The 144,179-nt window shown below is 39.9% G+C and overlaps 1 protein-coding gene across 3 annotated transcripts; it reads left to right on the top strand.

Moving 5' to 3' along the window:
• Positions 1 to 57,327: 57,327 nt before the first annotated feature.
• On the top strand, positions 57,328 to 138,982 carry A1CF (APOBEC1 complementation factor). 3 transcript variants are annotated; one of them, XM_062214077.1, is made up of 12 exons: positions 57,328 to 57,418; positions 84,713 to 84,857; positions 105,183 to 105,317; positions 108,076 to 108,206; positions 113,476 to 113,714; positions 121,519 to 121,683; positions 125,424 to 125,521; positions 129,668 to 129,941; positions 131,874 to 132,055; positions 134,746 to 134,882; positions 135,556 to 135,710; positions 138,761 to 138,982. In XM_062214077.1, the coding sequence occupies exons 2-12, from the start codon at positions 84,759 to 84,761 to the stop codon at positions 138,910 to 138,912; spliced, it is 1,767 nt and encodes a 588-aa protein (XP_062070061.1). In that variant the 5' UTR covers positions 57,328 to 57,418; positions 84,713 to 84,758; the 3' UTR covers positions 138,913 to 138,982. The 3 variants fall into 3 exon arrangements, with proteins under 3 accessions (XP_062070061.1, XP_062070060.1, XP_062070063.1); XM_062214076.1 differs by having other exon boundaries at positions 131,850 to 132,055; XM_062214079.1 differs by lacking the exon at positions 84,713 to 84,857 and having other exon boundaries at positions 57,341 to 57,418; positions 131,850 to 132,055.
• Positions 138,983 to 144,179: the final 5,197 nt, after the last annotated feature.

Genomic DNA, 144,179 nt, shown 5'->3' with positions numbered 1-144,179 from the left:
ATCCGTCTTCTCCTTCACTTCACAACAAACATATTGTTTTAGTAGCTACAGTCCTAATTATCTTTTTCTCCTTTGTAAAATGAAAAGATAATTAAACAAGCATACTTGGATTTAATCCAGCCATGAATGTATACATTTTACACACTCTGCAATTACCTATGTGTAAGTCACTCTAATATAATGAAGATTTCCCAAAGACCTGTTTTGATCATGAAACCATTCACTCCCATGGAAACTTTCTATGGAGGAACTTGAACATAAAATAGGTTCTTCATCAGCAATTTGAAGTGCAAAGTAGTCAGGAGCATCTTACAAAGCAAACTGATTAAGAATAATGTATATCAATATTTCAGTTATTATTGTTTGTTTCCTTTGTAGTCAAGAGAAGTTTCATCCACACAGCCAATAAACTCTAATACTTCATACACTAAAGCAGATTTGGAGTGATGCTAACACTATTGAAGTATTTTCTGTTCCTTTTTTCTGGTCACAGCATTCTTCCTTAGCAAAATAGGCTCTAACAAAGAACACTTTTTTTTATTTGACGGGTAGAGTTATAGACAGTGAGAGAGACAGAGAGCAAGGTCTTCCTTCCGTTGGTTCACCCCCCAAATGGCCGACAGCCGGCGCGCTGCCAGGTGCTTCCTCCCAGTCTCCCATGCAGGTGCAGGGGCCCAAGCACTTGGGTCATCCTCCACTGCCTTCCTGGGCCACAGCAGAGAGCTGGACTGGAAGAGGAGCAGCCAGGACTAGAACCTGGTGCCCATATGGGATGCTGACGCCACAGGCGGGGGATTAACCAAGTGAGCCATGGCGCCGGTCCCACAGAGAACATTCTTGAGAGTCCTATGTTACTCAGTTATGTATCTTGAAACAGAAATGGTTAAACTTGTTTCAATTCTAACTTCAGTCTAACATAGTCTTTTTGTATAGTTTTGAGAGGGATTCTGTTTTCCTTCCCTCTCAAGGTATATTTTTAAATTCACTGTCTGATGTTTTATTGTGGATTTAAATATCAAGAGTAAGATAGCCTGAGTATTAAATGACTTCCAAGTAGAAAGTAATTAAATATTGTTATAAAAGTCAATTGGATATGAATAAAAATAATTATCACCTGCCTAGTCTGAAGATGTTATTGCTTCCAAAACCACTGAATCTTTTTGGAATTTTGTAAGCAATGGAAATGTATTATATGTGGTTAAAGGAGTGAGTTTGCTAAAATAACATTAAATGCTTTTCTTCCTGCACAGAGAGCTTATTACATTCCAAACAAGAAGCTATGATTTAAGACTTGAATCTGAGGCAAAACAATTTTCTTAGACTTTTCAAGGGCTTCTAAGTGGTGGTTTCAACTCCTACTGCTTTGGTGGGACAGAAAGTCTGCTTTCTTTGGGTAAAGAATCTGGAATTGTAAGTTCAGAAAGTGGTGACTTTCCAAATGCCATGAAAGGTAGATATATAACTGTATAAAAACGAAGATGTCACTTTTCAAGAAGCCTGAATTATATTGCGAATATGCAGGAGAGGCTTTCAACATGAAGAGCAGATGATGAGGCATTTTGACTGCTAGATTCCAAATATTTTTAGAGTTCTTTGTCTCTGATGAGTTAGGTTTACATTGTTTGGTCGTGTGTGTGTGTGTATGTGTGTGTGTCTGTGTTCTGTTTATTTCCCTAAAGAAACCTTTTATTTAATGAGGACAAATTTAAGAAGCACAACTTTAGGAATATATTGATTCTTCCCACCATAGCCACCCTCCTCCCTCTCCCATTCCCAGTCCAATTCTCCATTAAGGAAAAAAAAAACAAAAAACCAACAAACTTCCTCTACAGTCAAGACAAGGGCTATTCAAGTCATTACTTCTCAAAGTGTCAATTTCACTTCTACAGATTTCCTTATAGGTGCTCTATTAGTTATCACAGATCAGGGAGAACATATGGTATTTGTCCCTTTGTGACGGGATTATTTTACTGAGTTTGGTGCTTTCCAGACTCATCCATTTTGTTGAAATGACCAGATATCATTTTTTTGTACTGCTTGTAATATTCCATAGAGTATATATCCATAATTTCTTTATCCAGTCTTCAGCTGATGGGCATTTGGGTTGATTCCATGTCTAAGCTATTGTGAATTAAGCTGCAATAAACATGGGGGTGCACATAATGCTTTCATATGCTGATTTCATTTCCCTAAGGTTAATTTCCAGCAATAGGATGGCTGGGTCATATGGTAGGTCTATATTCAGATTTATGAGGTATCTCCAAACTGACTTCCATAGTGGTTTTACCAGTTTACATTCCCACCATTAATGGATTAATGTACCATTTTCCCAACATCCTTGACAAGATTTGTTGTTTGTTGATTTCTGTATGAAAGCCAGTCTAACTGGGGTGAGAGGGAACCTCATTATGGTTTTGATTTGCATATTCCTTTTTAAAAAAGATTTATTTATTTATTTGAAAGTCAGAGTTACACAGAGAAAGGAGAGGCAGAGAGTGAGAGGTCTTCCATCCAATGGTTCACTCCCAGTTGGCATCAAAGGCCAGAGCTGTGCCAATCTGAAACCAGGAGCCAGGAGCTTCTTTCGGGACTCCCACACAGGTGCAGGGGCCTAAGGACTTGGGTCATCCTTTACCACTTTCCCAGGCCATGGCAGAGAGCTGGATCGGAAGTGGAGCGGCCAGGTCTTGAACCAGCGCCCATATGGGATGCCAGCGCTTCAGGACAGGGCATTAACCCACTGCACCACAGCCAGCCCCTGATTTGCACAATCCTGATGGCTAGCGATCCTGAACATTTTTCATGTGTGTGGTGGCCAATTGGATTTCTTTATTTGAAAAGAGTCTGTTTATGTCCTTTACCCATTTTTTCATTGGGTTGTTTATTTTGTTGTTGTGGAGTTTCTTGGTTTCTTTATATGTTCTGGTTATTAATCCTATATCAGCTGCATTGTTTGCAAATAATTTTTCCCTTTCTGTCAGTTGCCTCTTTTCTTTCCTGAGTATTTCTTTTGCAGTACAGAAGTTTCCACATGTAATATAATCCCAATTGTTAATTTTGGCTTTGATTGCCTCTGCCTCTGGGGTCTTTTCCAAGAACTCTTTGCCTGTGCCAATGTCTTGCAGGGTTTCCCCAATGTTATCAAATAATTTGATGGTATTGGGTCATAGATTTAGGTCTTTAATCCATTTTGAATGGATTTTTGTGTAAGGTGTAAGGTAGGGGTTCTGCTTCAAACTTCTGCATGTGGAAATCCAGTTTTCCCAGCATCATTTGTTGGAGAGACTGTCCTTCCTCGAGGGATTAGTTTTCAGCTCCTTGGTCAAATATAAGTTGGCTGTAGATCTTGGATTTATTTCTGGCATTTCTATTCTGTTCCATCTATTTTTGTACAGTACCAGGCTGTTTTGATTATAATTGTCTTGTAGTATGTCTTGAAATCTGGTATAGCAATGCCTCCAGCTTCATTTTTGTTGTATGAGATTTCTTTAGCTATTTGAGGTCTCCTGTGTCTCCATATGAATTTCAGCATCATTTTTTCTAGATCTAAGAAGAATGTCTGGTATTTTGATTGGTATTGCATGAAATCTGTAAATTGCTTTTGCAAGAATGGACATTTTGATGATATTGATTCTTCCAATCCATGAACATGGAAGATTTTTCCATTTTTTATATCTCTTTTATTTCTTTCTTTAGTGTTTTTTTATTTCTCATTGTAGAGATCTTTAACATGCTTGGTTAAATTTATTCCAAGGTATTTGATTGTAGCTATTGTGAATGAGATTGATCTTAGAAGTTCTTTCTCAGCCATAGCATTGTCTGTGTATACAAGGGCTGTGGATTTTGTGTATTGATTTAATATCCTGCTACTTTTCCAAATTCTTCCATGAGTTCCAATAGTCTCTTGGTGGAGTCTTTTGGACCTTCTATATATAGAATCATGTCATCTGCAACTAGGGATATTTTGGCTTCCTTGTTCCCAGTTTGAATCCCTCTGATTTCTTTTTCTTGCCTAATGGCTCTGGCTAAAACTTCCAGGACTATATTGAATAGCAATGGCAAGAATGGACCTCCTTGTCTGGTTCAGATTTCAGTGGGAATGCTTCCAATGTTTCCACATTCAATAGGATGCTAGCCATGGGTTTGTCATAATTTTCCTTGCTTGTGTTGAGGAATGCTCCTTTGATACCCGGTTTGCTTAGAGTTTTCATCAAGAAAAGGTGTTGTATTTTATAAAATGCTTTCTCTGAATCTACTGAAGTAATTATATGGTTTTCGTTCTTCAGTTTGTTATTGTGATGTATCACACTGATTGATTTGCAAATGTTGAACCATCCTTGCATACCAGGGATAAATCCCACTTGGTTTGGGTTAATGATCTTTCTGATGTGTTGTTGGATTCAACTGGCTAGAATTTTTTTGAGTACTTTTGCATTTATGTTCATCAGTGAAATTGGTCTGTAGTTCTGTTTCTCTGTGTCTTTTCCAAGTTTAGGAATTCAGGTGATGCTTGCTTCATAGAAAGAATTTGGGAGGATTAGCTTCCTTTCAATTGTTTTGAATTACTTGAGAATAAGTAGAGTTAGTTCTTTAAATGTCTATTAGAATTCAGCATTAAAGCCATCTGGTCCTGGGCTTTTCTTTGTTGGGAGGGTCTTTATTACTGATTTAATTTCTGTCTTGGTTATGGTTCTGTTTAGGTTTTCTATGTCTTCATGGCTCAATTTAGGTAGATTGTACGTGTCCAGGTGTCTATTTCTTCTATGTTTCCTAGTTTATTGGCATACAGCTCTTTGTACCAATTTCTGATGATTCTTTTTATTTCTGTAGTGTCTGTTATTAATTTCCTTTTTCATCTCTAATTTTATTGATTTCAGTCTTCTCTCTCCCTTTTTTTTTTTTTGGCTAGTTAGGTCAATGGTGTGTCAATTTTGTTTATGTTTTTTCAAAAAACCAGCTCTTCATTTTACTGACCTTTTGTATTATTGATTTTGGTTTCAATTTTGTTGATTTTTTCTTTAATTTAAATTATTTCTTTTCTCCTGCCACTTTTGGGTTTGGTTTGCTGTTGTTTTTCTAGATCCTTGAGCTGCATTGATAGCTCATTTATTTGGTGCCTTTCCAATTTCTTGATGTAGGCACCAATTGCTATAAACTTTCCTCTTAAGACTGCTTTTGCTGTATCCCATAAGTTTTGATATGTTGTGTTGTCATCTTCATTTGTTTCCAGAAATTTTTTGATTTTTCCTTTGATTTCTTCTATGACACACTATTCAATCAGGAGCTTGTTATTCAGTCTCCATGTGTTTGCTTATGTTTTAGAGATACCTGAGTTGCTGATTTCCACCTTCATTGCTTTGTGGTCCAAGAAGATGCATGGTATGATTTCTATTTTTTTGAACTTGCTGAGACTTGTTTTATGACCTAGCATGTGGTTGATCCTTGAGAAGGTTCCATTCACAGGTGAAAATAATGTGTATTCTGCAACTGTAGGATGAAAAGTTCTACAGATAACTGTTAGGTCCATTTGGTCTATACTATTGATTAACTCTGCTGTTTCCTTGCCTATTTTGTGTTTGGTGGGTCTGTCCATTGCTGAAAGTGGGGTATTGAAATCCCCCATTACTATTGTATTTGATTCTATATCTCCCTTTAGGTTTTTTAACATTTATTTTAAATAGCCAGGTGCCCTGTAATTAGGTGCATATCAGTTACTTCTTCCTGTTGAATTGATCCCTGAATCATTACATAGTGACCTTCTTTGTCTTTGTTAACAGTTTTTGTGTTAAAATCTATTTTGTCTGATATTAGGATGGTCACACCAGCTCTTTTTTTTTTTTTTTTTTTGACAGGCAGAGTTAGACAGTGAGAGAGAGAGAAAGGTCTTCCTTCCGTTGGTTCACTCCCCAAAAGGTCACTACAGCTGGCCCGCTGCGCTGATCCAAAGCCAGGAACCAGGTGCTTCCTCCTGGTCTCCCGTGCGGGTGCAGGGCGCAAGGACCTAGGCCATCCTTCACTGCCTTTCCAGGCCACAGCAGAGAGCTGGACTGGAAAGAGGAGCAACCAGGACAGAATCCAGCACCCCAACTGGGACTAGAACCTGGGATGCCGCTGCTGCAGGCGGAGGATTAGCCAAGTGAGCCGTGGCGCCAGCCCAACACCAGCTCTTTTTAGGTTTCTGTAAGCATGGGATGTCTTTTTCCATTCTTTCACTTTCAGTGTGCAAGCATCTTTGTTGGTGAGTTGTGTTTCTTGTAGGCAGCAAATGATGGGTTTTGTTTTTTAATCCAGTCAGCCAGTCTGTGCCTTCTAACTGGAGAGTTAAGGCCATTTGCATTCAAGGTGACTATTGATAAGTAACAACTTTGCCTTGCCATTTTTCCATAAATATTCCTATTTTTTACTTTGTATTTCCTTTGTACTTTTACTGGGATATTTCCTTTCTTTGCCTTCTTCCATTGTAATGAGCATGTTTCTCTGTTTCTGTGTGCAGCACATCCTTAAGCATCTTCTGCAGGGCTAGTTTATGTTTGTCATGGAAGGTCTTTATTTCACTTTCATTCATCAATGAGAGCTTTGCAGCATATTGTATTCTGCACTGACATTTTTTCTCATAAAACTTGGATTATATCTTGCCATTCTCTCCTAGCCTGGAAGGTTTCTGATGAGAAATCTGCTGTGAGTCTAATTAGAGATCCTCTGAAATTATTCTGGCATTTCTTTCCTGCACATTTTAGAATCTTCTGTTTTACTGTGGTGAGTTTGATTACAATGTGTCATGGTGAAGACCTTTTCTGGTTATGTCTGTTAGGAGTTCTGTATGCTTCCTGTACTTGGCTATCTCTTTCTTTCTCCAACTGGGGAAATTTTCTGTTATTATCTTACTAAAAAGCCCTTCTAATCCTTTCTCTGTTTCCATGCCTTCAGGAACTGCTAGAACCCGTATGTTGGGTCATTTGATAATATCCTATAGATTCCCAACAGTGTTTTTGATTTTCTAATTTGTTCTTCTTGTGTTTGGTCTGACTATATAATTTCCTATGCTTTGTCTACTAAGTCAGATATTCTTTCTTTTGCTTTACCAATTCTGTTGTTAAGGCTTTCCACTGTGTTTTTTAATTTATTCTATTGAATTGTTCATTTCAAAGATTTCATTTTTATTTCCCTTTAAGATCTTAATTTCATGGGAGAAATTTTCTTTCATGTCATGAATGGATTTCATTAGTTCATGCATTTGCTTCTGATTACTTCTAAGCAATCATAAGATCAATGTTTTGAATTCCTTTTCTGCCATCTCTTCAGTCTCATCATCTTCACAATCCAGTGTTGAAGTGTTGTGTTTTTTTTTTGGGGGGGGGGCATCACGTTGTCTTCCTTATTGTTTCTTGAATTAGTACATTTGTTATTCAGCATTTGTGGAGATACTCCTTGGTTTCTTCTTTGTTTTTTCACTGTGGCAGTTGGGGCTATGACGGAGTGGATTAGTAGAGTGTCTGCTTTCAGGGAATAACTAGAGGCATGTGGTGGTGGCCAGGGAGCTCTGTTCAGCGCTCCAGGATGAAAGGCATGTATGAGGTGACACACGCAGGTTTGTCATGATAAATTGCCTTTTCTTTTTTTTTTTTAATCAGAAGAGAGGTTTCTTTCTGTTGGCATATACTCAGCTGAGTTCCTCTCTTTGAAGGAGACCAATGCCCGAGTGCTAGTCCCAGTGAGTATATTATTTGTTTGCTGTGCCACAAGGACCACATAATGGTTCTGTGCAGTCCTTATTGTAAGCTCAGATTCCCTAGTGTTGTCCCTCGCCAGGTAACCAGGAAGCTCTGATTGTGTGGAGCCTCCCACAGTGACTTCCCAGTGTCCTAGCCACACCTGAGTCCTCCCACGAAGCCTCAGTGTTTTCACAGTCCCAGTACACAAGACTCGCACAATCCCGAGCACCCAGCCCCCGTCCATTCTCTCTGCCAGACTCATTGCTTGGCTCATTGATGGGCATGGACACAAGCTGGCACAACTATTACGTATGTCCAAAATGGCACCTGCTCTCTGTCAGCTTGTTATAGTATGCCTTTGCAGAATGATGAGGGAGTGAGAAAACGTGCCCTCTAGTTTGGCGGGTACACTATCCCTCATGGGGCTCCAAGCCAGATTCCCTCTAGGCTCTTTCTGCAGCTTTTTTTGCCAGTGGCTTGGGCTGCTACAGTCTGGTCTCACCTCACCCTCCAATGCTGCTGGGGAGGCTACTGGCTGCTGGGGTCCTAAGTTGTCTGTGTCCTTGCCCTCCACATAGGTCCACTGTGTTCCTCCAATTTGTGTAGAATCTCCTCTGCTGTTTTCTCCCCATCTCTTCCCTGAGACTGCACTCTTTCCACTTTTTAAAAACTATCTTCTCCTAGACTCAAGCAGCAACCTCCCTCCCTACTCTGCCATCTTAATCAGACTGTGCAGTTTACTTTAAAAAGGTAAGCATTTGTAGCCTTCCAGCAGAGAAAACACAGCAAATGGTATGGGGTAGACCATTGTCAGTGAAAATCAGTAGGCTGCCTATCGTGATGTTCCTTAAAGAAAGGAACATCCATGCAGTGTGATTAAGAGTGAGCCAGCACCATGGCTCACTTGGCTAGTCCTCCGCCTGCAGCGCCAGTACCCTGGGTTTTAGTCCAATCAAGGCACCGGATTCTGTCCTGGTTGCTCCTCTTCCAATCCAGCTATTTCTGTTGTGGCCCAGGAAGGCAGTGGAGGATGGCCCAAGTTCTTGGGCCCTACACCCACGTGGGAGACCAGGAGGAAGCACCTGGCTCCTGGCTTTGGATCAGCGCAGCGGGCCAGCTGTAGTGGCCATTTGGGGAGTGAACCAATGGAAGGAAGACCTTTCTCTCTCTCTCTTTCTCTCACTCTCTCACTGTCTAACTCTGCCTGTCAAAAAAAAAAAAAAAAAAAAGGATGTGCATTCTTGAGTCAGCCATCAGCTCTACCATACAATCAACTGAGTCACTTCGGCTATGGTGGATTAAGATGAATCTCTGTGCACTGGATGCCTTGCCCAGGAAATGGGCCTAACAGAATCTACCTTCTAGAGCTGTCATGAGGGTTAAAATAAATTGACACATATAGATTGCTAGAGGAGCTGCACATGATTTAACTAACACTGTAGCAATGTCACATATGACCCGAGCCATTGACTACCATGAATGGTAAATTTTAATGGTAACCACATTATCTGAGAGATTAAATCATACTGTTCATCCCAAAGTTTATCAATACATAAATAATATAAGTAGTATCAAATGGAATGCACAAATCAAGAGGTAACTCTCTGGGTAATGCTAATGCTTACAGGAAGATAAAACTTTACATTTTAATATAGAATATTGACTGTGCAGTCAACATTTCAATATTTCAGGGCCAAGGACCTCAATAGATATTTTTCCAAAGAGGAAATCCAAATGGCCAACAGACACATGAAAAAATGTTCAAGATCACTAGCAATCAGGGAAATGCAAATCAAAACTACAATGAGGTTTCACCTCACCCCGGTTAGAATGGCTCACATTCAGAAATCTACCAACAATAGATGCTGGAGAGGATGTGGGGAGAAAGTGACACTAACCCACTGTTGGTGGGAATGTAAACTGGTTAAGCCACTATAAAAGAAGTCAGTCTGGAGATTCCTCAGAAACCTGAATATAACCCTACCATACAACCCAGCCATTCCACTCCTTGGAATTTACCTAAAGGAAATTAAATTGGCAAACAAAAAAGCTGTCTGCACATTAATGTTTATTGCAGCTCAATTCACTATAGCTAAGACGTGGAACCAACCCAAATGCCCATCAACAGTAGACTGGATAAAGAAATTATGGGACATGTACTCTATAGAATACTATACAGCAGTCAAAAACAATGAAACCTGGTCATTTGCAACAAGATGGAGGAATCTGGAAAACATCATGCTGAGTGAATTAAGCCAGTCCCAAAGAGAGAAATATCATATGTTCTCCCTGATCGGCGACAACTAACTGAGCACCAAAGGGGAAACCTGTTGATGTGAAATGGACACTATGAGAAACAGTGATTTGATCAGCTCTTGTCCTGACTGTTGATGTACAATGTAATACTTTATCCATTTTAGTATTTTTTTTTGTTCTAGTACTAGTGGTTGAACTCTGTAATTAACACACAATTATTCTTAGGTGTTTAAATTTTAACTGAAAAATGATCCCTGTTAGGAATTTGGAAAACATTATGCTGAGTGAAATAAGCCAGTCCCAAAGGGACAAATATCATATGTTCTCCCTGATCAGTGACAACTAACCGAGCACCAAAAAGGAAACCTGTTAAAGTGAAATGAACACTATGAGAAATGGTGACTTGATCAGCCCTTGCCTTGACTGTTGATGAACAACTTAATACATTATCCCTCTTAGTATTTTTTTGTTTGTTCTACTTAATACTTTTGGTTGAATACTGTAATCAATACACAGTTATTATTAAGTGTTGAAACTTAACTGAAAAGTGATCGCTGTTAAATATAAGAGTGGGAATAAGAGAGGGAGGAGATGTGCAATTTGGGACATGCTCAAACTGACTTGCCCCAAACAGTAGAGTTAGGAACATACCAGGAGATTCCAATTCAATCCCATCAAGGTGGCATGTACCAATGCCATCTCACTAGTCCAAGTGATCAATTTCTGTTCACAATTGATCATAATGATAGGACTAAGAGCCAAAGGGATCACATAAACAAGACTAGTGGCTGCAAATACTAACGGATAGAATAAAAAAGGGAGAGAACGATCCAACATGGGAAGCGAGATACACAGCAGACTCATAGAATGGCAGATGTCCTAAACAGCACTCTGGCCTCAGAATCAGCCCTTAAGGCATGCGGATCCAGCTGAAAAGCCCATGAGAGTATTTCAGGCATGGAAAGCCAAGACACACTGGGGAAAAAAAAAAAAAAACTAAATGAAAGATCTCTGCGAGTGAGATCCCAGTGGAAAGAACAGGTCATCAAAGAAGGAGGTACCTTTCTCTGAAGGGAGAACTTCCACTTTGACAATGACCTTGTCTAAATATGATCAGAGTTGGTGAACTCAAAATGCTTCCATAGCCTTGGCAACTTGTGATAAGAGCATAGGGGGATTACTGATGCCATAAACAAGAGTGTCAATTTGTTAAGTCAACAACAGGAGTCACTGTGCACTTACTCCTCATGTAGGATCTCTGTCCTTAATGTGCTGTACATTGTGATTTAATGCTATAACTAGTACTCAAACAGTATTTTTCACTTTGTGTTTCTATGTGGGTGCAAACTGTTGGAATCTTTACTTAATATATGCTAAACTGATCTTCTGTATATAAAGAGAATTGAAAATGAATCTTGATGTGAATGGAACGGGAGAGGGAGTGGGAAAGGGGAGGGTTGCGGGTGGGAGAGAAGTTATGGGGGGGGGGGGAGGAAGCCATTGTAGTCCATAAGCTGTACTTTGGAAATTTATATTAATTAAATAAAAGTTGAAAAAAAATGTTGCTCTTTATATACTAAGATAGCATAATTGGAAATTGGCTTTATGAAAATGTTAACTTTCATCAAATACATATATTGTGAGTTTGACCCAATCCTGTAAAGCCAGCTTCTTTTATGTAACACAGGTGTTACATAAAAGAAATTACTTTAGGTAATTAGCAACCACATTAAGAGGCTATAATAAATAAGAAAACGTTTCAACAATATTGACACTTATTTAAGAGAAGTGTCACATATACAGTATTACTTCAAATGATTTCTTAACTATGCCAGAAGGAAAACAAACTCTTTATTTTAGAATTGACTGATTAATTTGAATAGTCCATAAAATGTAATTTATTGACCTGCTACACAGACCTAGGGATAGTAACAACAACCTGACCTAGAAAGTTGTTTCCAAATTACTTCTGGTGCTGTAGCACACTGGGGATAGATTTGCTCTTTAAAATCCATGGATTTCCTTGGGCATTTAATACCAGGGTGAAAAAATAATCTAAGTTGAAATATGGTACAGAGACATGACTGCTACTTTAAAAAAAGTTCTATAGCCTAAAATGAGATTACAGATTAAATGAAAATGATTTTTAAAATTTTGTGACAAAAATTGTTTTAGTTCTTTTAAATATTAATTGTATACCCTCAGTAATATGAGACTGAGGATTAAATATTGCTAAATTTTCTTCAATTTCTCTGAGAGAGTCATTTTGAAATCATGTTTATCATTAAAATGTATATCCCTAATTAGTACATAATCTTGAACAAAATTCAAAACATTTTAAAAATATGTAGTTATTTATTTAAAAGGCAGAGTTACAGTGAGGTAGAGGTGGGGGGGGGAGGGAGAGAGAGAGAGGGAGAGAGAGATTTTCTGCTCGTTCACTCCCCAGTTGTCCCCAACAGCAGGAATGGGCTGATCCAAAACCAGGAGCCAGGAACTTCTTGGTCTCCCATGTGGGTGCAGGGGCCCAAGGACTTGGGCCATCTTCTACTGCTTTCCCAGTCACAGCAAAGAGCTGGATCAGAAGAGGAGCAGCTGGGACTGCAACCAGTGCCCATATGAGATGCCGGCACTGCAGGTGGTGGCTTTATCCACTGTACTACAGCACTGGCCCCAATTCAAAACATTTTAAAAGTTTCACTGTAAGTCATATTTCAATACAAAAAATTTCCAAATGTCACCAGTGATCTGTTGTGAAAGAGTTGGAGCCATTCACAAGATAATTCAAGTTGCTGACTACAGTCTCCAAAAAATATCCAAAGTAGTTAACACATTAAACATGGGTAAGATGGCTTTGCTATCCAGTGTAATGATAATGATGATGTTTTATACTTTGAAACATCACTTTATAATTGGGAAAGTACAGAGAATACTGTGAAAGAACCTCATCAACTAATAATGGTTTTGTCAAAACACTAAAGGATGTTAGGAGAAACTGCTGGTACAATGTTACATATACCATATTGTTTCCTAATATCAATGTGAACCAAACGTTTACCTAAGTTTATGATGCTACCCATCAAGATATCTTTTGATTTTGAACTTAAAAATAAAATCCCTATCAGTAGACTGAAAAACAGAATAGACTTTTCCAAAAAGGAAAGAGGTCTCTGCTGCCATTCAGGTTGCAACTATTTCAGAATAAAGTTTTTTAGGAAAAGTACTCACTTCCTTGTGTTTTTTTCTGGAGGGAGTAATAAAATAAAAATTAGCAATTACATCCATCTAAAAGAAAACAGTTAAATAGGAGAATAGAAGCTAAAATGCATGAACAAATCACTGAAAATGAAATACAATCAACGTAGGAATCAATCTTAACCTCATTCACAGCTGGAGATTCATAATTTTAAACAGCTGTTTGAACACAGACAGGAAAATATTTGAGTTGTATTATGTCCCTGATATGGGGAAGCAGGTACTCTTATACACTGCTGTTAAAACATAAAATTCGTAGCACCATCTGAGAGACGAACTCTAAGATCTGGTAATTCTATTGTTAGGAATTTCGTTTGAAAGATATCCACAAAATTATGCCAAGGTACACATACACAAGGAAGTGGGGCAGAGTCCTGCAGGCTTGGAGACAACCTCCCACGCATGTCCTTAGCTGCCTGAGCCTCCTTGTCACGCAGTGAGGAAGTGTTGAGCCATTATCAAACAGACGTGTTCTCAGAGGGGCCCCAAAGAGACTGAGCGTCTGGTGCCAGCAGCAGTGATGCAGTAATTAACGAGCCTTTTGCTTGACTCACTTCTTCACTTGTGTTTTCTTGCATCAACTCTCAAATTGTCTGTCCCCAGTCTTTTTCTCATCATCTGGTCTGGGAGACTCCAGAAAGATAAGGCCACATTACAGTGTCTGCTGAAGAACAGACGCTCCATAAATTTGATTGATTTTTCCATGCCCTGTTGTGTGCCCCACCAGAAGCAAAGAGGGAAGCCTAGCAGACAAACTCATAACTCTGATTACCGATGCTCTCAGGGTATAGTATGTTCTTAGAAGCCAACATGAGGAGATGATGTTACTTTTGAGAGTTAAGGGCAACTACTCAGAAAATCACTTCTGCGATGTATATTGAAAAATTAGGCGTTTCCCTAACCACTCCCCTTTGGAAGTGAATTAAAAGTGTGGGACACGGTGGGTCACTCTCCTGGCTCTTTGGATTCTTGCCAGCGTGGGCCCCTGTGGCCCTGTGCCTCCAGGGCACATTGCCTTTGGGCCACCTGCCCCATGCTTCCTGGCCTAGATGCTCTTCCATGTGGTTGGCTCTTGGTACTTGGTTTAATCCAGATTTATCTCTCTCTTTTAGATAGGGCCTTCACTCCCCTATGCATCTTTCTTACTGAATAAAAGCTTACAATGTAAAAAAAAAAATAAAAAAAGAAAAATTAGGAATCTCTCAAGGAAATTGAAGTAAAAATCATTCACGGAAGTGAGAATAATATATGCAAGAGCAAGGAATTAGGGAAAGTGCCTGATGTTGTTCTGGAATAACAATGAGTTGTCCAATAAAGGTCAGACCCATGATTTTAAAGCTAAATGAGAGGTCAGCATTGTGGCATAGCAGGTGCCAGTTGGTGTCCTGGCTGTTCTACTTCTGATCCAGCTTCCTGCTTGTGGCCTGGGAAAAGCAGTGGCCCAAGCATTTGTACCCCTGCCACCCACATGCGAGGCCGGATAGAGCTCTTGGCTTTGGCCTGGCTCAGTCCTGGCCATTGCAGCCATCTGGGGAGCGAACCAGCAGATGGAAGATCTCTCTCTCCCCCACCGACACACATACTTCTGTAGCTCCTTCAAATATATAATTTAAAAAAAAAAAACTATAAATATATAGTTATAAATATATAAATGCAGTGTGATTAATAGATATGAAATTGCTTAATATTGTGACATAAAGTAGGTCCTCAACAAATGCTGGTTTCTTTTGCTTTATCCCAAGTGTAGATCAAGAATGAGAAAATTTTACCAGTGCAGGACCAGATAAAAATTTCAAGTTTTTCAGGCCATAAGGGTTCAGGGCCACTACTCAATAATGAAATTGTAGCAGGAAAGCAGTAATGGACAGTATCTAAATGATTGACTGTGACTATGTTTTAATAATGTTTTATCTACAAAAACAGTAAAGGGGCTGTGTACCCCTATCAACTAATGGTTCCCAATCTTTCCATTATAAAAAAAGCTTATTTCACAATATCACTATGGTGCTCAGAAAGGGATAAAGAGTAATAATTACTATTTCTTAAGACAGCAAATACACAACGCACAAAAAGTGCATATTTTCTCACCGCTGAAAACCGTTTGGAAAAAATAGTACTGTATACATATATATTAGACATATCATTAATTAAAAATGAATCTTAATGAAGAATGGAATGGGAAAGGGAGTAGGAGGTAGGACGGTTTGGGGGTGGGAGGGCGGGTATGTGGGGAAGAACCACTATATTTAAAAGCTGTACCTATGAAATTTATATTTATTAGATAAGAGCCTCCCAAAAATATTAGACATAGCATTTAGCATGGAGATAAAGGTGAGAGTTTAAGTTAAAGGGCTCTTGCAAAGATGTGCAGCTTGCCATGGTTGTGATCAAAGCAAAAGTGGTGTCACACGCTCCATCTGTGCCCTTTAGAGGGTGGGGTCAGACCAAAGGAAGGTCACAATCAATATTAGGTTTTGCCTTTCAGGGTATTTTCTGATATTGTACAAGCAAATGAAGAAAATGAAAGAGAAAACTAATTTTCTAGCTTTCTTTATATTTATGGGGTCACACAAAATAAATTCTGCATCTATGAGTTAGGAAAACTCACAGGATTATGTTGACAACACTAAGAGTAAAAAAGAAGGCAAGCCTTATAATACAGCCAGTATAGGAAAATATTCCCTCGCTGCAGGAAATCATAAATCCAGGGAGTCAGGGACCAAGAGCTATCCAGTCCTATGTTCTGCTATCAGAGAGTAGCAATTAACTTTCCCCATGTGACAATAGTGAAGTGAAATCTGAGGCTGAAAATAGTTAGGTTCATTGTTCTAAGTAGGTAAAGGATAAAGAATTGCTAATCACCATTCAGGGCTTTTTGTTTCATCTGACTAGAGAGAAACTGAGATAAAACTTAAATATATTTGAGGTAGATTCACTATTGTAAAATTAAAAAAAAAGTAATCGCTTAGTTTCTTGGTATAACATGAACTCCTCTTGTTTGGTGGGATATAATACCTGTTGCAGTGGGATTGACATGATAATGATAAAAATATGGCCAAAGTAGCTACCTCCTAGAAGGTGTGGGGTACATGTTGCTAAAAACCTGGCTAAGTTATTTTTAATTCAAACTAGACAAGGTTGAGCGAAAAACTGTGAAGTGCACTTAAGCTCAATTTGGATCTTTCCTGGTTCCAATTCTTTTCAATTCAAAACTGCATATGGAACACTAACATCCATCCTCATTCCACATGCAGAGCTGTGGCATGCAAGGTGGCCAATCTTACCAGTTGCCATGGGCCTGAGATTTCAATAAACACACAAATGAAACAGGTGCCCACACTAACTGCTATTGCTCACTGAAGGACAGGCTGGTAATACTCAAGAAGTGACCACAAAGGTCCACTTCCCTGGAAGCCTGAGCCACTTAGTTCTCAAGGTTGAGAACTTGGCAAACACAATGAAAACATGAGATTTTTTTTTTTAAATGATAGAAAGGGCTAGCATCATGGTGCAGTGGGTTAAGCCACTGCCTATGACACTGGCATCCCATATGAGTTCTAGTTTGAGTCACAGCTGCTCCACTTATGATCCAGCTCCCTGCTAACATACCTGGAAAGACATCAGATGGCCCAAGAACTTGGGCCCTGCCACCCTTGTAGGAGGCCTGGATGGAGTCCAGGCTCCTGGCTTCTACCTTGCCCAGCCCCAGCCATTGCATTCACTGGGGAAGTGAACTAGCTGATGGGAGATCTCTCTCCCTCTTTTTCTCTCTCCCCAACTCCCTCCCTTTCTCTTTCACTCTATCAAATAAATAAAATAAAAAAGGAGAAAAAAAATTGCCCGAGTTTCTGATGATTTCCTAATTTCTGATTGCAGTGGAACCCAAGGACCAGCTGCAATTCTATCATTTTAGTTTTAGTTGCACAAAACATATTTGTATAACCAATTGACTTGGTAGTTTTCTTGTTGTTAATTTAGTACAGGCTGGTTTCTTTCACTTGGAACTAACACAACTTTGATTAATAAAATATCTACCATCTGCATGTTCAAATAATTGGGTTTTTTTAATTGTATGCCCCACTGATGGTGGGTCAGTAGTATCATATTTAGGAACCAAGAGAGAAATTATTAATAGTTTCTAGAGCAGTAGCAAAGTCCATTAATACTTCTGAAAGCAAGCACTAATGGAAAAGTGCCACCCAGTTTCCAATTTTCTTTGTTAATGAGCACATTTCATTCTCAGGCCAACAATTACTAGTTCAGATTCCCTGGTGTCTGGAAAGTTCTAAGCTAAGTGCTATCTTGGTCAGCTCTGAAATCACAATGCAGATAAAGGCTTCTGTCCAGACCTTAAAACAGATTTGGAAACTAAAATTCAACAAAAAACAACTATTTTTCTAGTAGTTGTTCCTTTACAGCTCAAGTCAAGTGTATAGCAACTAACGTCTGATGCAAGGACAACAAAAAGACATTCTCTAAAAATCTCAGGGTCTGCCCGAGTCTTGAATTACCTCATCCTGGTCTCTGTTCTCTACCTAGAACTGCTTGGTCTCTTCCATTCAGTCTGAGGGTAGAGGAGTGCGAGCCCCAGAAAGACAAAGAGAAGGCCCCAAGAGGTCGAGAGAGCTCTCCCGTGCCTGGAAAAATAAAGCAATGAAAGCTGTTGAAGGAGCCGTCCACCCTGAATCTCACCACGTCTTACCACTCCCAAGGGCCGACCTTCTGAACTAGGCCACCAATCTTGTCACTTCCCCTTGAAGCAGCCACAGTGTGATCTTTTGAAACTAGAAATCAATTTGTGTCACCCTGGGCTTAAAACACTCTTATTTTCCATCATGTTCAGAACAAAATCCCAACTTCTTACTGTAGCACAGAAGGGCCTACCTAATCTGGTTGCTATTGATGACCTAATCTGTCCCCTTCACTAGAATATAAAGCTCATCTCGTCTTATACACTGCTGTAACCCCAGTTCTTGCACATACTAAACCATTGAGGGAATGAGAAAATAAATGAATGGAGGAATGAACAAAGATGAAAAAAAAATACCTAAGTTCAAGTCCCAGCTCTTCTACTTCCAGGCTATGTTACCTTCAGCTGATTACTTAACTCCCTCACACCCAAATTTTCTTCATCAACAAATTTTCCTTCCCCTCAGTCATTCCTCCATTTTTTCAGGGAAACCAAAAGCAACCTAAAGTGAGTCCACCAAATCTTCAGATAAATTATTGTACTACAAGCTATGAATTCATTAACTCACCTGAATTTTGAAATTCTATCATTTATTCACTTATATGTTTCTGCTTCTGTCCATTTTTCAGAAATACAAGTACTCCCAAAGAAAAGATTCACAAAGTCATACCTATCTTAATGAAATTCATGTTTCAAATTATTTTTTCTGTGACAAAAAGTTGTATGGACTGAAAACAGAAAAAAAATAAACACAGGATGCCCAAGAGAGGCTTCATAGACATCTAAAGGGTTTGTTTAATTTAAAATCACAGTCATGGATAATCCATCAGAAATGAAACAACTGGTTCCCAACTGGGGATGACTCAATGTCTCTGCCCATCATTCAGGCGGGCAGGTCTGTTGCTACCTGATCAATGGGTAGTCATGCTGGGGAATTCTCAAATGATGGAGACAGAAACAAAGAAATGACTGTATTAAAATGAACACTGTGAAATGATCATTCTAAAAGACGTTAAGATGTCTTTATAGTTTAGCTACCAGGACAAGATGATTTAGGCTAATATCTATGCCTTCTATTTTTCATTGATTACTAGAGGTAGAGGGGCAGGAACTTGCCACAGTCAACATCCTCTAAATTATTTCCCTCATTGTCCCACTGAAGGAAGAGAAAAACAAGCTCATTTAAGTTGCTCACACTTTAAAGTTGTCTGAGCTTCTGACATTAGTATGCTCTCCTCTCACATCTCTTTAATAATCCTGAAATATTTCACCAACCCTGACTCCAGTCTTCAGCCTAAAAATGCCTGAGCACCCTGGATCACAAAGAATTTGGGATCAGGAAAAAGTCCCTGGAAGTCTTATAGTTTGTGGGTCTGCCCTGTTGGAGGATTTCAAAGACAACCCCTTTATTCATTCACTCTTCTTCAGTGGCAAGTCTTCCTTGTCCCCACCTCCACCTGCCACCTCCAACCCAGATAAGCTTTTGGATTGAAAGTCCTTTTGAAAAATAAATAATGCTCTGTTATTTCATAAAATATCTTCTTTTCTCGTTGTCAAGACAATTTTTTATAGTATACCATATTCAAGTATGTGCAATTGTAGGGTAGATTATTAATAATTAATTGGTTGGGATACAGGATTATAGCTTTCTTTTATTTCCTTCCACATTCCCTCATGTGATTTTGAGTGCACAATCCTAAAATGAATGGCTCCATTCCATAAACAGACAATAAATAAGACTGATCTTTGGACAGACATAAATTTTATTTTTATAGAAAATGAAGCTTATTTTTTACACACCAATATCCAAAGTCTGGCCAAAGCTGTCCTCTCTCTTACAGAAATCTAGGCTGCTAATATTTCTTAGAGAAAGAGTTCTAAAACAGAGAGGCAAGAATGACCTGGAATTTCATCAGTGTCCTAAATTTTGTACTAGTAATTTTAGAACCATAATTTTAGAACATGAGATTGCTCTGAGGAGCTAATAATACTACTAAAATATGTAGCTATCTTTTCTCAGCCTAGATTAAAGGTTTCATAAGCAAAGAACACTAAATCTCTACAAAAATTAATCATTACTATGTCATTTGCAGAACAACCGAGATTAATCTTTTTGTTGTGAGGGGTCACTTGTTTTCTCTTTGTACTAAAGCTATAAGAAAGAATGAAAAGCAGAATCTCATTTACTAGAAACTTAATTTAATGGTTAAAAACCAGGATTTTTAGGTAGAAGGTTCTTGACCTTTGTTTTAATATTATATAAAGTTCTCCCTTGCTGGTCAAACTTCGCTGCTTATGAAGAGGAGGACAAGATATGAGTCTTTGAGGTAGTCATTTACTTAAAGGACTTCCAGGGATCTCCTGTCTTGTATCAATGACAATGATGCCCCATTCATTGTTTAATCTATTTTTAATTAATTTCTAAAAATTAATGACTGTTCACTGGAGGTCTGGCATGACCAATGTTTATTGGATCCAAGGTTGACTCAATTCCTGCTTTCAGAACAATAGCTCAACCTTCAAGCTCACTTGTCAGGACCAGTAGCTCCAATCAGAATGACAATGGCTTCTAAGCCATCAACTTTCTTTCTTCCTTTCAATGCTTTACTCTCTCCAAAAGCTCTGCTCTAAAAAGCAACTTGAAAAATAATTCACATTTTCATAAGAAATCCCTGATTCCTCTTTTCCCTCTCTATCTTCTCCTACAATTTATCTTCCTCAATAGATCAAGAATCTATGTAACAAAAGATATGCAATGATGGAAGAGTATTGCCTTTCAAGGAATTGTTTTTCAAAAAGGACCCTGGGAGAATATAAAATTTAGCTCAGGATATGAAGCTTCAGTAATGAACTTTCATGCTAATGGGGTATGTGGTTGCATAGTGTCTTATGTCTCTTATGAGTATAACAAGCAATACACTAACATAAATACAAAATAGGATGAATGACAAGAATACAGATATTTCATGGACCAAAACAAGCATTTTTACTGGAAACTAGAATGGACAACGTTATTATTCTCTATTACTCCCTCTCTCTCTTAAGGTTTCTCACTTCTGCTTTTGTCTCACTCTGGTCCACCTTCCTTTCTCCATCAGCTGCATCTTATAATGGTACTTAGCTCAGTGTGGCAGGCAGAAGCAACTTTATATCATGGTTTTAGCCCTTCTCCCTGTCACCAACTAAAATCAGTCTTGATTCTTGGAGGTAGAGAAATGGGGAGAATACACAAGTCTGGTTTGGCTCAAGTGATTTCTTCAGGCAAATATGTAAAACTTGCTCACCAGCCAATGTACAGGCAGAGTCACCCTACTGAGCAATAAACTACAAGAATCTATTCTTCCAATTGAACTGTAATTTGGAAGCCACTGACCAATCTCTCCACCCACCCCCACTTATCCTGCCCAGCCTCAAGTAACCATTCTTCTACTCTCTAGTTTTATGAGAATAGCTTCTTTAGGTTCTACATATGAATGAAACATCTTTAGGGAAACCAGCTTATGGATTCCTACCACAAAATCTCTGTGAGTCTTTATAGAGTATCATCAGCCCTTCCTCTCCCCCTCCTTTTCCATTATTACAGAATTTCTGGGTTCAAATCCATTTTACATTTGTTTGCTCACTTCCCACATCTCTTTTATTCTCTTCCATTGGTTGGGTCATCAACCTTTAGAAATGAGTTAGTACTGAAACAAAACAAAGCTCACATAGATCCTCTAGTGACCACAATTGCCCACTTCTGTAGCAATCCTCATAAGAGGCTGTTCTCCCAGTCTCCATCCACGTGGCACACTGAGGCTGGAACAATGAGTATCAAAGAAACGAGAGGGAAAAGAGGACAGGATGTTCATAAATGCCCTTCACAGTGCACCCAGAGAGGAGCCCAGCGTGTCTAGATTATCTCTCTGCAACTGACAAGATGGAACTGACCCTGCCACATAATTGTTTTAATTAAGCTTTAATTTATATAAAGAAACAGATTTCATATATGCAGTTTTAAGAACATAACAAAGGCCGGCGCCGTGGCTTAACAGGCTAATCCTCCGCCTTGCAGTGCCGGCACACCGGGTTCTAGTCCCGGTCGGGGCACTGATCCTGTCCCGGTTGCCCCTCTTCCAGGCCAGCTCTCTGCTGTGGCCAGGGAGTGCAGTGGAGGATGGCCCAGGTTCTTGGGCCCTGCACCCCATGGGAGACCAGGATAAGCACCTTGCTCCTGCCATTGGAACGGCGCAGTGCGCCGGCCGCAGCGTGCCTACCGCGGCGGCCATTGGAGGGTGAACCAATGGCAAAAGGAAGACCTTTCTCTCTGTCTCCCTCTGCTGTCCACTCTGCCTGTCAAAAAAAAAAAAAAACATAACAAAACTTCCCACCCTACCCTCCCTCTCTCACTCCCACCTCCTTCCTTTCTTATTTTTCTTTTAATTTTTGCAATGACATACTTTCAATTTACTTTATAATCACAAGCTTAACCCTTCACTAAATAAAGAATTCAACAAGTCATTAGTAGAAAAGCCTCTGTTCTTCAGGAGTATGGATGAGGGCTATAAACAATAATTATTAATATAAAAATATCAATTTCACTCATATATATATTTTGTACTCTATATAGTAGTTACCACAAATCAAGGGAAAACATTTGTCTTTAGGTGACTGTCTCATTTCACTAAGCATAATAGTTTCCAATTGTACCCATTTTGTTGCAAAAGACAGGATTTCATTCTTTCTTAGGGCTTAGTATTTCAGTCATCAGTTGATGGACATCAGGGTTGATGCCATACCTTAGTTATTGTGTATTGAGTCACAATGAGGGGTAGGGGGTCTGGCGCTGTGGCGCAGCAGGTTAATGCCCTGGCCTGAAGTGCTGGCATCCTATGTGGGTGCCAGTTCTAGTCCCAGCTTTTCTCCTCTTCTGATCCAGCTCTCTGATATGGCCTGGGAAAGCAGAGGAAGATGGCCCAAGTCCTTGGGCCTCTGCACCCACGTGGAAGACCTGGAAGAAGCTCTTGGCTCCTGACTTTGGATCGGCACAGCTCTGGTTGTTGTGGCCATCTGGGGAGTGAACCAGAGGGTGAAAGACCTCTCTCTCTGTCTCTACCTCTCTCTGTAATTCAGGCTTTAAAATAAATTTTAAAAATCTTTTTTTTTTTTTTTAAAAAAAAGAACAAGGAAACAAGGGGGTAGGGATAACTCTTTCTTATGCTAAAAGATTGGGAATGGCTGGGTCATATCATAGATCTATTTTCAGGTTTCTGAGGAATCTCCATATTGTCTTTTATAATGGTTGTATTAGTTTGCATTTTGTTTCTTTTCTTTACTTACCTAGTCAGTCTCTTTTTTTAACCTTTATTTGTTTTCATCTTATTTGAAAGGGAGAAAAACAGAGATCTTCCATCCACTGGTTCTCTTCCCAAATGCCCAAACAGCCAAGACTGTACCAGACTGAAGTCCGGAGCCTGAAACTCAGTCCAGGTCTTGCACATGGGTGACAGGGACTCACCATCCCTGCCTTCCCAGAGTGCATATTATCAGGAAGCTGGAGTGGAACTAGAGCTGGGACTAGAATCAGGCACTGTGATATGAGACATAGGCATCTCAAGTAGTTTCTTAACCACTATCCAAAGTCTGCTCTACCCATCTCTTTAAGTATATAGATCCCTTTGTCCTTGTCTTTCTTTCCTTCTTCCTCTTCCTAGTATGTTAGTCTTAATGTTAGCTACTGAGGGAATACAATGTTTTCCTACAGATGGAAGAAAAACAACACACATTACACAGTGGTCCAAAAAACTGTGTCATTATTAATGTAAAAATTAAGTATGTGCTGATATAAAGCTCCACTATGAAATTTTCCACTATTGCCCAAATTCAACTAGCCTATGGGTTTATGTCACAAACTTCATTAAACAGCGATGTATTTGGTAACATGGGAATCATAAAAGAAAATACTTTTTAATTTTTTTTTTATTTAGTACATATAAATTTCCAAAGTACAGTTTATGGATTACAATGGCTTCCCCCCCCCCCCCCGGATAATTTCCCTCCCACTCGCACCCCTCCCATCTCCCACTCCCTCTCCCATTCCATTCACATCAAGATTCATTTTCAATTATCTTTATATACAGAAGATTGATTTAGTATATATTAAGTAAAGATTTCATCAGTTTGCACCCACACGGAAACACAAAGTGTAAAATACTGTTTCAGTACTAGTTATAGCATTACTTCACATTGGACAACACATTAAGGACAGATCCCACATGAGAAGTAAGTACACAGTGACTCCTGTTGTTGACTTAACAATTTGATACTCTTGTTTATGGTGTTAGTAATCTCCCTAGGCTCTAGTCATGAGTTGCCAAGGCTGTGGAAGCCTTTTGAGTTTTCCGACTTTGATCTTTTACATTTTTTATTTACTTTATTTACTTTTATTCTTCAGAAACAATTTTTTGCTGAATGGGAATGAAGTGGACAGTAGAGGAATGGTAAGCAGAGTAGAAGGAGTTCTTCACTAAGTTCCTCACACCCATTACTGAATCTAGCCTTGACTCACTCTGTGACTAGTCCAATTACCTAACTTCTTAAGGGTGTAGTTTTCTCAATAGTTAAGCACTGAATTAGATACAAAAGTAATCACTGTTGGTTGCCAGCCGTCATTCTCTCCCTTTGTCTTTGCTGGTTTAGCTCTCCTCACACAAAAAGAAAATAAAATGATAATTCTCACTTTTCCAACATCCTGCACAGCTAGAACACGGGCACCTATCAAATTCTGGCCAATGGAAATTGGTCACTCTGGTTGGGGCTTCCTGGAGAAAATTTTCTTCCCTCTGGAAAACAAATTTCACTGACACATGTCTGGTGAAAGCTATAATGCAACTGTAACATGGAAGCTAAGAGGATTACATAGAATCTGAGCCAGAGCCATGTCATTTTGATCTGCGAAATTACCATTCTCAAAGCTGTTAAACAAGTTCTCATTAGGTACACTACTTCAATTCAGATATTCCATTGCATGTAGCTAAAAGCAACTTTATTGAGTAGATGTCATTATTTCTAAGTCCCCCTTAGAGTTTTAAGAATATATAATCTTGCAACCTAAAAAACAAAACAAAACAAAAAAAGAAATGAAAGCTGCCTTCTTGATAAATTCATCATTTTAAGGATAAATAGAAAAGAGATTTCAAAAAGGCATACTCCAAGAAGCCATAGTTGAGTAGAGAGCTGCTGATATGGTGGGGATAAGCCTATCCCAAACATCTCCAACTTTTATGCCTTGATTGGCAGAGGGATCACCCATCACACACATTCTGTGACATTCTGACCACCCATCATTTTAGCAATCTTCTTATTTTAGGACTCTGCCTCTCACTATGGAAGTCAAAGGGTTTTATCCTCTACCTAATCCTGGAAGCCTGATAAAACAAGATGATTGAGAACTGGCTGTTTGGGGCCAGTTTTGTGGTGTAGTGGGTTAAGCTACCACCTGCAACACTCACATACCACATGGGCACCCGGTTGATGTCCTGGCTACTTCACTTCTGATCCAGCTCCCAGCTAATGGCTTGGGAAAAGCAGAAGATGGCCCAAGTGTTTGTGCCCCTGCCACCTATGTGGGAGCCTGGGATGAAGCCACTGGCTCCTGGCTTCAACCTGGCCCAGTCCTGGCTTCTGCGGCCATCTTGGGAGTGAACCATTAGATGGAAGATGTCTCTCTCTCTTCCTGTCTCTCCCTCTCTGTAACTCTTATAAATAAATAAACAAATACATCATTTAAAAAATGAACTGACAGATTGAATGATGCTACACAGGAGTTTGAATCTTAGCAGTTGGACAAGAGGTATGCTAAGGCAGTTCTAAAGTTATCAGTGGCAGAGTCCCTGCCCTTGATGGGGAAGTAAAAGTACCACTAATCTTGTCTTCCTCCCCACATTGCTTCTATGGTGGGAAGCTGGACAGGAATTCATGATGCCCAATCTCCCTTGGTCTTGCTTGTGTTTTAAGACTAACTCTCCAACTCGTCAAGAACTTTTAGGAGCTAAGCCTGATGTATTTTAAATAAGTTTTTTTTTTTTTTTCTGGTTTTAGCTAGCCAGAGCCTGTTTTGATTATCCATAACCAAGCAAATTAATAAATATTCAAAAGCTTGAGTACAAAGAAACATGTTAAGAGTTTACATTTCGGCCGGCGCCGCGGCTCACTAGGCTAATCCTCCGCCTTGCAGCGCCGGCACACCGGGTTCTAGTCCCGGTCGGGGCACCGATCCTGTCCTGGTTGCCCCTCTTCCAGGCCAGCTCTCTGCTGTGGCCAGGGAGTGCAGTGGAGGATGGCCCAAGTGCTTGGGCCCTGCACCCCATGGGAGACCAGGAGAAGCACCTGGCTCCTGCCATCAGATCAGCGCGGTGCGCCGGCCGCAGTGTGCCTGCCGCAGCGGCCATTGGAGGGTGAACCAACAGAAAAAGGAAGACCTTTCTCTCTGTCTCTCTCTCATTGTCCACTCTGCCTGTCAAAAATAAAAAAATAAAAAAAAAAAGAGTTTAGATTTCGTACAGACTTGTGAAAATAAAACTCAGGAAAGGGACTGGCATGGTGATACAGCAAGTTAAGCCACGACATGTGACACCAGCATCCCATATGGGCACCAGTTTGAGTCCTGGCTGCTCCGCTTCGGATTCAGCTCCCTGCTGATGTGCCTGTGAAAGCAGTGGAAAATGGCCCAACTGCTTGGGCCTCTGCACACATGTGGGAGACCTACATGAAGCTCCTAACTCCTGGCTTCCATCTGGCCCAGCCCCTGCTGTTGCAGTCATTTGGGGATGGTTCACTGCTTTTTCAAATAAATAATGTTTTTTAAGTTCAGAAATGGTGCTTTTGAAAGATGCTTGGAATTTTCGACTTTCTTCTGGTGCTATCCAAGAGAGAAATATGAAAGTTGGGAAGCACAGCTGGAACTGAGTCCATGCTCCAATACGAAGCTTTGGAGATCTTGGTTGCGGAGTTTGTGCAGAACTTCTGCAGACTTTAAAACAGGTGGTCATCCGTGAGATCAAAACCCACTCATTTCTCACTGCCATTTCCAGGGAAAGCCCTCCAAAAGCATTTCTGACCTGTACTTATTGAGGTGTGTGTCTGTTTGAGAAACACCACTGAGTACAATACGACCTTTATTGAAAGTGACACCTGCAAAGCTGGCTGGAGAGATAGACGCCTACAAACTTTCCACTTACACTGGAATTGCTTTCCTATCCTCTAAAGACCAGACTTCCTGCCACAATTATAAAAACAAGTTTTAAAACGAAACAAAATCAAAGGAAAACATAGATGAGAGCTATATCAAAATAAAGATAATAAATTTATTATAGGCTAAAGTGGTTTGCAGAAAAATACAATGAACAAAATATGAGCAAGAAAGATAATCAGGTAAAGGAAAACAACAATCATTATACTGTTACCATATAACAGATAAAAGATTTAATAGACTCAAGAAATTTAAAGATCAAAATAAAATAGAGAGTGAAAAAAATAAAGCCATAAATGGAGAAGAAAAACATGAATCCAGGAGGAAATACTAGTTTAAAAACCCAATTCAAAATAGAAAGTATACCAAACTGATGCAAAGCTCTAAATGGTGTGTGTGTTTGTGTTTTTAAATAAAGGTAACTCCTGCCCCACCCTGCCTCTGCCTCGCTGTAACTGCATTTCAAATAAATAAATAAAGCTTTTTTTAAAAAAAAATGAAAAAAAGAGGGGCCGGTGCTGTGGCATAGCAGGTAAAGCCACCGCCTGCAGTGCTGGCATCCCATATGGACTCCGGTGAGAGTCCTGGCTGTTCCACTTCCAGTCCAGCTCTCTGCTATGGCCTGGGAAAGCAGTGGAAGTTGGCCCAAGTCCTTGGGCCCCTGCACCCACGTGGGAGACCCGGAAGAAGCTCCTGGATCCTGGCTTTGGTCTGGCCCAGCTCTGATCATGTGGCCATCTTGGGAGTGAACCAGCAGATGGAAGACCTCTCTCTCTCTGCCTCTACCTCTCTGTGACTTTGTCTTCAAAATAAATAAATAAATTTAAAAAAATAAATACATAAAGGTAATTTCATCCTCACTAAAGATAAGGAAAGCATGGACAATTGAAGGAAGTAGCTATAAGGCCTAAAAAATAACCAAGCCACTTCCTTCACAGGAAGCTACAGCATCTCCACTGGTCTTCATGAATATAGGCCAAGGGGACAGAGAGTAAAAAAGGACTACACAGTCTCCTGGGATAATCATCTGTTTCAATCTCATCCAGTTAAGATGACATAAACATGATCCATATACTGAGTATTAACTTCCTATGGGTGCTGCAGCAAAATTCCACAGAATCAGTGGCTTCAAGAAATACAAATTTGTTCTGTTATGGTTCAGGAGGTCAGAAACCCATGGTGAGTTTTGTGATGTGATGATGGAAGCCAATATCGAGGTGTAGAGGATGACCTCTCCCCTGCAGACGTCCCAGAGGAGACTCCATTGCTTGCCTCTTCCAGCGTTGAAGGTGCCCTCGTTTCTTGATTCACTGCCTGGTATCACAACGCCCTTTCTCCCTCAGCTTCCATCACATGTCTTCTCCAATTCCAACCCTTCCTTTGTCCCTCCTAAGGACCCTGGAGAGTATATTGCCAGGGCCATCCAGGATAACATCTCTACCTTAACAACCCCTAACTCAGTTATTCTTGAAAGTCCATTTTGCCCCATGAGCTGACAATCATAGGGGCTGGGAATTTGGATGTGGACATCTTCAGGGACCACGATTCAGCTTCCAACAGACAGGTCTTGTCAGAGCTTCCTGAGGAGGTAGTGTAGTTAGTACTGTTGTAGCTATTTACTTATTTATTTATTTATTTATTTTGACAGGCAGAGTGGACAGTGAGAGAGAGAGAGACAGAGAGAAAGGTCTTCCTTTTTCCGTTGGTTCACCCTCCAATGGCTGCTGCAGCCAGCACACCGCGCTTATCCGAAGCCATGAGCCAAGTGCTTCCTCCTGGTCTCCCCTGTGGGTGCAGGGCCCAAGGACTTGGGCCACAGCAGAGAGCTGGACTGGAAGAGGAGCAACCGGGACAGAATCTGGTGCCCCGATGGGGACTAGAACCCGGGATGCCAGCGCCGCAGGTGGAGGATTAGCCTATTGAGCCATGGTGCTGGCCACTATTGTATCAATTTAACTTCCCAGTTTTAATAATTGTGCTAAGATTATACACACTGACAGCATCAGGAAAATATGGATGAGGTATATATGTAGTCTCTGAAGTATTTGGTAACATGTTTGGAAGTCTAAAATAATAAAAGAATACAACAATGTAATTAAGGGTATGAACAACAGAGAACTCCTTGAGGATTTAAAAGATTCCTAGGACCCTCCCAGGATTACAGAATTACGTTCCGCAGAGACAGATCCTACAAGCACATAAGCCTGTTTCCAAGCCAGACTGGAGAACTGCCAACCCCAATATTGGGTCAGTACTATTCAAATGTGGACCACTATCAGCTAGTCACCTGATGTATTATGAGACATGCATTCTCAGGCCCTACCCCAACCTACTAATCAAGACTTGTCCTGATCATGGGACTCAGGAGAACACAAGTTCTCTAGATCAGTCTTATGTATACCAAGATTGATAAGCACTGGACCTCACATTTTATAATCATGGTATGTGGCTACTAGTATCTCCAGTGTCCGCAACTTCAAGAAACTAAAGCTCTGTTAAATGACATCCTCAGGTAACACAGCTAGCATGTGCCAAACCCGAAAGAAAATTCCAAGCTTGATGGAAGTCTTCATCAAATTGTCATTAAATTCTGGCTTTTAAAATTTTTTTTATTTTTGACAGGCAGAGTGGACAGTGAGAGAGACAGACAGAGAGAAAGGTCTTCCTTTTGCCGTTGGTTCACCCTCCAATGGCCGCCGCGGTAGGTGCGCTGCGGCCGGCGCACCGCGCTGATCCGATGGCAGGAGCCAGGTGCTTCTCCTGGTCTCCCATGGGGTGCAGGGCCCAAGGACTTGAGCCATCCTCCACTGCACTCCCCGGGCCATAGCAGAGAGCTGGCCTGGAAGAGAGGCAACCGGGACAGGATCAGTGCCCCGACCGGGACTAGAACCCGGTGTGCCGGCACTGCAACGCAGCGGATTAGCCTAGTGAGCGGCGGCGCCGGCTTTTTTTTTTTTTTTTTTTTTAACCTTTATCCTTTACGGTAAAGCATTAAAGTCTTTCTCAAAATAAAAAAATATATATTATCATGCTTGGAAAAATCATGTAGAGTGAAGTGACATTCAGTCACTAACCATGAATGAGGAGCAGGTACTGTGGCACAGCATGTCGCGGTGAGCAGAGGAAGCTGCTGCTTGTGTGGCTGGGATCCTATAACACAGAGCTGATTCAGCTCCTAGCTGCCACTTCACTTCCAATCCAGCATCATGCTAACGCAGCTGGAAAGGCAGTAGATGAAGGTCCAAGTACTTGGGCCCCTACCATCAATATGGGAGACCAGGATGGAGTTCTGGGCTCCTGGTTTTGGCCCGCCAAGACCTGGCTATAGTAACCATTTGAGGAGTGAACCAGCAGATGGATGATCTCTCTCTCTCTCTCTCTCTCTCTCTGTGTGTGTGTGTATGTGTGTGTGTGTCTCCCTGTTTCTCCCTTTCTCGCTGTCACTCTGTCTTTCAAGTAAATCTTTTCAAAGAAAACGTGAATGAGGTAGCCCATTACCAGCAGGGACTTCAGAGAATGAGACCCAGCACAGCCAGTCTGATAGCAAAAGCCAGCTCTGGTGTAATAGTTAAAGGACATATGGACTACGCATACCATATATTTCAAAATGTCAGTGCAAGTAGTCCTTCTTTCAATTATTTTATCTCATTGTCACAAAAATTATATTCATAGTACTCAAATATCACTTCCAAAGGATGAGACTTGGAAAATATGATTATCTTAGGTATGGAGGAACAGAAAAGGAGACAGGCTCCGATATGTGCTGGGAGGAAGAGTCTGTGCCCACTCAAAAACATGGCCTCCTTTTGGTGACTCAGTACATCAAAAGACCTAGAGAGCTAAAGGGACAGCTGGTAATGCAACTCAAAGCAGACAAAGAAAAACTCATAGAGCTGCCCTCGAGAAGGGCAGCCATCATAGCAGAGCACGGGCGTGACTGTTATACTGATATTGCACCTGGAGTGGGAGCATCTTCCTCTGTACCACCCTCCATCATGGTCCATCCTGGAAGAGATGGAACTGAATGGTTGATGATTGACACCAGAGAAGAGACAGGGCCCCAAGGAAGAGAGAAAAGGAGGTAGAAATTTGAAAGCATCAATAGGAAGACATATTTCCTCTAATGACATGGAGAAGAGTGACTGCCTGGGAGGGCCCTGTGGAGTGAGAGTTGTGAGTGGCCCCCACAAACAGAGTTGGAAAAACAAGTGAATAACAGCTATGTGTAGATTCTAACCCACTTGTAGATTCCATGTGAGTCATCAGACACAAATAGAACCTGAAGGACTTTTCAGTTCAGTTTTCTGGACTTTGATATGCTTATCCAGTTTATTGAAAGGGCATTTAATAATGAGGCAAACTCTCATCCTAATTAGAAGCAATGAGGAACCATGAGTGAACAGCAGGGCAGGCACAGGGTGAGAGGGGTGATGCTTCAGCCCAGAGGAGGTTTGGTGAGAGCAGAAGTTCAACTTCATCTAAACCAAGTGGGCTCAGTGGGTGAGTCACCACCATATGGCCTCAGTACCGGGCTCTCCTCTTTATCCAACGCCTGGACTTAGCTGTGTGCTCTGTGTGGAAGATGGCCTACCTCTTGCTAAGAGCACTTCTGATGCAAAGGGTGCTTCAAAAGTGTGCTTATTTCAGACCCTCATTTTTTTTCAGCCCATAAAACATCTAGCTTGGAGAAATGCAGTTCATTTTTGAAACAACAAAGGGAAAAATACATCCTAAAGATGATCCTGGGCTCCGACACTGGTTCTACAGCTTTCATCATAACCTCCTGCAGCCAGACTAGAATGACTTTTAAAGTACTTTGTAAACCACTCAAGTACTTAGCAGCTCTGGCTTGGGAATGGAAGTTAAAAGCTTACCAGCTGATTGGGAAGTAGGGAGAAACTGCTCTACCCTCTGTCAAAGCTGTCCTGACACGCTGGCTGCCTTCCAGAATACCTGATTTAATCAGGATCTAAATTTGTCATGGATCCCGTTTTCTTATCTCTGGGATAGGCAGTTAATGTAAGCCCAGTGCTCTGTGAGTTATTTTTGTGTGAAGCTTGGCTTTAGTCTGTTTTGATTTTCATACTGGAATTTTGCAAACAGTGGCCTGTGCTTCTAATTATTGTCAGAAATGAGTAATGATCTAACAGTGCGGGGGCAAAAGAAGATTGGGAGAGTGCCAAGCATAGGAAACAAGCACCTCCTGCAGGAATGACATCATAAACAAGCTACAACAAGATGTCTACTGAGGACACACGAGGCCATCATGTAACCACTGAACTGACCTGATTCCACTCAACACCTTCAAATGTCCCAGCTCTGCACTGATACTGAGATCAATTCTCACCCCAGCATCATCCTCTGAGAAGCACTTTGCTGAGATTCTCAATGTCTAGATTTCTACAACAGCGTATTCAAAAATAAAATATCTGAGCTCTTGGTCTCAAAGAATGTACAGCTTAGCAGAGGAATGACAGGAAAACATACTTACAAGGCAATGGGATGAGTGCCAGGATGGAAGTGAGACCCTGTGTTGTGTGTGGGGTAGCAGGGCTCCAATTCTGAGCGGAGCAAAGGAGGGGAGGGGAAGAGTAGAAGCAATAGCAAAGCTTCTTTTCTGCTTTCCAAAAAGGTTCCTGCTTAGCTCCATTTCCAAGGATAATATCTGATGATAACTTCTGCTAAACCTGTGTCCCTGAGAAGCACAGTCCTTTGGCCCAGGAAGAGAGGAGCTTACAAGGCTATTGGCCACAAGCACCTTCTAGGTGAGTAGGAGTTTGTAACTGACACAACCACCAACCACCAGAGTAGAAACAACTTGAAAGAGTTAGAGGGAGAGTTGGGAGAGGGAGAGTTGGGAGAGGGAGAGTTAGAGAAAGAGGGAGAGAAAGAGGGAGAGGGAGAGGGAGAGGGAGAGGGAGAGGGAGAGGGAGAGGGAGAGGAAGAGAGAGGAAGAGAGAGGAAGAGAGAGAGAGAGAGAGAGAGAGAGAGAGAGAGAGGAAAAGAGAGATTCTTCTATCTGCTGGTTCACTCCCCAAATGGCTGCAATGGCCAGAACTGAAGCTAGGAGTCAGGAGCTTCTTCTGGGTCTCCCACGCAGATGCCAGGGCCCAAGGACTTGGTCCATCTTCCACTGCTTTCCCAGGCCATAGCAGAGAGCTGGATAGGAATTGGAGTATCTGGGACTTGAACTGGCACCCATATGGGACGCTGGCACTGCAGGTGGCAGCTTTACTGGCTATGCCACAGTGCTGGCTCCTGGAGTTTCTATTCTGTTCCACTGGTCTACCCATCCATTTTTTTTTTTTTTTGCCAGTACCAGACTGTTTTGATTATAACTGCCCTGTAGTATATCTTGAAATCTGGTATTGTGATGCCTTCAAGTTTGTTTTTGTTGTATAAGACTTCTTTAGCTATTTGGCATCTCTTGTGCTTCCATATGAATTTTATTATTATTTTTCCTAGATCTGAGGAGGATGCAATGAAATTTTACCTCACCCTAGTTAGAGTGCCTCTCACACAGAAATCAAGAAACAATAAATGCTGGTGAGGATGTGGGGGAGCGGAATTCTTAGTTGGTGAAAATGTAAACCTGTGCAGCCACTGTGGAAGACAATATGGAGATACTTCAGAAATCTGAATATAGACCTACTATATGACACAGCCATCTCACTCCTGGAAATTTACTTAAAGGAAATGAAATCAGTATATGAAAAAATGGTCTGTACCCCCATGTTCATTGCAACTCAATTCACAATAGCTAAGATTATGAAATAGCTAAGATTATGAAAGCGGCACCGGACCGGACCGGTTCGACAAACCCTTGTGTCGAGGGCTGACTTTCAATAGATCGCAGCGAGGGAGCTGCTCTGCTACGTACGAAACCCCGACCCAGAAGCAGGTCGTCTACGAATGGTTTAGCGCCAGGTTCCCCACGAACGTGCGGTGCGTGACGGGCGAGAGGGCGGCCCCCTTTCCGGCCGCGCCCCATTTCCCGGGACGAAGGGCTCTCCGCACCGGACCCCGGTCCCGACGCGCGGCGGGGGGCGCGCCGCACGCCGCCGAGGCGGACGCACGGCGCGGGCCGCCGGCGGGGACGGCGGGGGACCGGCTATCCGAGGCCAACCGAGGCTCCTTCGGCGCTGCCGTATCGTTCCGCCTGGGCGGGATTCTGACTTAGAGGCGTTCAGTCATAATCCCACAGATGGTAGCTTCGCCCCATTGGCTCCTCAGCCAAGCACATACACCAAATGTCTGAACCTGCGGTTCCTCTCGTACTGAGCAGGATTACCATGGCAATAACAGGAGCCACTGTGCAGTTGCTCCTCATGTGGGATCTCTGTCCTTAATGTGCTGTACATTGTGATTTAATGCTATAACTAGTACTCAAACAGTATGTTTCACTTTGTGTTTCTATGTGGGTGCAAACTGTTGAAATCTTTATACTAAATTGATCTTCTGTATATAAAGAGAATTGAAAATGAATCTTGATGCAAATGGAAGGAGAGAGGGAGCGGGAGAGGGGAGGGTTGCGGGTGGGAGGGAAGTTATGGGGGGGGGGAAGCCATTGTAATCCATAAGCTGTACACTGGAAATTTATATTCATTAAATAAAAGTTAAAAAAAAAAAGATTATGAAATCAACCCAAATGTCTATCAGCTGAAGACTGGATAAAGAAATTATGGTACAGATACACTATGGAATACTACACAGTGGTAAAAAAAAATGAAATCCTATCTTTTGCAACAAAATGGATGCAATTGGAAACCATTATACTTAGTGAAATAAGCCAGTCCCCAAAAGACAAATACCATATATTTTCCCTGATCAGTGGTAAATAATAGAATACCTAAAAGTAATCTACAGGGATGAAATTGACTTTTTAAGATTCAATAATTTTTTTAAAGATTTATTTTTATTTTTTACTTGAGAGTCAGAGTTACACAGAGAGAGGAGAGGCAGAGAGAGAGAGAGAGAGAGAGAGAGAGAGAGAGAGAGGTCTTCCATCCACTGGTTCACTCTCCAATTGGCTGCAATGGCCAGAACTGCGCCAATCCAAAGCCAGGAGCCGGGAGCTTCTTCCAGGTCTCCCATGTGGGTGCAGGGGCCCAAGGGCTTGGGCCATCCTCTACTGCTTTCCCAGGCCATAGCAGAGAGTTGCATAAGAAGTAGAACAGCCAGGACTAGAACCAGTGCCCATATGGGATTCTGGCACCTCGGGCCAGGGCGTTAACCCCCTGTGCCACAGCGTCAGCCCTAGATTCAATAATTTTTAACAAGCTTGTCGCAACTGTTGAGGAATAGTGTTTTTTTTCCTTCATACTATTTTTTGAACTCTTTACTTAGTGCAGGGTTAATATTATGAATATAAAGTTAACTGAAAATAGATCTTTGTAAAAATAATAATGGGAATAGGAGAGGGAGGAGGAAGAAGGGTGCGAGCCTGGGCAGAAGGGAGGGTAGTGTGGGAAGTATCACCATGTTCCTGAATCTCTATATAGTAAATATATGAAATTTGTATACTTTCAATAATTTTTTAAAAATTTACTTTATGTATTTGAAAGGTAGAATGACAGAGAGAGGGAGAGATCTTCCAACCACTGCTTCATTACCCAAATGGCCGCTATAGCAAGGGCTGGGCCAGGCAGAATCCAGGAGCTAGGAACTCCGTCTGGGTCTCTCACGTGAAAGGCAGGGGCTCAAATACTTGAGCCATCTCCTGCTGCCTCTCCAGGTACATGAGCAAGGAGCTGGATCAGAAGCAGAGCAGCCAGGCCTGGAACCAATGTTCCAATATGGGATGCCAACATTGCGAGCAGTAGCTTAACCTGCTCCAGTGCCTAGCAAGGGGTCTTTCACAAAACACATACACAAACACACACACACATCTGTTGAATAGGCTTGCAGATGTGATGGATATATACTCGATCCATTACCAAAATATTTACTGAGTGAATAAACAAACATTCTACATCGCCTTAAGAAAAATTTACATTTGGATTATTTCCATGAAATACCAGCTGTGCAGTTGGAAGGTATAATGAATGTTCATTCCATCACTAAAGTCATGTAAAAGGAATATAGAGCAGTAGTGAAACACCAAAGACCTAGAAAATATTACCTGAGTCTCATGTTTGCCAGTTAATATCAGGATGCTTATATTACAGCCTAAACATATTCTTGCAAAATATCTGAATTCACAAACACGAAAAAGGACCAAAATCTTATTGAAAGCTAAATATATGCTGGCTTCTGCTTTCTCAGGATCTTTTATAAGGGGTCTATTACTTTGCCATAGAGGCACATTTCACTTGTCATATAGTCAGTTTTCTACAAAAGTAACACAAGGTGCTAGAAAAATTTTCAATTTGTGTGCAGTGTTGGGCAATCATTTTGGAGAAATTCAACTTAAGGTGACTTGAATATGTAGTTATCAAACTGAATGGGACCTGCACTTTTTCACTGTAAACAAGACGAGGTCCAGGGGTGCTGGAATCAGTGTTAGCGGCATCATTTTCCCTGATCGACAGAGAGGTCCCAGAACACCAGTCTTAGCTTCTTTGAGTGTCAACTAATATTCACCTGATGTCAACTCCTTGACTCTTTCCATGCCTCCTAAAAATTCTATTTTTTTTCTCAATCATTATTCCCAGCAATTCTCAGACAGTGACAGGCATCATAATCATGTGGGAAATTTAAAAACAACACAGTTCCCTAGCCCCATCCCTACATTTTCTAATTTGGTAACTTCTCTAGACTAAGTTATTCACAGTGTGGTTCCTGCAATGTAGCTCTGACATCACCTGGTGGTTATTAGAAATTCACTATCTCAGCCTTGCCAAATTATAATTTGTACTTTTAGCAACAACCCCAGGAGATTCACAAGAACATTAAAGCTGAAGAAGCATCAGGCTATAACTATCTCCTTTGTAAAAGATTTTTGTGAACAATAATTGTGCTTGCTTATGAGACTTGCTGCAGCATTTCTCTTATACTCCTTTACAGTCTCTTTTCAGTTTATCTCTTGGACTCCATCCCCTCTTATCTACTCAACAACATTATTCCTCAGATAATATCCATATTTTCTTAGATCTTCATTGTGCACGTGCTTAATATAAAAATATCCCAGTGAATGAATCTGCTATGCTGACGATTTGACTCTGAATCTGGTGCAGATGTTTAAACTCCAAAGTCATAAATTAATGGTACTAAGAGGATGGAAACTTAATCCAACTATGGTGTTTAGGATGTAGGCTTAGTAGGATATCCTTGGTCACAGGGGTCATGCTCTTGGAAGGTAATCCTCACAAGAAGGTATGTTAAGAAGCCTGAGTGGAGCCCAGCCACACCTTCTGATTCCTGGCTTGTATTACCCTTCCTCCATACTTGCACCACCACTACCATCTGTCACCACAATTAGGCCTCCCCAGTATTAGAATTGACCCTCCAAAAGTGTCAGCTAAATAAATCTTTTCTCCATTTAAAGCTGGTTGCATCAGGCATTTTGTTGTAGAATGAATAGCTGATTAATACAGACTTCCTACCACCATGGAGTCTATGTGGTATTTGGGAAGACAGACTATAAATAAAATCAACATAGGAAGTAAAATAGGCAATGATTAGGGTAGGTAGAGAACGAAATAAACAGTAGAATGAGAATAGTCTAGGTTCTATTATTACCCATATTTTATAGATGAGGAAGATGCGATTGGAGCTTATACAGTTAGGTGAAGGCAACACAGCTAGTAAGTAGAAGAGCTGGAATTTCAACTTAAGTCTCTGCAGCATCCAACCCTATGCTCTGATTCACTCTGCTAATGCGCCCTCAGTCAAAGCCCAGGTGAGTTACATCCACACCCCTGTCGAGTCAGCCGTGAGATCGTTGTGCTTGCAGACCCCTGTGCTCCCAGTTCCAGAATTTCTTGTTCTAACAAATTTGGGCTTACTTCTCTAGCCCTGAGCCTGTCACCATCAACACATTTGCCCAGTCTCTGTCCTCTCACAGTGATGGACAGAAAAGCAAACCAATCTCATCTCAGTCCAAGAAGGTCCAACCACCCTTCTTCTAGATAAAGAAACTGGACACTGATGGCCATTTTGTCCATAATCTTAGAATTCCCTCCTCTTGTGTCTCTTAAAAAAAAAAAGAGAGAGAGAGAGAGAGAGAAAGCTACATTTATAGATTACCAGCAGCTCGTGTGTTATTAAATTTTTTTTCTTGAAAGTAAAACATAATAAAATACAAACAGATGGTATTGAAAACATCCCACCTTTCCATTGAAATCCAGAAAATGACAACTGTACTCTCTCCCAAGTCCCAGGCTCCAAAGATATTCAGATGACACACTTGACTTTAGGCAAGCACTTTTCCAGAGTGTACTGTTCAATTTTCCTATGTACTATGTACAAATATCCTCACCCACTTTTGATTCCCTGAAATATTGATACAGTTTATAAGTATCCAAGTACTAGAGTATCTAATAAATAAATTTGAAATGCTTTGTAAATTCTTGCTCCAAGAAAGACTTTTACAACTTTTACATATTAAATATGGCAAATTAAATATATTTTAACAGATTTACTAAGATATTATATTTAAAAGTGCATATGTGTAGTATATATAACTTGATGAGTTTGCACACACACATACCTGTGACTCTATGACCACAATCAAGGTAACAAACTTACTTATCACTTTGAAGAGTTTTGTTGTTTGCTCATGGTTTCTGTTTCTTGTTTTGATTTTCATTTTTTGTGGAAAGAACACTTAACATGATATCTACTTTCTTAAATATTTAGTTATATACAATACTATATTGTTAATTACAAACAATACTATATTGTTAACAAACAACCCAGTGAAGAAATAGGCAAAGGACTTCAATAGGCATTTTTCAAAGAAGAAATCCAAATGGCCAACAGACATACGAAAAAATGCTCAGGATCACTTACCATCAAAAAAATGCAAATCAAAACCAATATGAGGTATCACCTCACTCTAGTTAGAATGGTTCTCATACAGAAATCAACAAACAATAAATGCTGGCGGGGATTGGGGAAAAAGGTACACTAATCCTAGTCCACTGCTGATAGGATTGTGAACTGGTGCAGCCACTGTGGAAGACAGAATGGAGATATCTCAGAAATCTGAATATAGACCTACCATGTGATCTAGCCATGCCACTCCTGGGAATTTACCCAAACCAAAGAAATCAACATATGATAGAGTTATCTGTATCCCCATGTTCATTGCAGCTCGATTCCCAATAGCTAAGATACAGAATCATCCCAGATGTCCATCAACTGATGACTGGATAAAAAAAAAATCATGGCATATACACACTATGGAATACTATTCAGTGGAAAAAAATGAAATCCTGTCTTTTACAATAAAATGGATGCAGGGGCTGGTGCTGTGGTGCAGTGGGTTAAAGCCCTGGCCCGAAGCACCGGCATCCCATATAGGTACCAGTTTTAGTCCCGGCTGCTCCTCTTCTGATCCAGCTCTCTGCTACGGCCTGGGAAAGCAGTAGAGGATGGCCCAAGTCCTTGGGTCCCTGCACCCACGTGGGAGGCCTGGAAGAAGCTCCCAGCTCCTGGCTTCAGATTGGCGCAGCTCCAGCCATTGTGGCCATCTAGGGAGTGAACCAGCAGATGGAAGACCTCTCTCTCTGTCTCTACCTCTCTCTGTAACTCTGTATTTCAAATAAATAAATCTTTTTTAAAAAACGGATGAAACTAGAAACCATTATACTTAGTGAAATAAGAAGTCCCGAAAAGACAAATACCATATGTTTTCCCCAATCTGTGGTAACTAATAGAGTGTCTAAAATGTAATGTATAGGAGTGAAATTGACATTTTGAGATTCAATGAATGTTTGTAGCTCTTGTCTCTACTATTGAGGAACAGTGATTTTTTTCCTCATATTATTTTTAACGATTTATTTATTTATTTGAAAGTCAGAGTTACACAGAGAGAGGAGAGGCAGAGAGAGAGAGAGAGACAGAGAGAGAGAGAGACAGAGAGAGAGAGAGAGAGAGAGGTCTTCCATCCGATGGTTTACTCCCCAATTGGTTGCAGTGGCCTGAGCTCTCCGATCTGAAGCCAGGAGCTGGGAGCTTCTTCTGGGTCTCCCACGTGGATGCAGGGGCCCAAGGACTTGGGACATCTTCTACTGCTATGCCAGGCCACAGCAGAGAGCTGGATTGGAAGAGGAGCAGCCGGAACTAGAAACGGCGCCCATATGCGATGCTGGCATTTCAGGCCAGGGTGTTAACCCACTGAGCCAAGGCGCCAGGCCCTCCTCATACTATTTTGTTTTACCCTTTACTCACTGAAGGGTTAATCTGATGAATATAAAGTAAACTGAAAATACATCTTTATAAAAATTAAGATTGGGAATAGAAGAGAGAGGAGGAAGAAGGGTAGGAGCACAGGTGGGAGGGAGGGTATGGTAGGAAGGATCACTATGCTCCTAAATCTACATATATGAAATGCATGAAATTTATATGTCTTAAATAAAAAAAATTTTTTAAAAAGGTGGAGTTACAGAGATAGAAGGGGAGAGGAGTTTTCTTTCATCTGAAAAAGAAAGTTCTGTTTAAATCTATACCACCCATTTGTAACTAGATTATTTGCTTTTTGCTACTGAGTTATTTGAGTTCCTTATATATGCTGATTATTAAGCCTTTGTCCAATGTGGTACATCGCAGATATTTCCTCCCATTCTGTATGTTGTCTCTTCACTGTGTTGTCTCCTTTGCTGTGCTTAAGCTCTTTAGTTGGATGAGTTCCCATTTGTCTCTCTTTGCTTTTGATTCCTGTGTTTGGTGGTTCAGTTTAAAAAAAAAAAAAAAAAAAAAACCCTGCCAATTCCAAAGCCTTTAAGTATTCCCCCTATGTTATCTTCTAATTTCAAATTAGAAATTCTTCTAAATTCTTCTAATTCTTCTAATTTCTGATTTCAAAGTTTTAGGTCTTACATGTAGGTCTTTAATCTATTTTGTGTTGAATTTTGCACATGAGGAGAGACAGGAGTCTAGTTTCATTCTTTGCATGTGGATATTCAGTTTTCCTAGTACCATTTATTGGAAAGACTACACATTTTCCAATATATGTTCTTTGGGTTTTCGTCAAAGATCAGATGGCTGTAGATGTATGAGTTTACTTCTAGGATCTCTATTCTATTCCATTCATCTGTGAATCTGTTTTTATGCCAATATCATGCTGTTTAAATTACCATATATTTTAAAGTCAGGTGTTGACATACCTCCTTCTTTGGTTTGTTCAACTGCTTTGGATATCTACTGTGATTCCACACAAATTTTAGTATTATCTATTTGTATGAAAAATGTCACAGGAATTTTGATAGGGAATTCATTGAATCTGTAAATAATTTTAGACAGTTTGGACATATAAGGGCATTTTATTGACATCAATTCTTCCAATCCATGAATATAGAATGTCTTTCCACTTTGCATGCTTTGCTTTGTGGTTACCACGAGGCGTATCAAAAAGCATATTTTGGTTATAACAAGCTATTTTTAAATGATAGAAACTTAACTTTGAATGCAAAGGTAGGAAAATAAAGAACTAAAGAATAGTAATAAAGAACTCTGCACTTGCACTCCTTTCTCCACACATTTTGAGTTTTTGATTTCCCATTTCACCTTTGTATATTCCCTGTTTCTTATCATTTTCATGTGATTATTTAAAAAAGTTAGTCATCATATTATCAATACGAATGGTTTATGCACCATGTTTTCAACAGTAGAGCATTCTGAATGTGTATTGTTATCTATGCTAGTGAGTTTTCTTTTCTTCTGGTATTTTCTTCTTATTCATTACCATATCGCTCTTTCAACTTGAAGAATCCCCTTCAGCATTTCTTCTAAGACAGGTTTGGTGGTGTGAACTACTCTCAAGTTTTGTTTATCTGGGAATGTCTATCTCTCCCTCAAATCTGAAGAAGAGCTTTGCCAAGTTCAGTATTTTTGACTGGCATTCTTTTTCCTTCTGTGCTATAAGAGCTTCATTCTTCTCCCTCCTGGCCGGAAAGATTTCTGCTGAGAAGTCTGTGGTCAAGTGAATTGGGACCCCTGTATGTATTATTTTCTCTGGCAGCTTTGAGAACCATCTCTTTATTTTTAACCCTTGAGAGCTTGATTATAATATAAATTGGGATATACTTGGCTGGGTTTAATCTGACCTCTAGCCTTTCTATACCCTGCCAGTTGTATCTTTCTCTTGGTCTGGCAAGGTTTCTGTCATCTCTACGGATATGCTTTCTCGTGCTTGGCATTCTCAAGTGCCTTTTGAACTCCCAAAACTCAGTTTCGCTTTTAGTACTATCCCAACATTCCTGAAAGCCTTCATTCCTCTTGATTCTTGCTTCTCTTTTCCACATCAACTGTTTTCAAATAGCCTGTATTTGAGCTCACCAGTTCTTTTATCTCTTTCATCTATTCTGCTGTCTATCATGTTTTCAATTTTGCTTACTGCAGTTTTCAGTCAAAGGATCTCTGCTTGACTTTTTAAAAACTGATTTCATCTCTGTCAGGTCTCTCTGTAGAATATCATACCATTTTTTTTTGTGTTTTCTTGAAGTTTGTTGAGTTTCACTAAAATAGTTCATTTGAAATCTTCATGCAAGCGTTTGAAAATTTCAATTTCTCCATGGTTGGTCTCTCAGTACCTTATTTTGTTTGCTGGGTGAAATCATGGTTCCCTGGAAGTTCTTGATGTTGGTTGATATGTAACACTGTCCTCACATTAAAGGGCATTTACAGAACCTGGCTTCATTTTGTGGCTTTCCTTCCAGAAATTCTAAGCGGTCTGTTTTTCTCTGAGCCTGTAGACACCTCTGCTATTTCAGCACTAGAGGGCTCCCTGTGTTGAGGTTTGCCGCAGGTCTTATGTGGATGTTTTCATTGTTTCAGTCCTAAAATACACCTCAAGCTCAAATCCGTCCCCAGTCTACAATTGGTGTGTTGTCCACAACACGCAGGGGGAAGTGTCTAAAAAGGTATAGTCTGTTCCTAAAAGCCTCCTCCTGGGATTGCAGTAGACCCAGAAGTGCACAGTCCTGTGGCCACCAACAACATCATTCTATACTACACCTATGGCTCACAGCCCAGTGAGACCAGTGCATCCTGGTGATGGGACCAAAGCCCACCCTGCTATGATCCATCTGCTGCCAGACAAATCTGAGCTAGTTCTAACAGATTAACAGATTTTTTTTGGTGGATTCTTTTAGGGTTTTCTACCCATACAATCATGTCATCAAGGGCCAGCATTGTGGTACAATGGGAAAGGGCATTGTCTATGATACTGCAATCTTTTATGAGCACTGGTTCAAGTCCCAGCTGTTCTACTTTTGATTCAGCTCCCTGCTAATGTGCCTGGGAGGCAACAGATGATGGCCCATGCCACCCATGTGACAGACCCAGATGGAATTCCAGGTTCCTGGCTTCAGCCTGGCCCAGCCCTGGCCATTGTGGCTATTTGGGGAGTGAACTAAGAAACGGAAGATCTCTCTCTCTCTCTCTCTCCCTCTCTCTCTCCCTCTCTCTCTCTCTCTCTCTCTGTCTCTATATCTGTTTCTCCCCTTCTCTAAGTCTTCTTTCGTAGTAAATTAAAAAAATCATGTAATGCACAAAAAAAACACAAAATACAATGCATTTTGTGCAAATAATTACCACTTCAAAATTTGGTGCTTATTGCATCAGGGAATGGGAAGAGATTTTGGCTTCAACAAAGGTATTAAAATATAAAAATGTGCCTTGACATTATTAAAACAAAGAGAAAAACATTGTAGTGGATATCATGTGGTTGCCTTTCAACATTCTTTCCATCCTTCCCATATGGTTTTCAAATTTATTCCTGATTAATCCTGATCATGCCAAGCAGAAATCCTCAACAAATAAAAGTATATAGGTAGAAATTTAGCCTAGCAGTTTAGATGCCTGTTCCTACTGCAAAGTGCCTCGGTTAAGTTTTCAGGTCTGGCTCCTGACTCCTGTTTCCTGCTAATACGGACAGACCCTGGGAGGCGGTGATGATGGCTTAAGTAATTGGGTTCCTGCCACTCATGTGGAAAACCTAGACTGAGTTCCCAACTTTGGTCTCAGCTGGGGCCCTTGTAAGAGTCTGGAACATAACCAGTAGATGGCAGCTTGTGCTCTGTCTCTGTCTCTCTCATTAAATAAACGAATATGTGAATAAATAAAACTTTGACGGAGCAGTTAATGTTTATATTATAATAAGCTTTACCAGCTGAAGAGAAGCAGGGGAGAATGGATCCCTGCCTCCTTATCCAAAAATCAATATTACTAGAGTCACTCAACTAGTTAGGCTCAGCCCAGGTCTATTGCCTGGGAGAGACCCAAACATTCAGTTTCCTACAAGACTCAGCCATTAACCCTTCAACCTCTGAGGGAAAGTGACACATGTGCATATTAACACTTGCGCGTTCAGCTTGGCATCAAGACCTTGCAGGGACTATCCATCTCTCAGTCTTCACAGCACTCCCGAAGTTACGTATGGAAACTTCCACTTTATAGATGAAGAAACGGATGTTCAGAAATAATACAGACTTAAATGGGAATCTGTCCAACTCCATTTGTTTCTATATGACTTAAAATAATTGTTGAATTTCTGTGACACATGAAACAAAGCCCTAAGGGGATAAAAACCATTTTTAGAGATCTGCTGCTGGCCAGTTCTGTAAGAATGTGTAAAGTACACATAAAGGTGAAAATGTCAGTCTACTTCCATGCTAAATTTAAAAAAATAAAATAAAAAAAGAACTCTGGCATAATGTCAGCAGTCAGATGTTTGAACTCAGAAGAACTCAGCGAAGTAGGTCTTGCTGAATTAAGTGTGCCTTTAATTGGTATTTTGGTTGAATGTCCCTTTTGTAGAAAATGAATCCACAATAACTACATTAACATGGAGCTCATTTTCCAACTGAGTGAACAGAATTGGGTGAGGTCGTACAGTGTGGTTGTTCCATTTTCAGTGGTGCCCCATTGTGTGAAGTTAATGGGTCAGAAGTAATCTGTGTGGACAGAAAAAAATATTTCCAGCAACAAACTCCAGAAATATTTTGGTTGGCCAAAGTAAACACAACCTGGGATGCATTTTAAATCATGAGCTGCTTTCTTCTCCAACTCTCTCACCCCAGTATTCAAGCACAATAGCTCTACCCTGAGCACCAAGAACACACATTTTGATCCAAACAATGTCCTGTGAGCCTTTGCATGCTCTCTTTTATATTACTATCGAATAACAGCATAAGGGATTCTTCCCTTCCCACCTTATTAAATTTTTCTGGATACTGCACTAATCATCTCATTGGAGACAATGATTTATTTCAATAACAGATAGCTCACACTCATTGAATATTGACTCTATGCCAGACAATACACTAAGACCTTTATATCAATATACTAATTAACTCTCACAATATTACAATTTACAGAGAAGGACATTAAGCAACAGGAACTGAAATAATTTTACCCAGATTTCACAGCTAGTGAGAGGAGGAGAGAACATTTAAGTAAGCAGAAAACCTTTGAGGAACTTCAAAAGGTTCATGGAAAATGTGTATTATGGAAAAATTGTGCATGAATTTCAAGATATGTTCGCTCCAAAATAAGCTTAACTTTTAGATTTTTATTTATTCATTTAGTTTTATTTGAAAGGCAGACACACACATATGCAGAATTAGAAACAAGAGTGAGGGGGCCGGCGCTGTGGCGCAGTGTGTTAACGCTCTGGCCTGAAGCGCCAGCATCCCATATAGGTGCCGGTTCCAGACCTGGCTGCTCCACTTCTGATGCAACTCTCTGCTATGGCCTGGGAAAGCAGTAGAGGATGGCCCAAGCCTTTGGGCCCCTGCACCCATGTGGGAGACCCGGAAGAAGCTCCTGGCTCCTGGCTTTGGATCGGCGCAGTTCTGGCTGTTGCAGCCATCTGGAGAATGAACCAGCGGATGGAAGACCTCTCTCTCTCTCTCTCTGCCTCTCCTTGTATCTCTGTGTAACTCCGACTTTAAAATAATAAATAACTCTTAAAAAAAAAGAGTGAGAGATCATCCATCTGCGGGTTCACTCTCCAAAATGCCACAAGAGCCAGCTGCATGGGTGACAAGGACACAAGCACTTGAGACATCAACCACTGCCTCCCAGGGTGCGCATTTGCAGGAAGATGGTACTGGAAGGGGAGCCAGAACTCAAATCCTGGCCTTCTGATATGGGATGGTGTCCCAAGCAGCTTCTTAATCACTACACCAAACATGCACTCCCTAAACAGAAACTTTATTTCTATTTTCCACGAACTTTTTGAAGGACCTGGGTGGCAGTACAAAACAAGAACCCACACTAAGTTCTAAGGTTGGAATCTACGTTTTCAGTTTGTTTATCCTCATTGCTCTTATTATCCAGACTGAATCTTTCACCAGATCTCAAAGGTCACTTCTCTCTGGGGCTCGAATTCTTCAATTATAAAAGGGAAGGGTCAGACTAAAGACTTCCCCATATTTCATTCAATATTCTTGTCTTCCTATGGATGGGAGGTTCTGACGTGGTGGCTGACAACAAGGGCCACCATGGGCTTCCTGTTTGCACAGAACTTTAACCTTAGTAACTGCGCCCGCCCTCTACGGGATCATATTACAGAGCTGGCAGAGTCAGGGACATGGAATAAAACAATCACAGAGTTTTGCTACCGGAAGAGAAATTAATAGTTAAAAACTGGCTATGATCACCTAGGCAGTGAGGGACAACCAGCAAGCAAAAGCCAACAGTCCCTGACTTCATTTCTTCCTACTGCCAGACTGAATTCAGCTGCATGTCAAAGTATTTATCCAAATTTTATTTCTTTCTCTGATTATTTTATTCAAACAAAATATAAGGTGGAGATCAACAAACACAGAATAAGTGCTGGAAAAAAATTTAAAAAGAGGAAAGGAGATAAGCACCACCATTTTACCAGTAAATTGGAGAAGGAAAAAACCTGGTTGTCTGCTCCTCAAAATGCTCTCATCCGGCCCAGCTCTCCACATCCTAAAGAACATTTTACAGGCCGGTGCCGCGGTTCAATAGGCTAATCCTCCGCCTGTGGCGCCGGCACCCCAGGATCTAGTCCCAGTCGGGGCGCCGGATTCTGTCCTGGTTGCTCCTCTTCCAGGCCAGCTCTCTGCTGTGGCCTGGGAGTGCAGTGGAGGATGGCCCAAGTGCTTGGGCCCTGCACCCCATGGGAGACCAGGAGAAGCACCTGGCTCCTGCCTTCGGATCAGCGCGATGCGCCGACCACAGCGGCCATTGGAGGGTGAACCAACGGCAAAAGGAAGACCTTTCTCTCTGTCTCTCTCTCTCTCACTGTCCACTCTGCCTGTCAAAAAAAAAAAAAAAAAAAAAAAAAGAACATTTTACTTTGAGAATGATATTCTAAATACCAACATACATTCTTATCGCCAAAAGGCAAATAATACTGATGTAATTATTTTTAGTTTCCCAAGGTTTGTCTTTTTATAAAAACCTGTGGGGTTTTCAAATGAAAGATAACTTCTATCAAATATCTCTCTGTGAAATAATTCTTAGGCATTCTACCTTGTGAATCTGTTGCTTCCGTTTTATAGTTGCCTTTCCTCAACTGCTTACTGACCCTGATTGTCTGTCCATAGCGTAACTCATCACCCATGGGTGACTATGGTCAAGTGTGTAATGTAAGTTTTATAGAAGTCTGTCTCTGCCAAGAATGAGCATGGGGCACAGTGTGTGTGTGTGTGTGTGTATGTGTGTGGGGTGTGTTTGTGTGGGTGTGTGTGTGTCTGCAGTTTCTGAATCTCCAGTCATAACCTCCCTGAGCCAAGTCTCCCTTTTTCTAGCTCCAGTTCCTTCTTGCTAGGGCTTCAGAGAGCAGTGTGCACAGCTCTGTCGCTTTCACCTCTATACAAGGTTTTCCACATCTGTAAAACAGGAGGCGAATAGAAGCTTCCTTGACCTGCTTTCAAGTTGAATATTCTAGGATCTACAAGCTGTATTTGGGTGCTCCAGAGAAATATAACCAACAGGGTGTGTGTGTTTATTCATTTGTATACACACACACACCTTACTTTTGATACACACAGCTTACTATATCCTAAACAAAATAGATTACCAGTCTCACTTTACACATGAGAAAACTGATTTTCAAAGCCATTAAAAAACCATTCAAGACCTCTCAGTGAGAAAATGGCAAAAGCCTCTGTTCTTTACCTCAGCCCTTGCTGCTTTCTAATGTAAGACCACTTTGCACAAAGCATTTAACCTCATTATCTCATCTTTCCCTTCTTCAAAACAGAGGAAATTGCCCCTCCTACCCTAATCACTTCTCAGAATTTCTGTAAGGATAAAACATAAATACATGTAACAGCGTCTTAATTCCCACAGTGACCTATGACCCTCAGAGCGTGTTCACATGGTTTATCCCACAACGCAACAGCATGGTGCTGGTAAGCAAACTGTGCAGCTGAGTGTGGCTCTGACACACTCTCTTTTTTTTTTTTTTGACAGGCAGAGTGGACAGTGAGAGAGAGACAGAGAGAAAGGTCTTCCTTTTGCCATTGGTTCACCCTCCAATGGCCGCCGCGGTAGTGCGCTGCGGCCGGCGCACCACGCTGATCCAATGGCAGGAGCCAGGTGCTTCTCCTGGTCTCCCATGGGGTGCAGGGCCCAAGCACTTGGGCCATCTTCCACTGCACTCCCTGGCCACAGCAGAGAGCTGGCCTGGAAGAGGGGCAACCGGGACAGGATCGGTACCCCGACCGGGACTAGAACCCGGTGTGCCGGCGCCGCAAGGCAGAGGATTAGCCTAGTGAGCTGCGGTGCCGGCCACACTCTCATTTTCAGAGCTGAGTATTTTGAGACCACTTATGATTGCAGTTTTCATTTCTGTTTGCTGTGACAAGAGAAGAAGTATGAGTTTAGATAACATTCCAGACTCCTTGTAAAATTGATTAATATAAAGCCAACACAAGTCAGTATTCACCATGAACCTGACAATGTGTTAAGCATTTTCCAGACCTTCTCTCCCTGGAGTATTACGGGAACATCATAAGGTGGATATCACCATTATTCTCATTTCAGGTGTGAAAAAGAGGTGCTTAGACAATGGTATGACTTTACTTAAAGTTAGGAAACTAGGAAGTGGTTGAGATTTTAATCCAAGGAACTGGACTGCAAACCCATGTTTGTCCATGTTATACCGTATCAACTCCTTATACTGACATGGCTGTTGTAAAATTCACTGTGAGTGGGGCCAGTACTGTGGTGCAGTGGGTTAAAGTCTCTGCTTGCGACACTGGAGTCTCAGAGTGCCCGTGCCAGTCCCAGCTGTTCCACTTTTGATCTAACTCCCTGCTAATGTATCTGGGAAAGCAGCAGGAGCCAGCCCAAGTACTAAAGCCCCTGCCACTGACATGGGAGATCCAATGGAGTTCCAGGCTCTTAGCTTCAGCTTGGTTCAGCCATTTGGGGGGAATAAAATAGGAAATGGAAGATCTCTTTGTCTCTCTAACTCTGATCTCTCCCTCTATCTCTGCCACTCTTTCAAATAAACAAAACAACTACTTTTAAAAAGATAGATTTGCTAAAAGTATTACGGAACTGAAAGGCACATTCGAAAGATAAATTTCTATTTTTACAAGCTACTATTAATACTATTAAGAATTAGAAACATCAAATAGCAGATTCAGTTTTGTAGGAAAGGTTAATCTTTACCTAATATATACTAAACTGATCTTCTGTATACAAAGAGAATTGAAAATGAATCTTTACATGAATGGAAGGGGAAAGGGAGCGGGAAAGGGGAGGGTTGCGGGCGGGAGGGAAGTTATGGGAGGGGGGAAGCCATTGTAACCCATAAGCTGTACTTTGGAAATTTATATTCATTAAATAAAAGTTTAATATAAAAAAATATTCTCTTCACAAGTCTTGACACTAATTTCAACATTCTTTTTTTAATTTGAAAATGCATAAATGTATACAATTAACATTTTATTCTACTTTTTAGTATTCTTAATCTTCAATTTGTTATAGTATTTATTAAGGAATTCAGAAAAATTATACTCTTTATTTCATTGATAAAAGTTTTCTTACTTGGATTAGCAAATCTGGATTTGATAAATTAGTCCTGATTTGAATTCAGACAACTGTAGTGGGCATATCTAGTTTCTATTAGAAAAAAATTAAAGATGTTGTCTAGGGGCCATTGCTGTGGCACAGCAGGTAAGGCCACTGTCTACAGTGCCAGCATCCATATGGGCACTGACTCATGTCCTGGCTACTCCATTTCCAATCCAGCTCCCTGTTAATGTGCAGATGGCTCAAATCCTTGGGCCCCTGCATCCACATGGTAGACCTAGATGAAGCTCCTGGCTCCTGGTTTCAGACTAGCCGAGCTCTGGCATTTGCAGCCATATGGGAAGTGAACCAGTAGAGGGAAGATCTCTTTCTCTGTGTTTCTCTCTCTCTGTAACTCTACCTTTTAAATTAGTAAATCAAATAAATCTTGAAAAAATTGCTATTTCTGCTTTAATTCTCTTATTTCGTTTCTTAAATATTTTGTTAATCTAAAGAATTCAAAGCATCTATCTGTCATGAAGAGTGGTACATTAGTGTGAAATGGAAAAAATAAGATTATAATCTTGTCATAATTTTTGTTTTATGTGCATGATGTACGCACTAACACACATGCACACAGTCATGTTACTCAAGGATGGGGATCCTGTCTGAGAAATATGAACTGTGCTGCTGGGTGATTTCATTATTATGTTACTATTGTTCTAGGCTACCATCTTGTAAGGCATGTTACCGTATTGACTGCTGTAGGCAATTCAAACACAATGGTATTTGTCAATCTAAGCATTTAAATGCAGAAAATATGTTATAAAAGACAAAAATGGAGCTTTCAGGGCTGGAAGTTACTGTAGATGTTAAATACTTTTATATGGCTGGCTGTGCAGTAGGTTTGTTTACACCAGCATCACCATAAGCAATTATAACACATTACAATGGCTATGACATCACTAAGTGATAGATATTTTTCAGCTCCATTGTAATTTTATGGGACTACCACCTGCTATGTGATTGACCAAGACATCACTATGTGGTGCATGGCTCTATATGTTTTAATTTTGCCTCTCCAGAGTGGCTCATGCCTTTTGAAAAGAGTATTCCTTTGTTTTCTTAAAACTTGAAGTTAAGGTGATAAAATTACCATTAAAAGAGATACTAAGTGATAATTCCTGAAGAAGTTATCTAAAAGCTGGTGGGGATTTTTCTGTGGGAATAAACAACATAAAGCCCAGCACAGATAAAAGGAGCAATGATCTATATTTTCTAATGTTAATAAAGGAAAATACCAGATTCAGTAACTCTTTTTCTAAAATTCCTATTCTAAAAAAAAAATCAGTATTTACTTTGGAACTGGTAGAGTGAAATAATATTTTTTACAAACAAGACAAACATTACAAACTCTAATTTCAAATGCATTCAGTAAATGGCGATGAAATGTAGTGAGACAGAGGTAAAGGCATCATTCAGGCTTAAAGGACAGGGCCAGTGTAGCATTCCACTTGCTAGATGTATTCTAGACTTTATCGAAATTCTCAAGTTCTCATTTAATCCTACAATTATGTGATATTTAAACTCCATTCCGGGGCCAGCATAGGTGCGCCGGTTCTAGTCCCGGCTGCTTATCTTTGTATCCAGCTCTTTGCTATGGCCTAGGAAAGCAGTAGAAGATGGCCCAAGTCCTTGGGCCTCTGCACCCATGTGGGAGACCCGGAAGCTCCTGGTTCCTGGCTTTAGATGGGCGCAACTCCGGCCACTGTGGCCATCTGGGGACTGAACCAGTGGATGGAAGACCCCTCTCTCTGTCTTTACCTCTCTCTGTAACTCTTTCAAATAAATAAAATAAATCTTAAAAAAAAAAAAAAACAACTCCATTCCAATGTGCCAGAGGAACTAAATGCAATCTCTCTCTCTCTCTCTCTCTCTCTATTTCTCTCTCTCTCTCTCTCTCTCTCTTTCTGTGTGTGTGTGTGTGTGTATCAACTCAACACTAGATGGCTCCAGTTACAAAACTGATACACTTAAAAGTCAAACCATGGGATTTGATGTTAGGATAACAGATGGATTCTAACCCACTGATTCCCATTTTACTACCTTCCAAAAGCTTTGCAGGCATGAAGAGTTTAGGCTTGAAATGCTACGAATCTCCAAAAGAGCAGGAAAAAACCTTAGAGCACTTATTTCACAACCAAAACCGAAGATTGCACTGACATAGCTTCAAAGAATGTACATTTAATATTCTTTGTAATTATCCCTTCTATGCTTACATAGTACTCCTATTTTTTAAGCTCATTGTCACACTTTTATATGACTGGCTGTGCAGCAGGCTTGTTCACACCAGAATCATAAAAGATTACAATATATTACAATGGCTGTGACATCTCTAGGTGACAGAAATTTCTTTGACCTTCTCAATACTCAGTGAGGTAGCAAGCATTTAGCCTACCAGCTAAGACACCTGTATCCCATATCGGAGTCCCTATGTTCAGTTCCCAGCTCTAGCTCCTGACTCTGGCTTCTCACCAATACAAACCCAGGCACCTGTCACCCAGGTGGGGACCTGGATTGTGTTTCCAGCTTCTAGCTCCAGTCCCGGCTGTTGCGGACATCTGGGGAGTGAGCCAGTGGATGGAAGCACTCACCTCTCCTTTCTCTCCCTTTTTAAATAGGGATTTTTAAACCAGTAGGGTAAATAATAAATGTTGCTATTTTCCTCATTAAAAGTAAGGGCACTGAAAATCAGACAAGGGGTAAGAACTTGCCCAGGTTACATAATTCTTAAGTGATAGTGTTGCGACTGGAATCCCGAGGTCCTGACTCCTAGATCAAAGTTCTTTCTATACAAGAGGCAAACAAAGACAATTTGGCTTTTGCCCTATGTAGTGTCCAACGTGGCCCTACCACTCTTTACAATGTTCTCTTCCAGTTCAGTGAATACTCCCACCTACCAAACAGTTAAAAGCCAGATGTTGTATTCCTAGAACTAAAACCAGTGATAAAATATTTTATTGAGGGAAGACAAGGAGATTTGTGGCAGGGAAGGAAGCTTCTTACACTTGGTAATCTTTGACTTTGAACTACATTGTTGATTTTTTTAAGCTTTGTAAAAATTAATATAGACGCATAGTAAAAGCAGGATTAGTTAGAATACACAGGTAATTCACATGGGAATGATTGGTAACTGCTACCACTTAATGATCATTTACACACTGGTATACCCCACCTTGAAACTCTTCCTTTTTGAGTATTCTCACATCTGCAAATTATACTCCTGTCAGCCATAGGAAGGCATCCCTCAGATGTCACTCTCCCTCAGCTCCCACACCCTCTTGGTTATTTACCCACCCCTGCCACGTGTTTCACCAAGCGCAGTCTACAAGCCAAATCTCACCCATCATTGCCTGCCTCCTCCTGGGTCTAGCTGGTCTCTTAATGATTTGCTTCTCTGAAATCCAAATCACAAACTATAATTTGAATACCTACACAAATGAAGTCATTCTAAGGTTAGAAAATGGAGCAGAGCAGGCAGTGTTTTTCATTGCAATTTATTCTCTATTTGATACCCAGAATATACCTGGATGTGGTTCCCCTTCTTTAAATCCTTCAGTGACATCCCAGTGCCCAGAAATAACACTGGAAATCTATAGAACCCTGTGCATGGTCATTTATGAGATGACTTTGACTTTGTTGCCTACTCCAGTCACTTTCCCCCTGTTTTCCCTCTTGCCCCTCATAACTGCTTTCTATCAATTATTTGCATGTGTCAAACTCATTAGAACTCAGGGCATTTACGTGCATTATTTCCATTAATAGTAATGCCCACCCCTCTATCTGCACATTCTCCTGGTCTCAGGTTAAATATAATATGTTCTAGAAGGCTTTCCTCAACTAACTCCTGGTTCCATCTGGCCCTACACTAGGTTAGGTCCTTTATGTTTTATTCTCTGTTTAGCATCCTGTACTTCTTCCTAATAGATATTATAAGCATGTGCCACATCAGACACTTAGTTCAATGACAGACCCCCATATATGTTGTCCTAAAAGATTACTTTGCCTAGTGATGCATAACCACGTTAGCTTATAGAAGTACTTTCCATGACGTGTGCCCAATGATAAAATCCCCTAACAATGCATTCCTAGGGCTGTATCCCATCATTAAGCAATCCATGCTGTACAGTTATAACTAGTTGATCACTAGGGAATTTGCTTAGTGTCTGCACTCTCTGGTCTGTTAACCACTGAATCCCTAAGGACTAGTGCAGTATTTTGGAAACTTTAAAATTATGGTCCATACCAGAAGTAAATTTAACCTCATAACCAGTATACATAGATATATGTAACTGAAAAAAAAAGTTTTATGAACATTACTTATCCTAAGTGAAATTCACTTGATATTTTCAATTATGTTTTTAATATTTTGGATATATCCACTTTATTGATTTTACAGCCTACTAACAGATGCAATTTTCATTTTAAATTATCACCACATTTAATACAAGTTAGCAGAGAGTAGATCCTCATTTGTTTGTGAAATAAATCAACGGAAAATTAATGCTTTCTAGCTACTGTTCAGACTGGATTTATGTTTACAAAGGAAAGTAAGCTTTGTCATTCTGGGTACAGTGTGATTAGACTAATGAGATCAAGGTCAGGAATTTGATCTCATTCTGATCAGTTGCTTTCTCTCTTCCAGGACAAAGGATGGTCACACAAGAACATAACCAGAAGAGGACCCTCTTGACAACACGATTTGGGACATGTAGTCTCCAGAGCTGTGAAAAATAAATATTTGTTGTTGAAGTTACCCAGTGAGTGCTATTCTTTGAAAGCAACCAGAACTGAGACACTAGTTAATAGAGACAGTTGCTAATTTATGATGGTTCTACTTAAGACTTTTTGGCTTTATCAGAGTGTGAAAGTGATATGCATTCAGTAAAAACTACACTTACATTTAGAATTTTGATCTTTTCCTTGGGTAGTAGGCAACAGACGCGAGGCATTGCTCCCAGCCAGCCCCACAATTACAACACAGGGAACAATCACTATTCTAAAGTGTACTGTGTCACTTGGTTACAATACTGGATGGGTTAGATGTTGTCTTAGTCAGCTTTTCACTGCTTTAACTAAAATACCGAGAACAACTTCCCTTACAAAGGAAGAAGATTTATTTTGGTTCACACTTTTGGAGACTGACAGTCCAAGGTCAGGTGGCCCCACCGGATCAGGCATTTGGTGAAAGCAGAGGATGATGGAAGGATATCATATGGCAAGGCAGGAAGTAGAGAAGCTAGGCCAAACTTGGCTTAAATAGCCAGCCCTCTTGAGAGCATTGCCTTCCAAGGGCAAGTCCCCAGTGACCTAAAGACCTCGTACTGGGCCTGCCTCCTAGATATCATAATTAGATCAAGTATTCATCTTTAATCTATTACCCATTAACATAAGATTTTGACGTTTAATCTGTTTGAATCTGGGAGGAAAAAAAAAAACCCTTACAGTCCGTATCAAGTATAGTACATGGATCTTTGACTTACAGTCTCAATTTGATGGGTTTACTGGGAGGCAATATGATTATAAGCTAAGGATATCAATATAATACATTGTTTTACATGTTACATTTTTCTGTTTCTACCAGATATCTCAAAAACCTATCTTTCCATTCTTCATCTTCATTTATCACCATTTAGGCACCTACCACAGAAAACAATAAAAGAAACCCTTTCTAGGACTGTCAGTCCTACAAAGTGAACAATTCTGTGTTGGCCCAGGCAAATCACAAGTATTCCCCACCCACTGGGGATCCAAACACACACAGATTGAGTTTTCACCAAGAAACCCAACAAGAGTGCTTAGTAAGAGGGCCCACTCCCACAGGAGAAATAAAGGAATATACCACTACCCTAGATGGGCATTAAGTTTCTTCTAAGTCTCGCTGCAGGGGCACAATTCCAGGACAAAACAACTGTTCCTGAGTGTTTTTAAAAATCCTGTCATACATTACTTTAGGTAGACTGTGGGTAAACTGGAAATGTGTGGCATCTGAGGACTGGAAATTGTAGGCAGGACCAGCATTTCAATAGTATCTTTCATCTTCTCTGTATTCATAGATATGCTTACCCGATGTATCCTCCTTTGTAGTTCATATTATAGAAGGATTGCTTGTTCTGTATTTTTTATAAATCAAAACGCTCTCATAATAGTTGGTTCTTCAAAAATTAGACTTGTCTCACTAGAACTGAAGCCAAGGGACAGTATCCACTAATTCCAGGTCTGGAGACTATGGCTCACAAGCCCACAAGCCAAAACTTACTGCCAATCAGAAGGGTATGTTTTTTCTTCATTTTTAAAATGGCATTTATCATCCTTAGAGGCTTACTCTATAGATGGCAGCTTTTTACAGAGAATTTAGAAAGTAGAGTTTGTATTTTTGAAAATGCAGTTTCTCTTTTCTGTAGGCAACACAGTCATCCCTGAGGTTTCAGGTACTAAACAATAGCAACAGCTCTCATACAGCATGTGTGTAGCTGAGTGTTAGGCTGTCACAGCCCTGGCTCTCTTAAAATCGGAATGAGCAGCTTGCATGAGAAGTATGTTCTCCCCTCACTTGATCTGGCCTATATCTACCTACTTGTTATATAATTACTCTGTATTTTCTGTTCACAAGTCAGTACTTATCTAAACACTTGACCTCAAACTCCATGTAACACAGTGATATAAAAAAAGTGTAAAACAAAGAAAATGTTCTCCTAAATTACCTTAGACTTGCTATCACTTTGGCATAGCAAAAAACAAGGGAGCTAACACACACACAAAAATCTTCGTGGCCCAAATTGTAGTGAGTTCTACTTTTTAGATAGATGATTATATGTAAATAACACAGCTTCAAAATAACATTTATGCCAATTTTAATTTTGTAAACACAAAACAAGGGTAGTTTTGTGTGCTGTTTGGACTGTAGTGACCCAATTATCTGGTCAAAGGGCTGCATGGATGCAAGAGACAGGGTGAGTTAAAGTTTAACTCCAGGGAATTGTAAACCAAACCTAAAGCCACTGAACCTTTGGAGTTTGGTATGATGATTAGAACATAACCAGAGGGACACGCTGAATTCGCCACAATCAAGGAAACCTTTTCCGGGTGGGGATCTCTGAAATTACTCAGGTATGGTCCATGTATTTTGCTTTTTCTGTTTCAAGTTTGTGAAACTGGGCATTGTACTATCGGTGGGAATGCAGCAAAAACATCTTTTGCACTCTTCTATTACTGAGCCTGACCCAGGGAGTGGAATAGTTTGCTTTTATATGAATTAAACAAACTGAAACAAAAAAAAAAAAAATACTTAAGAATGACCATATAAGCTCAAAATGACATGGCCGCCATGTTTTGTTTCTGGACTTCATTAATTTCTGAGGATAAAAAGCAACAGATTTACCTTTGGTTCAAGAGTAGCTGATATTCTGAGAAGTCTATGCTGTAGCCACATAGCAGCGAGACTTGTAGCTAACTGCCTACTCTGCTCTTAGGACCCTGGCAAATAAAATGTCATTAACAAGAGAAAGATACTTAACATCATCAATAGGTTTTTGAGTTTTCTGTGTGGGTCTAATTCCTATCGTACTTTAGACTTCATATAGTGAGATACCTCCTACAGTATCATTACCCCCATAAAAAAAAATGTTGGTCAATTCCTGCTATTTCCTCCTATTAACCAAAAGAATACCTAAGATACTAGCCTCTGATTTTAGCAAAAAAAAGAAAAAAAAAAAAAAGCAGTTCTGGAAAATGACTGGTTTTCAGTGTGTTAAAGCTCAGCCACGGGACAGCTAATTACTAGATCGTTTCCACAGTTTGGGCACTGTGCTACAGTGGATGTATTTCACATTATCATTGTATTCATTCCATAAATATGATTCACAACCTAAATATGAGGATATCTTATCTAATGAAAGAAATCAAACAGGGTATTTAATAAGAATATTACATTCCTATTAGAAAACTTCTAAATTCTGATTGAAAGACTTACCAATGTAGGTTCCAAGGAAAATGAATTCCAGCTTAAACAAATTTCTTTATGTATGATTTGGATGTGTATTGTGCATCTCAAAGATTAGCAGCACAGCCGTATCTGGGTGTTGTACGGGACTATTATCTCCTAAAGCATATACTCGTCAACTCTACTCTAAATATAATTTAGGAACATCAAAAATGCTTTGGTCTTGGCTGAACCATTCTTTATAATACACACTGGGAAGCATGTGATGGGAGGATAGGTCTTGAAATAAAAGTGAAATCACCTACTTGTCAAAGCAAAAGCACTTATCTGTCAAAACAGTGAGGCTTTTTCCTAAAGACAGAAATCGATAAATGACTTGGGGTTCATTCTTTTTTTTTTTTTTTTTTTTTTTTTGACAGGCAGAGTGGACAGTGAGAGAGAGAGAGAGACAGAGAGAAAGGTCTTCCTTTTGCCGTTGGTTCACCCTCCAATGGCTGCCGCGGTAGGCGCGTTGGGGCCGGCGTACCGCGCTGATCCGATGGCAGGAGTCAGGTGCTTATCCTGGTCTCCCATGGGGTGCAGGGCCCAAGGACTTGGGCCATCCTCACTGCACTCCCAGGCCACAACAGAGAGCTGGCCTGGAAGAGGGGCAACCGGGACAGGATCGGTGCCCCGACCGGGACTAGAACCCGGTGTGCCGGCGCCGCAAGGCAGAGGATTAGCCTAGTGAGCCGCGGCGCCGGCCTTGGGGTTCATTCTTAAAGGTCCCACTTGCTGAGGTAACATCAACACTGCCCATTTTAGACAATTTGTACATTTTGCTGTTCCAATTCACTGTGTATCAGGTATAAGGGAAGAGAGAATAGAGTCAGCAAGGAAAGTCACTTTGCTGTGGAAAACATTATTAAATGACAGATAGATATAAAAATCATTAAATCTTTAGTGATTACTTCCAACTGAGCTTATACCAAATTAGTTTCATGTCATTCCACATATAATTTCTTATATAGTGTTCAGTGGTTGTTAACAAATATAGGGCAAAAGAAAAATGCCATGTTTTGTCTCTACATTTAATTTACAATGAACATATTATTTCAGGAATATCTTATTAATATTTCTCAGAAGTGGACTCTTCAGAAGACAGATTAAGAAAGAACAATTTTTATAGCCTATGTCCAGACTTCATGATAACCCAAATTGAATGAAAGAATGGAAATCATTACTATCTAACACATCTAAGGGATCTTACAGCCCAGTCAGATGGCACCAAACAAATTATGCCTAAGAGACTTTGAAAATTAATCATAGAAAGGCCACTGGACATTTCTGCAGATAGAGGAAGTTTGGAATGCATTTTCCAAAACCCACTAGGTCTGTGGCCTTCTGTATACTATTTGATTTCCCTGATCTCAGACTCCTGAAATATGAAATGGGGCAAAATCTAAGGGCAGAATTGTGTTAGAATGAAATGAGATGACAAAGCAGTCAGGCAGGGTGCCTGGTGCTTAGGAATGCAGCCTAACTCTCTTTGTCATGACTCTCTTTGTAACAATCTCCAGAAGATTTCCTACAACTGTCCAAATTTACACATGAGAGCTCCTTTCAGTCAAAACAATGCTAATATAGTTCAAATCAGAAAGTGTATACAAGCAATGCCATTTTGATTATTCAGATAGTAACACCTCCTCTATGAAGAAAGTGCTCATCTACAATACTGTTTTTAATATTACTACACATCCACGAATATACTTTTTTCAGAGAATATGGCTCAAAAAAACTCATAGCTAAAAGCTCAACATGCACTTCACTCAAACCCATGGAACACTGACATAGTGTACGTTCATTTCTTTACACTGTCAGTTAATGCTAAAAATCTGTCTCAATAATTGGCTATTAAAATATTGTCATCCCTTGGAAAGCTAGATAGTACTTTGGGTACTATTGCACAATAGCGTTCATTACCTTACGTGTCTCTAAATGACTCAATAAGTTTAAACAAGACAGTATTGATCGACAGAGGATAAACACCATTTTACCTTATTCATGGAAACTGTAACCAGGCTCCTCTAAAGTGCAGTCCTAACAATCCACACTCACCCAGGAAAAGCAGCTGGAAAAGGAGCAGTGTTTCTCCGTGACACGCGATACAAGAAACCCAAGTCCCGTCTGTCCCTTGGCCTGATACTGAAAACCCAGGTGGTTGTTATTGATAAGGATTTATTGCTGATCAGCTCAAGAGAGACAATTTTTCATTTTATGCCATAAAACCTATTCTAACTAGGTTATTAGCTTTACAAATTTAGAATTCTTAATTTAATGAACTAAAATTTATACTATTTTAGTAAGGCAAAACAAAAATTTAAATAGTTTCATTTGTAAAAATTATTGTTCTGACTAATTTATGCTGTTATTTGAACTTTCTAATTTTTTTCTCTTAAAGATAGACAAGTGGAGTTTTTTTTCTTATGTGGATATAGAGTGGAATATTATTAACAATTACATAAAAACATCCTCCAAGTTTGTTTACTCTAGCAGGGATCAGTCTCTGGTAATATTAAGGGAGAAGTAGTAATAAGGATGGAAGATAACTCTCTCTGGCTTGCACAGCTACATACAGGGTTCTGCTCCAGTCAGTAATATGACTAAAGAGAATAAGCATATGACAATTTGGCTAGACAGAATGTCTAAGAGAGCAAATGATTTATAATTCCATAAAACCCATTTTCAATAGGGTTCTAATGCCTTTCCTTCCTCCATCAGTTAAAAAAATCATCATTGTTTTGGGATGCTCAATCAATTTAAAAAACTAGATTTTAGTCACGGAATTAACTACCATAGTCTGTTATTTCCATTGCATAGTCTAGTTTATAAAAGTACTTTTTACAGAAGAATTTGTGTGGGAAGTTTAAAAATGCCAAGCTTCTTCGCAGTTAACTTGGTACGCCTGGTTTCTTCCAGGAAATTGAGTCAACATTCATCATTCTGATTGTTAAGGTGAGTTTAACCGAGAGAGGCTCTCACCTCTGTGCTGATGCTGATTATATAGTCAGCCTTCAGCTACCTTACCGGACGTTAACAGAATCTTCAATCAATTAGAGGCTAGATAGGACAAGGAAGGGATGCCATATAGGAGCCACAGAAGGTAACAGGAAAGCCAGTCCTAGGCTGTTTCCAGAACAAAATACCCCTCGAAGATTTAAACAAGTCCAGATGCTGTAACTAGGATGAAATGAAGGAGAGGATGATTATAAAAGACCTAATAGGCTGGTAAAGGACAATTACATTAGGTGCAATTGTTACTGTTTTTCATTGCCAGTAATTTTAGCATTTTTCTATCCAGCTCTTTTATTGGGTTTCTGTTTAGTGCTTATCTTTTCAGCTGTATCCTTTAGCATGAAATAAACTGGCTTAATAGATGTACTTAAAACTTAATGCCTCTTATTATATGCAACAGAAGTCAGAAATCAGAATCCTAGATGTCATGGCCTTGGGACAGGGTGGTGGATGGGGTGGTGGAATGGTCTTGGCACATGGAAATGCCTATCTCAGGAGTTTTCTGCCTGATCCTCTTTCTTGAAGATCCCTGACACTGCTCCATGGTACAGGCATTCACTGCCAACTGATTGGAATTGGCACCTTATAATTATGATGATAGTCATAATAACTCAACTGTGACATCTTTATATAGCTCCTGCTACATGCCAGCCCATTGGTTCATTCATTTAATTCTCCCTCTGGAATAGATACTATGCTATACCATTTTTCCAATGAAGCAGTTAAGGCAAGAGGACATGAAGAAACTTGCCCAAGGTTCCAAGCTAGTTAGCAGTATTCGGGAGTGAATTCTATCATCCTGGCATAAACTACCCTGCAAACACAGGATAAACAGAACAATTAGAATTAAGACTTGGAACTAGAAGCAAACTAAAAGACCCTTTGATTGACAGAGCATTTCCCATGGATAGAAAACACTTAGGGTGAGAACCCAAGTGTAGAACCCCAATTCTCCAGTGTGCCAACGCTCATGGCACACATTGTTAGTTCAGCCCAATTCTCGTCCTAGTTCTAGGAGACGGGCTATCTGGGCCTCCATGGTTAAGAGAAATGTTTCCTTCCCTAAAGTCACATCCTCCTTGCCTTGCCCAGACTCACAGTCTGACACAGCAGAGGCTCAGTTAAAGGGGACCCATTGTTGGGGAGATTGTGATGTTCAGAGGACAGAAGAAACATAGAAAGAGGAAGTAAGAGTTTACATCGAAGGCGACAGGAACACCAGGCACAGCCACCATGAACACAGGGGCAAGATTAGTTATGGAGGCATTGATAAAAATACCCATTGTCTTGAATGTCTTGGCTACCTTACATGCAAACCCTGTTAGTGTTGGAAGAGGATACAGCACCTACCACCTGGAAGTGTCTCGTCTGGAGGACAAATCCTTCTCCCCATGGAAAAAATAATTGGGCTGCGAGGTCTGTATCTGTTAAGGGAGTCCCATATTTAAACTGACCTAATTTGGAACTTTAAATTGAGCCTGATGCTCCCAGATAGCAGCTTCAGCAGCCTGAATAGCTATTCACTTAGGATAATAATAGTTTCCTGAAGTTCCTTATTAAAATACACTTTAATTGGGATGTGGGGTGTGGGTGATAGGGACATTTCAGCCTGTAACCACATGGCAGAGTAACAAGCCTGGCAAAGACTTTGGGCAGGATACTCAGGAGTAGTTAACTTTTGATGAGGAGGGGAAGCGACGACATGGGGGTCAGGTGGCCAACAGTGCACTTTCATGAGCAATCAGAAGATGATGTGAGAGATGTGAAAAGCAGGGGTTTGATCTTTGAGAAAGAATTTCCTCACTTGTTAAATAATTTTGATTTGGAATTAAAGTCATCCAGACATCACACTTACTGGATATCAGCATCAATCCCTTCATGTTTCTCCCATACTGTCTAACAGGTACTCAATATAGGTGCACTTGAACTAGAATCATCCAGGGAGTGCCAGTATGTGGACACTGAATATAATTCTAGGAGTAGAAACTCTTTTCATTTCCCTTTCAGAAACAAGCAATAAAGTTTAATTTTTCCTATAATAATGCAATAACTCAAAATTGCAAGATTCTCTGTAGTTCAATGACCTAAACCTCTGATTCACAGCACTGACACAGCAGAAAGCAAAAACACTGTATGTTAGAAGGCTCTGAACCCAGAATGCCTAGGCTCAGCTCCTGACTACTTCACTGTCTACTACATGATCTTGACCAAATTCTTTGTGCTTGTTTCTTCTATAAAATTCGAGTTAAGAATTAGATCAGAAAATACACATGAATTGTTTGGAACAATACCAACAAAGAATGCATAAACTTAGCTATCATGGCTATAATTCTCATAATATTTCTGTGCCTACTACCCAGTGCTACATAGGAGATCATTGGTTACAAGGAGAGAAGCTATGAAGGGGAAAAGAGAGTGGTTTCCTATCCTGCAATGAGGTGGTTGAGAAATTGACCCTATACTTAGCACTGGCTCGTGGCACAAATCTGTAACAGCCTCTCCCTGACACTGTTCCAAGTTTTCCAAGGCAAGAGATGTTCTCTGTGCCAGGCAGGGCCTCCTAATTAAGTCAGTATAGAATGATTTGAAGACACCTGGGTCATTATCAAGAGAAGCAGAATAGAATTACAGATCCTCCTGCCAGAGTACAAATCTCTTGGGCTTTGTTATTTTCATAGTTACAACAAAAAAAGGTCTGTACTCAAAGTCACTTATGAAATGCAGGTGATACTGAAATACAGGATGGCTGTTAGCAAAACAAAAATGCAAGCACAGAATAAATTAGCCCCTCCACAGGCACAGGGACTTTCTGAAGAGCAGGACCTGAAGAGAAAATGGAGTGGTGAGAGGGAGTAAGGTGGGTGCGGGGGAAGCCAAATGGGCCTCAAGACTGCTGTGAAAGGAGTTAGGAGTTTTTAGGCTTCTCCTAAGCTCCCACTGCGATTGCAGGATAATCTATCACACTCATCTTTAAGGTTTCTCTTTTTCTGAAAAGTTCACATATTTATCATACTAAATTAGGAGTTCATTAAAGAAAGAGAAGGAATTCTGCTGGTTTTTCAATTTTCAAACCTAACAGTGTTTGGCACATAATAAATGTACAACACTTATGCTGATTTATTTTTCTCCTATCTCCCCAATCTTATCTGTTATTATTATCATGCTCTTCCCTTCCCCTCCTCCCCAACAACTTGCATTCAGCATTCTAACCATAGTCAAGTTTTTTTCATTCATCTTTGTTGTTTTCACTACCATTTCTGATCCTCTCCTAACTGCTGACCATCCATCAAATGGGTCTGAGTAGAGAAAAGAGTATGTGCTAGAAATGAGTAGAATATACAGTTGGGTAAATATGATCAGTTATAAAGCAAAAATGTTGACATTAACTGACAGAGTGAGGAAATGTGGGACCGCATAAAGTGTTTTAATAGGAGAGCAATAAATAAATAAGTAAATAAATCTTTTTTTAAAAAGGGATATTTAAGAAAACTAACCAGCTTTATGCAGATATTAGAATTAGAAAATATCACAGCCAAATTCAGGAAATAATCCAGGTATGAAGTTATGGTAGCACTGATGATATTTAATAGCAGTAGGAATTCAAAAGAAGAGTAGCACATCATGACCTGGCTGGCTGGAAATAAGGAGTCACAAAGGTAATAAGGACAGTCATGTTGATGCATTTAAATTAGCATAGAATTGTAACATATATAGCCTGGCTTGCTTAAGGGAAACATAGGCTGGTTTTCATTACAAGGGTCAAATTGCCTCAATGCCACTGAAACAGAGTTTTACTTAGATTTTGTAAGCTTTACTCTAAGGAACAAGCATATTCCATTTGTCAATGATTATCAGTCTCACTGAGAATTTTCAACTTTAGTTTTCCAAATTGGTCTAAGGATACAACGTGCAGCTATGAAGCTCAAAGGGACAATTTTGATAAAGAAAGAGATAGCAACAAGAGGCTAAGAATGAATAAATACAAACTCACACTCATCAGATATCAGTAAAATGCCTCACACATAATTGGTCCTAACAATACTGAATGAACAATGCTTTTAAGCAGAAAGATATCTACCTTGTGTGTCATGATTACTGCTTTATAAATTTATGAACCATTTAAAAATTATACATGCAAAAAATCTATCCTTCTCATTAATCTATGCCATTCTAGAATTTCTAAATTCTGCCACTCTTTTCTCAAGGGATCTTTAAGCATGATAGGAAGAGTTGGGTATTATTGCCTAATGGAGATAAAACAACAGCCATCAGTAACCTGATCTTATGGGAACTAGAACAATGATATGGACATCAGAACTATCTATATACATATAGTTAGGGTTCTCCAGAGAAACATCATTGATAGACGGATGGATAGATGCATATACAGATAATGACACATAAAGAGATCTATTATGAGGAATTGGCTCATGTGATTATGGAAGCAGAGGTTCCGAGATTTACAATTTGTAACAAGGGGATCCAATGTGTTGTTTCAGTCCAAGTCCAAAGGTTTGAAAACCAGAAGAGACAAAGGAGTTCTAGCTGGAAGCAGCCAGGCACAAGGCATAGAACAGCCAATATTTCATTTTGAGGCAAAAGGAAAAAAAAAAAAAAAAAAAGCAATGTCCCAGATCAAAGAAATCGGGCCAGCAGAGTTTTCTCTCGGCCTTTTTGTTCTACTCTGGTCTTCAACGACTGAATGAAGCTAGCTCACATTAAGGAAGGCAAACTGCTTTACTTAGTCTACCCATTCAAATATTAAGTTCATCCACAAACATCCTCACAGCAATACCCAGAAAAGAATAATATTTGACCAAATGGGCACCCAGTGGCCTAGTTACAATGACACATCAGATTAAACAACCACAGATTGGAAGGAGAGGATGGGGTCTGATTGTAAGTGTCTGTTCTTCCATACCACTACCCACTTCTCCCAACATATGCACAATTTCTATCTGCTGTTAATATTTTCCAGTGTTGATTAGGAGGATCCCTATTTCAGAGCTTCTGATACTCTGTTCAGCTTGAGCACAGCATGGAGGATCAATCATTAAGAAAGAGACTTGATGTCAGAGCTAGTTATGAAGGAAAGGGGTCAAGAGAAAGGACTCTCATTTGGTGGTGGTGCCGACACCAGTCCCAAGAGTTTAATCACCCTTATGTAGATGTACACATTCATGTCTACACATGATGGCCAACACATTCATATACCCACAAGTACTTCAAAAGTTCATGGAAAAGTTGAAATAAAAAATGTTTCTTTTAGTGCCAGAAAATGTTGAAATCTATTGCTTTTTTAAAATGTGCATTTTTTAAAATATTCAAACTTTCTTTATTGTACTCTCCAACATATAACTGCTTTTTCAGTATTAGTCTAGTATACTATTTTTAAAAAGATTTATTTATTTGAAAGTGAGAGTTACACAGAGAGAGGAGAAGCAGAGAGAGAGAGAGAGAGAGAGAGAGAGAAGTTTTCCATCCACTGGTTCACTCCCCAATTGGCCACAGTGACTGGAGCTGTGCTGATCAAAGCCAGGAGCCAGGTCTCCCACGCAGGTGCAGGGGCCTAAGGACTTGGGCTATCTTCTGTTTTCCCAAAGCAGAGAGCTGGATCAGAAGTGGAGCAGCTGGGACTCGAACTGGTGCCCATATGGGATGCTGTCAATGCAGGCAGCGGCTTTATCCACTATGTCACGGGGTCGGCCCCCTATAATGTGCATTTTAACTAGTTTTTTGAAGACCCACATACACACATGACTTATGGAGCAGGCATAAGGCTCTCTCAGCTAAGGAGATTGTAGAAAGGAGGAGCACCAGATAAGGATGTGTAAGGAGAGAAAACAGGGAAAAGTGAAGATCCGGGCTTCAGGAGCTACCTACATGGGAGACTGCTCTAGGTAAGCAGACTGGAAGGATGTCAAAGGTAGGAATTCCCAGAACTGCTCCAGTGCTTCATTATCAACCTGCGTCAGATCCTCCCTGATCAGCTCCTCTCCCTTCTAGAGGCCTTCCTTACTCCCTATCCTTTCTCTACCTCCCAGCTTTTGCTTTGTCTTCACCCATGGGGCTACAACAAATAATGGTTTTTAATGTGGATAATGATTCTATAACCATATTTGTGGTTGGTCCTCATCGAGACTGAGTTGAAAATAAATCAGTTGAGGCAGAACCTAGTAAGAATGAGTTGGTGGCTGGCGCCGCAGCTCACTAGGCTAATTCTCCGCCTGCGGCGCCAGCACCCCAGGTTCTAATCCCAGCTGGGGCTCTGGATTCTGTCCCGGTTGCTCCTCTTCCAGGCCAGCTCTCTGCTGTGGCCCGGGAGGGCAGTGGAGGATGGCCCAAGAGCTTGGGCCCTGTACCCCATGGGAGACCAGGAGAAGCACCTGGCTCCTGGCTTCAGATCAGCGCAACGTGCCGGCTGTACCGGCCATTTGTGGGGGTGAACCAAAGGAAGGATGGCCTTTCTCTCTGTCTCTCTGTCTCTCTCTCTCTTTCACTGTCTAACTCTGCCTGTCAAAAAAAAAAAAAAAAAGTTGGTTTTGGTTTTTGGGATTTTTTTTTTTGGAGGGGGGGAATCATTCCTCCTTTTCTCCTGTAATTTAATTTCCAGGCTTTTTATTAGTCTTTTTCATTTTAATTTTTTTTTATCTGAGTATCCATCTGGTCTATTTGGCAGGTGGAATGCATTAATGACTGAATTGTTTTGACATTTAAGATGTACAAATTACAACTTAAGTCAGCTGTTCTAAACTCTGTTGCACGTTATTATCACCTGGGGGGCTTTGTGCTACATCATTTCCTGGGCCCTTTTCCAGACAAGAATCCCTTCAGAGCTGGACAGGATGATGCCCAAGGGCCGGTTGGTGATTACAATGTGAGGCCGGGCAGGGAGTCCGTTCTTTCTGCACAGCTCCCGCATTTCAGCTGGAACTGTCGCAGCTATTCCCCAGCTAACCTTGGATGCTGGTTTGGAGTATGTGTATTAATAGTGGTACAGCATTTTAAGGATAAGGCCATCAAGCATGTGACTGCAAGTCACACTTGATGGAATTCACTCCAACTGGATGCAACCTCTGAGCAGAACATTACGTCAGAAGTTGCTTTTGCAAGCATAAAAATAGGAGATAAAAAAAGATAAAAATAGGAGATGCTGCTAACCCAGGCTCTTTTTGCTTTTTGTAGAAGGAAAGAGAATTTTATCTATGAATTATATTGAATCTGTTAAAAACTAAAGATAGGCCGGCGCCGTGGCTCAACAGGCTAATCCTCCGCCTTGCGGCGCCGGCACACCGGGTTCTAGTCCCGGTCGGGGCACCGATCCTGTCCTGGTTGCCCCTCTTCCAGGCCAGCTCTCTGCTGTGGCCAGGGAGTGCAGTGGAGGATGGCCCAAGTGTTTGGGCTCTGCACCCCATGGGAGACCAGGAGAAGCACCTGGCTCCTGCCATCGGAACAGCGCGGTGCGCCGGCCGCAGCACGCTACCGCGGCGGCCATTAGAGGGTGAACCAACGGCAAAGGAAGACCTTTCTCTCTGTCTCTCTCTCTCTCACTGTCCACTCTGCCTGTCAAAAAAAAAAAAAAAAAAAAAAAAAAAAAAAAAAAAAACTAAAGATAAATCAAAAACAGGAGAGGGTTGATAGAATAAATTTCAAAATTCCATTTTTGACAAGAAGTGCCTAAGTTAATATTTTCTCTTCTTGTCTTGTGAAATCTACAGTTCTAAGTTAAATCCCAGGGATTTAAAGGGCTTCTTTTTGATATTTAAAGGGCATGTTAAGCAAATCAATAGTGATTTTTTTAAACAGATAAAATGTACTTCTATAATATTCACTTAATGAGAATGCTAAAAAGTAGGTGGTATTTCTACTGTATGATTTATGAATCATACCAACTTTACAAAGAAGTTGTTCTTTTAAAAATTACTTTTTACTCAAACAAAACACAAAGAATTCCTGGATGCTTGGATTGTTTTGCAAGAATGATTGTGGGCTAAATGAGCATGTTTAACTCTCCAAAGAGTTTGGGTAACTTTTAAAAAAATAAGATTATGTCTGATTCCTGATTTTCATGGAGTAAAACAGTAAGATAGTGGAGGGAAGGACATGCTTCCTCCCCTCCATCCTGCATGTTTTAAGTATATATGCTATGCAGTAAAACACATATACAAAATTATAAAACAGTAATCACTTGCCTATTATACATATGTATGTTTTTTCTCTAATAAGTTCTCAGTAGCTCCAACTGCATTCTTCTCCAACACAGTTTTGTTTTTCTCTATATTTATTTTTATTGCAGTGCAACTTCCCTCAATATCTTGGGTTTGCCTTTTTAAGTCACGGCAGGACTAAGAACGATTCCAAATAAGATAGAATATCAATTTTAAATCTCAACAAATGGCAATCAAAGTATCCCCTGGCGCTATACAATGTCTTTACAAAAAATAACCATTTCTTTAGAAAGTTGTGTCTATCAGTCTTATCTCTCTGGAATAGTTAACATCTTGTCCTAAAAGTGCAATATACACTTCAGAGGCAATCAGCAACTTCTTCAACCAGGACTGTCACCAAAGGAGCAGGAGAGAGTATAAAGAATTAAAGAATGGAAGAGAGTAAGAGTCAGGAGAAGGGAAAAGGAACTGTGTGAGCCGTTAGGTGGGGACAGTGAGAAGCCCCTACGGCCAATGCTGCGTTGGGCCCGGGAGAAGCACTTTGGCTCTGGCTCCCAACAACTGTTCTGCCCCATCTGGTACTTAGTTTTCAGTCAATGTCTTCCTTTTCTGGCTACCTACTATCCAGAAGAACTAAAGACTGATAGAATCAAGGAACCAATACTTTCCTTTAAATAGAAAAATAAACCAGCCCCAAAATGACTGAGATCCGGCCAAGTGAAACATCGCTTGGTAAACCACGAAGGCGCCAGAACACAAGGCACACTTCAGTGACCTGTGACTCAGCACCTTAGAGAGCATGCTGTGACCATAGGCCCATTTTGGACCACATCCAGAGGAGACCAGATCCTGGATTTGTCCAAGTGAACAGTCAGAGAGTCCACCGTACAGCACTACTCATTTTCATTCCAGCAAAGTGCTCAAAGTACCCTAGAGCTTTAGATGACCGAGGGCACATTTCCCCATGAAAGAGAAGGAAGACTAACAGTCCCTCCATTATTGGGCAAGACGGGTGTCCTGTGTTCTTCACAACAATCCCTTAAGGGAAGCAGGGCACATACTATAATCATCCCACCCCCTATTTTTGCTTAACATGAGGGAACCAGAAAGAAGTAAAATGTAGTAATTAAAGGCACAAACTCTGTCCCCAGCTGACCTAGATTCAAATTATCTGTCTGCCACTTATTTCCTGTGTGACCTTGGGCACTCAACTATCTCTCTGTACCTTGGTTTATTACTTGCATCATAGGAATAATATTATACATTCCCATTTTTAATCAGGATTAAATGACTTGTGCTTTAATTTTTTTTTCAATTATCACATTAAATGTATTCAGTAAATAACTGTTTCTGATTCTTTAGAATTTTGCCACATAATGGGCAAAAAATGGTATCTTATTTTTAATTAGTCTGCATGATCACTGAGGCTAGCCATTTTAAATCACACATTTGTAAATTATTTTTATTTTTTCCCCTGTCCACTGGTTTTTAAATCTTAAAAGTACTGCTTGCATGTTGCAGATACTATGCTCTGTTACATAAATAATAATCACTTTATTTCAGTCCGTGGCCTCCTCCTAAGGTCACCATTACAGAGTTTTGTAATTTTTATGGAGTCAAATCTGTTCGTTTTTCAGGTATGGCTCTGATATGCTTGGTTTCAAAGAACTTCTAGACCACAAGAAAAAAAAAAAAAAAAACACTCTCCTATGCTTCCTTCTAGTAGTTGTACAATGTTTTTAAAGGTTACTTCTTTAATCCACTTAGCATTTTGATGTAAGATGATACACGAACTTTGTTTTTTTTTCTCAAATGACCTACGATCTCCTTATGATTTGAAATGGCTTATATTTGAGATTTTCAACATGAACTATGAGACTTTTGTTCAATTCCACTTATCCATTTGTCTATTCCTGTGCTTACTTTCATCTAAATGTTGATTAAGATGATTCCAAATCTACATGTTGTGGCATTTATTGCACATTTTATCTGACCAAGTGACCTGTAGAATCAATCTGTCAAATTTCAAAATAATTTTTTGGGGTTTAAATGGAATTTCGTTAAATTAATAATTTGGGAAGAACTGATACTTGACAATAGTAAGACTTTCATTTAGCCAGTCTTTGAAGCCCTCAGTAGAATCGTTCCCTTCATATAGATTTTAGACATTTCTCATTGTTTACTCTATTTTTTCTATTTCTTATATAGACTCACGATTTCTTATATTGTAAGAAGTATATATTTTAATTACATTTCATTTGTTGTTTCTCTTAGACATTCACCTTATAACTGTTCCTATAGTATTTTATGACTTCTAAAGTTTCATATAGTTGATTTGTTTTTAGTGATCATGAGTGATTGCAATGTTTCATTAACTAAGACATTTAACAAATGGTTTTTTGTTTTTTTAACCCAAAGCAACATTTTTATATTTAACAAATGGTTTTTTTTGTTTTTTTTAAAAGTATGACATTTAATGCATGTTTATTCTAGATATTCTTTACTGATTTTAGAATATTATATTTTATTGCTAATTTAGGATGAGTTCATTTTTTAGCCAGTATTGGGCATTACATTTTATTAAGTGCCACTTTCACAGTTACTGTGATGATCATGTGCTTGATCCTTATCAGTGAAGTGAATTAAATAGAATCCCTAATGTTAAATATTTGTATACTCTTGGAACAATCCCATGTTGTTTATTGTATACTGTTATTGCAGTTTTTTGTCGAATGCAGTTCATATACATATTCATATGTGTTGTTTTCTAGTTTGTTGTTTTGTGACATATATGCCTGGCTATATCAGAGAGGATAATTTTATTGACAATGACATAATTTTTCCATTCTTTTCTATTCTCCAAAAGGTTTTATATAATGAAGAAATTGTTTAAATTAGTTATAAAACTTATCTAATAAAACTATCTGGACCTGGTTCTATTTGGGAGGAAAGCACTGAATGCTTTTCAATAAATTTTATGGTTATTAGCTTGTTCAGATTTGTAACTTATCCTTAAGGCAATTTCTAAAATTTATATTTTTAAGTAATTGTCCACTAAATCTCTACTTTCTAAATTTTTGGTAAAAATATTTTTTTTTAAAAAAGCCTCAATCTGTGGTTGTATCCACTTTTTCCTTTTGTTTTTGAAATATATTTTCTCCCTTTTATCTTGTCATGATTGCTAGCAATATGCTAATATATTTTTTACATTTTTTAAATTTTTTAAAAAAATTAAGAAAACTTATTTAATAAATATAAATTTTGAAAGTAAAACTTTTGTATTATAGTGGTTCTTCCCCCCATAACCACCTTCCCACCTGCAAACCATCCCATCTCCTACTCCCTCTCCCATTCTTCATTAAGATTCATTTTTAATTATCTGTATATACAGAAGATCAACTCTACTAAGTAAAGATTTCAACAGTTTGCACTCACATAGATACACAAAATATAAAGTGCTGTTTGAGTACTACTTTTATCGTTAATTCACATAGTAGAACACATTAAGGACAGAGGTCCTACATGGAGAGCAAGTGCACAATGACTCCTGTTGTTCATTTAACAATTGACACTTATTTATGACATTAGTGATCACCTGAGGCTCTTGTCATGAGCTGCCAAGGCCATGGAAGCCTCTTGAGTTTACATACTCTGACATTATTTAGATGGCCATAATCAAAATAGAAGTTATCTCCTCCCTTCAGAGAAAGGTACCTCCTTCTTTAATGGCCCCTTCTTTCTACCGGGACCTCACTCACAGAGTTCTTTAATTTAGGTAACTTTTTGCCACAGTGTGTTGGCTTTCCATGCCTGAAATGCTCTCATGGGCTTTTTTAGCCAGATCAGAATGCCTTAAGGGCTGAATTTGAGGCCAGAGTGCTATTTAAGGCATTTGTCATTCTAAGAGTCTGCTGTGTGGCCTGCTTCCCATGTTGGATTGTTCCCTTTTTTAATTATATTAATTATTATTAGCAGACATTGGTCTTATTTATGTGATCCATTTGACACTTAATCCTATCTTTATGATCAGTTTTGAACTTAAACTGATCACTTTAGTAAGATGGCATTGGTACCTGCCAACTTAATGGGATTTGGAGTCCCATGGCAAGTTTTTAGCTTAACCCTTAGGGTAAAGTACCTTAGGGGTAAGTCTGAGGGAGCATGTGCCGAATTGTTCATCTCCTCCCTCTCTTATTTCCACTCTTATTTTTAACAGGAATCAATCTTCAAATGGATTTAAACACCTAGGAATAATTCTGGGCTAAGAGTTCAACCAATGGTATTAAGTAGAAAAAAGAAAATACTAAAAAGAATAAAATAGTAAGCTGTTCCTTGACAGTCAGGACAAGGGTTGATCAAGTCACTGCTTCTCATAGTGTCAGTTTCACTTCTATAGGTTTCCTTTTAGGTGCTCAGTTAATTGTCACAGATCAGGGAGAACGTGTAATATTTGTCCCTTTGGGACTGGCTTATTTGATTCAGCATGATGTTTTCCAGATTCCTCCATTTTGTTGCAAATGACCAGATTTCATTTTTTTTTTTTTTACCACTGAATAGTATTCTAGACAGTACATATCTCACAAGTTCTTTATCCAGTCTTCTATTGATGGAAATTTAGGTTGATTCCATGTCTTAGCTATTGTGAATTGAGCTGCAATAAACACTGAGGTGCAGATAGCTCTTGTATTTGCCAATATAATTTCCCTTGGGTAAATTCTGAGGAGTGGGATGGCTGCATCGTGTGGTAGGGCTATATTCAGATTTCTGAGCTATCTCCAAACTGTCTTCCATAGTGGCTTTACCAGTTTAATATGCTAATGTATTAATCTTTTCAATCAGCTCTTACATTGATCAAGACTATAGATTTTTGCTCTGTTAACACTGTTTATCTTTTATTCCTTCTCTTTTCTGTTAGCCCATTTTATTCCTTTCCTAGCTTCTTTAGGTAAATGCTTATTTTCAGTTTTTTTGTTTTGTTTTCTAATGAATAGCAGCAACTTCTTCAGAATGGAATCTTTCTCTAGAGACTTATTTGTTTGAAAGGCAGAGAAAGAGAGAGAGGGAGAGAGGGTGGGGAGGGAGAAGGAAAGAGAGGGACAGAGAGAGAGATACAGCTTCCATCCACTGGTTCATTCCCCAAAGGGCAGCAACAACCAGGTCTGGGCCAGGCTGAAGCCAGGAGCCTGGAACTCCATCTTAATCTCCCACATGGGTGGTAGGGACCCAAATATTTAGACCATTATCTGTTGCCCTCCCAGGCACAGCAGCAGAAAGCTGTGTGGGAAGTGGATTGGCTGGACTCCAACTAGCACTCTGATATGCAATGCCAGCATTGCAGCCAGCAGCTTAACTCTCTGTAACACTAGGCCCCCAAAATAGAAATGAACATCCATTTATTATTATGAATGCAATTTTAGCTTTTAAAAATATGAGTAAGAGTTACATATAAAAGAAAGCTAAAAACAAATAAGAATTAGGAAAATAAAAGTAATTTGCTAATCCACCATCCAGAGTTAACTAATTAGCTTAATATAATGCAGGTCTTTATGACTGTAAAAATTAGCACAAAGGAAATAAAACCACACATTGTTTTTGTAACCAGCCTTTTATACTTGATTATATCCACAAGTATTTTTCTAAGTTATTATATGTTCCATCAGAATATCAGTAGATTAACTGTACTATACCACTATTTATTCAAATGCCTCCTTATCACTATGTATTTTGGTTTGGTTAGTTTTGTCTAATTTTCATTAACTAACATATTCTATAACAGATGAAAATATGCATAATCTCACAACCATAAGGACTTCTCCCAGCAAGAAGTGAAAAAAGCATAAATAAAATAACTAGATTAATTATTAAGGCATTACGAAAGAACATATATAATACATTTAAAACTGCATTTCAGGCTGGCGCCACAGCTCAATAGGCTAATCCTCCACCTGTGGTGCCGGCATCCCAGGTTCTAGTCCCGGTCGGGGCGCCGGATTCTGTCCCGGTTGCCCCTCTTCCAGGCCAGCTCTCTGCTGTGGCCTGGAAGTGCAGTGGAGGATGGCCCAAGTGCTTGGGCCCTGCACCCGAAGGGGAGACCAGGAGGAAGCACCTGGCTCCTGTCTTCGGATCAATGCACCGGCCGCGGTGGCCATTGGAGGGTGAACCAATGGCAAAAAGAAGACCTTTCTCTATGTCTCTCTCTCTTATTGTCCACTCTGCCTGTCCAAAAAAAAACAAACAAACAAACAAAACTGCATTTCTCTCTCCTTGACAATTGCTAGAAAGGACAATGACCAATGAGAAATTCACAGATGATAGCTAAGGTCAGTCAATGAACACAGCTTATATGGAGCAAGAAAGCAATCTTTACTGAGCACTTTCTGAATGCCAACCACTGTGCTCTCATATCCATTATTTATATAGTCCTTTTAAAACAACAACAATTTCAAGTTAAGTATCAACATTCCCATTTTTGTTTTTTTAAAGATTTATTTCATTTATTTGAAAGAGTTAGACACATACACATGGTGGGGTGGGGGGAGCAAGAGAGAGATCCTCCATCAGCTGATTAACTCCCCAAGTGGCCACAACAGCAGGGACCAGGCCAAGCCAAAGCCAGGAGCCAGGAGCTTCTTCTGGGTCACTCACATTGGTGCAGGAGCCCAAGGACTTGGGCCACCTTCTGAAGCTTTCCCAGAAGCATCAGCAGGAAGCTGGACAATGGTGCTCAGGGAGCTCGGAAATGGAGCAGCCAGGACTCAAACCAGCATGCACATGGGAGGCCGGCATTGCAGGCGGTGACTTTATCTGTATGCCACAGGTCTGGCCCCATCCCAATCTTGTTTTTAGAATAGGAAACCAGGTTTAGAAGAGTTCAATAGTCATAGTGGCAGAACTCAGTTTAAATGCATGCTTGCCCTTCTCTAAGACTATGTAATCAACCACAGAGAAGGATGTTGTCCATAGTTGCAAAGAAAATTAATATAATACTCTGAACAGCTAGAATTTCTTTTCATTAATTCATCAAAACACAAATTGTTCCAATTTTAGTATATATGCTGCCAAAGCAAGTACTCAAAGAGCAAATTAGTGCACCCAAATCAATGTGTCATTGATTACTAATACCACAGTAACCCAGCTAGTTCTGGTTAATAGAAGTTCTTTTGGGTTTGCTTGCTTTTGTTGATACACACACACATATACACACACAGTTTGGAGTATGTCACATATTGCAACTTTGATGACTTTAAAGACACTTTTTGGAATGCAGATACACTACATAGTTTCTGGTAATTTCACTCTGTTTCATGATACATGGCTAAATGACCAGCTATCACATTAATTCACTGCCAAAATAAACTTAAGAGCAATCATAAAACATTTTTCCAAGGTGAATATTAGAGCTGAATTATATTTCTTTTATGAAACAATGCAAGGTAATATTTACTGAACATCATTAGACAAATGCATGAACTGTGGTCACTAATCCTTCACAAACCATTTCAGTGTTATCTGGAGCTTTCGAGAAAGTCAAAGGCTGAAATTCAGGCCAAAACCACTTGCAACTCTGCCTGGTACACTGGAGTTATGTCCAGCCCACATCATGCAATGTCAGGGAACAAGAAAGCATTGGGCAAAGACTGGATTCTTGGAGAGGTCCCTATGCAAGTGAGACCCATAGGGCCCCCACTCCTCAGCTTACAAGTCACAAATGGTCTTCATCCTCATTTGGTTTCTTTACCCAATCTCTTGTGAAAATGCTATTAGAGAAATAGATAGTAAATATAATCATAACAGCTCTTCTATTTTCCAACTCCATGTTGTCTACCACAGTGCTAGGTAAACAGCAGATACTAAATTAGTATTTGTTGATCCTTTTGCTAAAGCTGAGGACAATCACTTCCTTTAGTTTTTAACCAAAAAGACTTTAATTCCCTGTTTTCGTCTCCTGTTTGTTCTCCGCCTCATTCACAGTCACCACGTCTGCTTTTGCCTTTCCAAGCTATTCTTTGTTGACTCTTTAATGTGCTTTCCTGTCATACGCTTCTCTTACTTTTGCCTCATGTCACTCCTAACTTACCATTTTGAGAGACTTTTTAAAACAAAATGAAATGTATTTTCCCACTATCTTTGCTTTCCTAGCTTCCAGCCCATAATCCTCCAGAGAAATTTTCCACCATTGCCCTAATTTTGGGCAAATCTAGATAAATATCACTTAAAAATTTCTCCTAGTTTTCTTTCTACAACTTGATTCTCCAAATGGGATTGATGACTGATTTTTCTGCACAAAGTGTATGTGTTTGCTCTTTCTAGATCAGGTTATAATTACACAGCTTCATGTACTATCCATCTAACAGGTCTGGATATGGAGAAGTCAGAATTCACCCCACAGACACACACCCATACTTGCTCCTCTCTTCCAACTCTCTTATCGTCTGTTTCATTGCCACCTCCCCTGAACCATGACCCTTGGGCACACGAGGTCATCAGGCCAGGAACTGTAGCTCTGACCTTGCCCCACAGTGAATTCTGGAAATTTCTATTGAGCAGCCTAAGTGATGAGATATGTTCATTTCAGTCCCTCCTTGACTTTTAGGAAGGCAGCAATCTTGAACTCCGAATTTAGGTCCCTCTTTTGATAAAATGGACACTGACATTCCAACTATAAAACCAGATAAGCAGACAGAAGAAAAGTGTATTCAAATACCAACTTCAGTTTTCAATCTCTTTGTACCTAAAATTTCTACTATTCTTGTCTCTGTGAAATATAACGACATATTCATAAATGCAGAGAAACCACAAAGATCAATTTCTTACATAAATCAAGTTCATACCAGCATAGAACTTTTGTAAGGTGATTGGGGAGAAAAAAAGTACAGTAAGTATTAGGACATTAGATTTATGTTAATTTTACTTCTGATTGCATGCAAGTCGCTGTAATTTACCAAATCACTGATCTGAAATTTCTTGCCTGTCTCCCAAGTATCTATTGAGCACCAGCGTAATGTCAGATTAAACCTTCTGGGCAAAGAAAGATGAATAGGAGATCATCCCTAACTCAGAAAGCTCACAGCTTAGTGAGACTGATAGACATGAAAGCAGGTCATTGACGTACTGTATGCAGGAATGTGCAGGCTTTCTTGGCAGCATTTGAGGAGGTGACACTTTTTGTCACCTATGGAGGTTGTCAAAGAAAGCATCACAGAGCAGACAACATTTCAATCAAGTCAGGAGGGATTTCTAATGTGATAAAGTCAGAAGACATGGAAGAAAAAGGCATGCCAACCACACAGCCCGAGAGTGACAGAAGATAAATTAACTCCCAGAGTCATGGTATGTGAATGACACTGCAAAGGACATCTGCAATCTAATCCTGAAGGGACAATTGTCATGCCAAGGGCTTGAGACTTTATCCTTTCCACATTGGTTTTGAAACTCTCTTGGAATTAGATAGAGATTAAAAATCACAATAAAAGTATATAACAGCTAACATTCATCGGACAGTTACTAAATGCCAGGAACCAAATCTTTTAAATGTGTGTTAATATTTCATCTTCAAAAGAACTCTATAAAGCAGAGGGAATTTCTGGTTTCTGGTATTAGTCCCTCCTTCGCTCATTTTTAAGAATGAATATAAGGCAGCAAGAAAAGGGAGGCACCTAGATGCTAAGTGATGAGATCTCCGACGGCCTTTCTGGGGTCATGGCGCTGTTCCTCCACTCTGCCAAAGTCCTCTAACACCACTCATCAGCAGGAACATTTAGTCATGCTGGAGCATTTGCAACATGCTACATCTAAAAGAAACCCTTCCCCGGGGTTTTCTCAGGTCATCTTCACAACATCATGATCCACAACACACTTGTTACCCCAGTTCACAGATGGGGAAGCAGATGCTTCCAAGAGGAGCAGAGGTGGGGAAGCAAGACCCATCTCCTTAAAAACCCGCAGCCTCAACCTGATGGCGAGCTCAGCCCTCTGCCTCTCTGCTGAGCCGCCCGCCTGGCCTGGTCAGGTGTAATCTCTCCACTCAACATGTAACCTCGCTCCTCCCCACCCCCCCAGTCCGAGCGACAGCACTCTCTCCCAGGTCCTGTCTGGAGAGGTGCCCATCCGTTCTTATGGATGTCCCTTCCCTAATAAACCTTGCTATTTTACCTCCCACTAAAAAAAAAAAAAAAAAAAAAAAGAGAGAGAGAAAAAAAGAAAGGGTTTATGAGCATTTCCTGCCTACAATACTAACCGTAAACTCCCTTCACCCAGCTTCCATTCCTTAGCCCCTTTCTTGGCTCATTCTCATCTGGACAATAGTGCCATTCCATGAATCTTAGAGCAGAATTTCCAGATAGAGTTGAGTTGCTTAGTGGTTATATTGCCTCCCTCTTCTTCCTGTTTTATATACATATGCTTAATGTTAATTTGCCATTCATTATATTATAGGAGGTCTTTCAAAGTCCTTTCAATACTCTGGTCATATAAAATTCATAGTGATCTGGAGAGAGATAATGTTATTGCCTCAGTTGAAGATACTGAGACAGATAGGCTAAGGAACTTGCCCAGAGCACACAGCAAGAGATCTGAGCCCACAGAGCCCAGTCCCAGGGTCCATTTTCCTAGACAGGCTCTATTCCATCTGACTTAGTAGGATTTGCTGTAATTGATCGCTTGCTTGTTCTCAAAATCCTACCTTGATTCCAAACTACCGCACTTTCCTATTTCTCCTCCTATCTTTTTCCTGTTTTCTCAATCTCCTTTGCAATTCCTCCTTACCTCCCTGGTTTCCAGAAGCTTCAGTGCCCCCAAAGACCAGTCCTGGACCTACTTTACTTAGTCTTTAAATGATCTCATCCAGTGTCACAGCTTAAATGTCATCTCTCCATGGATAGTGTCCATGTCAATAGTGCCTGCCTGAAATTATCCCATGAAATTCACATTCCTACATTGTAGCTACCTGACAACTCAAGTTTGCCAGGTGTATGTTTAAAAGACAACTCAATAGCAACATGCCCAAAACAGCTGAAGTGCTTCTGCCACAAAATTGCTATTCTTCAACCCCATTCTTCTGGTTACCTAGGCTAAAAAACTTAGTGTCTCCCTGGATGCCTATTTTCTTCCCACACAACACATCCAATCATCCTGTAATATCGCCAAGATTGGCCACTTTCTACCATCACCACTGTCAACACTAGTACAAGCCACCGCCATCTTTTACCTGGGTGTGGCAGTGACTTCTGTCTCCCTGCTTGACTCTCCCAACTCTACACACTCAAGTGAATTCAATGAGACAAGAAAGGCAAACTTGTGGGGGTACAAAAAATTCAGTGATCAAAACAAAGGATATTTTCATTGAAACAATCAAAGCCAATGCAATAACTCCAGAATGAACAGCAAGGTTTTACATAAAAACAAGATCAGCCCTGTGTTTGTATTATTCATCTCTTTTGCCTCATCCTGGTCTCTGCCCTACATCCCCCTCCCTCCCATGTTTTCTCAACAATCAGAACGATTCTGCTAAAAACCTGAGTACAATACTGTTAAGACTCTGGCTTCCCAAGCCATAGTCCTTACTGTGATGACAAGATGCTCCGTGATCCAGGCAGCCATTCTTTCCCTAATCTCTACTCTCAGTTCTCATTCATCTCCACACAAGCTGCCACCTCAGTCCTTCCTCTTGCCTAGTGCCCTGAGTACAGTGTTCTACTCCAACTACTTCCCTCACTTCATCCTGGTCTCTTCCCACACCTACTTTCTCAGTATCATATGGACTGTTTACCAACCACAAACGCATTTCATGGTCCTCTTCCATTATTTATCTTCTCCTCAGAAAGCATCATAAGCACACTACATTTTACTTATGGATCTTGTTTATTGCCTCTGACAGCCACTATAAAACCATGCAATTTTTGTGGAGAAAGGGCCTTTTTTACTTTCTGCTTCATTCCCTCATCTCAAAAACTCTCAAAAGGCAGTAAATATTGAAGAAATTTTTAATTAATACTTGATAAATACTCATGAGTGATTTCCTCTAGCTTCAAGGGTCTTACTGCCTGTTTTGCGTAGGGTATGAATTCTGTCAGCTCAGTAAATGCCACTGGGAACTCTTCTCTTTCAAAACGTGGTAGTCTCAGTTCTGGAGAATTGACACGAACTAAATTAGGAAATATATTGCAAAACCTTTATTTTAAATTGACGAAGTTTTTAAAGAAAAGTTTGACTTGCTTGAAAAAATATTTATCTAGGATTCAAGTTCACCCCTTAAATTGGGTCAACATTGGTAGGGGGAGTTGTTTTTGAGAATTAAGAAATTGAAGATCAACTTTCTCTTGTAGAAAATTCTGAATTTTATTTCTATGCCTGATTTCCCTTGACTTGCAATTATGTTGAGATGTTATTCAGATTTTCTCAGTAAATTCAGAGTGAATTCACACTTGATCCAAAGACCATCCTGATGTCAAAATACCTCAAAATACCTTTTATCTCCTTTATTAATTATTAACCAAAACTAAAGGTACCTTTTACAAACAGAAACTCATTTCACCATAAATTGTTAACTTTTTCATGGAAAAGATGAAGTTCTGCATAGAGCAAATCTACAGGTTGGTCAAAAGACTACAGACTTTGCCTTCAAAGAGCTGGAAGACATACATAAATAACCCCATCAGATGCCAAACACAGCCTCCCAGCTCTTGTGGGTTTAATTCAGCACAGTGTGAAAGTTTGAGTGTTCTGACCCAAAGACAATTGTAGTAACAATTGGAACAATGCAAAAATTAGAACTTGTCTTACAGGCCAATTTTCTTCATAAATCTTTTGTATATATTTATCTGTTTTAGAGGATGTGCACTGTTTCATAGAGATTTCTATAATTATGTTCATCACAGGATTGCAGACCCAATATAGGCTTCACTTTACCCCTATGTCTCATAGGAAAAGTATTTATACTTTCAGTGTGTCAGTGAATCCCCCCCTGGATTGCTTTATATATATCAAAACGTCACAATCACAGAGAAACTTTCTAAGGTGTCTTAGTCAAGATATCAAGTCAGGCTTTTTAAAAAATCCACTGGATTTTGCTAAGGATAGACAATAAAATTGGTAACAGTAAATTTGCAGGTTGCCCATAAAACAATGCCCAAAAGCTGAGCAGGGATTGGAGTCGACATGCAGTCAGCACTAATCAAATTTGTTCTTTTTTTTTTTTTTTTTTTTTGACAGGCAGAGTAGACAGAGACTGACAGAAAGGTCTTCCTTTTGCCGTTGGTTCACCCTCCAATGGCTGCCGCGGCGGGCGCGCTGCAGCCGACACAGGATGCTGATCCGAAGGCGGGAGCCAGGTGCTTCTCCTGGTCTCCCATGTGGGTGCAGGGCCCAAGCACTTGGGCCATCCTCCACTGCACTCCCGGGCCACAGCAGAGCTGGCCTGGAAGAGGGGAAACGAGGACAGAATCCGGCGCCCCGACCGGGTCTAGAACCCAGTGTGCCGGTGCCACTAGGCGGAGGATTAGCCTATTGAGCCACGGCACCGCCAAATTTGTTCTTGAAACTATAAATGAATGTAAACTGACTTGACCTGGGTCAGGAGCAAGCAAGCGTTATCAGAAAGGTCAAAGGCAAGAATGGTCATGATTTTATATATATAAATGCAGGATGACATGCTTCGATCCCTAAAACAGTAATTGAGTATTCTCTCTGGAATTTCTTATTTTCACTTTTATCTTATAAATTACATTGAAAACATTATTATCTAACTGAGGCTTGTAAATTAGTTTGGGAATTTTTTTAAGTTCTATTACTTTAGAAACAGAATACCTGTTGCTGTCATTACTTATAACAGTAATATGAATACTACTTTTAATTGTACTAATATTATTGCTATTACTACTATTACTAAGTTGCAGTAATTTTAGTAACAGAAAAACTTTCATGTTGCATTTTTCTGAAATGATCATATCAGCTTCACTTTTCCTTGGTTTCTCAAATTATTACTGGCCTACTCATTCTGAATCTTTATATGACAATGACAAACTGAGTAGAAAATCTCAAGTCATATGACCCAAAATTTTCAAAAGGGTCTGTAGTCAAACGCAGTAGAGTTGGATTCGATTTGAACATTTCCTCGGCCCTGATTGGCAGAGCAGAGCAACCAAAGAGGAAACCCAGCAGAGAACCTTCACTGAGTCACTCACCTGCAAACCGGCCAGCCCTTGAGATCCTTTGGGGCCTCTACCACTACAGGTTGTAACCTTCCAGATGGCCATGCCCTTGGTGGGAACCTGTGGATTTAAGTAACCATCACATTTAGTTCATGTGACCACATCAGAAAGTATAGACAATGAACTATTGCAATTATATATCCACATCTACAGGGGTGGGGACCTTTTTTCTACCTAGGGTCATTTGGATATTTATAATATCATTTGTGGGCCATACAAAATTATCAACTTAAAAACTAGCCTGCTACAGATTTATTGAAATCCCAGTCCCACCTGTAGTTGCCTTGGTGGGGCCAGACCAAATGATCTTGTGGACCTTGTACAGCCTGCAGGCTGTACACACCCCATCCAACACAAACATGAACCTTTGTTAACTTTCATCATTTCTTTGGGTTTGCGAAGAGTTTCATGCACTCTGCTGATTGGTGGATGGATGTAGCATATTATCTTTGTGACAGCAGGTCCTTCCAGTATTCCCATTCAAAAGAGTCCATTTTTTCCAAAATCTGCATAGATTTGTTAACATATAGTAGTTTGTATGATGACTTCTGCATATCTAACATCAGCATACTCTGTACTAGAAATTTATCTTGGGAGAGTAAGTAGATAGAAGTGTTAGGCAACACATAAAATAGGTAAATGACGGTTAATCTTAGAGACTCTGGATGCATTTTCTTAGCTGTTAGACTTAGTGATGGTGTTCTTTCACGTCTATAAGGACCATCCTTTTTATTCCTTTAATTGTCATGGTCATTTGGGGCATGAAGTAACTGTGTCGAGACTTACAGATCTGCATTCTAACTAGGGAGTGGCTATTATTTGTTTTTTACTTCTAAATTTCAACTAAAGTTGAAATTTTTTTAAAAATTCTTTTTTAATGAGTATATTTAACCAGCCTTGTTTGTGTATGGCTGTAGCTCTATTCTTCATAATTCATTTATAGAGAATGTTTTCTAAAGATGACCTTCACAAAAAGGACAAGTTTGGATTTGTTAATATTAATTTACTTAATTTATCTTAAATTTGGTTTCAGTGAGCAACCCTAATTAAACCTGATTTTTTGCTGATAATCACTCTCAATGGAATCAAATCACAAATCCGGGGATGGATTGAGCGGCACCCAGAAGGAAGCAGCCCTCCGCGCACTGATCCAGCGTACAGGATATAGCTTGGTCCAGGTAGGAAATTCTTGTCACACCTGCCGAGACTCACCACTGAGATCAGAGTGACGGGACTCTTAGTGGTCCCAAGATGCAGAATGTGAGCAGTCAGTTGCATGACTCTTTAGATGAGCCGTCCCTTTCCAAAAGAAGGAAATCACACCTGCTGGTGATGTTCTACTCTGGGTTGTCCATTCAAACTGAATTTGTCATTTGAAAACAGAATTAGAGACTATCGCAATTCTGAAAGGTCATTTTAGGCAGCTGGAATGTTTCAGGAATACAGCAGAGAGCAAACTGCTCAGCACCAGCGTTAGTTTCCAGAAACACTAGGTAGAAAATATAGGGATGTCAGCCTAAGTACTCCAGCTTATTATCTCAGCGACCCTACTCATCCAGTCTAGAAAATATAATACTAACCTCTGTCTACATTTAGCATTTGGAAAAGGAAAAAACTTAAAGTGGTCTATTGACAGGTGTTGGTTTTCAGGAACTATCTACATATTAGTATTTTCCTTATAAGACTATCATTCAGAGTACTTAGGCTGCATTAAGAGGAAAACTAGTGTTAAAAACCTAAATTACTTATTTTAAGAAATAGTGTTCTTTTTATAGCCAAAGTATTTTAATTCCTCAGCTATTGTAATTCACCCACATATTTCTCCACCTTAACCAAATCCAGGCACTATTATGAATACAAAGGTCATAAGTGATTAACATTAAAATGTATAACAGTGTCCTTTTATTAGATGTTACTTTGTCAGACTGCTGCAAAATGAACAATTTTAAATTAATCCTGTAAATCATGGCATGGTTTGTTAAACATAATACATTACTTGAAGTTATTTATATTCTTCATCCTAATGAAACATGTTTTTTAGGTTTTCATTGATTTATTTATTTGAAAGGCAAAGTATCAGAGGGAGAGAGAGAAAGAGGGGTGTAGGTGGGGGAGAGAGATTTTCCATCCACTGGTTCAACCCCAAATGGCAGCAACAGCCAGGGCTTTCCAGCCCAAAGCCAGAAGGCAGAAACTCCATCAGGATCTCACACATGAATGGCAGGGGCCCGAGTACCTGAATCATCCCATGCCTTCCCAGCAGGAAGCTGATCAGAAGCAGTGTAGCCAGGGCATGAATGGGCTCTCTCATATGCTTGTGTCCCAAGCAGTGTCTTAACCCACTGTACCACATTTTATTTTAAGATTTATTATTTTCCTTGAATGTCAGAGTTACACACAGAGAGGAAGAAAGGTAGAGAGAGAGAGAGAGAGGTCTTCCATCCGATGGTTCACACCCCAATTGGCCACAACAGCTGGAGCTGCACCAATCTGAAGCCAGGAGCCAGGAGCCAGGAGCTTCTTCCGGGTCTCCCAAGTGGGTGCAGGGGCACAAGGACCTGGGCCATCTTCTACTGCTTTCCCAGGCCATAGCAGAGAGCTGGACTGGAAGTGGAGCAGCCGGGACGTGGACCTGTGCTCATATAGGATGTGGGCATTGCAGGCGGACACTTTACCTGCTATGTCACAGCGCCGGCCCCCCATTTAGGCATTTTAAAGATTTCAATACATTTCTATTATTTCATGGCTTACTTTTTTTAAAGTCTCATTTAAGTCAAAGGAGGTTTAGTGGCTTTCTAAATACTTAATAGGAGTCAAATTAATTTAGGATCATTAATAAATTTTAAATGATTTCATCTCCAAAATTAATGGATTTCAAAATAAAAGTTTGAAAAATTTCTATGTATCCTTATACTCCAAAAGCAGTATTTAATAATTCATAGAGAAAATTCTATAGGACTTGAAGTCCATAAAACTAATATACTGGGGCTGGTGCCGTGGCACAGCGGGTAAAGCCGCCGCCTGCAGTGCTCACATCCCATATGGGCACTGGTTCATGTCCCAGTTGCTCCACTTCTGATCCAGCTCTCTGCTGTGGCCTGAGAAAGCAGTAGAAGATGGCCCAAGTCCTTGGGCTCCTGCACCTGCATGGGCGACCCGGAAGAAGCTCCTGGCTCCTGGCTTCGGATTGGCACAGCTCCGGCCATTGTGGCCAACTGGGGAGTGAACCAGTGGATGGGAGATCTCTCGCTCTCTCTCTGCCTCTCCTTCTCTCTCTGTGTGTCACTGACTTTCAAATAAAAAGAAATATTTTAAAAACCCGATATACTTAAAAATTCATGTTCTTGTGTATCTGCTCAGGCACAATTTAGAAAAGATTTTCTTTTGACAGAAACTTTTACAATTATAAAAACGCTTTAAAATCATTTTTGTGCATTTCTTAGAGTCTGAAATTTTCATGCAAATACAATGGTAATGAAAAGCATTTTAACCCTTCTAAGAAGCAGTCTGTCAAATGTTTGTATATAAGAATGTTCCTGTTTGCCAATGACCCACAATGTACTAAAAAAAATATCATGTAGGATCTCTGTCCTTAATGCGCTGTACATTGTGATTTAATGCTATAACTGGTACTCCAACAGTATTTTTCACTTTGTGCTGCTATTTGAGGGCAAACTGTTGAAATCTTTACTTTATATATATTCAACTGATTTTCTATATATAAAGAGAATTGAAAATGAATCTTGATGTGAATGGAAGGGGAGAGAGAGCAGGAAAGGGGAGAGTTGCGGGTGGGAGGGAAGTTATGGGGGGGGGGGAAGCCATTGTAATCCATAAGTTGTATTTTGGAAATTTATATTCATTAAATAAAAGATTAAAAAAAATGCATAAACCTATCTAGTGTAACATTTATAACATCTGTCATAAATCTCAATCAATAAAAATGGAATAATTAAGTGAGTTGTGAATATATAATTATTACATTAATAAGCATAACTTATAGGAAATAATCCCAAGACAATATAAATTATACATTAATTTTATTCTAGATACTGATTCTTCATTTTCTTCCAGATGAAATTCAGGGCCATCTCATGACTTTCCTGGTAACTTTCAGATGGTAAATGATCCTTCACTGAAAAATTAATAGTTTTAGTCCAGAATAAGAATGAAAATGTAACAATATCCAGAGTTAGAGCCACTACCCTTTCCCAAGTTAGAGGGTGGTTTCTGTTGTCCCGCTTTAATGCTTCACTCTTGCTACCCCACTGTGCCAACTACAATTACTGACTGAGGACTGAAGCAGAGGGAGGGATAGAGGCAAGGCAGGGGCAAGCGTTATATGCAGGGCTTGGGACACCGCTGGGGATGCCGTATCCCCTATTACTGTACCTCAGCTTGAATCTCAGTTCCACATCTGATCCCAGCAGGTGATGACTCAAGCCATCGGGTCCCTGCCACCCACATGGGAGACCCAGACTGAGTTCTAAGCTCCTGTCTCTGACCTGGCCCAGTCCTAGCTGCTTCACGCATTTCGGGAGTGAACGAGCGGATGGAAGATCTTTCTGTCTCTGTCCCTCTGCCTTTCAAATAAAGTGCAGATAAAATTTTAAAATTTTCATAAAAAGCAGAGAGGAAGAAGAAAAATACTTACTTGACTTGTAGTGCTGGGCTCTCCGGGCCAGACAGCTATTGAAAGCTTGGGGGGTGCTTTGTAGGGTCACAGACATCCTTCCTTGCACCACTGTGGCCTCTCACCCAGCTGGTGTACTTGGCCTAGCCTCCTCCTGCGTAGCTCTTTTTGATGCTGGAGACAGCTTTCCTGGAGAGGATGGAAGATAATTGCCATTCTTACTTATTACCACACTCTTGTTCCCTAGAAATGCCCAGACATTCTCCACCCATAAAATCCAGAAGTACAGCTGACACAAAGAGCCACCTCTCCTGCCAACACATAAGCAGCAGGCCACCCTGTAGCTCACCCTAGACACTTCAGGAGTGAGTTAGACACACCAGCCTAGTGTGTTCTCCAAAGGCAGGAAGTGCATACCCAGCTCTCTAATTGGTTTCCCTACTGCTCTGCCCTGATCTATGAAACCGGAGCAGCACCCCCCAGTTCCTGTCTCTTAGGAGGAACTAGGAATCCCCATGCAACAGGATGTCATTATGTAGTTTCCAAGGCTTGTGCTCAGACTCTCCAATCTCCCTAAGCTCAACTCTTGTGAGGAAGCTAAAAATGGAAAACAAACAAAAAACCCAAAAACTGTGTCCTGCTACCTCCTGGCCCACTAGGTGCTCTAGTGGCTTGGTTGACTATCTAAACGACAGGCTCAGAGTCCAGTTGCATTTTTTTTTATTTGACAGATAGAGTTAGACAGTGAGAGAGAGACAGAGGGGAAAGGTCTTCCTTCCGTTGGTTCATCCCCCAAATGGCCTCCACGGCTGGTGCCGCGCCAATCCGAAGCCAGGAGCCCAGTGCCTCCTCCTGGTCTCCCATGCAGGTGTAGGGGCCCAAGCACTTGGGCCATCCTCCACTGCCTCCCCAGGCCACAGCAGAGAGCTGGACTGGAAGAGGAGCAACCGGGACTAGAACCTGGTGCCCACATGGGATGCCGGCACCACAGGTGAAGGATTAACCAAGTGAGCCACGGTGCCAGCCCCCCAGTTGCATCTTAAAATCCTGTTACAAATGAGACAACATGCAGTCACTAAAAGTGATCATTTTAAAAAACTCCACAGTTTTTTAAACTGGCCAGTGCTGTGACCCATAGGGTTAAGCCACCATCTGTGCTCCAGTATTCCATATGGGCACCAGTTCATGACCTGGCTGCTCCATTTCTGTTCTAGCTCCCTGCTAATGTGCCTGGGAAAGCAGTGGAGGATTGCCCAAGTGCTTGGGCCTCTGCACCCACATTAGAGACCTGCAGGAAGTTCCTGGCTCTTGGCTTCAGCCTGACCAAGCCCTGGCCATTGTGGCTATTTGGGGAGAGAACCAGCAGATGGAAGATTTCCTTTCCTTTCCTTTCCTTTTTCCTTTCCTTTTTCCTTTCCTTTCCTTTTTCCTTTCCTTTCCTTTCCCTCCCTCCCTCCTTCCCTCCCTCCTTCCCTCCTTCTCTCCTTCCCTTCTTCCTTCCTTCCTTCCTTCCTTCCTTCCTCTCTCTCTGTCTCTGTTTCTCTCTTGCTATATTTCTGACTTTCAAATAAATAAATAAATAAATAAATCTTTTTAAAAAACTAACTCTGCAGGACAGAAAACTATAATATAATACTAATATATCAATGGATAGAGCTTGCAAATATTCTATTTTTAAAAAAGAGCCTCAAATATCAGTGGAGATCATTTTGTAAAACCTAATGCTATGATTTAGGAACATTGGCATAATAGAAAAGAGAAAAGCAGTGTGTTAGCTCTTGCATTAACAGTAATCACTATGATAACAAAAAATAATAAACATGCATCAGGAACTTATATTCTAATTGATTGTGTATATTATTTCATTTAATTCTTACTACAGCACCACAAGGTAGCTACCATGATCACCCCTCAGTTATCTGGTGAGGAAAGTAAGGGAAAAGAGGTTAGAACATGCCAGATTCAAAGGCTAGGATTCCATTTCTATTGGCCAAAATTTCAGGTCAGATTTATAGCATGAGGATTTATTATATTGTGATGTTTAAGACCATAATTGTAGAGGTTAGTATGCAAGGACATGCAACAATATTTTTAATTTTTAAAAAAGATCATTTTTTATTTATTTGAAAGGCAGAGGGAGGGAGGGAGGGAGGGGAGGAAGAGAAAGAAATTTCCCATCCTCTGGTTCACTCCTCAAATGGCTGCAATGGTCGGGGCTGTACCAGGAGCCAGGAGCTTCATTCAGGTCTCTCACATGGCTCTTGAACTTTCTTCGACTGCCTTCCCAGGCAGATTATCAGGAAGCTGTATTAGAAGCAGAGCAGCCAGGGCTTAATAAGTACTGCATTGGGGATGCCATCAGAGCAGGTGGTGCCTTATCCCACTATGCCACAATGCCAGCCCCGCAAAAAAAAAAAAAAAAAAAAGTGTTGAAGCCTAAACTTTGTAATATGTGTCATTTTAATATTTGTTAGAAGAATGACTAGTGGATCAGAGGGTCTCAGGTAAAGATAGAAACCTAAGATTCCAAAAGCTATCTATCTAAATCTAAAACTTCAATCAAAATGCAAGTGCATATGTGATTTAATCATTATGAATGACTTAGAAAATGTCACTTGATCGGGTCTACAAAGTGTGGAAAATCTCCCCAAGATTTCAAATTAGAAATCCTATAATCTAACCTGACTTTTACCACACACAAATTGGTATGATTTTTCAATAAGGCCCTTAATCACTCTAGGCCTTCACCTCTTGGCCATACCCTACTCCATTCACCATGATTCTGTCATGAGTCAGCAAACAAGAGCAGACCACGTATACGTCAGCAACAGCCTCAAACTCTTCGTAACTTAGGGACAATCCTTTAGTCTTTTTGATATCCTAATATTTCAATAATCTCATTCTAGATGATAAGAACAATTAGAATGGTTATCATTTTTTTTAAAAAAGAAAGCAATATTAAGTATACTTTAAAACATTTCTGTTCAAAACAGAAGATCAAGAAGCCTCTCAATACAATTTGAGAACAGTCATAAAGCAATAATTAAATAGAATTTTATGGTATTTACTAACTAAAGTTTGTTTTTGTTGTACCTCTATAGTATCTGATAGCAAATAATGAATTCTTACCAAAAAACAATTCAAAAATCAGAAGGAGATGAATTTGTGATTGCTTATCACTAGCAGGACAAATACATTACAAAAAATAGAAATTTGCCAATTATTTTATAACATGCACCAGTCTTTTATATAGCAAGTGTTTCAATAACATGTGCTTGTATATGCATGAAATTATGTTTTACGGGCTCTCTTTTCATCTTCTATGGAGATTGATGCCTGAAAGCTTTACTAACTACTTCAGAGAAAAAGAGATTAAGGAAACACCCTGCATACAGCAGGCATTCAATACATATTACAATGTTGGCAAATTAAACTTCAAGCTTCAAAATTACATCAAGAAATATTTGGATAGAAAATGTGTTATCATGCTAACATGTAAAGGATCTTAGTAACTAAGTGTGGGGCTTTTCTCTTTACTTTTTTCATTCCTAACTATTTCCCAGGCTTTCTGAAGTTAGCATGTTTTTCTGAGAGTCACAGAGAAAAAAAAATCCCATTGTGATAGTACTTTCCTCAAGAATGCATTAATGACATAGGCTATAAACTCTGACATGTGATGCTTCTTCCACCTGGAATTTTCTCCCTAGAACTAGGAAAATATATTCTCATAGATGAGCATATACTGAAAACTTTCCACTCAACCAAAGATCGGTTTATATAATTTGAAAAATCTATTATAACCAATGCTAAACACATAGGAAGGCTTCAACAGATCCATGGAAATGCAGAATTTAAAAAGTATGCACATTTTTCCTGAACTTTTTTATACTCCCTCATGTCTAGTAAAGATTATTGTCAAGTAGTCTGAATATCATTAACAAACTAGACTCAAATATTATTTTCAAGTGATTTAAATTATGGTACTACCATTTTTGTCCAATTATCCTAATAGTCTGTTTTTTAAAAAATCACTACAGCCCAATCAAGTTTTCTGAGGTTAGATGGTCCCTTTCCATCCTCAAATCAACAGCTTTACTGAATAAATATCCATGTTTTTATTGTTGTTTTTGTTTTGTTTCCTTAGGCCCCACATGGAAAACAATGCGCTTGAGCTAGGCCTTAGGATTACAGAGGCTTAAAATGTAGTGAAGTAGATGAGATAAAAAAAAAAGGAACATATCAAAATTTCAGGTGAAAATATAAGGCAGCTTTGAATAACCAGTATAGCTGTGGGTACCACAAAATTTGAGGATACTTTTCCTGTAAAGCCTTAAAACTGACCATACTCTTTGAGCTAAGGAATATATTTTTACATATGAATGTTCATCACTGTGGAATTTGTTTTTATAAAAACTAAATATATCTTAAATGTATAATAAAATATTAATGATCAAATAAAATATGATCATCTTTACATTATCAAGTTATAAATTCATGTAAAACCATGATTTTGAAGAATTTCCAAAGTCATGGAGAAGTATCCAAATTTTAACATTTAGTTAAAAATCTGGGCCGGCGCCGTGGCTCAATAGGCTAATGCTCCGCCTTGCGGCGCCAGCACACCGGGTTCTAGTCCCGGTTGCCCCTCTTCCAGGCCAGCTCTCTGCTATGGCCCGGGAGTGCAGTGGAGGATGGCCCAAGTGCTTGGGCCCTACACCCCATGGGAGACCAGGAGAAGCACCTGGCTCCTGCCTTCGGATCAGCGCGGTGCGCGGGCTGCGGCGGCCATTGGAGGGTGAACCAACGGAAAAGGGAGACCTTTCTCTATGTCTCTCTCTCTCACTGTCCACTCTGCCTGTAAAAAAAAAAAAAATCTGACCACTATGTGTAAAGTTCTTGTTATTTTTAAATTTTTTAAAAAGATTTATTTATTTGCTTGAAAGAGTTACACAGAGAGAGGAGAGGCAGAGAGAGAGAGAGAGAGAGAGAGAGAGAGAGAGGCAGGCCTTCCATCCGATGGTTCACTCCCCAACTGGCCGCAGTGGTCAGAGCTGTGCCCATCCAAAGCCAGGAGCCAGGAACTTCTTCCGGGTCTCCCACGCGGATGCAGGGGCACAAGGACCTGGGCCATCTTCCACTGCTTTCCTAGGCCATAGCAGAGAGCTAGTTTGGAAGAGGAGCAGCTGGGACTAGAACCAGTGCCCATATAGGATGCCAGTGCTTCAGACCAGAGCTTTAACCCACTGCGCCACAGTGCTGGCCCCAAAGTTCTTATTATTTTAAAGTTTTTATGCACAATGAAAAATCGGAAAATGATAAAATGTGATCAATAAAAGTGTTCTTTTTGCTTGATGCTCTTCTTTATTTTCTAATATTTCTGTAATGATTATTTATTGTGAGGAATAATCTCAAAACAGAAAAAATTTCTAAGAATTATTAAAAAATGAGAAATTTATGAATCATAAAGCTTCATTACTGAATCTGGATGATAGGTATTTGGGTTCATTAGGCTATTATTTTGCATTCTTTTTATATTTGAAATATATTTAATATAAACACGGCCTAGTTTTTTAAAAGTTGCACTTAGAAAATAAGTCCCAGAGTTATACAATTATAAACCAGGGATCAGTAATCCAAGGCCTTGAGCCAATGTAGTTACAGCCTGTTTTTGTAGTCATTGCAGGTTATGATTTTTTTTTTACATTTTTAGAGGATTGTTTTATAAAAAGCCTAAAATATTGACTGTCTTCTACAGGAAAAGTTTGCTGATCCCAACTCTAATCTGTAATACAGTACTCTCCATTAGAAATGAATCCACAAGCTTTAAATAAAATTCCTATCACATAGAAAAGTGTTTAAGCTTCTTTAACGGAAGTAGGTGTATCCCTCCTGGAGATACCCATTCATGCTAACTAAAGCACTGATTCATTTATTAATTTATCTGCTGATTTTATGAAGAGATAGATGCTTACTGCATTTCATGAAGATTATTCTCATTTGGAAGATAGAAAATAGACATGTAAAGAAATAAACTCATTATAGAGTATGGTGAATTCCATGAATATCATAACCCAGGTTATGTGACCGAGACTGGCAGTTGGCTTTCTTCCAACAAAATAATGCTGGACTTGAGACTCATGTGATGAGAGCAGACAAACCTGTAAGAAGTCAAGGAGAAATCAGCATCCCTAACATAGGGCACCTCTCAGGCAGCACAACTTTACCAAAGTAGTTAAGGGATTCAGACTACCTTTGCATAATGAACACATGTATGTGTCTTATTTTCAAAGATTCATTAAGGATGCAGCAGATAAATAAGTAATTGTACTTTATTTTTTCTTTCTCTACTAATCAGCTATGAACCTGGTTTCCTGGGAACAATCCCCTAAAACTAGAAGAAAAAAACAGCCTTTAATTCCTACCCCTCAAGTTTTGTTTTCTATAAGCATTCTCTTTAATGGAGTTTCAATGTGATAACATTTTGGTTTGAGTTTGTTCAATTCTGCAACAAGTATGTCTAAGCAGTAAGGTACAAGAGATATCCTTAGATTAGGATATTATTCCTCTTCTAAGGGCTCCCCAAATTAAGTTATCTCCTTTTCTTTTGATTTTGTGTAATACACCTACTAATGACAATTGGATCTATCAAACTCTCAAAGACCAAAGACAAAGGGAAGATTTGGGGGCAGGCATTGTGGCGTGGAGGGTTAAGCTGCCACCTGGCATGCTGGAATCCCATATGAGTGCTGGCTGGAATCCTGGCTGCTCCACTTCTGATCCAGCTCCCTGCTAGTATGCCTGTGACAGCAGTGGAAGATTGCCCAAATACTTGGGCCCTTACACCCAAATGGGAGACCTGGATGGAGTTTCAGGCTCCTGGCTTTGGCCTGGTCCAGCCCTGGCCATTGCAGCCACTTGGAGAGTGAACCAACGATGGAATATCTTTCTCTTTTTACTAATTGTTTTCACCTAGATTGTCTCATAGAGAAGCAGATGAAAAAACATGGAGGCAATGATTTCTATTTCCAAATGCTACACAAAAAACCTAGGGACAAAGAGGAATTTGGCCTCATGGTAACTAGGTAGGTTTCTACTTTCTCTGCTATTGCCTCTTCTCACCACCTGCTTACAACTCTGCTTCCAACCATGTAGGGCATTCACCAAGTACACATATTCCAATTCTCTAAATCGGTAGTAACAAACGTGAGAACAGGATGAGACCAGACATGCATGCTTCCTGAAGCTTATCACCGCAGCTGCCCAAGGCCAACTTGATTCTAAGGCTCAGAAGGTGACTTGCTTCTACTAGCCAGACGTGCCATAGCATGGTATGGCAGATTCCAAATGAAGGAGCAGTTCTATGGATCCTTGTACATGCATGCTGCATTTGTAAGAACTTCATCATCCCAAGAAAGATAAATATGTTCTAAAAGCTCCTTTTAAAAATAACAATGGATTTCTCTCCAATTAGGCTAATAATTTGCCATCTATGAAGTCTTGGTGGTATATAATTCAAAATCTTTACAAACTATGCATTATGGTAATTTCTCTTAAACTAAGAGCACAGAAATTTTCTACTTTGTCAGTTTAAAAGTTGATGTGAGTTTTCATGGCCCAAATATGCAGAAGTATGAGCAAATATTTTGGACTTCGGATTCTGCTTATAGGCAACTTCAGGATTCCCCCACCTACCCACCCAGTGATATGTTTGTTAACACCAATTAGCAACCAAAAATAAATGACTCTTTGTCTTCAGAACCTAGGAGCTTATCATTATGAGATGCAAAGAAAGCTTTCAAACAGAGCTAGGCAAAGAAGAAATGAGTGACGCCACAGAGCTTCACAATGATGCATATGTGTGGGGCTTCAGGAGCTGCAATCCTTTGTAACAGTGTTTCAGCCGTCAAGCAGGGAACAGAGGTGATGTCAAATGGTACACTAGCACAGCATTCTATAACACTGAATCCTCTCTGAGAGCTATCCCACCTTCAGTTCTCTTTGAGGTTTTCTGAGGGGGAAAGTTAGCTGTTTCAGGAATATATTAAACACGCCTCCAGTGCCAGCTAGTCTTTGTAAACCAAGAGGAATAGGGCTCAAAGCTTTCAGCAGTCAGCAATGTCCAGCTAGAAATTGATCACGATTTCCCAGTTTTGTAATTGTTCTCCTAATTCTCTTCCTCTTGTGGGAGATATTCCACTTATAAACTCATGTTTATACATGTTTCTGCAAGTAACAACTCAACGCAAAGAAAGGCATTTGTTACTAGAATAGGTGTCAAGTAGTTACCCAGATGGAGATAATGTGATTTCTACTGTTCCAACAATATCAACTTCTAGGCTCCTTGGACCAACTCATAATATTCAATGAACGTTTTCCCACAGACAGTTGTGGTATCAAAGTCAGCCTCCCTTTCACAAGCATCCCACAGGACTACCACAAGTGTCATCAACCCCATGCTTTGATAGATAATGAAATTACAACCAGGAAAGATTTAGTGCTCTTTCCAGTTCCATCAGATTGTCAGAAATTAAAATTTGTGGGGGTGTGATGAAGAGAACAATAGTTGTATACAATTTCTTATGCATGGAATCCAAGTGCATTAGATGGGATTATCATTGGCTTACATTAAAGGAAGAAGAGACAGGAGAGCAATTACTCAAAGCCAATGTTCTTTAGTATGTATTGATCTGCAAATGGACAGTTCACATAACTTAACCAGATCTCAAGCTGCTGTAGCATTTAATTCAAAATTGTATCTGTAAGTAAATAAAAATTAGGTGGGCTTATTGAATTAATAACACATTTCAAAAGATTAAAAGCCCTAAATGGATCAAGGAATCAGTGAAACTCTCCTCTGTTTACTGGATGGGCAATAGAGGCGCCTGCAGTTTAGCATGGTGTGTTCAAGCACATTCCTAGAGCCAGAAGTGGGCGTGAGCACACACTGTCCTCAAAACAGGAAATGTATGCATTACAATCATTGTCATCCCAAACATTTGGCTGTAAAATGTAGACAAAGTTGTAGGAGCCAGCTGGCATCAGTTGATTATGAACACTTACATACATACTCAAAAAATGCTTTCATTGTTAATTTTGTCTATTCTAAAACTTAATATCCCTAAGAATAAAAAACTTATATTATAAAAAGCTTTACAAAACATAAGTTATTTTGAAAAGCCTGCTTGCTTTTAAATGCTTCAAACACTGAGATACTAAATTCATAAGGGGAAGCTTACAATAAAGAATGCTAAAAGGTAAATTATTAAAAAGATTATATTAAATGCATCAGTTTGGTAACATAAATTGATTTTGCTTCTGTAATATCTCCAATAACTTAAGATGAGTAAGATCACTGACCCAGGAAACAGACCTTCAGAAGTTACTTTTTAGGAAAATAATATCTTGCATTCATATTCAGATGTTTGGAAGGATTATTAAAAGTAGTAAGAGTCATGTCAACTTTCAGAATATGTAAGTTGGAGTATATAAATAGACGACATAGATTCTGCTTACTAAAAATTCCCAGTCTCAAAACAAACTTGACTAACAAAGTCACTGAATTTAACAGGATTAGAAAATGAACAAATTATATCAAACATAATTTTATAATAGAAAAATGAACATTCCCTATAACTTCTTTAGATTTTTATTTATTTATTTGACAGAGTTACAGACAGTGAGAGAGAGAGACAGAGAGAAAGGTCTTCCTTCTGTTGGTTCATTCTCCAAAGGGCCACTACAGCCAGAGCTACGCCGATTCAAAGCCAGGAGTCAGGTGCCTCCTCCCGGTCTCCCATGTGGGTGCAGGGGCCCAAGCACTTGGGCCATCCTCCACTGCCTTCCTGGGCCACAGCAGAGAGCTGGACTGGAAGAGGAGCAACCAGGACTAGAATCCGGCACCCATATGGGATGCCGGCACCACAGGCAGAGGATCAACCTAGTACGCCACAGCGCTGGCCCCTCCCTATAACATTATTTGTTGTTCTGTGGCAGCAAAAACTTCGTAAGAGGACCAAAGTTAAAAATCACACTAAATAAGTCCTTTTGGTATATGTTCTTCAAGGACTCTCAAACTTGCCTTGACCCCTGACATCATGAGGAAGCTGGTACACAGATGGAAAATAGTAGAAATAACATCTAAAAAGACCTCCATTCAGTCTCACAGAACACTAACTGGGAACATACAGTACAGACTCATGAACCCTAACAGACATAGCAGTACATCAACAGTGTCTCTCTGGGCTATCGATACAGAGAATGTTCCATAGGACTTTGCCCACCGACCCCTGTCCTGGGGAATGCCTTGTTGACTGGGAAGCCTGTGGAGACCGGTGAGCACACGAGGAAGCAGGGGTAAACACAGTCCCAGTAGATGGGAAAATGAATACGAAGACATCTGAAAACAGTTCCATTGGAAAAGGACGCAATTTCTTCCCTCTTAAAGAGGAAAAAGCACAAAGAACTGAACAGAACCACAAAGATGATTACAGATTTGGAATCCTAAGTTTGCAAAGAGCCATTAAAAAATTAAAATTCCCACTCAGGAGAAAAACTGACTGAACAAGGGTTCATTAATTAATGTCATCCCAATGTGTGTATAGGTGCATTTATGGGGAAAAGAACCATATGGTCTCCATGTTTGGCGAAGTTCAACAAGAGAACACATGTGAAATGCAATATACAGTTAGGAGGCTGGTGAATTTGAAAGGAAAATTCATTACAACTATTGCATAGTGGCTATACCATGAAGTTCACCTGATTGAGAATCATGGGGCTTACATTATAGTGTTAAATTCAGTGGTAAATTAAACCAGTATGACTTTTTTTAAAAAGATTTTATTTATTTATTTGAAAGAGTTAGAGAGGCGGGGGGGGGGGGGGTCCTTGATCTGCTGGTTCACTCCCTAATTGGCTGCAACAACAGGAGCTGTGCCAAGAGCATCTTCCCGGTCTCCCATGTGGGTGCAGGGGCCCAAGGACATGGGCCAATCTTCTACTGCTTTCCCAGGCCATAGCAAAGAGCTGGATTGGAAGTACAGCAACTGGGACTCGAACCGGCATCCATATGAGATGCTGGCACTGCAAGCAGCAGCTTTACCCACTAGGCCACAGAGCCGGCCTCCCGGTGTGACTTTTAACAATCATTTAATATCTCTGGACTCATTTTCCTCACGTATAAAAGGAGAATACTGGATGGCTCCAAAAACCAAACAAAAATAATATCATGACTGCAAGTGTGGATGAAAGATTCAAATTTTGTTTCTGTGGCTAACTGCTTGTAACAATTTGCACCTACCCATAACTTGAATTGTCATCTATAGCTTCAGATTAATACTACTACCGTTCTCATGTGTTTGTTGAGAAGATTATGTGAATAAATATATGCATATAAAACACCCAACACAATGCCCATCTGCTGCTGTAGAAGTAATAGATGTTATCTCCAGCTGGTTAAATAGGAAAGAGTTTATTAAAATGGTGCTGGATCACAGAGATTTGGGATTTGGAGAAACAGATTGAAAATTTAACTTTTAGAAATGAAACCCAAAACCACATCAGATTTGCCATGAAAATAAAAGTACCCACTATCACAGACACTCAAACTAAAGTTTCCACCATTTAATTTTGGATCGGAAATCAGTTTACTTACTACAACCTATGACCATCCTAGCTGTGAAAGAAGTAAGTATCTCACAGTTTCATATTCTATAAAAGGCAGCTTTGCCCAGATGCTCCAGATGTATAAAAAGTTCAGATGCTCAGTGGCTAAATTAAATTCAATCTACTCAAGATTCAACTTCATACTAAAATCAGATGCCAGAATTATTTATTAAAGAAGGTCCAAGGCAAAGAAGATGCAACAACATCAACTCTCAAAGAATCTGCAGCTCCAACATGAAGACTTCAAGTGTCCATTCCAGGAGGAACTGGTTTCTTCAAACACTGCAAATCTATAAACTGAGATTCTGGTTAGGCTCAGCATCCAACGTTTAAAATAAAGCCACTGGATTTATACCTAAAATTGGCTATAAATCTTCAGTTTATGTAGTTAAAGGGATTCCACACATTTATATGTGACATGAGAGAAAACAGTTTCTAAGTCTTTGGACAAATAAAACAGAGTTTATTCCCTCATGGAAAAAAACAAAAACAGTCTATATTATTTTTCTCTGAACTATTAATACATTTGTGTTGCTAGGGTGAATGCATCCCCGGAGGAGGCCATCAGAGCGGGCGGGGAAAAGGGAGAGAAGGGCAGTTATAACTGGGCTTTATCTATTTTAAACTTCTCCATTATGAAAATAGTGCCTGAAATACCAGCAATCCAGAGTCCAACTGTCCTTCCCGAGTAATGGACAGCTATTCCAACCCCGTGACTCACGCCCAGTGCTAACCTTAAATTGGCCTACACTACCACCACCGGTGCATTCCACACCCAGTGGGTGGTTGACAGAGCAGATGGGGGCGCTCTTCCTCTTCCCCACCACTGCACATGTGTGTGCGTGCACGCGTGCGCACACACACACACAGTGTACAGGAACTTCAGGGTATTCTCTGAACCAGCCAGACTCTGCAATTCCCCTAAAAAAAAATTTGTGGGGAATCTTTCCAAGGTTGATAAAACCACCCCAGAAATCCTAGTCAGCTTTCCTGCCTGATCCTTTGAGCCGAGTAAATAAACCCTCCTACACAAGTGATAGGCACAAATAGTGTGGTGTCGTTTTTAGCAGTAATAGCCATCAAGAGACAGGACGTGAAAATGAAAAAGGTTTGTCTGCTATAGGGGCCTACTTCTCAAATTAGGAGAGGAAGCTTTCAAATCAGAAATTCTGGAAGATCTATTTTGCATGGCATGAGAGTTCGGTTTCTTCAATCTAAAGGATCAAAAAGTCTGGCAAATGCATACTAAATTTATTTAAATAATACATGTAAATGCAGAAATGGATTCAGGGCAGGACCATCACCCAAGCAGAGACATTTGGCCCAGACAGGAGGATAGTGGTTTGGCAAGTAATATGCCTCTCTCTCAGCAATAAGCATGGGATATTTTCTCCTCAAAATTTTGTGTAATCAGACTATTGCAAGTCGGGGTGGGTGTCTGGCCTAGCAGTAAAGATGCTGGTGAAGAAGCCTGCATTCCTACCAAAGTACCTGGGTTGAATGCACACCTCCAGCTCCTGGTGCCAGCTTCCTGCTAATGCAAACCTTGGGAGGCAGCAGCAATGGCTCCACTAGCTAGGTCCCTGTCACCCTCATGGGAGACCCAGATTGGTTCTTGGCTTTGGCCTGGCCCAGCCCGGGACTTCTTAGGCATTTGGGAAGTGAGGAAGCAGATGGGAGCTTCCTTTGTGGCTGTTTGTCTCTGTCTCTCTCTGCTTCTCAAATACAATTTTTTAAAAAGTTACTGGAAATTGGAAAACACTTGAAATGCAGCAGAGTTTGCTATTTAATGGCATGGTAATTTTTTTTCTCATAAATAAGGAGTATTTTCACATATCTGTTGTAAATGACTAGGTTTCCCCATATCAAGGCAGCAAAATACAGACACTAGACTGGTCAGCTCTGAAGGCAGATTTCTGACTTCTCTATATGTGACAGCGGCAACTTGCTGGATTTTTCTGGGCCTCTGGGTCTTCTCTAAAACAGGACAAGCATAGTGCTGGGGATGGGTAGTTGGCACAGAAGTCAAGAGGCCACTCGGAATGCCCACATCCTGTATCAGACTGCCTAGGCTTGATTTCTAACTCTCTGTCCGATTCCAACTTTCTACTAATATGCCCACTTGGAGGTAGCAGGTGACGGCTCAAGTATTGGGTTCCTACCACCAATGTGGAAGACTCAGCCTGAGCTCTAAGTTCAGTCTGACCCAGCTTTTGTAGGCATTTGGGAGATGAATCAAAAGGTGGAAAGTCTCTCCCCCTCCCCTTCCCCCTTTACCCTTTCCTATTTCCCTCTCCCTACCCCCTTTTCCTCTCCCTCACTCTCTTTCAAATAAAATTAGTTAATTAATGGATAATAATGTCCTAAATCTGTAACATTGCTGAGGGGCTAGAACACCATCCAGCATACAGGAAGTACTACATAGGTGTTTGTTAGAAAATAAGTCAATCAAACATTTATGTCCCCTGCAAATGGCAAATTTGTATTTTTTAGGACATCCTTGGTTGAGATATAGATCATTTAAGCACAAGACATTTCATTTTTCATTATCCTTCCAAATAATACTTCAGGAATATAGGGTAAGATAAAAGTATGCAAGGATGTTATAGTCAAAATGTAAATATTCAATAAGGTGAAAAGACCTAGCTGTGTGAAGCAACAAATGATCAAGGCAAGGCAGAACATTTGTCTGTTATCTTTCCTATGATTATTTAAAGATGCATAGTATAAATTATTAGGAATAAAGAAGTAATCATAACCACAGACATCATTTTGTAAAAGATTCATTTATTCAGGGCCTGTGCTGTGGTGCAGCAGGTTAAAGCCCTGGCCTGAAGTGCCAGCATCCCATATGGGTGCCGGTTCTAGTCCTGGCTGCTCCTCTTCCAATCCAGCTCTCTGCTATGGCCTGGGAAAGCAGTGGAAGATGACCCAAGTCCTTGGGCTCCTGCATTCACATGGGAGACCCAGAAGAAGCTCCTGGCTTCAGATCAGTGCAGCTCTGGCCGCTGCAGACATCTGGGGAGTGAACCAGTGGATGGAACACCTCTCTCTCTGTCTCTACCTCTCTCTGTAACTCTTTCAAATAAATAAAATAAATCTTTAAAAAATAATTTATTTGAGAGGCAGAATTAATGACAGAGATGGAGAGAGAGAGAGAAATCTTCTATCCACTGGTTCATTCCCGAAATAGCCATAATGGCTGGAGCTGGGCCAATCCGAAGCCAGGAGCCAGGAGCACCCCTCCCACATGGGTACAGGGGCCCACGTACTTGGGCCATTTTCCACTGCTTTCCCAGGAGCATTAGTAAGGTGCTGGATCAGAAGTAGAGCAGCTGGGACTCAAACCAGCACCCGTATAGGTGTGCTGGTACCACAAGAGGTGCTGGTACCATAAGAGGAGGCTTAGCTTACTACACCACAGTGCCAGCCCCTACAGACATTATTTAAAGAACCTTTAGGCTAACCTTTATAAATAATTGAGAAAGGCTCAAGTTAGTACATATGAAGTATCATTTAACAGTATTACTCTAAGCTGCTCTACTTTGATTTTAAATATCAAACAGCTACCATATAAGATAATGTGTTTAAACAACTAACATGTATCTTTTAAGAATGTATTTTAGGGGCCAGCACTGTGGCATGGCAGGTAAAACTGCCACCTGCAGTGCTGGCATCCGTTATGGGTGCCGGTTCAAGATCTGACAGCTCTACTTCCAATCCAGCTCTCTGCTACGGCCTGGGGAAAGCAGTAGAATATGGTCCAACAGCTTGGGCCCCTGCGTCTGTGCAGGAGACCCAGAGGAAACTCCTGGCTCCTTGCTTCAGATCGTCCCAGTTCTGGCCATTGCGGCCACTGGAAAGTAAAACAGTGGATGGAAGATCTCTCTCTCCATGCCTCTGCCTCTCTGTAACTCTGCCTTTCAAATAAATAAATAAATAAATAAATAAATAAAATAAATAAATATGTATATACATATACATACATACATATATATGCTTTGAAAAATAGTTGGAAAAGTTGGCTGCAACTTTTAGCAGTAACTATTTCTAAGGATGGCTAAGGTTTTACACTGGAGAATTTGTTTTTTTTTTTTTTTTTAGTCTATGTATTATGTTTTCTTTTCAACTATGTACTATATTATAGCATAATAATTCCTTAAATGTCCATTGTGTTGTTAGTAATGAATGAAATTTGGTTCCTTAACATTTCTTTTCTCCCAAAATCACAATTGAATACAATGAGGAAGAGATCAAAGCATGCCTCAGTAGTTTACCTTTGCACAATAAATCAACTACTTCAGGACCCACACCTTCAGTTTTGAGCCCCCAGAGTTATTTTTGTGTCTTTAACTCTTGAAAAAAACAAAGATACCACTACAGAGAAGATTCAGCATTAATGAACCATCCTATCAATCTTGGGAAGAGATTGAAGTCCCTCATCAACCTTCCCCCAAATTAGCCAATTTACTTCTCCAAATGTTAATCTCAGTAAGTTTCTATGTAGGCGCCCCATTTGCTTGCTTAGCACATGAAAACCACCTAATTCCAGAGAGTCAAGAAGGGGATGGCTATTGAATACACAATTCTATCATGTCCCAAGAGCTGTGCCATGCATGTTGATGTATTGTCTCCTCTGTGCAACAGCTACATTGTTTTATTATTGTTGCAACAGATATTATCCTCACTTCCATATGAGAAAAGTGGGGATAGGAGAACTCATTTGCCCCTGATCATCCAGATAGTAAACAATGGAACCAAGCAGTCCAGCTCCAGGACCTTTATTGCCACAACACAGCCCTCAATTGAAGTTTCCAGACATTCAAGTTTAAATTATAATAAGATGCCTTGATGATCACGCTTTGGTGAGTTTGTTGCACAGAAGAAAAACATAAAAGTCCTCCATTTATTAAGAAGATAAGACTTAACATGAGATCTATCATAATAAAATCAACAATTTAAAAGTTATAGTCCCATATATTTAGCTATCCCTTGACATTTTTTCATGCTGCTCATCTCAGGCAAAGCTAAAGCACACGGCATGGTGTATTATTCACGTAACAGACTTTCACTTTTATTCTCTGGTATTACTTGTCAAAAATAAACATATTCCTCATTGTAAATAGGTTCTGAAAAATAATCAAGGAAATCAAACTAAAGATTCCATGGCTTTGTTTTCTCCCTCATATTCCCTACTGTGGATGTGCAGGAGAATGGACAAAGAAAGTATGGTGGCCCTCCACCTGGCTGGGATGCTGCACCCCCGGAAAGAGGCTGTGAAATTTTCATTGGAAAACTTCCCCGGGATCTTTTTGAGGATGAGCTTATACCAATATGTGAAAAAGTGAGTCCAGATTTAACATTTAATCTTCCTTACTTTTGAAGACAAAAAAAGCTACTCCTTTTACTCTGCTTTCACTCTCATTCTTACTCATCAGTGATGACTTCTTTTCCCACTGCCGTTCCTCAACCATGGACAAAGTTCAGACCCTCCGCGCTGGCACACCGGGTTCTAGTCCCGGTCGGGGTGCCGGTTCTGTCCTGGTTGCCCCTTTTCCAGGCCAGCTCTCTGCTGTGGCCAGGGAGTGCAGTGGAGGATGGCTCAAGTGCTTGGGCCCTGCACCCCATAGGAGACCAGGATAGGCACCTGGCTCCTGCCATCGGATCAGCGCGGTGCGCCGGCCGCAGCGCGCCAGCCGCGGCGGCCATTGGAGGGTGAACCAACGGCAAAGGAAGACCTTTCTAAAAAAAAAAAAAAAAAAAAAACAAAAAAAACAAAAAAAAAAAAACCTTCAGACCCTCCTAACCATTGGTGAGTGTTCACTTACTGCTCACTGTCTTGACTCTGATCTTCATCCTGTTATGGACAGCTTGAAGTTCCATTGCTAATAATTTCAAATGTACAAATTGTTCTCCAATCCCTCCACTAGTAGGCCATCTCACAGCCAACTCAATGCCTCTGTCAATCAAGAATCACACCACAAAAACCAGGCTAAAAGATATGCTCCAAATTGGCATTTTGACATGATTTCATAAAATGCAACATTTTTACCAAAAAAAAAAAAATGTGCCAGGTCAAGCATTTGGCACAGTGGCTATGCCTCTCCTTAGAATGCCTGCATCACATTTTGGAGGACCTGGGTTCAAGTCCTAGTTCTGCTCTCCACTCCAGCTGTCTACAAATGTACACCCTGAGAGGCAACAGATGGATTAAAACCTTGATCTATGCCACCCATGTAGCAGACTTGTATTTTGTTCTGGGCTCCTGGCCTCAGCCTGACTCATCTCTGGCTGTTGTGGGCAGTTGTGGAATTAACCTCTGTGTAGAAAATATTCATTCTCTCTCTCTCTCTCTCTCTCTCTCTCTCTTTACTTTTCAAATAAATAAAGAGTATACCTGTCAATATAGATCCAAAATAATTTTTTCCACAACTCCAAATTTCTTTTCTACTTTAATACATCAGGAAGATTCAGAATATGGATTCTCAACATTGTTATATAATTACTAAGTAATAAATGCTCTTAGTTTTAATCCTGAATAATAGGTGATTTCTAAGTAAATCAAAAATTAAACAGAATTTAAAATTAAGATTTATTTTTAATCTGTTACCTAGAAATTTTTAGCAACTAATTCATTCCTGGAAAATTTAATAAATATGACAAATTGCTTTCCCTACATGTAAATATTCATTGTGTGTGTGTGAGAGAGAGAGAGCGAGAGAGTAAGAGAGAAAGAGAGAAAGAGAATGAGAATATCAGCCTCAGATTCCAAACTGTATTCCCATTTGGTATGTGAACAAATTGTGAGGACTTAATCCTATAAGATGCTTAGATTCTTAACCTGAAAACCAGTATCAACACTCAAAAGATAAAGATGAATGTTCCAACTCCTTCCTAATGAACCCATAAGAAATTTGTGTCCACCACTAGACACCATGTGATTGGATGGGGAGGGGTTGAGCTTCAGGGCAACAAACCACAAAGGGAAGGTAATGGCATTTAATGACACTGCTTCTCCCTACACATGTCCATCATGTCTATTTGGGCCACCCTTACAACAATCCACAATGATAACTGGTAAAGTGGGAGAGATTCATATGTGCACAAGTAGCAGTGTTGCAGCCAGAAAGATAGAGTGAATGCTCTCCTATTGTGGAGGTCCTGAGGCTGTCAGTTATCTTAAGATTAGCACAGACGTTTGTCTACAGATTGAGAAAATAACAGGACTACCCAGGTGCCAGAGTTGTGGCACAGCGGGCTTAACTGCCACCTGCAATGCTGCTAGCATCCCATGTGAGCCCTGGTTCCAGACCTGGCTACTCCACTTCTGATCCAACTTCCTGCTAATGCGCCTGGGAAAGCAGTGGAAGATGGCAGTCCTTGGGCCCCTGTACCCACGTGGGAGACTTAGATAAAACTCCTGGTTTTGGCCTTGTCGAGTCCTGGCCATTGTGGCCATTTTGGGAGTGAACCATTCAATGGAAGACTCCCTCTCCATTTGCTTTTCAAATAAATAAATAATTTTTTTTAAAAAAAGTAACAGGGCTCTATGGATCATCCCCTGAAAAGAACCCGTGTTCATGCTGATATCATGACGGAGAAAGACCAGTTATGAAGTGAGCTCAGCAACATGCCAAATGGGTAGTCTTGATTTTTGTTTTAAACATCAGTGATAGACTATAATCAAAAGCAAACTATGGAGACCTCAGAGGCCAATTTAGAGGATGGACAAATCTATCAAGAAGTTGTAGTTCTGATGACAAATGCATTTTTAAGTCTCTAAGACACTACATAAACTTCAAGAAAATTGTGTGATGAAAGGTCATTTGCTCTGTCAAAAATATTTAACTCATCCTGAAATGGCACTTGGACATTTCTTTTTAACTTGACTTTTCCCATACGTCAGATGATTGATCTACACCTCACATGAAAACATGGAACCCAATCCACATGGGATGCAAATGCTAAATACTGACAGGAGGCAGACTTTAGAAAACATCATCTGTGTGTGTGTGTGTGTGCTTATGTATACACATGCATGGGTACTACTGAATTGGAAGTATAAATGTATAAATATAAATTTTTGTTTCTATTGCTTATAGATTGGTAAAATTTATGAAATGAGAATGATGATGGACTTTAATGGAAACAATAGAGGATATGCATTTGTAACATTCTCAAATAAACTGGAAGCCAAGAATGCAATCAAGCAACTTAATAATTATGAGATTAGGTAAGATCATCTTTCCCAGCTTAAAAGTCAAACAATGCATCTGCATCTGTTTTTTTATCTTGTTTATTTAATATAGTATATACCAAAAATGCCAAGCCAGAAAAAAATAGGTTTGTATTTTCCTTGGTGGACATACACTTGTTTATTTAATATAAACACTATATGATGCATCAAACTATACTCCATGAAATGTTCAAAGAAACAAAATTCATTAATTTATCCATTTCATAGATTTGTGCTGGTGCTTTCAAAACATTGGAAATATGTCAAGGTACAATTTTCTATTCTTATAATAAGGAAATGAGATTATTTAACACAATAGGAGAAAATAAACCCAGGGGTGGGATAAAGTTGTTTGAGGAAGCAGCTACTCTAACTTGATGTGTTAAAAACTGTTCTATGGGAAATTCAAACTTGATCTAAGATCCAAATGAAGAGAGTCAGCCATGACAGACCTGGGGAAGATTGTTCCAGACAAAGATAACAGCTAGTTCATAGTTCCTATAATGAGCTTAACATGTTTGCTGGACAGAAAGAGTCCATGTGGCCAGATAGGATAGAGGGAAGAACTGAAAATATTTTAGTGGAGAGCCTTGTACTCCGTGATGATGAATTTGAATTTTATTCCAACAAAAAGGGGAAATCACAAAAGGGTTTTCATTAGATTCATGGTTTTTAAAAGCAACACTCTGACTCTTGGGTAGAGAATGTACCACAGCAAAGTGAGACCAAGAGCAGGAAGTCGCTAAGGCTGTCACAGTACTTGGGATCTAGACAAGAGGCAATGACTGTCGGACAAGAGGGTTAGGTGGAGGTAGTTAAAAAAAAACTGGGGGGGGGGGGCAGATTTGGTGTATATTTTGAGTAGAAAAGTTTCTACCCGTTTGAGTAGAAAAGTCTACCTAGAAATTGGATTTAGAATGTGAGAATTCAGAGGACATCATCATTTCAGGAGAATGATCCTTGGATATGGTAGTGCCATTGAGCTGAAAAAGTCTAGGGAAATAGCTGGAAATAAAGAAGAGCTCTGATTGGGGTACCTTACATTAGAGATACACAGATACACATTACACATCCCATGGAGGTGGGGGGACACTGAGGAGGTGACTGTGAAAGCAGAACCAGGAGACGGGCCACCATGAATAACAATTTGAGGGCCAGCCTAGTACAGATAGCATTTAAAACCATCACAGTAGAGGAGGCTACTACAATATAGTTGACCCTGTGCAATCAATAGCCCATGTAAATAAAATGGAAATAAGGGTAACTCCACGAAATCACTTATTTAGTTCTAAAACCTTCATTTGGAAAAGGAACTATGGTAAATGCTTTCCCAGGGAAAGTCTCAGGCCACCTGGGAGGAAGAATAATAGCACAGCAGAATTTAAAAAGCCAGAACAGGTGCATTGGGTCAGCCAGGCTTCACCTGACTGAGAGCAAGGAACTTGCCACTCTGTGCCTCCATTTTCTCATCCACAAATGGAGGTGATACCATCCATTTCTCAGATATTATTGTGGGTATACTATAAATATTTGTAAACGCTTCACTGAGTATTTGGTATGGAGACAACAGAAGTTAGAACTACAATGTATTAGCACAGTTGATACTTCTAAGATGCATTTCTCCACAGCTAGGAGAGTACGTCAGGTTCCTGGAAAATTCATATAATGAAAAGAATTCTGCATGAATTAAAAAAAAAATTTTACACAAAAACAAACTTACCTTTTAATTCATTTTTCCACAAACTGAAGTATCTTCTCATTTCCTTTTGAAAATACAGATGTACCCTAAAATTGACTGAACCTTAAATTTGATGGATTCAAAACCACCAAATCTCCCAGTGTTTTCTCTCACTTCCTCTAGGCCTCATATAAGTCACCCATCATCCTTATAATTCCATACATCTATTAACTACTGGGTCATTTTTCTTAAGTTACTTTGTCAAACCCAAACTGGTCTTCCTAGGACTAAGGCTAGAAGCCTAACCATTCATCCCAAGTTTGGATTCTGGACCATAATCTGAGAGTAAATACAAAGAAGGCTCCCCTCTTACACATGATTCTATTGACCCAAAGAAGTTCTGTGTGGAATGTGGAGAATGCTTGAAGTAGGAATCAGGAGGCTGAGTTTCAGCCCAGGTTCCTGTGGTCAAATCCTTTGATCTTTAGGATATGAGAGCATCACTATTATCCCAGCACTGATGGCACAGAAATGTTCAGAACATCTACCACAGGAGATAATACACACTAAATGCACAAAACTACATTACAATGTATTCTTTTACTTTATAGTTACATGATTTTAGAGGATAGGACATTCTTTGTATCTTGGTCTTTCATGGAATCTAGGCATCCTAACAGTAAGGGTTATTCTCAAACAGCCTGAGTTGAAGTGGATGTGGAGTTTGCCGTGTAGGGAATCAATAGGGTCTGTTTCAGCTACTTAATGCATTTTTATTCTCTGGCTTCTGTCAATATTTTTTGTAAACAGATAGCCTATGAATAATGAACATAATCAATCTGCCACCATCACTGATATTCAGTAGTATGCTCTGTGAATTTCAGTGTTTCATCTTTGAGACAGAGCTAAAATACATCCATCTCACAGGATGTTGTGGAAAATAAACGATGCATGTCCATCTCAGTGCCTGACACACACTAGGTGCTCAACAGTGGCTGATGGTTTTGGTGGTACTGAGGAAGAGGGAAAGAGGAAGGGGAAAAACATGACGAAGAAGTTGTAGAAAGCCAGTGGCCGGGAATGCAGTCAAAGTTCAGGTTGGATGCCAGAATCAAGGCAAAAGTACAGAATGACTGGAAATTGGAAGGTAAACACAATGATAAATACAGCCAAACTCATCTATTTCCACTCTGCCTTGAGGCAATCCTGCCAGAGAGAGAGAGCCTTCCTTACAGAGAAGAAAAGAGTCTTTAACTTGCTTTTAGTCACCATTTCTCAGGGGATAAAGCTATTATCCCAAAAAGACCCACAACTGTCCGATCATCCTCCTCATCAAACATTCACAGAACATTGTCTACATGCCTGGCCTCTGGAGACTTTAAAATCATGCCCTCAGCTTTTGAGAGGTGGTTCTTTGTCTCCAAGTAATTCTGGGAAAAGTGCCTGACCAACCACACACATTTAAAAATAGGATATGGAAGCCCCAGGCTCCTCCTGCTGGTAATTGATACTTGATAGGCTCCTAACTAGCAAAAATAATATGATTTCTAAATAAATGCCAGCTTGGAAGAGAGGGCTTTTTTTCTATTAAATGAAGTTTAAAAAGTTAATTGGGAGGTTCTTTTATCAACCCTTTCTCTCCCCAAAAATGCACATCCCTTCACTCATGTTCACCAGCCCGAGATGGGCCTATCGTAAGTCTGCCATGTGATCCTTGCTTCTTCAGCAAAGCAGAGACAACTGACACTGTGGCTCAGTCCTTGTTAACTGTCACCCAATTAAGAGCCACTAATTCCGAGGAAACCAGACCCATCACTCAACCTGGTTGGGCATTTTTATTCATGACAAATGCATGGCTTCTCTTAAGGACACTTTACTCATCTTTAATAACATTATTATAAAGTCATACAGCCTAGTTCTCAACATATGGAAAACACCACAAAGCACAAAGTAATAAAAAGTTCAGATCATTCTTCCACAACCCCAGCCCCCAAAGATGACAACTATGTTGACATTTTATTATCTGTCTAGATTTTCCTATACATTTAAAATCAACATGGCTTTCTTGCATACTTATCTACTTAACCCAGCAGCATATTATGAACTAATAACCCACAAATATTCTTCTACATTACTATTTTTAAAGACTCAGAGCATCCTACAGTATCAAGACTCATCTGTTGTTTACCAGTGATTCTCAGCTTGGGCAGTACTTTCCACCCAGAGGGACATTTAGAAAGGTACAAAGGCAATTTTGGATGACCTGATGGGTAGCTATTAGCACCCAGTGAAGAAGAATCATAGATGATAAACATACTACACTCTACAAGGAGGGAATATCCAGTCCCAAAGCCAATAACATCTCAGTTGAGATACATTAAACCAGTTCTTGGGAGATATCCTGCTCATTTTCAAATTAGGGGCTATTTTAAATAACAGCAATGAATACATTTCTACATAAATCTTGGTGCTCATCTCAATCCCTTAAGGACACATATCTAAGAGGAACATAATTGGTGAAACTTGATGCATACCTGAGACTTTTGATATACTTTGCCAGATGTTCACCAGAATAGTTTGACCATTCTGCCAATGGAAGTATACTCATAATTGTACTTTCTAATCAGCAGCCTTGTACAGGGGGCAAAACAAGGACTGCATCCCCAGAGGCTAGCGTCATCCCTTAGAATCTGTAAGTTGTTACATAAGTCATTTAATTTCTTAGAGCCTCAAGTTCTTCATCTGCAAAACCTGAAGTAGCAGGCAAGCAACATGTCCATTTCACAGGCGACTTTGGTGATCCAAATAAAATAACACATAAAAACCTGTTCAAATAGAAAGGATTATTAAGGACTATTTTAATGGCAATTAAGACAAATTCTCCCTTTGGCTGGAAAAGAGAGGGAATCCCAAGGTTTGCAAACCTAGAAGCCTTCAGAGCCAGGCAGGTGACAGGAGGAACGCAAGCCAGGTGCCAGGGCCTCTTTGCTGAGGGTATATCAGGGAGTGGTGGGAATTGACAGCAACTGGTAAACTCCTATTTGCTCTGAAAAGAGCAGATGCTGCTCAGCTGGGAGTTTTTTCCCTTTAAAAACATGGATCCTGGGGCAGGTGTTTGGCCTAGCAATTAAGACATGGACTAAGATGCCCTCATCCTCTGTTACAGTGCTTGGGCTTGACTCCCAGCTCTGGCTCCCAACCCACCTTCCTGCCAGGACAGACAGAGGCAGACAGTGGTGAGGCTCATGTGGTTGGGTTCCTGCCACCCACGTAGGGGATGGACTTTGAGTTCGCAGTTCCCAACATCAGGGTCCCTGCCCCTGGCCATTGTGCGCATTTTAGTGAGTGAACTAACACTTGGCAGTGCCTTGTCTATCCATCTGTATCCGTTTATCAGATTCTCAAATAAATATATTTTTAAAAGATTCATAAAGCCCATGCTGACACATCTTCTGATCTCTCAAAAGTTGCCTCAACTTTGGGATGTGCAAGCCACATCTGGTCAGAAAGCCACACATCCTTAACCTTTGCCTTAAACCTGAATCACACCGGGATTCTTGCCAACCAGAGTGCCTGCTCTTTCTGCAGGAACGGGCGTCTCTTAGGGGTTTGTGCCAGCGTGGACAACTGCAGACTGTTTGTTGGCGGGATCCCAAAAACCAAAAAGAGAGAAGAAATCTTATTGGAGATGAAGAAGGTCACTGAAGGCGTGGTTGATGTCATTGTTTACCCGAGTGCTGCGGATAAAACCAAAAACCGGGGCTTTGCCTTTGTGGAGTATGAGAGTCACCGGGCAGCTGCCATGGCGAGGAGGAAGCTGCTACCAGGTCAGCAGCCCCCCCTCCACGATGAGCCCTCTCCCCTCCAACCTGCCCGGCCCCAGCTGCTGGGCTCCTGGCAGAAATGACAACCGCTTGCTGTCCTGTGTTTCTCCTCACTCTGCATCTTTGATATGCTGCATATTAAATTCTTCTTTCACACTGACTCAGGTCCCTGAAGTTTCCACAAATCCTGTTTTGAAGAAATAATCATTCTGTGCACTGAACCTAATTTACATGCAAGGGAGAAACCCAGAAGGTTAAGCTACAGCATTCTTTTAATGAATACTTAAAGTGAACAATCTTCTTAAAATTAAATATATCAATCGTGATTATTTTTGCACATAGATCTTATTAAGAGGCTTATTAAAAGAAGGGTATATTATCTGTTAAGATGTAGAAATAATAAACCTCAAGTGATAAATTATCTCAATGACAATTAAGTGATATACCTTTAATATTATTCCCTCATGTGTGATAATTTCTGTCTAATTTGAGAGTAGAGAAATAACAGCTCTTCTCTGAAAAGCACCCCTGCTAAATGCTACAACACAGGGCAGGTCTCACTTCAGCAAAAACCATCAATTCCTGTGTTCAAATCACTCTACCAAGACACAGCCTCAGATCAACCCAGGAGAAATTATTTCATGAAAGTCCTTGGCTTATTCTAAAACAGTAAAAACTTACAGAAAGTTGGGGACTAAAATGAACTAATATTGAAATAAGAGGATTTCAAGAATGACAGACTGAACACATTGGGATCAACTTCCTCATGAAAGCTACAGGAGAATAACCAAAATTTTAAAAAAAGACACCACCACCAAAAACATTTAGAATTTTGTTGCCTTTGTGTTCATGCTTAAAAATTCAAGTGATACAGCATGAGCCCCTAGAAATTTGCTGAGGTTGGGGAAGATATTCTGAGAATATTTTCATGAAGTCAGCTTAAGGTGAAAAAATGAGATAGTTCCAAAAACTGTTCCATTTATTAGAGAGGTGGATGTTTTTAATACTGAGGCTGTCATTTGCTACTTCTTCATTCTGCACTTCCCAGTGGTCAAGTCACGTGACTCAGAGGCCCGCCCACAGGTAAATTCCCTGACACTGGTCACAGGGCATGCCTGTGTCTCGCTTCCTTAGACTTCAGATTTTGCTCTCCTCCTCAAATTTGCTCTCCTCAACACCAACAACTCTGCCACTGAAAGTCCCTTGTATCCATCTCCTGTTCTCATGCCACCATCCTAAACACGTGTATTCTAAACTTTTTAAAGCTTCCTAGTTATTCACCCAGCACTGTTAGATCTTTGATGTACCCTACCCTCTCCCTACTCCATCCTGTACTTCACCACCAGAGTAACGATTCTAAAATATCCTATCACCCTTTCAACAAGTTCTTGTAAATAGTAGGCAGGCTAAATGGTGTAATTCACTCACCAGTTCAAAAATAGTCACCACCTCCTCCCTGCATATGAGATAGGAACTAAAACTCTGCGCTTGTTATTCAAAGACTTTCATTCATGCCCCCAGTTCTTCATGACCGTATTCGCTGCCTTCCATTCCCACTACCACCACCACCTCCTGTCTGGACCCATCCTTGTGGCTCAGTGGGTTAAACTGCTACTTATGACACCTTCATCGCACATTAGAGTTCAAGTCGAGGCCTGGCTGCCCTGCTTCTGATCCAGTTCCCTGCAAAAAGTGTCTAGGAAAGCAGCAGCAGATGTTCCAAAGTACCTGGGCTCCTGCCACCTATGGGGGAGACCAGGAAGGAGTTCCTGGATCCTGGCCTTGGACTAGCTTGGCCCAAGCCATTGCAGCCATTTGGGAAGTGAACCAGTGGATGGAAACATACACTAACTCGCTCTTGCTCTGCCATTCAAATAAATAAATAAATCTTAAAAAGAAAAAAACCCTCCTTGCTGTCAGGACAGACTCCTCACTGCCCTAGATATCACCATGCTCACAACTGCCCGCTTTGTCCAAATGTTGTGTTCTCTACCTAGAAGACCTGCCCCTCTCTCACACACAGCGTTCACCCAGCTCAGCCACAACCTCCTTGAGAAACCCATGACCACTCATAGCATCCACATCAATCACGTTCCTCCCTCAGCTCAGGGAAAGAGGTGAATAAATCGGTGCTCTTGGACACTGCACTTCCTGAAGCTTCCCAGTCTGTTCAGAGTAGAATGTACTTGGCCCCCCACTGGGAGAGCTGCTGCTTCTCTGGGAGCCGAGCTGGGTAGGTCAGACAGGGCTAAGCAACAGCACTTCCAACATTTACAAGCACTTGTTATGCTTCCACCCTTGTCCCTGATATTTCTTTATGTGTTCCTTGTCTGAGCCAGCCATAGAGACGCTATCTCATCTCCCCACTCACTCCCACTTCCATCACCAAAGCAAATCCCCTTACCATGGTCATTTGACCTGCTTCAGCTGGGTTTCGCTCAGCTTTATGTCTTTCTCAGACTGTGCCATTAGCAAACCACCAAGAGGAGGCACAGGCTCAGTGAACCGGTCAGAGCTATCTGTTTGACTTAGAAGGAGAACTCAGAACAAAATAGGTTTCCCAATTGGATCGCTCTATCTGTTACTCCACAGTAGACTCAATGACAACAAAGAACTGTGGTAGCTGGTAGCCCTCTGGAGAGCCTAGTTTTAAAAAAATGGAATCATTAAGAAAGGTGATAAGCAAAGACCACAAGAAGCATTTCCTTCTTACCGATTCAGATATAAGACAGAAAACCACTGTCTACAGTGATGTCCCTGCTCACAAGTCACCCACCTCTTTTCTTAAGAGCAGCTTTCCTGTCTTCATAAATCTCATCTTTGTTGAGCTGTGTAAGGGACAAAGTCGTTCCATTCAGCTCAGAGCATGCTCCGATTTAAAAAAAAAAAAAAAAAGAGAGAGAGAGAGAGAAAAACTACCATGATGCTCAGCTTCCAACTGCACTGGAATCACCTGGAGGGCTTGTTAAAGCACAGGTTGCTGGGCTCCTCCAGTAGAGTTACAGATTCAGCAGGTCTGGTGTGGGGCTGGATAATTCGCATTTGTTATAATGCAAGTGCTCACACATCTGAGAACTCATGACCAAAATCAACGATTACCGGGGTTGCATATTACAATCACCTGAAGATGTTTTCAAAGACCGCCAGAACCACGTCAATCTCTACTCAATTGAGTCTTCTTCTCTGGGGTTTAGAGACCAGGTACTGGTGTTTTAGGTTTTACAGATGGCTCCACTTTACAGCCAGACTTTGCTAAATCTACCTATACGGGCATTCAACCTGCATGGGACACGAGCAGAACAGGGGACCACTCAGTGGGGTAAAAATTTATTAAGTGTCTACAACATATGTTGCTCTCTTCTAAATGACATGAGATTTTTTATTTTAAAAAATATGTATTTATTTGTTATTTATTTATTTGAAAGGCAGAGTTACAGAGAGGCAGAGAAAGAGAAAGAGAGAGAGAGGGAGGGCTTCTATCTCCTGGTTCACTCCCAAAATGGCCCCAATGGCTGGAGCTGGGCTGACCCAATTTTCCAGGAGCCAGGAGCTTCCTCCAGGTCTCCTGCATGGGTGCAGGGGCCCAAGGATTTGGGCCATCTTCCACTGGTTTCCCAAGCCATGGTAAAGAGCTGGATTGGAAGTGGAGCAGCCAAAACTCGAACTGGCACTCTTATAAGATGCTGGCACTGCAGGCGGCATCTACACCACAGCACCAACCCCAACATGAGTTTTTTTCTTAAACAAAGGATAATAGCTAACCATGGCACTCAAAGAGTGCATAACTTTAGAAGCTACACATACAAGCCAAATATATACATATAGGCACATATACAGTATTAAAAGAATGTATTTTTGAATCATCACTTACAATTTATTAAATCCTTTATTTGCATCATCTTTTTATGCCTTTACAACAATATTAGGTGCTTTTATTATCTTGATTTCACAGAAAAGGGAATTAGTGTTTCTTTTGAAACAATGTTTTCTAGCCAGGATCATTACTCTGATGTCCAAAATCCACTGTTCTCCAATCACTCTGTTTCACTGACTTCCACTAGACACCTTCACAGGGATGTTTCTAGAAAAAAATACAGTATAGGAATTGCTCCTCCAGCTGCCTCTCATTTCTTTTCTTTCCAGTCGTGTGTGGCTCTTCAGACCTGTGTGTTTTATGACAGTACAGGGCGGGGCAGGCAGAAGTTAGAGCACTGCTACTCGACATTGGCTGGGTGTTAGCATGAACTAAAACGCTTTCGGAAATCCTGAGGCCCAGACCACTGATCCTGCCATTGGGAGGGACAGTCCAGGGGTCAGCAATGAGCCAGGAAATCTTTACAGCCTGCTCACCAGGGAAAACCAAAAGTCTTGATGTATAGTATTTACTGATTTCCATGGTATTGACACTCCCACTGTGGCTTATTTCAGACTACCCAAGTGATGAAACTGAGCCACAAAGTTGTGAAAATCTCTTCATTCATTTTTTTGTTGATGGGACATATAGGTTGATACCATGTCTTAGCTATCGTGAATAATGTTTCAGTGAACACGGGGGAGTGGATATCTCTTCAATATGCTTATTTCATTTCCTTTGGATGCATTCCCAGTGGTGGAAATGCTGGATCATACAGTAGCTTTATTTGTAGGTTTTGGAAAAAGCTTCCTAGTGCTTTCCTTAAAGGCTATACCAATTAACACTCTCATTATCAGTGTACAACTGATATCTCTATATCCTTGCCAGTACATGTTATCTTTTGTCTCTTTGATAATAGCCATTCTACCCAGTGTGAGGCAATATCATATTGTTGTTTTTAATTTGCATTTCTCTGACAATTAGTGATGTTGAGCAGTTTTTCATGTATCTGTTTATCATTTATCTATGTTCTTTTCATAAATGTCTTATCTCATCATGCTGTTGATTGGTTCCATTTTATGCAAATCTTTCTAGTTTAATAAAATCTGATTTTCTGTTTTTGCTTTCATTGCTTGTGCTTTTAGAGTCATAAATAAAAACAATCACCAATATCAAGAAAACTTCTCCCTGTTTTTTTCTAGCAGTTTTACAGTTTCAGGTTATATATACAAGGCTTTAATCCATTTTGAATTGATTTTCTATATAGTATAAAATAAAGATTTAATTTTATGTTGCATAGTTTTCCAACACTATTTATTGACAAGACTCTTCTTTCTGCATCATGTGTTCCTGGCAACTTTGTCAAAGATCAATTGACTATAATTGCATGGATTTGATTCTGAACTGCATTTGGTTCCACTGGTCTATATGTCTGTGTTTTGCCATCAAAACATTGTTTTGATAATTATAGCTTTGTGGAGCATTTTGACATCAGATAGTATGAAGCTTCTAGCTCCTTTCTCTTGTTTTTCTTTTCTTTTCTTTTTTTTTTTTTTTTGATTAGAATACTTCATGGTTCCACACACACAAATTCCAGGATTTATTTTTTAATTTCTTTAAGAATATTATTGGAATTTTGTTAGTGATTGCATTGAAACTACAGATTGATTGCTCCAGGTAATGTGGACATTTTAACATTAACTCCTTCAATCCATAAGTATGGGGTATTTTTCCATTTATTTGTTTCTTCTTCAGTTTCTTTCATCAACATTTTATAGTTTTAAGAGTATAGGCCTTTTATCCTCTTGATTAAACTTACACCCAAGTATCTGAGGAAGACAGGTATTGAAAATGGGATTGTTTTCTTGAATTGCCTTTCAGATAGTTCATTGTTAGTGAGTAGAAACACTACTAAATTTTGTAAGGTGATTTGATATCCTACAACTTCAATGAATTTATTTATTAATTATAGTGGAATCTACTATTTAGCCCTTAAGAATTAGGAAATTCTGTCATTTGTAACAAAATGGAAGCATCTGGAGGACATTAAGTGAAATAAGTCAGAAACAGAAAGACAAATATTGCATGATATTACTTATATGTAGAATATGAGAAAGCTGACTTCATAGAAGTAGAATATAATGTTTTTTTCCAAGGTCTGGGTTGAGGGCACAACGATTTAACTAGGATAATAAGTTCTGGAAATCAGTTGTACAGCTTAGTGAGTAGAGCTAATGAAGAAGTATTATACATGTGACATGGCTAACAGAGTATATCTGAAATGTTCTCATCACATAAAAAAATAAGTATGTAAAGCGATGGATATGTTAATTAACTTCATTTAATCATTTCACAATCCTAGTGTACATGGTAAATGTATATAATTTTTATTTGTCAATTATACCTTAACAAAGCTGGAAATAAAAAAAATATGAGAATGTAAGTCTATTCTTGCAAGTGCATAGTAAGTGGCTTTGGCACACCATTGGATGCAATCCAAGCTTTAGTATTTTTTTTTAAGCTCAGCAAGTGTTAAAAAACCACTGGGCTCCAGAAACCAGATTTACCCAGGAGCCTTAGGGTCCTGGGATAAGAAATTTCTATGTAAGGCATACAAAGGGGAAAAGAATAGGGGGTAAAGGAAGAGAAGGATTGAGAGAGGAGAGGGAGAAGGGGAAGGAAGAGTGTGTTGAAGGAAACTAGCTCATGGGAAGCAATGCAGAAGCAAGAGTGGCAGCTGGTATACCAAGAGCCTGCCTCTGAAATCCACTAACTGGTTAGGATGTGTCTGTTCTTCACTCGGATCTTAGAATGCCAGGGCACAGATTCTTCCATTGACAGCTTTTCAAGGAGTAAAAATACACATTTTGATTGAAAGTAATTGCCTCCCATGTATAACAACTGAACACTAAGAATGCCTGATTTTGTTCTCTCAGGCTTTGTGTTGTTTGCAGGATATAGCTTGTTCCCAAACAACTAATTTTAAAAAGCCAACAAATGATTTCCCATCAAATTTCAGACTTGTGTTGACTCCCACCCTACACTCATTACTTGAACATGGGTCTCCTGCAGGGGAGAAGTGCTGAAGTGAATCAGGTCTGGCAAGTTACTCTCTCTAAAGTTTGTCTTCTCTTCTGTCAAAGTGGGACTCATTCCCATCCTCACAGGGTTGCTGTGGGAAGGAATTGAGACAGCAAATGGGAAACACATAATCCAAGCCACTCAGAAATTATAATTATAGAACTATAAAATATATATGTGGTCATGATAGCAACTACCTTTTTAGAAATAGTTAAATGTTCACATCATATACTCTTCTGCTGTTCATCTGTCTTCTTAATATGAATAAACCATTTACTTTCTCGAGATTTCAGAGTCACCCATGTTCTGATCCAGGATTAAGAGGGAATCCAGTCAATCTAAGTCATGAACAAAGGGAAGAGACTGGGAACAAATGAGGAATGTCTGAGCTCTCCTCACCCCTACCCAAGCATCACTCTTTGGTGACCAACAAAACAGATTCAACTGTAGCAGAAACACTTCCTAGTGACCTCTTTAATGTTTCATGGCATCAGACACTATGTCTGAGTTCTAAATCCATTATTTGTCTTTCTCCCCTTTTGCAATCTCACATTGAACAGTGACCTTCACCACGTGAGAGTGTCCTAAGAGCCAAACATGTCCACTGCTGCCTCTCTTCTGCTCCATTTCAAACCACATCCTACCTCCTTTCTACACAATCATTACAATAAGCCACTGGTCACATAGAACTCCCTTCTAACCACATCTTAAATTTACTTGGTATGACTCTTAAAATCAATAATCAGCTCATTAATGGTCATCTTGCTCTTCCAAGATCTCAAGGGTCCCTTCAATTTAAAAGGCCATCACTGTCAACAGAGATATTGTGATAATTTATACATAATTCATCATACTTGTTATCATTTTCAACAGGAAGGATTCAGTTATGGGGACATCCTATTGCAGTAGATTGGGCAGAGCCAGAAGTAGAAGTTGATGAAGACACAATGTCATTAGTGAAAATCCTGTATGTAAGAAACCTTATGCTATCTACCTCAGAAGAGATGATTGAAAAGGAATTCAACAATATTAAACCAGGTAGGACATATGTGTAAGACATGCTCCGAAAGCACTGATGTTTGAGATGACTTCCTGTAATTCCAACTAGGATACCTTCTACTTAGTTCATTCTCATTATTGAATGCAGATTACCCAGACAATATTCCTGTCTTTCTATTATGAAAAGGGACACTCGGTACTATAGTTATAAATGTTAGAATGGGAAATTCCTAACAGGCTACTTCCTTTCATAGTCACAGGTTATCGGCTTTCCCAATCTGTATATTGGCACACTAAAAGAGGGACATGTGCCCAGACTCTGTTCATTATAATGAAAATAATGAACTCCAGATATGTTTCTCTCTCGCCCTCTTTTTTCCTCCTGAGCCTAAAGTGCATCTTAGTTGACTGAAGGGCAAATTCTGAGGCTGGTGGTACAGCTCTCTGGATTTTATAATGTGTAGCTTGCTCTTTTTTTGGCACTCTATAAAGGAATATGAATTACAAGCTGAACAACTATCAGATATAGGCTGCATTGAGAAAGAAAAGTCAGAGCTAATGAGTTTATATTCTAGTGAAAAGGATGTATTCAAGGAGGTTACAATTCCCTAGAAAAATATTGAGAGGCAATAAGAAAATAACATTTAAAAATTCTATTTAAAGTTTGGATCCCACTGGTAACCTGGTTATTCTTGGAAATATTTGACTACATTTCATTGTAGCACTGATTAGTCTGAAAAAAATATATATTGGCACTCACAGAAACAAATGACAATCAGAACAGAAAGTGGGGCCAGAAAATGTAGGTTCTTCCCCAGCATAGCCTAAGGGTATCTGCTATGGTTCCAATTATAGTCATTCTTCAGAAACTGCTTTTCCTATAAGAGTTTAGCAGCATCAGAATCACTTGGAGAGCTTCTTAAAACACAGAGGGCTTGCCCCATCTCAGGCAGGCCCAAGTGTCTACGTTTCGGCTGAGTCCAGGTAAAACTGACGATGCTGGTCAGGCGGCCACCCTTTGAGAACCAGGACCCTCTGGTAATTCTCCCTTTGGCACCCAGGAGTGTTTGCCTTTAGGAAACTGATGTGCTGCTGACAAATTGGTAGTGAGCAGAGTCATATTTTTCTGATTCACAATATGGTGATTTCAGAGACTTTCTTCTTTGCTGACGGATGCTCCATTCATCATGACCACTGATAGTCTAGGGCCTTTCCTTCTGCTTGGGGATTATCAAACAAAACACAGCATGCACTGAAGAAGGAACATATTCAAACAAGCCACATGGGGTGGGTGTTTTGCCTAATGACTAAGCCACCAGGTGGGTTCCCCACATCCATATGGGAGCTCCTGGGTTTGAGTCCTGACTCCATTCCCCATCCCAGCTTCCTGCTAATATGTACTCTAGGAGGCAAAAGGTGATAGATCAAGTAGCTGAACCCCTGCTAACCACATGGGAGATCTGGATTGAGTTCCTAGGTCCCAGTTTTGGCCTGGCTAGCCTCAGTCATTGTGGGCACTTGGGAAGTGAATCACATGGGAGTTTGCTCCCTCTCTCACTCTCTCACCCTCCTTCTCTCTCTCCTTCCATCCCTTCCTCAAATAAAAACAAATAAAATAAATCATGTGGAGAATAGTGTTGAACAGAAAACCAACATTTATGATATAAGCTCTTTCTAGTTTGTTTTATGAGGTTAAATTTTCATTACGTTTTCCAAAAGCAAGTGAATCTGAACATTAACACCCAAAAATACAATATGATTTCAAGTATCTGCAAGCAGAATTTCAGAACTCCTAAATCCATTATCATCTGGTATTCCACCTAACTAATGCAGATGACAGAAGTTGGAGTGTGATTTGAATGGTAATATTCTCTCATTCGGTGTGCATTTACTGAGTGTCCCTCATATCCAAGGCACCGGGCAGGAACAGGAACTGGGTGAACGTGACAGCAAGGTGCTTGTGAAGTAGATCCTGTTCTCAGGGTGCTAACAAACTCAGGGAGCTGCTGTGGAGGGTGGTGTTGAAGTAAGAGCCAAGACTGGAAAGGTGGAGGTGACCACCAGCTGACCGTTACTTCCCAGTTACCAAGATAAGCAATGGGGTTGAATCGCGCTAATCACTTTCCCTGATACTGAAATGAATAAAGATAACATATTGAAAATTCATTACATTTCCCATGCTTCATAGTTTCAGATACCTTTAATGTCTCAGTCTGACCAGACAATTTTGTTCTGTATAACCATTGTCACAAATCAACGGCTGAAGGCTAGGGGAGAGAAAAGGAAGCACCACAAATTTTTTCAATGATCCTTACACTAAAGGCCTGCCATTTTTTCATAGGAAGATAATTCATGGTCACTAAACCATGAGGTAGAGTCGAAACTCTAATTGCCTCTGTGTCCTTGAATCTAAGAGGATAACTGAACTTTGACAGGAAAAGGAAGAAAGGACAGGACTTTTTCTTCTTAGCCTCCCTGGCATAATGCTTCTTCCTAAGTTATCTCTAGGAACTAAAGCTAAGGGAAGAAAATCTGACCTCTAAAGATCCACTCAAATGAGTGAAAGCTGGAAGGGGACAATAGGCATTCAAAACCGATGGTGCATAAACCAGGTCCCATCTCACCCTCACTCTAAGCAAAAGGTCTATTTTTAAAGTTGAGTAAGCAACAATATTTTAAATATATAATATTCAATCATCCTGGTATCTTAGTTTTTATTTTTGTATGTTGCCATCAATCTATATAGCAGTTTCTCTACATAAAAATGTTGTTAGTTGGTTGAGTTCTTACACATAAAATATAAATAAGAAACTATTTTAAAAATACAAAGGTATATCAATTAAATAAAGTCTTCATTCTCCTTAACTTTTCTTTGTATTCCTGAAGTAATCACTACAAACAATTTGGTCTCCACTTTTCAGTTCTCTTTCTGTGTGTGTATATTTATATTAGTGTATGCAAATGTAGACCCTGGGATTTTTAAAAAAACAAATGCTATAATATTATATTTGTTTTTAACTTTAAAATGTAATAGAAATTCTTGAATCTTTACATTTAAGTATTTTTTTAAAAAAATATTATTTGAAAGGCATAGATAGAGAGAAAGAAACACAGGTAGATAGAGAGGGAGATTTTCCATCTGCCGATAACTCCCTAAATGGCTGCAAGGGTCAGGCTGGGCCAGGCCAAAGCCAAGGGCCAGGAGCTTCTCTCAGGTCTCTCACATGGGTTCAGGAGCCCAAGAACTTGAGCCATCTTATGCCATTTTCCCAGGCTCATTAGCAGGGAGCTGGATTGGAAGCGAAGCAGTTGGGACTTGAAAAGTCTCCCAAATGGGATGCTGACACTGCAGGTGGAGGCTTAACCTAGTACACCACAGCACCAACCCCATTTTGTTCTCTTTAAAGATGCCTTGTTGTTATTTGGTATGAATGTACCAGTTTAATAATTTCTAAATATGTTTATAACATGACCAGTCATTGAGTTCAATTCAATTCAACAAATATTTTGTCAAACATAAGGTACTTTTTCATTTAAAAAGATGTAAACTAAGATACCATTCCTACCTTATAAAATCTTTTAATGTAAGAAGTACAAAACACAACCCATAATTATCTCAGAATATAAAAATTATTTTAAAATTACACACACAATCTTCTGTGGAATGTGTAGAATATTAAAGCCAGACACCTGAAATAGTCTCAACTCTGAAAATTACATGCAGCATTTTCAGCACAATCTCAAGTTCGCTATTGAAGCTACTTTCACTCTATTTACAGGAGCTGTGGAGAGGGTGAAGAAAATCCGAGACTACGCTTTTGTGCATTTCAGTCATCGAGAAGATGCAGTGGAGGCTATGAAAGCTTTAAATGGAAAGGTAATGCAGGGGGAATGAAAAATGGGGACAGGTCCCGTTCCGGTTTGGGGTGGGCACTCTAACGAACAAGCCTGTGAGTTTATCTTACTCTGACTTTCCCCATCTCTGGCACTGCTGCATCCACCATTTAAGATGCATAAAGAAGTGATATAAAAGGACAATGGGGCTAATATCCCCAATTCTACCTCTACATTTTTTGGGCTTGGACAAGTTACTGGCCCTCACTTCCCTCAGGAAGAGAAGGTGAGAGTATATTATTTCAAGATGTCTTCCCCAATTTCATTTTTTTCTGTTTCTTCAAAAGATGATCATCTCTGTATGACAGTATTTTAGAGGTGGATCATGAGAAAAGATGTCAAGATATTGTATTGTCCTTAGAGTTTGACCCTCAAATTCTAGAAGAATTAGAATCTCTCACCTTGTCAAGAGTAGGTTATGCAGAAAAACCAACTTTAAAATCCTTTCTACTTATCTGTCTATGGAATTACATATCAACCCAAGAAACATCAAAAACCTTTGGTAAGCCACTTACCTACCAGTATGTCCAGAATACAAAAAGAAGAAAATCAAAGGTGCTTGTCAAAGAGCTAAAAGTCTGCCGGAGGAACAAGACAAGTACAAATACCTATGCAAAGCACAGTAAAGTAAGTATTGTAAAAAAGATATACAAGTGAAAAAAAAAAAGTTCCAGTTATAAAGAATCAGAAAATTGTCATGGATAGGAGAAGATAATATATATGTAAGAAAAGCCATAAAAATTTGCTCTAATTTCAAAAGACAAAATATGGGAATGAGGCAATTTTAAAGAGGCACAGAATTGGGAAACTGTAAGACAAAACTGGAGGATACAAACAGAGCAGTTAGCAAAGGAAGTAATTACAAAACTGAATATGGAAATCAAGAGTGTAGGAGCCTGGGGCACACAGCATTCCTGAACACAAGGCACAAGGGACTGGAAAACTTACAGAAATTCTGAAAGGGCAGAGAATTCTATGAAGCAGTTCCTTGGAGAAGAAAAGTGATAGGAGATACAGCCAGCCCAAGGCGACCTCTCAAAGAGCAAGATAGGAGAATGAATGCCCTAATTCATTGTCTCTCCAATCTTCTGCCACGGTTCCCCATGGGCCAAATCCAGTCAAAATCTGGAAGGTTGGGGAACCCTGAAGAAGACCCCATGTGTAGTACCCTCCCAGAACAGAGAGCAGCCAGAGTCAATGGGGTGTAGATCTTGAGGCCAAAGTAAACATACCAGCAAAGCCCTTTTAACACAGGGAATCCCCTTCTATATGAGCTACATGGAGGCCTACAATAATGAATTCTGGGAGAAAAACATTACTGACCCTGAAACACAAAAGGAAAAAATAATGTACACTTAAATATATGTATATGAAGCAAAAACTTTAATGCACCTACATTGATTATTAAGTTTAGTATCACAAAAAGTTTTACTGCTTTGAAAACAACTCATAAGTTAGATTTTCTCTATTTGGAAACATAGCTGAGAGTACATGTTGCTGACTGAGAAGAATATACAGCCAAGAGTGAATTGAATGCTAAATCATTACATCAGTTAATGACAACGGGAAAGTGTTCATATTATTTGCAATTTTTATAGCTGAATATTTTTATGGCAATCTTTTTTTTTTTTTTTTTTTTGACAGGCAGAGTGGACAGTGAGAGAGAGACAGAGAGAAAGGTCTTCCTTTTGCCGTTGGTTCACCCTCCAATGGCCGCTGCGGTAGCGCGCTGCGGTCAGCGCACCGCGCTGATCCGATGGCAGGAGCCAGATGCTTCTCCTGGTCTCCCATGGGGTGCAGGGCCCAAGCACTTGGGCCATCCTCCACTGCACTCCCGGGCCACAGCAGAGAGCTGGCCTGGAAGAGGGGCAACCGGGACAGGATCGGTGCCCCGACCGGGACTAGAACCCGGTGTGCTGGCGCCGCAAGGCGGAGGATTAGCCTAGTGAGCTGCGGCGCCGGCCTTATGGCAATCTTTACATATGTCATGAATTAAAATATATATTTATTAGTAGTAAGTACACTCTATATATCATAATTAACTTTAATGTGGTACGTGGAAATCAAAAACAAGTTTTCCTAGGACGCATGAAGGGTTCTGAGCATCCATATGGATAATGGTATTCAACTTATCAGACCAGCTGAGACTTTGAAGATTTGTGTGTGTGTGTGTAGTAGAGTAATGATTATATTTATAATTTAGAGACATTAACTTGAGAGAATTGACTTTTTATAGAGCAGGGAGAAAGAAGAAAGAGGTAGTGGAAACTAGTTATAAAGCTATTCTAGTCATCCTAATGGGATGAAATAAGGGCTAGAACTAAGGTGGGAACAGAACGTGGCAGGGAGCTTCTACACAGAACTGCACAGAATAAACTCAAAGGACCCTGGAAGTGATTGGAGTTAGGGGTGAAAAAGGACAAGTCATTGTAAGTCTTCAATATGAGAGACTGTTAGGGAACTCAGAGAAGGAAGTCTACCCAGAAAGAAATATGATGTATTGAGCTTTGGACCATTATTAATTCTTTTCATACCTTCATGAATATTCACTTATTCTATAAATATTTATGAATATCTGTAATTTGAAAGAAATTTTGCTGGGTTCGAGCTATACGGATTAATAAGGTGTTGTCTTGGATCTTGAGATGTCTAAACCAGGTAACTAAAATATGCTACTGAGTTTAAAACTCTGTTGGAAAGAGCAGAGGACTGCAGAACAAAACCCTTTACAATAAGAAATTTGACTTTGCAGTAAAGAATCATCCCACTCAGACCATCTCTTGAGATGGACATGCCTATAACCAGAGACCTGTTTGAGTTGTTCCTTTTCCCTAAGATAGGACTAAATATTTAAAGAAACCTGTATGCAAGGTAACCCATTCCAAGACTATTTCTTCTAATTGTAACAATTTCAATGGAAGAATGTTAAATACTAGTTGTACTTTATCTCCCAGTATGTTCAATCTAATATACTGGTATTTGACACTGGCTCCTACTACAAAAAGGGAGGCAGGCACATGAAACTATGGCCAGATTGCTCACAAAAGTTGACCAAAGGGCCAGGATGACTGTGAAACACATAGTGGACTTCAATAATCCAGGAACCACTGAGTGTCTGATGGGTACAATGGTGAAGATTCAACTGAAGGGAAAGAGAATTTGTGTAAAACCACTTTCTATTGTTTCCTTTATTTATATAAAACATAGGCCCACCATATTCCCATTCAAAAGAAACAAACGTTTTCTATCAATACTTTTTCCTTTTAGTAAGAAGTACTTGTTGATAGCCATCTTTGTTTCTTGTATAGGCATGCAATACGGAGAAGTTAGTTGTAAGTGTATATGTACACACAGCCACTGCCTTCGACATCTGGAGCTGTTAGCAATCTCAAAAACTGGTGTTAGGGAGGAACTACTCCAATGATTCTTGAGTGCAGTTTTAAGTGGCGTGTGCCCTGAGAAACCTCAGTACTGCTCCCACAGCCACACCTACTCCTTATTATCCTGGTTTATTATTTCCCAGCTGCTCAGCAAATTAAAAGTTTGCTTCATATAGATTCCTCTTCCTTAAGTAGAGCTCCCCTTAAACCTTTCTTCTAACCTAAGAGAAATTTATTGTACAGCTGCTCTAAGGAATAAGACATTTAGATGGCTGTCATCTGGAAAAGTCTGATTAGGCTGGTCATTGCAAGGTGATAATATTTCAGAATATCTCTTTGTTTTGCTTTCACCTTCACTTCACTGACTAGGTAATGGAGATAAATTCTACCCATAATGAACCTGAAATTTCTTTTACTTATATTCAATATAATTTTAAACAAATAATATAATTGAAAATATTGCATAATTTTCTATCTCAGTGACTATATCTAAATTATAAGTGTATAACCAATATGTCAATGGACCACTATGTCACCGTCAAACTATTGGCATCTTATGCAACATACCAACAAAACCAGAGAAACCATCTACTGGCATGTAAAGACAGACCAGTAAAGAAACAAGTGACAGATAACTAAAATAGTAAACACAGTAAATAGTCTAACACTTAGAAGGAGACATGTTATTAGGGCTCAGCCACACTTGGTCTCCAGATCTTCTCATGGTGTTTTTTTGCTCTCCTAAACAGGTGCTGGACGGTTCTCCTATTGAAGTGACCCTAGCCAAACCAGTGGACAAGGACAGTTATGTTAGGTACACCCGAGGCACAGGTGGAAGGGCCACCATGCTGCAAGGAGACTATACCTACTCTCTGGGCCATGTTTATGATCCCACCACAGCCTACCTTGGAGCTCCTGTCTTCTATGCCCCCCAGGCCTATGCAGCGATTCCCAGTCTTCACTTCCCAGCCACCAAAGGACACCTCAGCAACAGGGCCATTATTCGAGCCCCTTCTGTTAGAGGTAACATCAGTCAGTTCCAGCCTTACAGTAACTCAAAGTGTGCAAATGATTGATTCTGTAATAGCCTTTGAAAAATGGGTTGGGTCCACTGGCAGAAAAGCACTGAGAAATTGTGCGTTAAAAATCAGATATCATATCAATAGTTCTCATTCCAAAGGATTCTTTTGATTACATTACAACTGGTTATTGAAAAGACTTTGTCAGAATATAGTGAAAAAGGGTCTATGTACAAGTTTGATCTTTGCATGAATACCCTAAAATATGTGCCAACTAATACCTAGTTCTACTATTGTTAGCTTCTTCTTTGTTATTAGACTACCATCTTGCAATCATATGTGATGCATTACAAAGCTTCCAAGGAAGAGTAGCATGGTCCAATGAAAACCAATTACCTCAAATAGCAAAAATAGTTCAAGGCACATATGGACTTCATAGTGACTCAATGGCATCATCTTTATATATACTAGTAAGTCACAATGATCATAAATACAGCATACCAGCATATGTCCTCATAAGGTATCTCTCAATAAATATATATTATATCTTTTAAAAAGTCAAACTTTGAGGAAATCAACTTTATCTATAATATGTGGGGAATTAAATATCCTCCAAATGGAAAAAAAAAGAACTTAATCTGTTTGCCAGACAATAATATTTCAAGTTTCAAATCTGTAAGAATTCTAAACATTCAAGAAGCTTTCTGAGCTCAGTTAGTTCAAGCAATGTAGAAGATAAGCAAAGCATTTTTTATTCCCAAGAAATTGGTTTGTCTCTGCTTAATAGTATCTTCCAGAATAGTTTTTCTACAATGTGGCTAATGGCAACAGAATCCTACTTGTATCTCCAAATGCAACATCCATCTGAGAAATGCAACCAACTATATTTAAATCTATTCTTTGGCTTGACCTAGGAGTAGAGGGGCACATCCAGATCACTTAGAAACAACCATTTACCTGTTTTAATATTTTTCAGGGGAACTGAATTGACCAACCAGCTCTAGTATTCAACAGCCTTGGAAGTTCCAAACTCAAAATAAAATCACCCCAAATTGTAATGTAAAAGAAATCATCAGAATTTCCCTCAGGATAATTCATCTATATGATAATAAATTATGTTCCTGAAACATTACACATACATAATATAAAATCATGTCACTAACCAACGCATATATTAAATATAAGTTGTCAACCAGTTGTAATGTAGAAAAAAAGGAAACCACTTAAAGGGAAAGGAAAGTATTAATGAATAATATTGATGAAGGATAATCAGTTTAATTTTTATCTCTTTATACCACTAATAGGTAATCAAAGTAGCAATATGGAAAAACAAAAATCAAAAGGAATCTATGCATGAAACTCAATGGAAATTTAAGCCTCACGTTGACAGAGCATAAGAGAGGATGGTGAACTTAAAAACGTGCTTTCTAAATGTTGTCTTTCCAATAGGTCATTGTGGAGAGGATAATTGGGGGAGGTAGAATTCACTTCTAACATAGTGATTAGTGTCATTCTCTAGGCAACACAGATTTCAGTACAAGTGATCATACTACATTGGGATGTTTAAATAAACACATTCCCAATTTTATTTAGTCTACAGAAAAATGTCAACAAAGAGTTAACTAAAGATATAAATGGCAAATTTTCTCTGCTCTAAAAATTTTTAATTGCTCATGTACCTATTGCTAGCTTTGCTGGTATTACTTTCTTCCATAGCTAGTTTACAAAAAAGAGAAAGAAGCATCTATGGTGAGCCTTACCTTATGTTGAGTTTCATTTCATTAGAATCCTGGCATTTTTACCCATCTTCAGGCAATAATCAATGTGACTTGGGCTAACTTTTCCATTACAGTAAGATTCAGGGTGATTTTCTGGTGGTTTGATTCAGTTTAATGCCTTCTTACATTCCTAGAAATTTACATGAATGTACCTGTAGGGGCTGCGGGAGTGAGAGGACTGGGCGGCCGTGGCTATTTGGCATACACAGGCTTGGGTCGTGGATACCAGGTCAAAGGAGACAAGAGAGAAGACAAACTCTATGACATTTTACCTGGGATGGAGCTCACCCCAATGAATCCTGTCACTTTAAAACCTCAGGGAGTTAAACTTGCTCCCCAGGTAGGTAATGTCATTCCAGACATAGTTTCTTTAAGTTGAATCAGTAACTATCACTCACTTTTCATCAAATGATTTGGTCAATTTTGGGCTTTGCTTTCTTGAGTGGCCCATCAACATGATGTACTTTGAGGAACTGCTGGGCATTGTTCCACTATATTTTTGATTTTTAAAATTGTAAAGTGTAAAAATCTTAATCTATTGAAATATAAATAACCTTGGAGCTATGAAGAATAGCAGTCCTTATATTGAAATCAGGAAGAAAATTTGAATTTCTAAAAGCTCATCTTAGGGGAAGATTAATGACTTCCTTTTACACACATATTAATTTATCTAAGCTTTTTGTTAACCCTACCCAGGCAATTGTTTTTTAAAAAAGAATACCTATCGGAGTGGTAAACAGCAATCAGTTGTTTGTCCAAAAAACAATGATTAGACTTCTTTCATGCACCATGTATCGTGCAAGGTGCTGGAGATTTTAAAGTCAATATGCCAAAATCCTTGCTAAAAAATCATATCAACTAGAAAAACACTGACATATAAACAGGTAATTCTAACAAAATCTGGTAGGTGCAGTGATGGAGCTAGCTCAGAAACTAATCAACCGAATCACCCAATCTTCTTGGGATAAAACCGAAAATAAAACTCATAAATAAAGTGCTAGGATAAGGCTGGTGTTGTGGTGTAGCAAGTTAAGCCACTATCTGCAATGCCAGCATCCCATACCCAGTTTGAATTCCAGATACTCACTTCCAATCCAGTTCCCTGATAATTCACCTAGGAAAACAGTGGAAGATGACCCAAGTAGTTGGGACCCTGCCACCCATGTGGGAGATCCAGTTGGAGTTCCAGGCTCCTAGCTGGGCCCTGGATATGGTGGCCATTTGGGGAGTGAACCAGTAGACAGAGATTTCTTTCTCTCTCTATCGCTCCCTCACTGTCTATCAATCTGCCTTTCAAATAAATTAAGTTTAATAGATAATTTTTAGAAGTATTGAGCAACTGGGATTCTTTTAAGAAAACAAGTAGTAATCATCACAAAAGCTACTATCACAGGATGAACACCTGTCCTTTTTTATATTAGACTCAGGTTACAAATGGATCATGCCTTATATCAATATGTAGTCATCTGGGGCGAGCATTGTAGCACAGCAGGTTAAGCTGCTGCCTGTGATGCCAGCATCCCACATGAGTGCCAGTTCGAATCCTGGCTGTTTCATTTGCAATCAAACTCCCTGCTAAAGTGCACCTGGGAAAGCAGGCCCAACTGCTTGAATTCCTGCCACCCATCTGGGAGATCCAGATGCAATTTCAGGCTCCTGGCTTTGGCCAGGCCAGACCCCAGTCACTGTGGCCATTTGGGGAGTTAAGCAGTAGATAGATGCTCTCTCTGTCTGTTGCTCTCTATCTCTCTGTCTCTCTAACTCTGCCTTTCAAATAAATTAATAAATCTTTTTTAAAAAGTATGTAACCATTGCTAAACTGGTAAAGTTCTGTAGTTGTCTCTCCATTCCGATAACTGTGGCTTACAGATTGAGGACCAAGCCACGCCCAGTCAACTCAAGTGGGCCCTAAACAACCTCATAGTAAGATTATAAACCCCCTGCAAAGCCAGCAGTTAGAGTGGGTGATCCTTTAGCCTACATTTGCACACCTGGTATAAACAAGCTGGTAGAACCAGCAAAAGCTAATTTATTACTTATTATTGTGCCAAAAAAGCTAACTTCTTATTGTTTATGAAACTTAAAGAATGGTTTAATGATGACAACAGCTACTACAAAATAATGTATTAAAAATAAAAAAAAGATAGCAAAAATAGGAGCAATCTACAAAATAATAAACTGGAAAAATATCATGCTACTGCTGCTGAATTACTGGTAGAGCAAATGGGATAAGCAGCTCCAAGCACACCCTGGGGCAGCGTTCAGTGCCACCAGTTATTTTCCCAGATGTTTGCCCTATTCTGCATAGTACACTGAATCAGCTGACCAAGGTGAACATCAGGACCTCTGGGCCAGCAACAAGGGCTTGTATATAAAGATGAGCCTTTAGAGAAGATCAATTTGGAGTAACTACAGAAGAAAAATAAACATGCAGGAAGATGTTATAAATCAGATCACTATACAGATAGCCAGAAGCGGTGTCTTGCCACAGCAGCAAAATAGGTGCAACTGTCAACACCCATCTATTAACGCCCACCAATAAATACAAACCCATCAAACTTTTTAACTGTATTTTTCTGAAAATGTGAGGTTAAAACCCTTTGACAAATGACATTAAATTATATATTCTTAGACTATCTTCTCTAAACCATTGTAATCAGAGGTATTAAGGATGATAACGAGTAAATCTATCCACACAGTACTAGAACGTAAATTTTTTAAGGAAATAAATACATCAAACAAATCATAAAATGAAGCTCTTGGTAAAAAGTTACAGCTAATGGACTAAGCTGAAAACATATTAGAGTAAATGGTGTGAAAATGATTTTTATGAACTAATAGATATAACATTTTAAATGGAGTTCAGACTGAGTTCAACTTAAATTTTATGAGTCATTAAGCCATGTAGCATTTTATGGCTTCTCGTATTAGCTTAAACTTTGAAATGCAAAGTTTAAAAACCTGAAAACTGGAGAAATAATGCAAATGTGACATTTAAAGGAAAAAATAACATTTTTTTAAATCTTGTAGATATTAGAGGAAATATGTCAGAAAAATAACTGGGGGCAGCCTGTGTACCAGCTCCACTCTGCCATCGGACAAGACCAAAGGCAGCTCTTCTTGTACAAAATCACCATCCCTGCCCTGGCCAACCAGAACCCGGCAATGTGCGTAACTCCTCCCAATTCCTAGTCCGACCGATTGTAGCATAAGCTGCACTTGTAAATGGGGTGTGTTTGGTCCCTAGTCCAGTGATACAAACACTCAAGTCTACTAGCTACTCATCTGTCAGGCATGTAAACACTGAGATGTATAGCTGGGATTTATGTGTGAGCTATGAGACTGGCATCTACAAGTCCCACAGTGAAGACTGTGGTAGTATCCGCAACTGAAGGAAAGCAGTAGGTAATACAAAAGGTAACAGACATGAAAACCATGGCCCATTCCCCTATCTGAACTACTGAAATGCCCATTTTTATACATAATAACTCCATGCTTCATCATTTAGGGTTTGAACCAAAGAGATGACAACTCTGTTCGCATATAACACCTTGTGAATTTTGACCTCAAGCCTGCATTTCTCTGTATTTTGGGAACCACTGTGTTTCACATATACCTTAGGAAAAGCCATGTGCCCCAGGAATATCATCGCCTACCTGTGTTCTACGTCAATTCACAACGGTTTCTAGATGCACATATATTTAGGAACAAAGAGAATGAAAAATACCCACCCAAAATCCCATCATCCAGTCTTCTTCAAAGTTGGCAGTGCTTTAGGTTTTCACCTGACTCCACAACACAAGTTCTAAAATGCCTGTCCTCGCTCACTATGCCTTCCAGCCACCCTTTCACGCCGCCCAAGCTAAGTGCCTATGTGGATGAAGCAAAGAATTATGCGGCCGAGCACACCCTGCAAAGCCTGGGTATCCCCACTGATGGAGGAGACGCTGGGACCGCCGCTGCCGCCGCTGCCACCTCTGCTACTGTTTTCCCAGGTAGGGAAGACTGGTGCCAGAAATGGCAGCCCAGGGCAGTGTTTGGGAAAGCCTTCTGGGTGCCGTGGTCTCACAGACAGTGTGCGAATGCCGCGTACAATAAATCCGATTCCCACCCTCTGTGCACCAAGAAGAGTCTGCTAGATGTGTGAATCCTGAAAGCATGAGCTGGGCAGAAGTGAGTTGCTGGCTCAGCTCCGCTTTCAGCAGCTGCAGGGTCTTAAAAGAATTCATTTTCCTGGGTCTAGTTTGCTTGCACTGGGTTGGGTTTTTATTTTAGAAAGTGAGTTTGGGTCTATCTGCTAAGAGCTGGCGGTTGTTTGCACTCTTACTCTGTGCTAAGCACTCACCTAAATGCTCAGTAAGCTTTGCAGTATCACAATAATCCTCATGACACCCCCAAGAGGTTAGATTTGATCCCATTAGAGAGATGAAATAACTGAGCCTGGGAAGGATTAGTGACTCAGCCAAAGCCGACCAGCTTTAAAGTAATTCCTTGAGCTCCTTCCCCAGTTCTAACCTTCAATCTGCTTTCCTTACTTTGCTTTGTGAAAATTTAAGAAAAAATTTTGCAATCAACATGCCTTCCTGAGTCCTATTAAAAGACTGTTCCCCAATTATTTTGTGCCCATAACAAATGCTAAAAATTAAAAAGAATTAAAAAGTTAAAAAATGTTAATCATTAAAAAGAATCCTCTAGAGATTAAACAGAACTAGGCAAGAAAGTTCTATTAGAAACTTGTTCTCAGCAATTAGTGTAATTGCATTCTTTTTTAGTAATAAAAATTTATTTCTACGGAAGAAATGTGCCATTCTGACATGTCATTGTGTCAGCTCGCCCCTGATATGCCCTGAGAGTTCTGACTACACCTAGAAAATGGCAATCCTTTTAATTGGTTAATTCATATATTGGTCATGTGTAGATGTGAGAACTTTCACATTCTTCACATGCATGACACGTGGGCTCACCCCTGTTTTACTTCGTATAAAGTGTGATTATATCTCCCATTCTGGCAAGTCAGGCTAAAACTAATCATGCTTCCCGCTCACTTCTACCTTTGTTTCTCCGGAAGAGCCTGGAGACCATCTGTGGTGAATCTCAGAGAGGTTATCAAGGCAACAGCTGACACTGCAGGGAGCTGGATACCCTCTGAGCAGAGCTAGGCCTCAGCCCCTGTGCTTGCTGGCCATGTGTCCTTCCACTCAGAACTTACGCTAGGGTTTCTCAGTGCCTGGAGAAAGTTGAACCCCTGTTTTGCCAAAAGCTACACATGACACCTAACAAATTCACTGGAAAAATAAATGATCCACTGTCAGAATTTTAAAGTTGGTTTTCTCATTGGAATGTTTTATCCTCACTTCTATTTGCTCCTGCAAGAAGTTAAAAACATGTAGGGCATGACAGCTGTCTTGGGAATTCATAAGAATCTGAGAGCCTCACTTATAACATGGCTGTGGAGCCAAACAAAGACTAATGGACTCCCAGGAAAGGACCTGCTTGAAACACAAATGCTTTGCAATTAAGAAATTGGCCAAATTGAAAAAAAAAAATCAAAATCCCCAAGGGTAAAATCTATGCTGCATGCACACACACATTTTCATATTCATATTATTCGAGAAGTACTGTTTGCAAAATCAAGAAAGTAATTGTTAACACATTTGTCATACACTTGGAATATATAGCAAACATCATTTGTACATTAGTCAGCATTACTGGCTAAAGCGAATGAGCCTAGGAGTGAACTCAATTTATAAAACAACAGTCCAGCCAGCTTCCTGCCACCACTTCCTAAGAAGCCACCGGAAAAAGAAAAAAAATTACTTTGTCTGGAGTTGGGCAGACTTCACCGCACATAAACCAAATGGGCTTAAGAGGAAACTCGGCCCCATTTGTTACTTTCATGCTTCCCACTTTTGCTTATTATCTTTCATACGTCTCAAAAATAGCCAGGTCTCAGTCTAAAGCATTAACGGAAATATTACTGTCGGTTGTGGCTATTACGCCTTCTCCAGCAGTGTACATTAGCTAATGCTAGTGGGGACACACGTGACATCTATCACTCAACCCCTTTGGTTCTCTGAGAGTGAGGACTGGCAGTAAGGCCTCTGAAGACACCCAGGACAAGATTGATAGTGGGATCAGAAACAGGTGGTGCTTTTGCTGTTCATGCTGGGTTCTGGATGCAGATGGGCTGACCTTTGCCTTGTCCAGTGTTACAGAGAGAAACACTACGATTTTACAGTGTGGCCCTTCCTGGACCACCTAGTCTCCATACATCCTTCTTGGCTGAAAATAATTGATGGTCTTGTCTCAGCTAGCCGGTGTGGAGCTGCAGCAGGGCCAGATACCAGCCCCACAGAGCACCCTCCACCGTGTCCCGGCAACCCCTGCCTCACCTCCCCTTGCTCACATATCTCTAGAGCCTCTGAAAAAGTCCTAAATGACACGCTTCGATAAACCCTGTACCCTGCTGGGTTTCTGGTTCTTGAATCCTGCCTCCCATGTTTTTAATTCTCTAAGTGTGAAGGAATGCTGACACAAGTGACCTTCCCATCCTTGAGGAATACGGTCTTAGGTCTTTTCAAATACCATTTAAAAATCACTTAGTTGTATCAGGCATTTAGCCTAGTGGTTAACACATCTGTGTCTCGAATAACAGTATCTAGGCTCGCTTTCCAGTAACAATTCCTGACTCCACCTTCCTGTTAATGCAAACCTTGGGAGACAGCAGGTGATGGCTCAAGTAGTTGGGTCCCAGCCATGTATGTGGGAGACCTGGACGGAGTTCCCACCTCCTGGTATCAGCCGGCCAAGCCCCAGCTAGTGCCGGCTTCTGGAGAGTGAACCAACAGATGGTAGCCCACTTCTTTCTGTCCCCCAAACAATTCCCTTTTTAAAAACATTTGTTTTCAGTCTACAGTTGTGCCTCCTTGAAAGCACATTTGAGCTTTAAGCAATATGTTACATTTTGGTCATCTTCAAAGAGGATGGTAAGTCAAAGGGAGCAAATCGGATCCTTACGTGAAATTTTCTCTGCCTCCTCCCCCAGGATATGCCGTCCCTAACGCCACCGCACCTATGTCTGCAGCCCAACTCAAGCAAGCAGTGACGCTTGGACAAGACTTAGCAGCGTACACAGCCTATGAGGTCTACCCTACTTTCGCAGTGACTGCTCGAGGCGATGCCTATGGAGCCTTCTGAAGATCTCTTTCTTCTAATTTAAGACATAAAACTCTAAAGAGAAGAAATAAACCTCTAACTTAGTCCCCTAGTGATGTCATACCTTTCCTGAAGCATGCTTTCCTGAGACTGTACAGCATATACTCACTGTGTAGAATTGTGAAATGAGAATGGTAGCCCTAGAGGAAATCAGAGTTAAGGAGCCTTCTGGTCCTTCCTGTCCCCTGCAGTGCCTGAGGAATTCCTAGAAATTGATATGAGGTTTTGCAGACATGGTTAAAACAAATCTAGGCCCCATATTTACTCAATTCAATAGCCCACACTCATTACCACACCCTTACCAATGATCCCCACAACACAACCACATGATCACAAAATAACTTTTTCTCATTTTAAAAATTTAGACTTGTCCACACTAATCTACTTTCATTTCAGACTCACTCAGCTCATCTCTAAAATCATAAAAAGTTAAGTCAGGTCTGGAGAAAATCCTTTAGGATACTTTTCCCCACTTAGCTAATTGGTTGAGAAGTCCTTTCAACAAGAGAAGTGGAAGATTTGCACTTATTTCTTTGGTCAAAATCCTGGACCACTACCCAGCATTCAGAGACAGTTAATGAATATTAACTTGAACTTGGCCTTGGATTTTCTCACTCTCCTACATTAAATCTGCCAAGAACGCCTCTACCTTCCTTTAAAACAAACTTGTAGTATCAGATAGCTGCACCATACCTGAGTCCATTTGTCTTGAAGATGTCACAAGTAGACCTTGCCTCCATCACTGCTGATTACAAACTGTTTCTTCATAAACAGCAAAGGTGCTATTTGCAAAAATCCCCTAGAATCTTGGATTCTTCTGCAGGCACACTTGATGGTGGTTAGGGTAGGCGTAGAGTGGGACTGATCCAGAAGAGAGGTGAAAAGAACCCACTACTTTCTTGCCAAATTTTAAATGATTGTTTTATTCCAAAGTCTAACGGCAAATACCTTGACTACTGTTCCAGTCTCATCAGGGGTTTAAGAGTCATAGTACTAGAATTTTCATTTCAAAAGAAAATTCTTTGACCCTTATAAAATTCTACAGGACTCAAAGGAAAACATAATACAAAGGTGTTGAAAGTTTGGTCAGTTCCTTAATGGAGTTCTGTGATACAAACTCAGGCCAGATTCCAATCAACATCAGGTAAATTTCAATCACAGGTAAAAGTCCTTGTAACCCTTCAGTTCTGTTAGTTCCAGTCAGGTATCCAAAGCTCCAAACATGAAGTTGAAGTTCTTTGAAAGGCTCTGTGCTTTCTGTTTTGCATTTAGCTCCTCACATGCCCGTGGACAGTGGTTTCCAAATCTGGCTGCATATTAGAAACACCTAGAGAGCTTTTAAAAATTCTAATACCAAGATCTCACCTCATACCAATTACATCAGACTGTTTTGGAATGGGAGCCTGGCACCAGTAGTCGTTAAAAATCCCCAGATGATTTCAATATGCAGCTAAGTTTGGGAACGGCTATGTTCTTTGTATTTCTATGCTATCCCCCTTTCTTTTTCCTTTTCTCCTTCACTGGATTTAGTAGAAAACGTAAGAAAAAATTCCAAGAGCCAGATCATATTTTTTCACACATATTCATGTCATAAACAGTATAAATTTGAACATAATTCACATTGACTTCAAACTGAGACTTGGGCCAAAATAACTCTACAATGAGAAGTAAAACATTCCTTCTAAAGCAATTCTTAGATTCAGATTTTTCACTCCCCCACAGACCTGCTTTCATTCTCAAAAAGAGTAATTACATTGACATAGCAAATGTCCTTTGGAGCAAGCAAGTTCTGCTCAGCCTAAAAAAAGCATTCCAAATTCCAAGAGAGAAGTTCTGATTTCCCTTAGAATCCTTGAAATTAAATAGCAAAAAGTAGTCTGCATGTCTTGTCAACCCAAAGTACAAGGCTTAGCTCAGAGAAGTTTGAAGTTTAATCAAAATGAAGAGAGATAATTAGTTAATTCAGAAATCTCCTTATGAGAAAAACCATTATTCCAGAGAAGGTCACTTTTTGAAATGATTGAGATCTGAACTTAGATGAATACCAAAGTATTAAGAAAATTATCACTGAACTCTATCTCATTGCTTATAAAAAAAAAAACAGCACAAGTATTCAAAACATTTACCTTCTTAGAATTGATTTTATACAAGTTGGCATCCATGCGGTTTGCTTTCTGATCAAATTTTACTTCTTTTTAGTAATATCTAGAGAACACTCTGAGTTCTATTAGAATATATTCATGGAAAGGCTCAATTTGCCTACCTCACCCTATGTTTGTTCTTACTTTCCCCCAAATGAGTCCTGCTCTACACTGAAGATAGTAACAAAAATGGCTTTTTAAAACTGAATATAGAACCAAAGGTAATTTTATATATTGCTTCTGTTTTTAGACTTGAGAAATTAGCACCCCTTTAGCATCTTCATAACCTCTGCATCATTACCCCCTTTTGCTGTTATTTCTGACTCCGTTGCTTCCTAATTCTTCATAGGAAAAATTAAAATTAGTCAACCAAATGATAATAACAAAATAACCTAACCAATACTTTGGAAACATGTAATAAATTAGAATTAGGTTTCTAAATGTTGATAACTAACAACACATTGTCCACCAAAACCAGCGTGGTGCTAAGACGGGAGGACATGGAACAGCAATGAGACTGGGTATTTGCATTCCTCCCTGGAAGACTGCTGCCTGCATACTGCTCTTCTCTCTCATTCTATCAGGAGAGCTAGAAGAGCATTTTCACCTGGAGCAACATGTGATTCTCCTGGATGACGGGGCTGTTCTCAATCCGTATCACACCAAACCACACTGTTTGGGTAACAGCACCCAAAATGCTGCTGGGAAACTACCTCATACTGACAAAACATGGGCTTCCAAATACATTTAACCAAAGAGGACCTACTTCCAAACCACAGTCCCTCAATTTTTTAAAGGTGGAATGGAAATGAAATTATAGCTATGTATTGATCATATCTATACAGAAAATTAGCTTTTGTTTTATTTAAAGTTTTTTTTAATTATTACAATTACATAGTGCTTCAGTATAATTTTAATTCTGCCTGACCAAGTAGGCATAGACTCCACATAGACAAGGAGATTATTCAGGGTGCCATTTGTAGAATAAAGGTCAATAAAGCAAGTTAATATTTTGAGTAAATTGTCTTTACATTTAAAACTACAAAGTTTGATAAAATTCATTACTCCACAACTTCTGTCCTACCCAATACTTCTTAAAAGTATCTTACAATGAAAAGTGAACAATGTGCCCAATATTTACCTAGAGAGCCATGACCATTTTTCTTCTTCTGACATTCAAATGAAGGTTTCTAGGGAGGATGAAAATGTATCTAGAAATTAACCTAGAGACTTGGTACTTTTTTGTGTACACAGCTTTTAAATGTTGTAAATACATCTGTTGAAGGGGAAATGAAGTTTCAAATATAACACTGTAATGGAACTTTATGAAAAATTGCTGCGGAAGCAAATATTAATAGCATAACAGGGGATTTTAGATGCTTTTTGGAAGATGGAGCAAAACTAGGTAACAAACATTCCCTCCTGGCATGCAACCATTGTCGACTGGATTTTGTTAAACTGGTGGTCAAATCTGATGTTGAAATTTTACTTCATTCTAATAATATCTTGAAAATGCTCTGAGTTTTACTAGACTATATACTCAGAAAGTGTAATATATCCACCAGACTGTGTTCTTATTTGCCAACATTAAGACAAAGCAAAGCAGGTCTTACTGTAGCAAGTGAAGCTATTAAGAAATCGAGTATTTTTTTTCTCTCTGACTCCCATACTCTATTTCTTTACTTACAGAGTAAAACATTTAAAATTTTTTATTAAGTAAAAAGTGAGTAGAGTACAGCTTGTCCTATTACTCCCAAAAGGCTTGACATCTTGAAAAGCCAGATTTTTCTTACAGTATTTATACAGAAAGTAGAACGCATAGGTTTAATATTGAAGCAATGCAACCATTACATAGGAGACTGAAACCTTATACTTCCTTGGTTCTTCTCCTTTGGGTTAGAAAGATAAAAGAAAAATTTTGACTCTAGCTAGAAAGGGAAAGAAGTTCACAAACAATCTGAAAGGAAACATAATTTGGAAACCAAAAGCCTTCATTCATTGAAACATACCTGGAATAAAATGCAGAACACATCTGCGTTTACCTCTCCCTACAGACTCCTCTTCTGAAAGAGAGAGGATGCGTCTTGTTCTCCCTTTACATACAGTTCTTTGTCTAAGAGAAGGGCAAATCCCAAGCAAAAGCACCTTAAAAAGAAAAACAGTAAGTGCCCATGAGAACTTTATGGAGACTGAAGACGGTCAACATCACTGAGGGCTTGGTAACGTCTTTCTGGGGTCACAGTCCATCCTGGTTTTCCAGGACAGTCCTGCCTGAACTTCTGTTGTCTCACTATAAGTATCAACCGTGAATCTTTTTACTCCCCAGTTTGTTCCAGGTTAGACAACAAATTAAACAGTGACACGTCTCCCCCACCTTTATGGGTTTTTCTTCCAGTTTGAAGAATTGCCCCGTCCAAAGCAGATACAGCTTAAACTAAAGAGCCCAGATGCATATTTCAGACTGGGGTAGGATCATAGTGAGCACAGAGGAATGCACTGCCTTTTCTTCCAACATCACCTTCAATGCACTCTCCTTTCCAGCTGGCCCTCTACTTAGCTCATTTCTGGTCCTAGTTTTCCTCTCACTTCTTGGTCTTGGGCTCTACCTTCAGTTGGCAGAGCTAGTAGCTTCTGGGCCAGATTGGACAGGGGACAAGAAGAAAGACAGCTCTTGGGAGTGCTTTCTTGGCCCATCAAAAATCCACAGGGCACGAATAGAGAATTAGAGTATTTGCTGATGTCTCTCTTCCTTGAGTGAAGGAACTATGTATTCTCCAAAGCAGGAAAACATTCTATGCAAACCTTCACCTGAAAAAGAATTTTGTCTTTTCCCTACTTCTGCTTCACAAATTTCTTCAAACAATAAACTTCTTGCACTTAAATTTATTATGATAATCTATCAACTATTCTTCACCAAGAATTCTCACACAGTCCTATTTTAAACTTTTATTATTTTAATGGAATGATAACATTAACAGGTCATTTTCCTCCTTATAGAATTTTCTTTTTACTCTTCCTTTATTAAATACGTTTATAGGTTGTATGGCTATTCACTCACAAACCTATTCTTCAAAGAATGCATGATTTGTCTGAGCTTCCCATGTACCT

The sequence above is a fragment of the Lepus europaeus genome, chromosome 17 (genome assembly GCF_033115175.1).
Source record: "Lepus europaeus isolate LE1 chromosome 17, mLepTim1.pri, whole genome shotgun sequence".
In the NCBI taxonomy this organism is placed as follows: Eukaryota; Metazoa; Chordata; class Mammalia; order Lagomorpha; family Leporidae; genus Lepus; species Lepus europaeus.
The sequence above is the reverse complement of the archived record's forward strand: the minus strand, read 5'-3'. Positions and strand labels throughout refer to the sequence as shown.

Excerpts from the sequence above, each read along its gene's own strand:
- A1CF (XM_062214076.1), top strand. The coding sequence starts at position 84,759 with ATGGAATCAAATCACAAATCCGGGGATGGATTGAGCGGCACCCAGAAG. Across the intron at positions 108,207-113,475 it reads CTTAATAATTATGAGATTAG|GAACGGGCGTCTCTTAGGGG; the intron begins GTAAGATCATCT and ends CTCTTTCTGCAG. Across the intron at positions 132,056-134,745 it reads GAGTTAAACTTGCTCCCCAG|ATATTAGAGGAAATATGTCA; the intron begins GTAGGTAATGTC and ends TAAATCTTGTAG.